Below are 144,179 nucleotides of genomic sequence, written 5' to 3'. Positions count from 1 at the left end.
TGCTTTAGCACTTCTGCATGATGAAAGAGCTCAGGTTTGTGCAGGATTGAGCTCAGGTTTGTGGAGGATTAACAGAATTTAAACCCATTCTAGCAGTCTCAGGTCTTCATGCAGTTCCACTGCTGCTTCTTGGTTTTAGTATCTTCATCACATATGAAAACCAGAGTCTGGAGCGTACACCACTAAATTTTCAACTTCCAACTAGGATGTAGAGGCAAAACTATCAAATATCAGCATTTAGAGCAATATACAATCCTATTATTGTATGCAGCAATTTCACAAAAGCCTATTTTTGGAAATATCCACCATGCAGCGCAAAAAAAAAAAAAAAAAAAAAAAAAGTGAAAAGATGTCCTTTATGACCAGCAGTTGTCTTGCCTCTGCTAACTTAAGCTAAAGTACAGAATGAGCCTATGAGAATCAGCCCTATCATCATCTTATGGAGCACTAATTAGATTAGCTCACTTGATTAAAAAAAAAAAAAAAAACAACTAGCAAAGTACAGTTGTTATGAAAACAGTAGAAAACTAACTCATTTTTAATGTGTGTCTTCAATGCAGTGTATAGTTTCAGGAATAAATTTTGCAGTAAGTTGCCATAATTTTTTATGGAAGCTAGAAGACCAAGCATCTCAGTTAAGGATTTTGAAGCATGGAGTAGCTACTATACCACTAATGAACATTTATATTCTCTGAATTATTCATTTTAATTCTTATGAATATTTACTTTTATCTATATAAAATTCTTGTAGGGTGTTTTTTCTGATTTCCCCATTTTGATTTGAATAATAGGGCTTTGAGCAACATGCTCTAGTGAAAGGTGTCCCTGGTCATTGGCAGTGAATTATCACTAGATGATCTTTGACATCCCTTCCAACCTAAGCCATTGCGTGATTCTGTGACTCTTGTAAAGACTTACTGGCTTAATAACTGCTTTTCAAAGGACTTAGCATTAGCTGTCTTCAAAATGTGAATTTATTTTTATGATTTATTTATTTTATTGTCCTCCAGAAGGGCAGAAACTGCAACAATGATTACTCGGGGTTTGAACACTGTGAGAGTGATTCTAAATATAAAATGTCATTCAGGGAAAACTATTGTCTAATACCAGGTCAGAAGTAAAACATACCCAGCGAAACATTCATTGCATCACTGCAGTCATGGCTTCACAATGAAATGGTTCTTGCCAAATGGTGACAGGGTATTGTCATGTACTCTTTGGCATGTGCCAAAACAAATGTAGGAGACAGAACACAGAATGGGTCACTGCAATCCTGCCCTCCTCGGGATCTACAGAAAGGTTTCCAGCACACACAGGGTGCTGCAGATGACCTGTAGAAATGTGAGGGCACTGGCAGCCAAGGTCACAATCTGTTTGTGCTGGCTCCCTGCTCCAGAGCAACGGAGTTTATCCACTTGTGCAGGCACAGGCACCCTCGCACATACCACTCATCTTCCCAGTAGGCAAAAGGGTGCAAGGGGCAGCGTGACTCGTTACCCTGGTGCCCTGGACACGTCACAACTCCACCTGTTCCAGCCTAGCTCCAAATACGTGCCTTCTGTCCCTGCTGGGGGAGCCCAAGGATCCCACATCTGTAAGGAGGTGCAGGATTTGACGGCCGAGCCCTCTCTGGCACTATGAGGCAGAAGGGAAAGACACGGACCTCTGGCATCCACTCTTTAATTCACACTGTATCACATGCTTGGAGTAGCCTGACACAGTCACATTTTGTCCTTAGCTTGAGGTCAGTAAAGAAGAATCAGCCAAGAAGAGCAGAACGTAATTGCCAACTTAACTCTGCTGAGATTAAAGACAAAAATCAAACTGAAACTAAAAAAACCTGAACCAAAAGCAAACAATTGGGTTTATGTGCTGTTGAAACTAGTTCTTTAGGAACTAAATTATGTTGGCTCTGAATAATGCACCGCAAATATTTATGTGCTTAATTAATGTCTTCCAATGTGTCCACTACCTTAAAAATATATTTAAAAAACAAGCAGTGGGGCTGTATTCAAAGATGGAAAAACCTTCAATTTGAGTACAGTTTACAGAACAAGAGGTCAAAAAGCTGCATGTGGAACAAGAGCAGCATTTACAGGAATCTGCATTGTGTGGGCAGTTGACAATAACCAGCAACTTTATAAATGTTACATTTTGAGGAACTGAATTCAACTTTCTTATAATTAAGTCCCCCAAAATCAATGAGATCTTCCATTATTTCAGGCTGGAAATTGTTATAGCAAGTCTATCTAAATTCCACAATCTCTTCTTCTGTCAAGAATAATATATACAAGGCTCTCAACTAGCACTTGAGCTTTATTTTGGTTTTTTTTTTTCGTTTTGCAAGTTCTTCAGCAGGAGAACAGAACAGCAAACAACTTGATCTGCACTGTGTAGACTTGCCTCAGTGAGATCTGAACCAGAAGCAGAAGAAATCAGTCCACACGGATATCCACACTCCCTCCTTTAAAGGAAGCTAATTCCTTCAGAAGTGTCTCAGCCGAGTGTGGCCTCACACCATCTTACTGTAAAGGTACAGCCAGAGCTCCACCCTTCCTTCCCCTGCAGGCTTCCCTGGGACAGCACCCTCTATCCCTACTCTGCAATCAGTATTGCATAATAAATACTACAAGAAAAAAATGTTCTATTGAAACAGTGAATAGGAATGTGAGAGCACACTGTTGAATGGGCTAGGAAGAATAAACTATTCTCCCTGAGTCAATATTTTCTAGTTTTGGACTAAATTATTTCCCCCTTCTGCCTGTCTTGCATGTCTGTTGAGGGTTAAGGAAATATCACAGGTTATTGCTGTCACCTCTCCTGTTCCTGGTCTGTAAACATTCACAGGCATTGCTAAAGAACACCTAAGGAAATGGCACCTTCTAGAGAATTTCTGTAACTCAGTAATCCTTAACAGTACAGTGGCATTTCATGTTTTGCATAAATGTCTGTCATGATATTGCTTCCTCCCTTTTGGATCTATAGAGACCTCAACCTTTGCTGAAAATTGTCACATCCTATCTTGAGCTAAAATACACTCAGAACACAATGCGGCAGCTTTTAAAAGAGAAAAGAGAAATAACACAAACCCCACACTTTTCCTAGGAATTATACTGATTAATTCAGATTTAACTAAGATCCCATGGGATTAATTCCTTGAATTCCTAATCTACATGGAGAAGATGTAGCCTTGGATAAGTTTTCCTGATGAACTGTAGTTCTTGGCTTTAGTGTAGAAGCTCACTGTGACAAGAGAGGAAGTAGAGGGGGGATCTCTGACAAAGCCAGGAGGGACTATTATGACCTAGGATAAACTTGGTGGATCTTTTTCTAAGGGTTGCAGCAAGCTCTTGAGCAAGATGATCGCTAAACTATAGCTAGGTTCCAAGAAAAAAAAGAAATACCAGTCTTGGTGATAAGATTTAAGAATAATAGAAAATCTTCGATAATATTTGGCAAGTGGTCCACATGCTACTTCACTGTCAGTCTTGAAAATGTGGATATGGATCTTACCACAAGACTGTATTTGTCTCATTTCAGCTGCTGTAGTTAAGGGCTGCAATGAAATCCCCTGCTATTACACATGAGCAGTAAGTGCTGTTCACACCCCATCCAAGGCTCCTCGATGCCAGCTGAAGCACTAACAAGCAAAAAAATGAAAGAGCTGGGTAAGGTATCTCGCAAAGCTTTCCCAAGTGGCAGCAATCAGATTTTGCTCATCACGGAGCAATTGCAGCAAAACACCCCAAGTTTGGACAACTACTAGTAACGTGAATCAATGGCAAAGGCAAATCTTTTTAATGGTGTCTGTGGGGGCTGGTTTACTGGCACCGTGTGTCACTAGTAACTTTTCAGGCCCTTCAGTCAGCATTGTTGGCTTTTGCAATTCCGGCCCGGCTCTTACAACACCAGTGGTTTTTCTGGAACCACAAGTTACCAACAACCAGTAAAGGAAGGAAGACCGAGATTCCATTTTTATAAAGCCAAGGAGTATCTCTGCATGACGCAGGGTAAATATTTAAAAGATAAAAGAAGCCGCTTTGGGGATGTATCATAAATACGTAGAACATATCTCGGTCACCCATGATCACAGCCTTGCACAGTTCCTCGGCAGCATTTGTTCTGAACAAAAAATTTCAAGGGACACCCAGGCTTAGCAATTCCCCAGCGGAGTCCCGCCTCAGAGAGCGGGGGGTTTCTTTCCCCTCTCCCCGATAACGAGCGGGACACGTTTCACTCCGTGGAACGCCGCCTCAAGGCACAAGTGACCCGAAAAAGGGACCTGAAAAGAGTTCCCGCTGCTCTCCCGCAGCGACCCGGGCTGACCTCAGAGCCAGCAGGGCTGCCCTCAGAGCCGCCGGCGCTGCCCTCAGAGCCAGCAGCGCTGCCCTCAGAGCCAGCAGCGCTGCCCTCAGAGCCGCCGGCGCTGCCCTCAGAGCCAGCAGCGCTGCCCTCAGAGCCAGCAGCGCTGCCCTCAGAGCCGCCGGCGCTGCCCTCAGAGCCAGCAGCGCTGCCCTCAGAGCCAGCAGCGCTGCCCTCAGAGCCAGCAGCGCTGCCCTCAGACCCGCCAGCGCTGCCCTCAGACCCGCCGGCGCTGCCCTCAGAGCGGCCGGCGATGCCCTCAGCACCCGCGGGGCTCTCCCGCCTCCCGAGCCGCCGCCCGCGCGCCGCCGCCTCAGGGGCTCCGGGGCGGGGCGAGGAAGGGGGCGCGCCGCGCGCCGCTCGTCACGTGACACGCCCCTCTCGCGCCCCTCCGCAAGCCGGGCCCCGCCTCCAGAGCTCCGCCCCCGCCGCGCCCCGGGCTCTGATTGGCTGCGGGCTGACAATGCGCGAGGCAGCGCCCCCCGCCCCGCCCCCCCCGCCGGCTTCACCCCGGCAGCCACGCGCCGCCGGCCGCGAGCTGCCCGCGCGGCGCCGGCGCGGCCGTTACGGGAGCGCAGCGGGCGCTGAGGGGGCCCCATGGCCGCGTCGCTGGGGCCGCTGGTGGGAGCCATCGATCAGGGCACCAGCTCCACCCGCTTCCTGGTGAGCACAGCGCGGCGATCGGGGCGGCACCGGGGGCGGGCGGCGCCCCCGCGGCCTGAGGGGAGCCGCGGCTTCCGCGCCTTCACTCCCTTCCATCCCGGCGGGGGTTGCTGCCGTGCCCTTGGGGAAGGGCAGGGGAACGGGCCCGCAGGGCTGCGCTGCGCTGTCCCGGCTGCAGCCTCCTGTCTCCCGGAGAAGCGGCGCCGCTCGGCCCGGAGGTGCCGGATCCGCCGCTGTCCCTCAGTCGCGTTCCCGCCGCGGCGCGGGGGCAGCGCCCGTCCCGAGGGGAGCGGTCCCGGGGCGAGCCCGACACCAGCGGCTCTGCTGCTGCTCCAGGGGACTGCGGGATCCCACTGCTCCGAGCAGGCTGCGCTTGCAATCTGTCAGGCTTTCAATCTGTCGGGTACCTTGCCCCGAATGGAATCAAATGGACGAGGTCCTGAGGCAGCGGGGAAATAGATCCGTGCGAGCTGATTGACTGTGATTAGCTGTGTTCAAACAATGCGATGACTCCGCTGTGTTCCCCGCTAAAACCTGCCCGGGGCCTGCTGGAGCGACTGCTGCAGCTCCAGCCCTCATGTCAGTGCATCTTGGGCACTGTCGGTATTCAGGTGGCTGAACCTGCACACCTTGTGAAACACTGATTTGTTTAAACACTAGGGAAAGATAAGTTTAAGGATAGGAGAATTAATATATTAATCATATATTTGACCCCTTAGTTGAAGGATCTAGTTATTTCTGTATTATGCAATAGGCTGTAACTAATGTTGTATATGAAACTTACTGTAGATACTTCTGGTTTGCAAATCTCTGCAAATGTACTGTCCCCTAGTCAGTTAAGTCATGGTAGTTTGACTTAATTAAAGGCCTATGACAATTTCCTCCATGGAATAGAGATATTTACTAGATATAAAGTGTTGTCAAATGTGCAAAGTATGAATTGGGAAGATGAATGTTTTGGTCTGCCCTTGCTGCTTTTTTTTTTTACTGCTTCCCCCGTGTGAAATGTTCCTTCATGAAGCAGGAGACTGGACTATCTTCTTGACCTATGTTACCATTATTACTCAATATCACGACCTTCATGCGATTGTCAAATGAGAAAACAGCTCTGGGGGCGGAGAGAAACTCCAGACTGACAAATGACACCAGTGAGCTGTCTTGGATGCCAGTCAGGAGTCATTTTTGGGAACAAACTTGAAGAAGGTCCCTGTAATGCATTAAGATACATTCTATCTGCTTTCATGTATATAAAAAGTTAACTTTTTTCTTATCCTCAAAGGATAACACTGGTAGAAGTAAAACTTGAACTCTTTTTACAAGTGTTTTTACAAGTTCCTCTTAGGAGGAATTTCTTACACTACACACATTCATCAATGGCTTTTATGCAGGTGGGGAGATTTTGCCTGCCTACAAGAGGATTCAATTGCTTCCTAGTTTTTTTCAAGGAGCATATTGTGTCTGCCACTTTTAAATTCTTTTATCCGTCTCAGTGTCTCTCAATTCATGTCAACAGACAGCATTGTCTTAAACTTGGCAGTGTGATCATGCCATTATGATAAAATTACATGGGCTTGAGCAAATAAGATGTATGATCACGGAGTTAAATCAGAACACAGGGGATAGGGAGAGAATTGGGCAAAATGTGCAGAGGTCTGTTACAACTCATCTCAGTCATTCAGATAACAACACCTGTAAATGGAGAATTTTGCTGGAAAAGGATTGCTGCAGTTGGAATAGAGATTTTGCCTTGAAATATTTTAAGCCAGAATATAATGTATTGTTGTCTGTACCTAAATTATTTCCTTGGCTCTGTTGATCTTTTGCTTTTAATTGTTTTTTGTTACATTTCTTAGTGATGTCTCTACATTTTTTTTATGTAGTGTTTCCAATAGTTTTTGTCTTCACCAAGTCACAAGTCAAAATCAACCTGCTGCTTGCTTTGCACTTGTGTATTCAGTAGTTCGGTGCAACTGTTATCTAACTTTTTAAGTGGAAAACATATGATTTTGAGTAGGTTAAAGAGTCCTCCTAGGTGAAAAGCTGTCTGGTCCAATGGGGCCAAAGAGCAGTGTCAGCAGTCCAGAGTGTAAATTTACAATTACAGGCGGCAGATTTACCAGTGGTGTCCATAACAGTCAGTAGTGAGGGCTGATACTCTGTGTTTTCCTGGACAGCCATGGGGATGGGTTGGGATGTTCTCTCTGATGGGGGTGGCCAGCTGACTGAAATTCCCGTTGGAGAAGGGGCCTGCCACAATATTCATACAGTTAAACAAAGTTTAGCACTTGAGACAGAAAGCTACGAAGCTGCTTCATGAAAAAAGACACACTACTGCTGGACATCAAGTTGGATATATGTGAGCAATGCATCCTTGTGGTGGTGCACATTGAGAAAAGTTCAGAAAGTAATTGTTGCCATCTGTGCAGCACTTAGGAAGCAGCATCTGGAACACTGGGTCTGATGTTGGACCCTGCAGAGGATGAGCGTTGGAAGAACTGGGTTTCATCCAGCCAGAGGAATCCCTGTGCTGCAGCACAAGGCCATGGAAGGAGGGTTGGGAGATCAGGGATTCTTTCTTCACAAGAGAGGCTTAAGGGGTGTCCTCATTCCACAGTTTGTGGAGAACACAGAACCAGCCTTTTCTCAGACATGCACAGGAAAAGACAGTGGGCAGTGAACGTGAGCTGCAGCAAGTGTGGGATCTCCAATAGATGTAAAGAAACAATGTTTCACTGGGAGGGCTCCAGATCCGGGGCCGAGAAGGTGTGTGGAATTTCCATCTTTGCAGACACTCAGTGCCTGATTAAAACAGGCCCTGAACAGCCTGGTTTTAAATTCAGGCTTACCTGAGCAGGGAGGACCTCCTGAGATTCAGAGTAAATTATCCTTTGTGCAGACACAAGTTTTGTCTCTCCTGCTTGTGAATGAGGGGGCTGTGTGAGCACAGAGGCTAAAGGAGCACCAGAACTCAGGTGCATTTCTGTCACTCCTTCTTTAGCCTTGCCTCTCACACAGCACACATGCAGTGGTAGTTTTATGCTGTAGCTTTATCCTCCACAAACCCTCTTTTGGATCTTTACCTTTATTAGCTAATTTTGAAAAATGAACTGCAATTATTTTTGAGATTGGATCTTTTCTGTTAAGCTGGGTTGAACATGGGTTGGGTTGAACAAGATTCAGAGTTACCAGGGGGAGCACAGTGCTCACAAGACAATTGCTTAAAGCTCATTTTCTTAAAAATATCAAGCAGGAACATAAATTGGATAAGCTAAATAAGTGTACCCAGATGACTGAATTCTAGCTAAGATGTTTCATTGAATATTTTCATCAAATACTTTCATCTCTTGTGTTCCATTTTGTATTATTCAAGAATCATAATAATGCACTATAACTTCTTTTGTGAAAAGTCTTAGGATCAGGAGCTAATGGCCAGCTGAACCATTGTTTGATCTCTTGAAAGGTATTTGCTGGACAGTGTTTCTGTCATTTTATCCAGGAACAGCAAGAATTGAAAGACACATTGAAGTACCTACACAGTACTTTAAGTTATAAGTTTGTCAGTCAGACACAGGACAGTTTTTTTTCTGCCTTTGCAAAATATTTATTTTTTCCTTTACTTTGTCTCCAGAAGAAACAATCAAATAAAGCTATATCACACTGTAAGCATTCTTTTCAATAAACAAAACCTGATTTTAGGTAAGGAAAACATTCATATCCATTGAGCTTTCTCTTCAGAGGGGAATTCATTTTACCCCTCTTCTGAAGTAACATGACCTTTTATGAAAAACTTGATTGTATAACTTGCAAGAAGGGTTAAAAATACTGTAAATACAGTTTTCCCCCTAGCTCTAATCACTTAAAATACAGTGTAGTTTTACTTTTAAATCCCATAATTGTAAGCACCTCCTAGATGGCGACAGAAATCTGTTCGTCACAAGCCTTCCAAGAAAGGTAATTTCTAGGAGGCTTTAAACTTGGACTTATTCATAAATTCTTACTGTGCTACTCCTAGTTAAATAATTGAGAGGGAAATTATTGTTTGTCTCTTATCCTTGCCACAGCTGGGTTGATTTCGATGCAATTTCAGAACTCCAGCTCTGAACTTGTTTGCCTGCAAAGCCATGACTGTTCTTGCTTGCTAGAAACTCATGAAGATACAGCACAGCATAACAGAAATAGCTTTTCTGCAGGCAGAGTTACATGACAAAGATTGAGAGATAGGAAAAGTCACTTGTAAAATCTGTTTTCATTATTGTCTTTTCAGCTGTGCAGCTTCTTTCATCACTTCCATGAGCCTCATATTTCTGTTCATTCCTTGAAAATTGTTACAACTCATTGATATTAATTCTTTTCCACTAAGACAACAAGACATAAATGCAATACACAATAATATGTAATAATATGTAACTGTACCCCTTTATGTGATGTGATGTATTATGTTAAAGACCCTATAAAAAGCTTCAATTAAGTGATCAGCCCCTGTGCCTCTCTGCTTGTTCACATGCAGGGCATCTATGTAGGCCTTTCCTCTCTGCAGTCCTGAGACTCAAGGATCAAGCTCTGATTCTCTGTTGGGAGTAGAGGGAGGATGTTATTTATTCCTTTTCTTTAATCTCTCCCTAGAGAATTCGGTACACATCTGGTGGCTTTCACTTTCATCTCTGTTCAAAACAGCTGTACAAGTCCAAATAGCCTAGACAATTCTTCATTACTACTGCTGATAAAATTAGGGCAAAGCTGACTTTGGCTTTCCCCACGCACAACTGAGAGGTCAGTAGCATAAACTTGAATCAGTTCTTAATGAATATGAAAGGATTGAAAACCTCTAGTCCCAACAAATTACAGAAATACACTTCAAACCTGTTTCAGCAGGGATGTATTGACCTTATCTGATTTATTTGTACTTATTCTCACTTATTTTTCTGTCTCTCCACTGTCAAACTGGGACGACATAGGGAATTTTTTTGACAACAGTAGTGGGTTTTTTGGAGGGAGTGGGAAAGAAAGGCTTTGAGGTCCCATATGTTCTATTTATTCCCTATGTTATATATAATTTTGTATGTTTAAATTTAGTGACTCATTCATCTTTCCACATATCAGAATTCTGTCTATCAGTGTAGAAGTCAATCATAGAATGATTCTTTAAGGTCAGAAGGGACCTTAAATATTACCTGGTTCCACCCCCCACCATGGGCAGGAACAGCTTCCATTAGACCAGGGTGCACAGGGAGGGCCTCAAACAGGGATTGCTCCCAGTGAAACTTTTTAATCCCTTGCCCTGAATAATAGGGAGTGTCTGTTGCTTTTGTTGAGAATGTCAGAAGCTTGCAGGTTTGTTTGTGATTAGCATTGTTTGCCTAGTTCTTCTCTATGGATATGAAAAAATCTGTGCATTTGTAGAGTTATTGCTTCCATTGAAAATGTATTCCTGTCACAGCTTATTGCTGTGTCTGCAAGCCACACACTCCACATTCATTTGATGACTTTGTCTCATTGAATATGTGCTTCCTGCTACCAGTAGGAATCCTTTGCATTACCTTCTGATTCAAGAAATACTGAATGATTAGTGGTGAATGATTACCACATGATATTTAACATTGCTAGTATGTCAGATACATAACATATTAACATACAGGTTAAATAAAAAGTCTTCTATCTCTCTGTCTTTATTCTAAAAACCTAGTAAATTTGAATATGCTTTTGGCAGGAAGGCAATTTCTAGTAAAGCAATCTTACTGCCTACATGCAAAACAACCTCTCCATTAAGTATGTTGTGTAGCATTTTGAGATCCATATCCCATTATGCAGGTTGCTTCCAAATGTGTAGTACTGACAGAGCTTTTTCTTTAATAGGATAGATTCCTGTAAAGCCTGAGCTGGTAGATGAAACACAGATAAGTAAATAAAGTACTAATGATTCAGTGGTGCTCTTTCTATGTCATCTTTTGAGCTGATCATAGAAAATAATGATCATGTACCTTTTAAAGACTTCTTTTCTGGACAATGGAGCTTTCAATGCTTTCCAGAGTTTGTGCTGTTTTCATCCTTGGAGGTTTTAAAGACTTGCTTAGAAAAGTTCTTGAGCAACCTGATCTAATCTCATTGCTGATCCTGCTTTGAGCAGGAGGTTGTACTAGAGATCTCTCAAGGTCCGTTTCAGCCTGAATTATTCTGCAGTTCTAATATATAAGTCAAATGTTTCTAAACTTCAAAGTTTCACTCTAAAAATGCTCTAGAGAATCAGAACTTCATCTCCTTTTTGTCAGAGTTGTTCTAATAGTTTCTGAGTAAAGTGTACTGTGTAGATGATACCAAGAGTTTATGGATTAAAAACTTTAAGAGAAACCCCTAAAATGTGTGGTATGAAAAGAGAGCATTAACAAGTATAGAATAGGTTCAGTTGTATCCTAGAGGGTGGACGGATATAACTGAATTTTGTTTCTTTAGCATGCGAGTGGTTTCTAAATCTGGCTCAGCTCTGCTTGCCATGAAAAGGTAGGATGGTGTCCTACTGATATGTTCTGCAGTTCACCTGAACCTGCTGCTAGATTTTACTTTCTAGGCCCCAGAAGGTTCTTGACTGAAAAGATTCTGCGTGGTGCTGTGGAGAAAGAGCCCTTCCCCCAGGACTGCCACCACTGGCCAGCCAGGCTCTCTGGCTCACACACTGTTCACTTCAGCTGAATCTTTCACTGGGTGTCCCTAGCTTGGCCTCGCAGAGATTCCTTTTGGGAACAGGCCACTGCTGGTTAATGAGGCTTGTTGTGCATTCTCCATGAGCTTCCACTGCACCTCTAACTTGGGATTCCTTGAGAACACCCATTGATAGAGTACTCGTGATTCTCTACTCTGCTGGTTTTTATTGTAGAGTGTCCAAATTTAAGTTACTTTTCTGCATGTTCTCTTTTTGATGGGTTGTGTTGCTGCAGTGGCATTCTTTTCTTGTCAGATTGTTCATGAGCTCTGTACTTTTAGTTTATTTTGAAAAAAAATGGGTTTTGCCTAGGTACTTTCTTGTTCTTTAGTTTGATAGATTTTGTCATAGATTTTCCCATAGATTCACATAGATCTATTCACACAGATGTCCCATAGATTTTGTCATAGATTTTCACTCTTCCTAAAATGTGCTAACCCAAGAAAACACACAGATAACTCTGGCAGTAGAGTGGCACAGCAAGAGCTTAAGAAATGCTATTATCAACAACAGTGGGTATTTTACTGAGTAATATTCTAATATGCATCAGGAGTCTAACTTCTATAACCACCACAGGAAAAAAATCTGGTTCTTTTCCGATCCATTAAGGAAAAAAAAAGCAATTAAAATTGACATAGTGACAGCAAAGTTTGCCAAAATAATCTTTGCCTACCTTAATTTTAAAAATGTATATATCTGAATTCTTGTTATATAGGTGTTGGGGTTGACGATAGAAAATTACTATCTGTTGTCACAGCACTGCATTTGTTCAAAATAATAAATGTTAATTATTGTTGTATAAACTTCTGTGCTCATAGAAAATTCAATTGTGTCATTAATTTGCAGGTTTTTAATGCAGCAACAGCAGAGCTCTTGAGTCACCATCAAGTGGAACTAAAGCAAGAATTCCCTAAAGAAGGGTATGATTTTTTTTATTTTTTATTTTTTCATTTGTGTAGAGTTTGGTAGTGTGTGTGAATTTTTATCTATGAGTCATCAAAACTGAAGCTGATTAATAATTCTTAGAAGCACAGCAACTGCTATAAAAGACTGGGCAGAAAAAATGGCATGAAATAGCTCCCACTGGGTGTCCGTCCGGAACGTGCCTGAGTTACGGAACTAAAAGTACTTGGTGTTTGGCTCTGGTCACTCATTTACATATTTAACATCTAAACTTTAACGTCTAAACGTTGAAGTTTAAAACTAAAGTTTAAATGAGACTTAACATCTCATTTAAGGTAATAAAACTGGTAATTTTTACATTTGAATCACAGTCTTCAGCTTGGTCATAGAAATATCTTCCTTTGTTTTCTGAGTTTTTCTTTGTTTGTTTGTTCGTTCCTAAATGACCTACCATTTGCTGCCAATGCCCTCTGTATAGAACAAAACAAAACTCTTTGTAGATTTGTAAAACATGTTTTGTAGCTATATTTGTATTAAAATGCTCAGCTTGTTTTTCAGACTAGTATTATTTTTTCTTTTTATGTACGTTTTTATTAACTGGTGTTTACTGTTTGTTAAAGATGGGTGGAACAAGATCCAAAGGAAATATTAAACTCTGTCTATGAATGTGTGGAAAGGACCTGTGAGAAAATGAGAGAACTGAACATAGACATCGCTAACATAAGAGGTACTTATGGGTAGAGGGCTTTAGCATGCTATGGTTGAGCAATTCAGATACCATAGTTTTTAAGTGAATAAATAGAAAGGTGGCAGCATATGCCAGCTTCAAACAAAATGTTAAATTGTATTTGAAAATAGTTTTTTGGGGAGGAATAATGATAAAATAAGTGTGTGTATTAGCAATGCAGAATCTACAAAGTAGACTTAACCTGATCTTGTAAAATCACAGAGACAAGTGATGAAGAAATTCTGAAATTAAGTTTAGAACTTTAATTTAGGAAAGCTGTTTTCCCCTGTCAGTGTTGTTGCTGTCTCAGTTTGTGGCTGAAAAAGAGAGAAGTTTAGAGCATATAGGTTAATCAGCAAAGATGAGTTCTTAGAAGTAATATTTCTAGATTATACCTTGAAAAAATTGGAAACTTTATTTCCCATTTACTTTCCTCTTCTGCTTACCTGTTCCTCCCTCCTCTCCACCTCTCCATTCCCTCCCTCACCCCCCCAAAAGGGGAAAACAAACCTTCTGAAAAGGATACTTTCTGTTTTGTCCTGAAGCCATTGGAGTCACCAATCAGAGAGAAACAACAGTGGTTTGGGACAAGACAACTGGAGAACCTCTTTATAATGCTATTGGTAACTATGCTTTCTGAATATGTAATATCATAATATGATCATGTTGTGGAAAAAATGCTTTTGTAGTTTCCTGTGCAAATCTGGCTGTGGCCTAGCCTACTAATTTGTTGGATTTTTTTGATATCTGTGTTGTAAAATGTGTGTTTGCATACACACCAGTGCAGTTTAAAAAAGCCTATTCCATAAAAATTGTTACTTAAATCACTTTATTGGTTTTAAAAAAACCCCACTATGTTCCTGAGGAGTTCCGGGCACAAAATGCTCTGACTTGCATCCAATCACTGTCTTTGAAATTTTCAGGGTGCTGGTGATTTAACTTTAAAGGAAAATAATGTTAAGTAGGTTTAATTAGTGATGACTTAATGAATACTTATTAATACTCAGAGTTTCATTTTCAACTTAGCTTTTCAGATATTGTCAGCTGAAAAATGGTAATTGTCTAGACTTGGTTTTTTAGGTCAAGAGCCAGATATAGTTTGATTTAGTATGACCGTAAAACCAGGACTCTTCTATATCAAATAAATGTAGTTAACAGCTTTATCTTAAACCCAGCTATACCTTGATAACTACAACACAGTCTTTTAGTAGAAAGTTTACATAGAAATAGTAAATAATCAGCCTGCTATTTGTTTTAACCTCTTAGTTTAATCACAGTCGTCTGCTGTGAAGTGGCATTACTCACTTGCTTGTATTCTGATAAAGTAAATACCCTACTTGTGGAAAATCCTGCTTCTTTCTCAAATCATTTGTTCTTTTAAATCAAATTAATTTATCTAACCATTTTAATTTTTACAACAGTGCCTTTAAAATACAATGGCAATACAATATTCTTTCAACTACATGAAAAGATAAAAATAGACAGGAATTCATTGGCAAGAGCTGTGGTTTCATGGAAGCAGGCTGAACATGTCACTTTTTGTGTATTAAATCACATGATCAATTAATTTTATTCATGGTTTTAGTGTGGCTTGACCTGAGAACCCAGTCAACAGTTGAACATCTTCTTAAAAGAATTCCTGGAAAAAACAAAACTTTTTCAAAGGTAGGAGACATTCCAAACATTTAAATTGTACCTGCTGCAATGTATAATGTTTTGGATATATGTGTTTAAAATTCTCCTAAACAAAGTCACTTGTAGTTTCTAGTCCCTTCTTAGCTTGTCAAATAATAAAAACTAAGCGCAAGACACCAGTCTGAGACTAGAAAATTTTTAATTTCCTTAAAATAAATGTTTAACACTTATTTAATATCTCACTACGGAAGTGAGACCTCATCCTGTGCTATCTAGCCAATATAAAATAAACATTACACACAAAAATTAAGATCAAGTAGAAAAAAAGAAAGGGAAATAATTTACTGGTATGAAATGTATTATCCATTCTCGTGCCTTAATATTGAAATTAATTGCATCCAATCTGAGAACAAGGAAGATCATTCATAAAGAGCAAGTTTTCTTTTTTTGTGAACATATATATAACAAATTGAAAACTAAATGCTTTTAAAAAAGTGTCACAATTGTTTGATTCATGTTGTCCTTTACTAATACAGTAAATATTATGTATTTTTTATATTATATGTTTTCCTACAGGCAGGAAATGGATGTCAAAAAGTGTATAAACTTACTTATTTTCAAGTTCTAGTAGAGTGCAATTTTCATCTTTCCTGTGTTGTCCTGCCCATTTTTGTTGTTGTTACTTATTGTCTAGTCATATGGAGATATCCTAGATAAGACAGGCCTTCTGCAAACAACTTTTTCCACGTAGATGATCTTTGAACTGCATTTAGATCAGCTTTGATCTTTATCTATTATTGCACTGGTCATTTGATTTTGATGTTTGTGTGCAACTTGTGTGTTGTATGCTTAGTACTTATTTAAATAATTACAGAAGTTTATGGAATTTTTCTGAGTTTTGTGTATTTTCTTTTTCCCTTACTATCACAATTTTTTCATATAACTACAGTATTTATGGAAAAGATACTTGCATGATGTTTATTTTTTTTTTTTTTAATTTTACAGTTTAAGACCGGTCTTCCACTTAGCACTTACTTTAGTGCAGTGAAACTTCGGTGGCTTTTGGATAATGTGGAAGAGATTAAGAAAGCAGTTGAGGATGGAAGAGCTATGTTTGGGACTATTGATTCATGGCTTATATGGGTATGTATTTGTATTTCTTACAATAAATTCCCATATCATGTAAATCTCCATGCATGTGATACTTGATGCCCAATGATGACACGGTGATGTCAATAAAAGCTACTAAAGAAATTCCAATGAGGTTCCTTGCAAAATGAAATTTTACTGTCCCTATACCATTCTATTTTTTTTCTTGATTCTTATGTGTAGTTTACCATTATAGTTTGCTGTAAAACTTTGCCTACACTTTCAGAAAAATCTTGGACTTTAGAAAGGTGTATTAGGTCTGCCTGTTTAGTTGTTGCAGAAATACCAGAGTTCGTAATCCCAAGGTGAAAACTTTTTGATCTTGAAATTTTTTTGTAATTTGTTGGAGTAAGCCTATATTTCTCCTTGACAAATGCTGTGACTTTTTTGTTCAGAGTTTGACAGGTGGAACAAATGGAGGCATTCACTGTACAGATGTCACCAATGCCAGTAGAACAATGTTGTTCAACATTCATTCCTTGGAATGGGATCCTGACCTCTGCAAGTAAGCTCAGTTTTTCAGTAATGCTATTATTTAAATAGTTTCTAACTTGTTTAAAGGTAAGAATCTTTTATCTAAACTAAGATCAGCAGGTACTGTTCTATTTGCTGTTGACATTAATAACTAAGATTCATTATTCTCCAGATGTGCAGTTTATGGTCTGGATTAAATAAAAGTAGCAGAATCTTTCTGTAGGTGGAGGCCTGGTTCCTGGAAACAATTTAGCTTTGTTGATTAAAGCATGATGCTAATAATGCCCAGGTTGTGGGTTCAGTCCCTGTAGGGGCCAATCACTTCAGATCCTTGTGGGTCCCTTCCAACTCAGAATATTGTGATTTAATAGTGTCTTTATTACTTAAGCAAATTTGTACAGCAGCTGGAATGATAGTGTCTCTATTGGAGATTCGAGTTTACTAACAAGTGTATTATTAAGATATTGTTGGAAGAGACATGAATTTCTATGTAAAAGAGTTGGATAGGTCCTCAAAGATTTAAATATATGCTGTTTTCCTCCAAAATTCGGTGTCCACTGTAACAAGTGGAAAAACATATAGATTAAAACCTAGAAATAAAAGTCCCTTTTATAGTTTTTTTCATTATGCTTAAACTTATTTAAGAAAATAAATGCAAAATGCTTTCTGATTTAGCACTGACTATATAATATACATTATTTTTTGTTGTATTCAGGTTCTTTGAAATTCCTATGGAAATACTTCCAAATGTACGAAGCTCCTCTGAGATTTATGGTGTGATGGTATGTTTTCCAATATTTGTGTGAAATTCATGATGTAAAAATAGAACTGTATCCATTTGGATTTGACAGATTCCATAGATTAGGATTAATGGCTTTTTCTTGACCAGTATTGTTTGGTTTATGATTAGTAAGCTGTTATCTACTGTTATATAATGTTATAGGAAGTTGAGTATTTGATTATTTTAATGCAGCACCAATTCTTCTGATACAGTGGCATCTAATTAATGAACTTCAAGATTGGATAAACTGGATGTTGGGATTTTGCATTCTTTTTTTCTGGTAATTTTAGTTATTGTTAATAAGAATACATGTATTTTGTAGTGAAGACAAGTTACAAGATGGATTTTTTTTTTAATAGAACTCTAACTTCCCTGAAATATTTTTGCTAATGTGTTAATGGAAATGCCACTAGAAGTCATTGCTGACATTTATTTATGTGAAGGTTGGATAAGAGTGAGTTGTATTAAGATGAATGAGCAAGGTAAATGGAAAAAGATACTGCCTGACCACCAGAACAGAATTGCTCTTCACTTTAAATGTGAACTTCTGTTTCTCTTCCCCTTTCCATTTTTTTTTCTTTTTCTTCCTTTTGCTGGCTGTAGAAAATCTGTCCTAGCCGGGTGAGTAGAGGCTTCCATTAGGCTGACCACCTTACTCATTCTGCTCAGATGCTGTGCATTTTCATTGGTTTAAGGATTAGAAAAAGTGCACTCCTAGGCCAATAAATTTGCTGTGTGTTTCCAAATCTGAGATAAAAAAATTATAGAGTTCATGCCAAAATTATTTCTAAAACGTGATCTCAATGTATGTGTTTGTCCTAATTTCCACACTGTTGAATATTTATTTTATAGTGAGCTAAAAAATACAGCTACTGGCTAATAAATGTTAGCTATAGCATTTTATAAATGAGAAAAACTGTCCATTTTCTCTAAAAATATTAATTCCATGGTAGCTAAACATCAGATTCATGTAGAGCTTTTTAGTGCGTTTATAAACACAGTTACCTTAAATACAGTTAATTAAAATGTGATTAATTCAGATTGGAAATACACTTGCATGGCTTTACTGAAAATTCATTTTCACGACTGCACAAAAAAAAACAATTTAAGGAAACAAGTAGAAATTGTCAGAAAATAGTTAAATAATTAAATAAATTTTTCAGGTTACCCTCACTAAGTTTGCACATGACACTGAGTTGGGCAGAAATGTTGATCTGCTGGGAGGGCAGGAAGGGTCTGCTGAGGGATCTAGACAGGCTGGAGCAATGGGCTGAGACCAATTCTGTGAGGCTCAACAAGTGCCAGGCCCTGCCCTTGAGTCACAACAACCCCAGGCAGAGCTACAGGCTGGGGGAAGAGTGGCTGGAAAGGTGCCTGGAGGAGAAGGAGCTGGGGGTGCTGGTCAGCAGCAGCTGGGCATGATCCAGGTGTGCCCAGGGGCCCAGGAAGGCCAAAGGCACCTGGCCTGGATCAGCAATAGTGTGGCAGCAGGACCAGGGCAGGGATTGTCCCCCTGTGCTTGGCACTGGTGAGGCCACACCTCAAATCCTGTGTCCAGTTTTGGGCCCTCTCTACAGGAAAGGCATTGAGGGGCTGGAGTGAGTGCAGAGCAGGGCAGCAGAGCTGGGGAAGGGTCTGGAGCACAGCTCTGATGAGGAGCAGCTGAGGGAGCTGGGGGTGTTTGGTCTGGAGAAAAGGAGGCTCAGAAGGGGACCTTACCACTCTATAACTGCCTGACAGGATCTTGTAGCTGGGTGGGGGTCAGTCTCTTCTCCTAGGTAACAAGTGATAAAACAGGAGCCTTCACAGCTTGTCAAATACTGGAACAGGCTGCCAAGAGAAGTGGTGGAGTCACCATCCCTGGAGGTACTTCAAAGATGTATAGATGTGGCACTTACAGACATGGATTAGTGATGGACTTGGCAGTGCTGGGTTAACAGTTAGACATGATAATCTAAGAGGTCTTTTCCAATTTAAATGATTTTATGATTCTGTAACAGGAATGTAAATGAAAACTCTGGTAGTGTTTAGACGAAAGCCTTCTTGAGACTTAATATGCTGTATCTTAACATCAGGCATCTCCCTTTACTTAGGATGTCACCACAGCCATGTTTTTTTCCTGATCACTTTACCATTTTGCACTTTTGCATTTTACACTTGGCATTTACTGCACAGATTACACTGAACTGGATTTTCTGTATAGTGTTATTTCAAGAAAATTTATACTAGGAACTTTTGAGGTCACATAAACTATATTTGTAAAACTTCCTGCTCTTTATTTCTTAGTGGTTTAGACATGAGCTGCATTAAGCTGAAACAAAGTGTACGCCTGAACTAAGCCGTGTTGCTTTCATGACCCTTCTTTGTTTTCCTTTGAGCATTAGAAGTTTAGCTTATTTTTCATTGCCTTCAACTCTAGTCATGGAAAACTAACTCTGAGTTTTTCTTTCTCTTTTTGCAATACAGGAATCTGGAGCTTTGACAGGTGTACCAATTTCTGGGGTAGGTCCTACTTCAGCGTAGATTCTGGCATGACAACCTGGAACTCTATGAACATAACTTCACAGGAAAAAGCTTTAAGGATGAGTGAATCCTGCTGTGAATTAAGTTTTTAGTTTTTTTCTTCAGGTTAAACAGGAAGTAAACTTCTGTAGATGAATCACTATTTGGCTTGATCCATTATTATTAAGGTCTGCCTGTGGAAATACAAATGAGAGCTTTAGTTGGAAACTTGGTATCTCTGAGTAAATGACTAACATTACAAAATGGAATCAAGCTCTGCTTCATATATATAAAAAAAGTATATACATAATCCAGAAATGCTGGGCAAATTTTCAGTTTTTTCCAATAACGTGTAAAGATAGTAAATTTTAGTTTCTATTTATATAAATTACTCACCATAAGTAGCACAACACATTTCATTTGCAGTTCTTACAGAGGGAAGAGTAATAAAAAGCATAGCTTTTCTCTGTAGGTTTTTCCTTGCTTTTAACTATCCATGTGCTACTAATAGATTAGAGTTATAGACAAATATGAAATTCATGTGAGGACATTTGCTAAAGGAAAAAAATCTCTCACTTTCAGTGCTTGGGTGACCAGCATGCTGCTCTTGTTGGGCAAATGTGCTTTCAAGATGGACAAGCAAAAAACACGTAAGTTATTAGGAAAGTAATAAGATAAACACCCTGCTCTGTTTTGAATTTAGTATTATGTTCTCTTTCAAGCAACTGCCAAACTCTTTTGTAATTAATGTGTAATTACAGATCTACCTTTTGAGTGTGTTGACCCACAAAGTAAACCATGTCTTGACTCTTATATAAAGATATTAAAGTTACATGGCTTGTGAGGTATATTTTGGAATACAGTCACTGTGAGGAAAATCTCTATGTGACAGTGGGGTTTTCATTTTAACATTCTTCAAAACAGATTAAAACAGTTGCAGTGTCATTTAAATGGTGACCTAAGGTTAAGCAAATACAGTACAGTTAGATTGCATTGACTGGAGTGACACAGCTTTGCTAGATGGGAAAGGTCCATTTCGATTGCAGTGCTTAGTTTTGCTTTTATGTCTAGCTCAGAGTGGAGAATTTTATGTTTGCTTTTTCCTGATTCTCAGCCTCTTAGTGTCCTTTGTTTAAAATAGCAGATCAGTTAAATCAGGCAACTGGTATAATCAAAAAATCATTGGAGGAGAAGCTGTCTGCTGAAATGACTTACTGTTCCATGTACAACCAGGTGCTTAACTAAGCATGTAGGGACATACACACTCAAGTATGGGAGTTTCACAGGTATGGTTACATATTAGTCTATCTTGTTTTAATTCATTTCTGTTATTGCTTTACTATTTCTGTTTCCAAATATAACTGAAGGACTGGTTTAAGGTATTAGTTTTGAGGGGTTTTAAAAGGTAAGGAATATTTTTCTCAAGAATAACTTCTTGAGAGTAAGTTGGAGTGGTTTGTAGTATTTTGTACTCCTTATATTAAACTGTGTTCTTGTATAAGTGTGTGTGCATGCACATACATGATTTGGTCTTCAAATGAGAAACATGCCATTTTTAGAAATTTTTGAATGGGATATGTCTAAAGAAAACCCTCTTTGTGACAGGAACAAAGTTTCTTAAAACTTCCCATTTAATATTGTGAAATATTTATTTTATAAAGTTGATCTCATAATCAGCTTAAATTGAAGTAGGTAAACACTGCCACCAAAGAGGAATTTACACTTAGTTTTCAGCCATATCTCTCCTTGATCAAGTGTTAGACAAAAGAGAGAGAGAGAAAGACATGTGACTGGATTTTTCAGCTTCAGGCTGCATTCTGGTCAACTTTTTGAGGATAGTTGTATCATCAGTTAATGTTAGCAAAACCTTCAAGGGTCAAAAAGTGGTGTCCTGACTCTTCACAGGGGACTCATGGATTGCAGTAACAGGTTATTCTTTAAACATTCTGGTTTTAACTTTGCTTTGTTTTCATGCTAGGTACGGAACAGGTTGTTTCTTGCTGTGCAACACAGGTCAGAAGGTCAGTTGCATTTTTGAGTTGTTTGCTTTTTTGTTTTTCACAATCTATTTAAGTTCTGAAACACAACTCTATGTTAGCCATTCTTAGACTTACTAACAACAATTATATTGCCAGACAAAGGGAAAAGCACATACTGAAATCTGAAAGAATGAAAGTAGTAATTTTTTTCATGGTGTTTCTTTAAGACTCCATTTCGTACCTCCTTAAGTTTCCAAACAGAACTTTTCTTAACAAGTTTCTTGCTCTTCCCTTGTATATGTTTTTTGTTGTCACCCAGACAGGATTAAGTGTTATGTTATTTAACCTTGTGCCTTCTTCCTTGTCTTGGCTCTTTTATTTCTTGTCTTCATTTTCTGTCATCATTTCTTTGTAGTTGGAGTTGAATAAATAGTACAAAACTGTGGCTTCCTTCTCATTTACATCTCCCCCTAAAGACCCCCAATTCTTTTCTATAAGAAAGATGGAAAGATCTGCAGCAGCTTGTGGAAACAAGAATTAGCACCAGCAATCTGAGTGTTCTATCTTAGGGGTTTATTTAGAGTTACTGATAATTTACTTTGTTTAAACTTTACATATTTCATTTGAAGGTTTGGTCCCTTGTTTATTAGTATTTGAATGTTTTTATTTAAGTATTTTCTGCCTCTGTTCATGCTTTACCTTTTCTTTCCCCTTTCCCCATTTAGTCTGTGTTTTCTGAGCATGGTCTTATAACCACAATAGCTTACAAAATGGGCAAAGACAAACCTGCTTTTTATGCACTAGAGGTAAGTTCAGTACTTTCTTCCTTTTTGTAATGATATATGTCCTTATTTACTTCTGTTATCTGGTATTTTTATGGTGTCCTCAGCTGTGCAGAAATGAAACTAGCTCTGTGTTATGCTTGTGTGCCTGAAGGCTTCCGTGTGGTTTTGGCTATTCCTGTCTCAAATCTATGTCATGAAATCTAATAAAAAATATTTCTTCATTGCCTCATTTATACTTTCAGAGCTAGATGGCTACAACATTTTTTCTGTTACTCAGTCTCTCAAATCTTTAATAAGTACTATAAATAAAAAACCATACATTTTGTAATACTAAAAAAGGTTTAAAAAAAGAAGGAGAAAGTACTAATGTTTCAGTTATTACCTCATAATAAAGTCATAGCTAATTTTTTTATTTTGTTCTAATGGATTTTACTTCTAACTTCTAAAAATGTGACTCAAATTTCTGGGAAAAAAATCCTCTAATAATTTAGGTTTTTTACCTCTTTCATTTAGGTGCTTACTTACAGAATTTAGTTTCTCAGTTCTCCAAACAAGCCTAAGGGCATCCAAATTATATAGAAAATTGTATTTATGCTTTAACTTTGGAGTTCATTGTTCTAAAGCTCTGCTTCTGAAGCACAGATCAACTTAGCACCTATTTGGTGCCAAAGCTTTGTTTAGAACAACAAAATTATTATTCTTCCATCTGTGTTGCTTAATGTGCTAAGTATTGTAATATAATAATTCTCAAATCACATGCACTGAATGCTGATATTGAGCTTTTGTAGACAGACTGTGTTTTCCATGTGAAAGACAACACAGGATTTTCTTCACTGTGAGAATATTTTGTGGCTTATGGTACTTTTATTAGGATGTGGGAGGCTGCATTTATTTCCTTTTCCTTCCCTGAGGAAAGTGAATCTTGCATTTGCCATGACCTGGCAAACTCTGGGATTTTTATTTTGTGTGGGTGTGTGAGAGGTTTGTTTTATTTTCAACTCTTGTTCTTAAAGCAAGAACTGAAACTGTCTTGAGAGTAATTTGAATTCCTGCATGCTGAAACGCCTGCACTTTGCTTCTTCTTCATCTCCAAGTCTTTAATAATATTGTCTGAAAACATGGCTTCAACAGAAGCTGTTAAGTGTGCTTTGTCCATTCTAGAATCACCTACAGTCTGCTGGTTGAGACACTGCAGAGAGACAGAAAATGTGGATTCAGCCTTTTCCTTTAATCAAACTGGTATCTTATAATAGCCAGCTGCTTCGAAAACACCCCTGCCCCTTCTAGCAGTGGCTTGGAATGAAAATATAAAGCTGCTACTCTTTTACTTGAAACTTGGTCTACTGGACTTGGCTTTGGGGTTAGATGGGAGCCATGCCATCCATCTGTGATGTGATGAAGCCATTCAGGGCTATTTGCTGAGGCAACAGAACAATTTTGCTGGCAAATGCACAAGTGCCTAAATTTTCTGTCTTTCTGGATGTTTGTATTTAGACTAGACGTAATTAGTCTTGTTTTTTAAAATCAAAACATAAAAATATTAATGTGTCAGGAAAGGAAGTCTGAGGCTACTGAACCTCATAACTATATATTTAGAAGACATAAATTAGAAAGACAAGAAGACTACTTAGGAAATGTCACTGTAACTTCCCCTTATGGAAAAAAGCATACAATATGCACCTTTTCTAGGTGGGTCACTGTAACAGGCTGCCCTTTTTACATGGTAAAATGCCAAGAAACTCTGTGGTTTGGTTGTGAGCTGTGACTGTGAGTCTGCAGGGGGAGGCCACAGCGACCTCTCCTCCCCAGGCTTTTTAAAAGCAGCACAGAGCTACCAGTTGCTGTCTCCTAAAGAAGTGATTTTGTTTCCTTCAGGGATCTGTTGCAATAGCTGGGGCTGTTGTTCGCTGGCTGAGGGACAATCTGGGTATTGCTAAGTCTTCACTGGAAGTTGGTGAGTATGGAGCTGGACAGTTTTTTTAAGTTTTCCAATGTCATTATTTCTCTATGGGTGAATGAAAGCTCAAAATATTTAAGTAAAAAGCTGGAAGGTGCATATATTTTGCCGTGTTTAAACACAACAAAAATTTACTTTGCATCCATGAGCTGACTGTTGTTGATACATGTATTTCATAGAGCCTACCAACACAGTCTTGGAAAGGCTTTGTCAGCTTTGTTCTGTTGCAATCTGTACTTATTAGTAGCTTCCCTGGTAAGCAGATATTCAGGAAGATACTATAGTTGCAGAGCATCTCCTGGTTTTATGCAGTGTTGAAGTTTCCAGAGCCAAGAGTATTTAAGTCTGTATTACAGAAACCAGCATATATTTGATCCTAAACTTATATATTCTAGTCATAAACATGAAAACTTGAGGCCCTGCAAGTGTATGTAATATTTATGTTGTAGGTTTCATATCCATTGAGTTAGGGATCTCAGTTTGCAAAGTTGCCTCTTTAAGAGATGCAGAGGAAGGTAATCTGTTTTGGCTGAGAATGCAGTAATCCTTTAGCATTTGTGTAGCTGATGTTTTCTAATTCAGATGAACTGAAACAAACTGAATTGTAACATAAAAACTAGGAACATATCAAAATTTGGAAAATAAAAAATGTCAGAGACATGCAAAGGCAAAAATTTGAAAGTGACTGATTTAATGAGATTTAGGATTGAAAATAAATTAACTACATATTTTTAATAAATTGATATCTTATTTAAAGGTAGGAAAATTTAGAATTAAAATTTAATGTAAAATTTCAAAGAGTCAGCAAAAACTTAGAGCATCAGTCTGTTTTTCTGAAAGAAAGCTGTGAAGATCATACAGAAGAATATAAAGTAAATTAGCCATAAACTAAATCACATAAATTAGCCATTTGTTGAGACTACAGTACCTCTTCACAAGTTTGTCAAGACCTTTGGGAGGTTTAAGTTTCAGGACCTTTAACTTTGTCAGTGTTATTAAAGTCATGTAGGAATTCCATCATCTCTTCCTGTTTCACTGAACTTGTCTTTCCTTCTGCATTCACTCCTTTTTTTAAGTGGAGTCTGTATGAAAGAATCAATTTAGAAGGACTTCTTGAAGATGTTTTACTACTTCTTTCCTATACTGCTATGCTTCTCTGATCAATGCAAATAAAAGAAATTTGCAAAAGCAGAAGGAAAATGCTCCTTTATTGTTATAGGAAAGAGCTGTTCATTAGCAATATCTCTTTTGTCATTATAAATGTCTTAATTTTTTTTTTTAAATTACAAATATTTTGGTATTGAGGAGTTCATATATCCACAGTTATTATTCTCATATCAAGAAACTTCAGATTTCCTTCTAGCTGGCTTTGTGATTAAATACATAAGCTGACAATTTGGAGCTCTAAATCCATTTGAAATTAATGGGAATTTAGTTCTTAACTCCCTTTGGTCTTGGTCCAGTTTCACTTGCTTGCCTTGACTTAAATGCAAGTGTGACCTTTTCAATTGCTTTGAAGGTTGCATTCTTTATCCACATGATAGATAACATTTGAAAACCTCACAAAATCCAGGTCAGAATATTGAGTGCACAGTTTTGGGTTTCAGTTTTGATTTTTCATTTTGCATTTCCCACAACTCCTTATGGTCCATCTTCTGTTTATATTGTTGCAAAAGAAAAACTGGTTAGCAAGGCACAGAGTGCCAGCATTAGTTGTATTTTCTAGTTGTATACCTGGCTGGATTAAATTTGTAGCTACCCAAGATATCCTGAATATTTTTCTTGATTAAATAATAACACTTTTAGTGATGTATTTAAATGTTGGTATAGTTGTGAAAAGCTAAGTAAGTGTTTTGTGTGTGTATTAGAAAAACTGGCTGCAGAGGTGGGAACTTCCTATGGCTGCTACTTTGTGCCAGCATTTTCAGGACTGTATGCACCATACTGGGAACCCAGTGCAAGGGGGTAAGGATCTGACTGAACACTGCACTTGCAGGGGGATTTAATAATTTTACAAATTTTCCTTCCAGGTATGTGAAATTTTCCTTTTTGTTGCCTTGATGTGTCCAGATACATTATTCTCTGTGGTATTTTCATGAGCTGTGTTTCTGTTCTATATTTAACCTGATCAAAACAGCAACTGCTACTGGGAGCAAAGGAAGGATTAGCTAGCCCAGCTATTGATCCTCCTCTCCTCTCCTTGTCCCCCTCCTCAAAAAAAAAAAAAACAAACAAAAAAAACCCCAAAAAACCAAAACCAGTATGGGGCAGGGAAAAAAATTTCTGGTTTTGAAAGGGTTTTTATCTCACTACAGTAAAAGAAGTGGTCTGCATTCCTGTGAACTGTCAGGCAACAAAAGTAGTAAAGGAAGAATTTTGTGCTGATTAGTGTTTTTGAGTTCAGTTTCAGGCCATGTAATTCCTTCCCACTTGGCCTCCTTCCCCTTGTACAGAGCTTTCTTTCCAGTCTATTGAAAAGTCCTTTCTACTCCTTTTTTTACAGCCCCTTTCCAGGTAGCTCAGCCTCAACCACCTGGTAATAGTTCAAGCAATAGATTTTGTCTTTTTTGCTGTTGTGAGCTTGCCTACTGTTGTTGGAATCACAACATGCCATAGCAGTCATGGAAGCATAACAAATATAATTAAAAAACAACTTTCCTAGAGTGGGAAAAGAAGTCTTAAAGGCTAGCTTGTTCCCAAGGTTTCAGGTAGTTGCATTTTTAGAATTCAGATGCTTCTTGTATGTATCTTTTTCTTTAAGGAAAAAGAAAAATCTCTGAATTAGATGTTTTTACAGTTTTTCATATCAGAATACTTTACTTTTAATGGTTAAAAGCTGATCTTTGGAATGCTAACAATAAAAAATGTCCTTTAATATCTTTGAACTTGCATGTATCCAGCAGTATTTCTGTGTAGTACTGTGCTGTTCCTCAGCTGTTGAAATAGAATAAAAGATGGTTATTTGCTCTGCTTTTCAGAGTATATTGGCAGAATTCAGATTACTCATAGTTAGATGTAGCATAATTCCCATACCCAAAAATCTCTTTGAAGGTTCAGAAGCAACTAATTATCAGACTAGATCTGAAAACAATTTCAACCATTTAGAGAACAGCAATGACCCATAACAGCTTTTCCTTAAGAACTGAAAATATTATAGAATTCATTAAGATTTTTGTGATCATTTTTATTGTTTTAAAAAGAAATCAACCTCAATCAAGCCTTTTTTTTTTCTCTTAAGCCTTTTTTTTTCTTTCCTGTGCTAGTGTTTGTGTGTGTGTACAGATGATTTATGGCAACTGTATTGATTGGACCCTTGAAAGCACCTTGTCAGAAAAATGAGAGAGTTTAGATTTTAAAAAACCAAGCTTTTTAATATTAAAAAAGTAGTCTTCATACAACAGAACTGAGTGGGATTTGAAGAGGACCTAGGTGTGAAGTGTGGGTTTATGTCTGATAAAGAAGAGTGTCCTAATTGGGTTTTTTCTCTCTTCAACAGCATCATCTGTGGCCTTACTCAGTTTACAAATAAAAACCACATTGCCTTCGCTGCACTAGAAGCAGTCTGCTTTCAAACACGAGAGGTAAAGGCAAATGGAGTCCTAAATTCATTGTAAATTAATGTGATAACAGGAACTGTAGCTCTTCAGGAAAAGAGGAGATTTAAATGATTTAATGAAGATTAGTTATATGCTTTATTTTTTACTTGGATGCTATTGTTGTCTTTACTTGTTGCTAATGTTGAAAAATTGCTCCTGTGGACTTAGCTAAAATTGTGTGGTACATTTTTTTGAAGTGGTAATGCTGCTTTTTACCAGCATGTAAAATAAGGTGAACATATTTTGTGAATATTTTGAGGGGCAGAACACAGAATGTTTAGAATGGCAGGGCCACTGACATAACTACAAAGTTTCATTGGTGTAGGAAACTACACTTTATGGTCTGCTGTGGCAGAGATGGCTTATGTCACTTTTGGTACACAAGAACAAAAAGGAGTTAAGGCAAGACAGCAGCAAACATAGCAAGGGAAAGCTGGCTTCACTTCCTGCCTGTTCCATCCTTCACTGCCTCAGCTGGCATTCAGTAACAGCCAACCAAACTTCTCACAGAGGAAATTAATCCCCCAGCCAAATTAAAGAGGTTGATATCAGTATGAGCGTTGAATCCTTATATCACCTGTGTTTGCAGTCCCTGGGTTCTGTGCAAATACAGGAAGAAATGAAATCCCTAGACCTTGCAGGATAACAGTCAAGCCTTAATTTGATTACCTGAATTAAACTGGTGATATTTAAACATACTGATTTTTAAAATAGCATCCTGCTCAAAACATGTAAGATGAGGGAAGAAGTGTGCTGTTTCTGTAGTTATATGGAATAAAGTACTCATTGAAAAAGACTGACAGAGATTTCACCCAGGCTTCTGCTTTTGAAGCTGTGCTGACAGCCTCTGAGTCCTCAGAAGGTTGTGAAGGAAATTGGAAGTAGCATTCTAATTTTCTAATTCTTGTACTAGAAGTCAGGGTAAAGTTACAGGCAACTGAACTGATTTGTTGTCTGCTTCTCTTTCCTTGTCCATCCTCCCATCCATTCCCTCTCATGTGACAGCTCAGTGAACTTTCCAGCAGAAAATTATCCCTTTTTTTGCTGGGCTATTTTTCTGCTGGATTAATGACCTCAGCTGCCTCATAGAGGCATTCAGCAAATGTCAGAATGCAAGGCAGGGCATGTGGCTGGAAGTAGGAGAGAGGGGAATAAAGCTGTCAGACTGAGTGAGGGTGAAGTTCACTCTTTGAACAGACCTAACACTTCCCCCTACTTCAGTCACTCTTGATTTTATCACAATGACAAGAGTGCCTAATCAGGCACTGGACACTCTCAAATGAGCAGATTAAATCCTAGCGACACAGGTAAAATATATTTATGTTTTTCTAGAGATACATCATTAGTTCTGCCTTGTCAAAAACAAAGTTCTTTCAATTCCAGTGAGAAAGGAAGTCTTCAGGAAAACCCTAAAACCCTTCATTGGAAGTCACCTTCATTGGAGTTCTTGCCTGTTTGTGACATTCACTCCTTCTGAGTACCTTGTTATCCAAAAAGCTTCTTCTTTATGCAGATAGATGATACTTGTTACATTTTTTTCTTCCAGAAGGAATTTTGGAAAAATAAGCAAATTTTCAGTTCTAAGAGCTATACAATACTGTCATGAGGCAAAATCTGCATACTTGGGTCCTTGCTCTTCATCCCATCTCTGTACAATAGAGAGCAGCAGCATGACCATAATGTGTTTTGTTCCTTCATCCCTTCCTGGCTTCTAGCATTCTTTTTATTATTTTCATCTCTGCTGAGTGCATCTGATCCAATATGCTCTTACACAGTTGTAAACAAACCCAGAGCCTCCAATGGTGCTGAAGTTCTGAATGGTAAAAAAGGCAGATAGTACCACCTTAGACAAATGTGAAGTGATGCATTTGAAGGAAATAAGTACTAGTATAGTACTGGCAGCAAACTTTCTGCAAGAATCCTGTTTTTCAGTTTATTTCTAGTGTATTGAATAGTGTGGGACCATAGGCAAATACTGTTACCATGAAAACTGTCCTTACTCTTCTTACCTTGTAATTTTTAACCTTTATTTATCTTGGGCAGTTCCTTTGGTTCCTTTAAAGATTTTTCTGGTAAGGGACCTTGCTGGCTTACTTTCTGGAAACTAGGAGAATCTCCTGGATAGTTCATCTCCATGTAGTTTTCACTGTCTTGCAAGCCTACAATTTTTTTGTTCTTTTTTAAGTAGCATGTTATTTGTTCCTGGTAAATATTGTATTACTGGGTACTTTGTGAGCTACAGAACAGGGCAGAATGCACTGTAGTTTTAGTCTTTTTTTGTGGTCTGTGTTACTTTGTCATTTAAAGCTGAGAAAAGCATGCCTCTTTTTTATTTAAATACACTGAAAAATTACAGAGAGGAAATCCTACTGTACTTGTTAATGCCTAACTTGTGCACTAGCAGTATAAAATGTAAATGAGTCATTTAAATGACTGCTTTTACAAAACCCTACAAAAACCACTATTCTGTATTTATTGGTGATTATGGGGCAATGCCATGGTGTTACCAGTAACTAAGGTTTGAGGCAAGTCTTAGGTTTTAGGAAAGCCTCTAAAAAGCATATTGAGAGGTATCAGTGAATTAAATACTCTGTCTTAGGTAATTATCCCTTGCAAACACTTCAACATTTTTCAGCTAGAGACTGTGCCCAAATGAAGGAAACATAATTTTATTAAAAATGGCACTAACAGTTTATTTTTGCTCTCTGTCTTGTTTGAAATAAAATTCTCCGTTTTCAACAACTAACTGAAAATATTTGAAGAGGCTACTCTTTCAAAACATTTCAACATTCCTCAGTTCTTATTGAAGAGTCTTCCAGATTGCCAGTTCAAATGTTTTAATTCTTTAATTCTTTAATCCATCAAATTGGAGAAACTATCTAGACAAAGGATGATCAACTGAAGGACTCCATTTATTATTGCTGCTTCCTTTGTTAGCTTCGATAAATGTTCTCATCAACTTTTCTTGAAATTCCTCTGAAGTCACACAAGCAGCACATAGGATACATCCAGAGCACCTGGGGAGAAAGGTGTCCTACACTAGGAATTCTGTAAGGAAGAGAATGCACATGCTGTGTGTTAAACAAAACTGTGTTGTCATTATGTCTGTTTTGCCTTTTAATATATAGGAGAGAGGATTGATCTACTTAACCCTCTTCAGCAAATGCTGTAGTATCAGTGTTTAACCCTCAGAGGGTATCAGAACATTTCTGTGCAATTAAATTGTAACATGTATTACTCTTATTTAAGATTCTAGATGCTATGAACAAGGACTGTGGGATTCCACTAAGTCAGTTACAAGTAGATGGAGGAATGACCAATAACAAAATCCTCATGCAACTCCAATCAGACATTCTCTGTATTCCAGTAGGTAAGGTGAATTTACAGGTCCTGCTTTCTTTTTAAGGCTGAAAACAGTTTGTAATGGCTGTTGAGAGCAAATTGGGTAGATTGCTTTGCTGTTGTATCTTGATAGATATGTCAGTCTTTAGTTCTGATGTCATCAAGGGGATTTCATTAAAAATCATTATGGTCTTCTCTGTGTTTTGCTTCAGTAAAGCCTTCAATGGCTGAAACAACAGCTTTAGGAGCTGCTATGGCAGCAGGAGCTGCAGAAGGTGTTGAAGTTTGGAGTCTGAATCCTGGAGATTTGACAGCAGTGACATGTGAACGATTTGAACCACAGATAAACCCAGAGGGTAAAACCTTTTTGCGTTATCTGAGTTGCAAACTTATTTTTTTTACAGATGTTGACAGGACTTGTTTTGGGCACTCTTCTTTTGGCTTTAAAAAGTCTATATTAATTATTGCTTTTTAGCTAGCTATCTTTCTCATCAGTTCTTAAGCGCTTGTAGAAATGGAAAGTGTGCACTTGACATAATTAATCCCTGTGCAAGATAAATGCTTTTTTGTCTTTTCAATTATTTCTTTATTTTTGGTACATAATTTTGTCTTACCATTTTGATTACAATTACTTCTAAAATCCCTACTTCAAGACAGTATTTGAAGTGTTTCTACATAAATATCAATTGTTTAATTTTGTCCTGCTTGTAAATCTTCTTATTGGTGTACATGAAGAAAATTTCTTTTATTTCTTCTTAGTATGCATAACGGTGGGGTTTGGGGTGGAGTTTTTTTGTATTCAGAAAAGGATTTTATATTACTTTCTCTGTTCAAACAAATGATACTGTGCAAAAGAGTGAAAAACTCATATTGCCATAACTGGTTCTTAAATATTTGTGGTTGCATTCCTATGCATTGAGAGGCTTTTCTGTTTTCTGATTTCTTAATTTCAGAAAGTGAATATCGCTATGCCAGGTGGAAGAAAGCTGTGATGAAGTCTATGGGATGGGAGGCATCTGCCAGTTCAAATGGTAAACCAAAAATTAATGCAGCTCAAGTGTTATTAATTAGCCAGTTAACCTAGGCAGCTCATCTTGCTTTTGTTGACCTTTTCTGTTCATGCCATCTCTGGACTATTATAGTGATTTAAAGGTCATTACTTAAACCCACTGTGGAAACAAAGCAGGAAAGTCTGGGTCTTCCTCCTGAATAGCTGCAGGTTTTGCAGGATAGCACTGGTTTGCAAAAGAAAAAATCTCACCTGCAAGACAAGATACAGCACAATGCTTAGAGCACAGGGACTTTGTAAACCTTCTTATACCATAACCTCATGCTGCAAAGGAGAAAAGTTCCATCCTGTGGTTTTGCTTGCTGTATCTGCCTTCATTATTTGCTGTGTAGGAAGGAGAGATTCATATCCCTATTAAAATCTATTTGACCCATAGGGGGTAAGAGCAAGGAGTTATCATAAAGTAAAGAATTACACAGACCTATTGTTTACATACAGAAAATATGAAAACACTTTTGAGGGACTGAACAAGAATTTTCTTCAGTAGTAGAGGGCTTTCTCATCTGTCACGTTTGAATTAATTAAACCTGCAGTCTTCCTGTGATCTATAATTTGAATGTTTATTTTAGTACTATTTTGGGATAAGTTTTTAGTCCTGAATAATAATATAATGCATCATTTATGGGCTTTACCAATTATATTTAATTCCCCTTTTATTGGAAAACCTATTAAAATTAAAAGTATTAAGTAAAGAATCCTCAGAATTTAAACTCCCCCCACAATCCAAAATGCACAGTTGGAGCTGTCAAGCTGCATGTGGCCACTTTCTTCTTGAAAGCTAAAATTTTCCTTTTGCCATCCTATATGTTGGTTTAAAAATTTTATTTAACACTATGGTTTACAAAGAATTCTGCCAAGGCTATTGGGAAGGGAAACAGGTGAATTAACATGAGCAATATGATTCCCTTCAGTATTGATCTTTATGATTTAGTACCCTTACATCTAACTTGATGCTTATCTTACTAGGATAAAGAATTGTGCCTCACAGTAAATAAATCTAGATGTTTTTTCTTCAGTTTATGTGAAGAGATATGTTTATCAAAACTTAATTTAGTGATTTTTCTGGTCTAACACCTGGGGGGCAAATGTTATTTTCCTTAGTTCTTTGATACTTTAGGGGTAGGTTGGGATTGAAGAAAACTAGAAATGGGCTCAACCTATATTGTGCTGATAGTGGAATTTGGACTTGAACTCTTACAGAGAAAACCTTTTCAATTATTATGGGGTTTATGCATAATATTTTTTTAGTTCTTCTGCAAATGTCACTACATTTGTTACTTTTTGCTTTTCATATATATTTAACACATATACTGCAATTTATATATATATTTCTCTTTTGATTTGCTTGACTGGAAACACCATTCCCTGGATGCCATCAGGTGACAGTAGTATCTTCTCTAGTCTGCCTTTCAGTGTTTTTATTATGAGTAGCATGCTAATGTTAATCGGAGCAAAGTACCTCTCAGGTTAGTTATTATTTGAATTAGATCACTTTAAAAACTATCTGCATTATTTTAAGTTTTGGGTTTTTTTGTATTCCATCTGTTTGTTTCTAGCAAAAATGACTGATGCTTTTTGTTGTTCATGCACACAAACGTTTGAGGGTGTGAATCAGGCATAATATGCCTAAGGGAACCAAGGGAATGCCATGTCAAATCCATCCTCATGTGCCATTTAATTTGTAGTTGTTGGATGCACATGAAACCTTGGACTCTCCTTTGTCTGTCTGTGCAGATTGCACAGTTTATAAAAGGGATACAGGTTGGAGCAGCCTAGCAGAGTTATGCATGGCCTGCTTTACAGTGTGCATGGCAGATAGGATAAGGTTCCATCCTTTATCCTGTATTTCTTCTTGCACTGTTTTTAATTATTTTGAGGACCTTGTTTAAATTAAGTGAAAATTATTTCTTCTGTCTCTGAAAGACTTCATGCACCCATGATTTTTCTGGACCCCTTGAAACTATTGTATTGTTAGAAATCTTCATCTACTAAATCTATAAAACATTCTTCTTGTATTTTGCTCTTGATGGATAAGTGAATTAATTTAGTCTAAAAAGAAGAGACCCTAAAAGGCCTAACTGCAAAACTGGGAAGGGACTGTGTGCATATGCAATGAAGATGCATCTTCAACCTGTTAATGTACAAGTTATTTTAAAAGAAATCTCTTAATGTAGATGACAGTTACTTATGCCAGAAGTAAGACATTTCATTAAGATATTCTTACAGTAAGAAAAGGAAGTTTGTTTGATGATGTCATTTATTCCTTATCTCAGAATTTCATTGCAGAGATACTATTTTTTCTATTTTACAGTAGAGGCATTGTTGCTGCTTAGTAAACTTGGGGGTTGTTTAGTTTTCTTTTTTTGTTTTGGTTTTGGAGGGATAAGCAAGGAGGTGTTAATTAAACAGACAACTGAGGACTCTAGCATGCTCCTGTGGTGATGTGTTTGTATTTTGTTTCTACTCATTCAGCCTGAATTAACTATTCAATTTTCCTTGCATGGAAGAGATGGTTGCAGCTTGTAGGAGAACTAAAATCAAGCTAAACAAGTGCTAGGCAAAAATCAAAAGGAACAAATGGATTTTCAGTTATTTACTAACTCTGGAATGTATCTGTGAGTGAGAAATATCTATATTATGAAGAATAAAATAAAGCCAGCTGTGAATAAGTGGGTAAATTTTTAGCAAGCTGAACAAAGTAATATGAATATAAATGAATATAAATTCCAGGTCAGGTGCTTCACCACATGGAGGGTACTTAAAATAAGATGGAAAATCAATGATAAATGAACAAATAAGCAACTTGAATGTTGGAATTGCTTTTTAAAATCAACTAATCAGTAACCTGTATATTAAATTTGCACTGCTGGAACTCATAGGAAAAGATTTCTTTTTCTCCCTTTTTTAATCTTGTCAGTGCCTTTCTGACCCACAACTGGGAAACATTCATCTCAGCTCACTGTGACCTTTAGAACTTGTTTTTGACCTTGTTTTGAGATAACAGTAACTATCAATATGGTTACTGTAACTAGTTATATATAGTTGTTATACATACCAGTATGATTACTTTACATATGAATATATTGCTTCACTATTTACAAGCTTGGGAAGATGAGAAGTTTCCTGTTCTTTGTTTTAAAAATGGTGAGGTCTCAAAAGGAACAGCAACAATGATGTCATGTACAGGTTGTAGTTTTGCCCAGCTGTCATTAGTGTAGAACATGAGATACAGAATTTGCATTGTCCATTGGAGCACGGCTGCTTCCCCCTCAGACACTGGCTCTGGTAAATATCCTTTTGCTTTTAAAAGGCTTTTTGACCAGGCTTTCCTTCCAATTCTGGGCAGAAACTCCATTTAATTAATTTGTTACATTTTATATTTTAGTGAAAAACTGTAACTCCAATGCAGTCATTGGAGTAGTAGGTTTGAGGGTTGAATTTAGGGAGGATTGAATTCATCCTTCATGTGCTGAAACAGCAGTAAGTCTCACATGGCAACAGTGCTGATGTTGAACATGTCTCTCTAGGGCTGGGCCATGATTTTACAGCTACTGAAATGTGAAGGGAAAATCTGCTGTGCCAGAATAGAGAACACTAGCATAGCAAAACCCCATTTACAGAATTGCTAAGCTGCCTTTTTATGTGGCACCTGATGACTGAACAATAATCTATTAATTATATAACTTCGTAATTTCATCAAAATCATAATCTTGTACCTTATTTTATGATCTTCATTCTTTTCTCCTGGAGAGAAATGGATGGTATTTTTCACTATTGAAGCAAAGTGTATAAAACAATTGAAGTCCTTATGCTAAGATTTTTTTAAGTTTTTCACACTCATTTTGGAAGTTGACATCAGAGAGATTTCAATGTATTCCATAGCTGCAGTTTTTTTTGTTTTGTTTTTTTTTGGTTTTGTTTTTGCACAGGGTGGGTAGGAGTTAACTGAAAATTATCCTATATTTTATTAGACTCAAATTTAAATAAGTGCCTTTGTGGGCTTAAATTGGCATCTCTCAAGTCAGGTATAGTTGGGATTGGCTATATATGGGGTCTTATGTATCATCTGGGGTATAAAGTTATTTGACTTCATTCTCACAGAATGAGGCATCAGTGCTTATCAGCAAAACTATATTGTCCCTGCTTAAATACCCTGTGGTTTTTTTTTTTGTAAGATTCTGGTTTTCCTTTTTAGTTTCTTTTGTTGTGATTTTTACTGCCAAATTGCATACTAATTTATATATAGGGATCACTGTGCAGTTCTGCAAGATACTTGCAATAATATTTTCCAAATTTCTGAAAGTTGAACTCAAATTTAGAAGAAAATAAGCTTAAATTACCTTCTTTCATTCCTTCTGCTTGTTAAAAATTTACCCATCTTAGCAGTGTGGTCTCTGCTCCCCCTAATGTGCACATCCCACACACTTAAGAGCTGGCTTATCTGGTGTCACAAGACATATGTAATTTATAATTGCAGTAGTTGAAAACAAAAGTTGGTTTTACTGAATTCCTCTTATAGCTCAGTTGTGTTATAAAGTGTTGCTAATGTTTTAAAATAAGTTCTGTAATCCTAATGCACACATTTTTTTATTTAAGGTAAATGAGGCTACTTAGTGGACTCACTGGATGCAGCTGATTTTTTTGTTTTGGTTTGTTTTGTTGTCTGAAGAGATTCCACCACCAACATGATTATGCTACTTTTGTGGTTCAATATATTCACAAATCCATCTGTCACCAGTCCCTGCATAACTTCCCAGTGGTGCACTGAAAATTCAGTCTTCAGCCCTTCATTACTCTGTTCCCTTGCCCAAATCAGCTCCAACTATACTGGAAGCCTTTGTGTGGACAATCTCACATCATCCTCCAAAATCTCACAAGCCCTAGCTTTGTCTGAGAAAGTGGTATGAAAAAACCTGCAGTCTCTGAGGTAATGATGGCAGATGTTTAGCTGTCCTTTTCAGGAGTTTGGTACTTCATACAACATACTTCAGAAAGTTAATGATGCACTATGGAACTTTATAAACATCTTACAATTCTTCCAGCTGCTGTGAATTACTTTTCATATGCCAATGGTTGCCAAAGATGTTTTCTTGTAGTTGCCACTGGTGTGAAACACCTTCCATGGTACAAACCTTTTAAACACTAGCCCAAGATGGATGACCATAGCACACATTGCCTCTGGTTTGGCAATGAGGAGTTTGCTGCTATGGTCCAGAGTATTGCTGAAACATTCAGTTGCAAGGTTAAGAAGTTGGGTTTGCTTCTGGTACATGCAGTCACTTGGCCCATCATAAGTATTTATGACACTAAATCCTCTAGTTGTACCTTTAAAGAGATGAGAGAAAATAGTGTTTTGGTTAAGGCCATGTTTCATCCTGTGGTTTTTGCTAGCTTGGAAAGACAAGTTTGGTGCAGCATGCTATTGACAGGACAGCTGCTTGATAACTCAGCAACTGATAAGTTTTCAAACTACTCTGTACAGTGCACTTTCCTTGACCAATACTGCATATATCCTGTCATCCTGCTTAAGTGACTATTTGTTAAACTTTAGAAAGTTGAAGCTAACTTAGTTTTCATTAAAGAGGGTCCACTCCAAGCTAAGTATCAGTGCTTTAGTTCTTGATTTCATTTAGTATATCTCAGGGACCAAAATCTCCCTTTCAGTTTTTTTGTCCATAGTTTTAACTGCAAGTTGTTGCAAAATATGCTGGGACAATCCAAAACCCTGGCTCAGTAGAGTAAGTACTGGCACCTGAAATGGGCCACTGGAATTTACAGACAATGGTGACAGCTGAATCCCATCCACTTTGAAATCCTTTGTTTTCCACATGAAAGGAGTGAGGTAATAATCTTATCTTCAGCTTTCCTGTTTGTACCAACAGCATCCTCAATGCCAGCCTTATTGGTTAAGTCAAGGAGAAGGTGTTCTTGTGTAGTGATGTTAGACCAGTATGGAATGGCAGCAAGGTTAAATGTGGGAACAACACAGAGAATTTCAAAGATGTGTTTAAATGCACTAGGAGTTAAAGGGAGAGGTTTTTTGTGTGCATTTGTTCTTAAAGATTTTTGTCTTTAACAAAGTTTTTCTTTGATTAGAGGCTTAGTTTTTAAAAGGATGTTATATGTCTGAAGCAATGAATTGCACAGAAATTCAGGTCTGTACAATATATTTAATATCAAATGCATATTAATTGCCTTTTTATTGTCAAGTGCAATGACTTTTGAAAATGTGACTTTTAACTTAGAAGATAGAGAAGGAACATTTTTTTGTCCTGTGGTTGCATGTATAACTTCAGCAGAGAGAAGGGATTTTGTATACAAGTGAAAATATAACAGCATCATTCAAATCTAGTCTCTCCTGTAAATACTCACATGTGAAGCGTGACAGCCAAAATTTCTGGTGTTTCCAGTTTGTATTGGAGAGGTGAAGAGTGAAAAAAAGAATGTGATCCCATAGAAAAAAATCTCATACTCCTTACCTTTACTCTGAGCTGTTTCTGATCCCACTGTACCCCAAGGAAGAGGAATGGAGCAGCTGTGGAGCACAGGGAGCAGGGGCAGCACACACCTCAAACTCTGGACTTTGGAATATGACCTCTGAGTCTTGCCAAAACCACTGAAGTGCTGGACCTGGGAACGAATAATGCTGAAGTGTGGCCTTTGCCCATGATAAATGTGGCAGGGGGAAAGCTTGTACCTAACAAGTAGGAGAGGGAATTTTTGCTGCTTTTCTGACTTATCTTTTACTGGGAAACACAATCCCTATTAATTTTTCACTGAGTAAAAATCATTATTTTATTTTCAATTGCTGTTGCAAATGTTTTTTAAGAGTTTCACATCACTGTTAACTTTCTACCAACATAGTTGAAATATATTGTAAACTGCTTGTTGGCGGGGAGGGGACAAACTGTTAAAGTTAGCTTTTTCTGAAGCTGTGATTTATTTTTTTTTTTTATGAATTACCAGTTTATAAATTCTTAATTGAGAAATGCATTAACTTGGTATTAAAGTACCATAAATGAATTGATGGAAGGTGTCAATTTATTCTTGCACATCATCTTTCAGACACATTGTCACTAACATTTTTACATGAGGCAAGAGTATACACTGATGTATATAAAGCAGTAAAGCTCTGAGCCATGCTTTAAGTTGCTCAGATGTACGGGTGAAATACATGCAGTTCTGCATTCTGCTTCAGTGATGCAAGGACTCAAGGACTGGATTAGAAGTTGCATTTCCTCAAGTCCCTCCATGTTCAGGAAAAAGCAGAAAAACACAAGTAAAACAACAGGAAGGAACATGGTCGTAGTACAGGTTTGATGCAGAGGTGGGGTGGGGCCAATACACCAAACAGATTTTGTTCTTATGCCATAGTCTGGCAATTGCTACAGATTCAAAAGCCTTTGTGAGCTGTGGGGAGAAATGTTCATGAAATTGCAAACATTGCTGGGGGCGGTAGCTGGGAGCAGAAGGTGCCTCTGTTATTTTACAAAAGGAGCATGAGTTCTATCTGATGGGTTTTTAAAGTGTTTTTTAAGTGCATTTAAGGAGTGCACCAGCTGGATTATTACTCTGTCTCTTTGTGGCTTCCAGCTGCCTTCTACACATCCAGTCTCCATGACTATCCAAGGATATGGCCTTCATCCATAGCCTTTACAAATCCTTAGCCTTTACAAATCCTTAGTCTCCTCTATGGAAATCAGTTGTGCGTGTCAGAAACAAAACACACACACTGACACACACACACCCTGGAAACAAAAACACATTTAAGCTTCACATCAGCACACAAACACTTATCACTCAATATCAGGCTTCTCCCTCTGCCCATGAGACTCCAGTGTCTTCCTTTCACACAGCAGAATTGCAGCCTTGCCCTTAGCTGCCCTGCACAGGAGTGTACTCATATTTCATGACTCATCAAGCTGGAATACTATGAGATTGCAATTTTATTAATTTAATTAGTTTCAGAAGTTTATAAATACTTTTTTTTCAACAGAAGCTAATACAATGTCTGTTACGGGGACTCGGTGCAGTATAAGCAATCTTCTTAATATCCACGTCAGCATCCAAGCTCTAATCTTTCCATCTAAAGAGCCCTAGATCTGTATCAGCTATTGGAATGTTGTGCCATTATCAGCTGTAGCTGGGCCCACTATGATTGCTACATGTACATGTATGGTTTTTTTTAATTGCTATATATATTTTTTTATATAAATTACTGGAATTTATGGAAGCAATATTCATCAGTCATGGGGCAAATGAGTGGCAGCCCTTTAAAGCTGGGAAGTGGCACAGGAGCATTGCTGGAATGATTTGTCCTGAGGGATCTCTACAGGCTGGAAAAGTGGGCTGGCAGGGACCTGAGGGAGCTCTGCAAGGGGAAGTGCCAGGTCCCAGCCCAGGAGGGACAAACCCTGCTCTGGGACAGGCCAAGGACCAACCTGCTGGGAAGCAGCTCTGCAGGACAGGTCCAGGGGGCTCCTGGTGGACACCAAGCTGAACCCTTGTTTCCAGCAACCGGCCAAAGAAGGCAAAGAGCACCTCGGGCTGGGTCAGGCAGAGCAGCAGCAGCAGGCAGGGGAGAGGATCCTGCACTCAGCCCTGCTCAGACACAGCTGCTGCCCACAGAAGCCGTGGATGCCCCAACCCCAGAAATGTTCATTGCCAGGTTGGATGGGGCTCTGAGCAGCCTGCTCTAGTGGAAAATGTCCCTGGCCATGACAGAGTAGCTGGAACTACATCATCTTTAGGATCCCTTCCAGCCCAAAGCATTCCATGATTCTGTGGTACCAGGAGTGCTGCATCCTGCTCTGGGACTGCCAGGATGAGAAACACAGACATAGCAGAGGGAGACCTGTGCCAGGCCACAGAGATGGATGAGGTGTTAGAGCATTTGTCATGGAGAAGTTGAGATGCCTGGGCATATTCAACTTGGAGAGAGCTCACATATAAATTCCTGGCACAAGGACTGAAAGCCAGACCCTTCTCAGTGCTGCCCAGTGACAGAACAAGAGACAAATGACACAAGTGAGCACAGGAAATTTCATTTCCTTCTTCAAACAAAAGAAAACAATGTTTTACACTGAGAGTGGTCACACAGGGGAGCAGGTGGGATCTCATCCAAGACAGGCAAAACCTGATGGACACAGCCCTGATCTCTCTGACCCTGCTCTGAGCAGAGTGTTGGCCCAGACAGAGGTGCCCTCCCTGGTCCGTCTGTGGGGCTGGTTAGATCAGCCACAGCTGAACCCCAGCACAGGCTGCAGCCTTGAGCCAGCTCAGAACAAAGGCTAGGGGAAAGTCCATGCTGGTTTATTTGGACAAATCCAGTTCAGTTTGTATGAACCAGCTGTCACCCACTGTTGTATTTCAACATTCTTCAGCTGGCAGTCTCACTGTGTTACCCTGTGTATGTATTTGCTTTGGAAGAGTCAGCCCGACTGTGGGCTGCTTATCTTGCTTGGTTTACTCCTGAGAGACATTCTCTTCAGCAGTTGCAGTGGGAGTTTAAGTAAAATTATTCTTTTTCAGATTTCTGATTGCTTTAATCTAACACCCTATTATTCATAGGGAATTACACCACCAGGTGGTTCAAAGGAGCCTAGAAGGCAAGCATGGGATAATGTGTTTCCAAAGACATCACAGTTAAATTGCAGTTAGCAAAACCTAAAAGTATGTGTTCCTTAAGTTTTTGTAATAGGAAGACATCAGTATGGGAGTAATTAATTTTTTTTCTGTAGTGTTTTTTTTCCTTCATATCTGTGGGCTGCTGGTCTAGGAGTTCCTTCTCTGATTATCCTTCAAAGTACATCCACTTGAGCTGGAGGGATCACCCACACTGTTCCTTCTCAGTTCTTCAGGAGCATACTGGGAACTGAGGCTCCAGCAGCTCTAGCTCCCTGATCTCCTGACACACTCCCTGGGTCTTGTGCAACTAGAAACAGACAGGATGGCACTGGCCATCAGTTGTCACTATCTAGAACAAGCATTTTCCCTCCCACCACTACAGCCAGTTGCAGTTGTTTTCCGTTTGTTTTGTCAAGAGGATGAGTTAGCGTGCTCAACAGCCTGCACAGTTCCTTTGATACTCATAAACACCTTCAGCAGTGGGAGCTATGTCACTTCAGCTGCTTATTTTTGCTAAGCTTTCAGTCTTATCCCTTCTTCTGGCATAGGTTGTCTTGCAGGTGGAGCCACTGCTAAAAAAATTGCCACAGAGCTTATTGTTTGATACAGATTCATGAACTCATTAGTTTTTATGAGCACAGAAATCCCTTTGTTATTACTTCTCACTCTGGAATGCCAGGAGTCAGTTGAGAGGATACATAACACAAATATTAATATCCTTCCCTACATGATGTTTCAGTATTAAAATCTCTTTCTTCTACAAACACTGAAGTCGGGTGCTGCTTCAATATGAAGGAAGGTTACTTGAAAAACTGTGTAAAGTTTTTCAAACTCTATCAGCTCATAACTAGACTCTAACCTCAAGTCTTCTGTGGACAGCATTTTTGGGAAATGAATGTACCATTGCAGCTTGTCAACCTTCATTTCTCAAGGGCAATTGATTCTTCTGTTGTACAATTCTGAAGAACTGACTCTTCAGCAGAAGAAAGTGCTTTAACAAAATAAAATGCTTTTAGAGATATCACAGTAGAAATACTGGAGACATCAGATATTTTCCATTTTTGGGGGTTTTCTAAGGAAAAAGAAGAAAAGGGGGCAATCTGGAACATGCAAGAATCATGTCACTGTGAAGCAAAATACAAGATGGTAACATAATATTGTTCTCAGCTAAACTTCAAGATGTGTATTTTTAAGTCTCTCCACCAGGAAATAGGTATGTATCACCAACACAAGCTATTTTTATGTGGACTCTAGTCCTCTAAGAGGTGCAGACCACTTCAAGTGCAGCATGGTGCCTCTATCTTGTGACTCTAATGCATAAACCTTAAAGAAAACAAATTGCGCCTTGTCTTGCTTTGGATTTCAGCTCACTGATGGAATTCCAGCTCAAGTCAGGGGCTGCCATACCCAGTGACACATTTTGGACCATGCCATCATTACTTTGACTCTTACCAGACTTTTTTGTTTGACTTCTGATATCACATCAACAAAGGACTGCACACAAGGCAGGGTTTGTCAAACTTGGAAATGTTAAGCAATGTTCAGCAATGCTAAGCACAACTCATGTTAATATAATTAATGATTAAATTAAATGAAACATAATTGTGCTGAAAGATTTTATTTGCTAATCTTGAAATAGGTTATTTGCTTATTCATGAGGATGTGAAATACTGAGTCAGCTGATGTGCAGATGAGCTACTCTGTATATTGGAATATGCAGGTAGGGTTTTATTATTCAGTGTGTGAGTAAGAACTTGGTAAAGGTAGAAAAAAACACCTGAATTTTAGCAGTTCAGAACACAGTGTAACACAATAGTAGATCAATATAATAAGCAACAGGATGGTTAAAGGTCATTACAGTAGGATGACACTGGTTTACAGAATATCCTTGATATATCTGAAATTGTTGGGAGAGTTCATTATAGCTTCATTAAAGAAAGCCAATCAGTTATTCCCACTTGCTTTTCAAAATCTGTTGAAATTATCCCAGCAGCATTTGGCACATTATTGTCAAAATGAAAATGTTGAAATCAGGATTTAAATATTTATGCAGAAACATGAGTCACAGCTGCACTACCTTACAATAGAAACAAAGATAACATCAGCATGCAGGCAGCTCACTTACACACTGTAGATCAGCACTGCCAAACAAGTTTGCACTAAACATGTGGTACTAAACACTTATGAGGAAAGACAGGGAGGTCTTTCATAATAAAATTTAAAAAAAATAAGTGGTGTGGTAATTCTTGTTTACAGATATTCCCTTAAGGTTGTTCATATTATGAATTTCCACCTAAAGGTCAGGAAGTTCCAGCACCAAGGTTACACACAGACCTAGTAGCCCATATCCATTGAAGTATAATTAGTAATTTCTTTCTCTCAATGTGTATTTCATTTTGGACACTGCCTAGACTTTGAAATGACTGGTGTTCCATAATGAAGAAAATGGATGTAAGTGAGATCCATGGATCTCTTGCTTCTCTTTTATTTTGAACTTAGAGGTTTTGTAGAGCATAAGACATGGGACTGAAATGGCACTGAGCCACAACCTTTGCAGACACAGCTCCAAGGTAGCTCTCCCTCTGTTCTGGCACTGTAAGCAACACAGACATGTTCAGAAGGCTGCTGGCAGTTGTTGGTTTGTTATTTTGGGTTTGCTTATCTACTCCATCTCTCTGTCTGGACTTGGTGTCAGTAAAAGCATTTCTGTTTCAGAGCAGGAACAAGGAGCTGGGGTTTCTCCATCTGTCCCCTCACCCTGCTGCTGTACTGATATAATGTGTGGCAGTCTTAGGGCACATGGAATCACACACAGATGCCAGGTAACATCCTACTTTCCAAGCACATTTTCAGACCATGTACTCCTTTTTCCACCTTTATCATGTATCCCTTCTCTTGCTGGACATCCCTGTAGCTCCAGCCCAATAGAAAGAGGGATGAGCTAAACAAGAGTTCTGCCAAAGTCCACACATTGAGTGTTTGCTGGGGTTCAGGGTGGTATCTTAAGGATTTTTTGACAGGTCTGGCTTACATCAGTCAAGAACAGAGTACTGCTTCTGGAAAACAGCACTGGGGAGTGAAAAAATAAGTGTTTGCTGCAGTGCATTTGTATAAATTCAAACACTCCCTCTCTTTGCCAGGCTCAGTGCTGAAGCCAGGCCCACACAGTGGCCCCTGGCCAGCAGAGCTGTGCTGCCCATGGCCAGAAGGATGCTCTGCTGGGTTGCTGTCCTGGTGCCTGCACACCCCACACAGGATGGCCCTGCTGTGCTCTCCCTGGCTTTGGGGGCTTTGGGCTGGGCACTGATCTAAAACCTCTGTAGCAGCACCACAAAATTGCTCTACTGCTGTTTCTCTGCACTTAGAAAGGCTTTTGCAGAGCTGCCCTTGGCATCTTGGGCCTGAACTAAACCAGGCTGTTATCAGAGCAATTTCAACAGCTGATTTTTCAGGGCAAGTCACATAATGCTTCTAATTTAAACAAGTAAGAACAAATGGAGTCTATTCAAAACTAATCTTTCTTCAGTGAATAAAAACTTACAAATCATGCAAGAAAATAATTAACAGTAAGAGTTTACAAAAGCCCCCAGTGACAGAATCCCTTTATTTTGGGTGTGTGCACAGGTAAGACCAATCCATTCCTCAGTCCCCTTTGTCCTTACATTCAGCTTGAGTAGCATCCCACATGGTGGAAATTTTCCAAACAAAAAATAGATTTGTCACCACTGCCATTTTCTTACCAGAGCAGATGTTAAGGAAATGTAGTCCTGACTTAAATATGAAAATACTGTTTGATCACTCAGATAACTACATTCCTGGCCCCATGTGTGGGGCTTATCATTTAGCAACGCATATTTCTTACACAGAAGTCATTAGCATAGATATTTATTATGTTATTATGTTCATTTCCAACTAGCCTATATTCATGTTGCTTCTTTGACATTTTCATCATTTGCTAGTGCCACCTGGGTTAACATTCAGTTAATGACACAAGTGACTTGAAACAGTAAATAGTTGTGCAATTTATAAACTGCAATATAAACTAAACAAAACAAAACATGGTTATGGTAAGTTCTGCTTTGAATCTGAAGCTTTTGATTGATTAAAAGTTTAAAGCACAAATTGTATTTTCTGAACAGAGAAGCTTTCTTAATCACATTTTGCCTTTGCTGAAAAGTACCATCTGTTTATAATTTCAGAAAAGACACTTGTTGATTGTGTTAATTTCTCAAGAAAGCTCCATTCACTTATAATTAAGGGTGCTCACTTGGCAGTTTGGTGAACAGCAGTCCTTTGTTTATTCACAAAGCCAGCCATGTGCAGGCAGCACACTAAGTCTTGCTCTCTTACCCTCGTGCATCACATACCCAAGCAGATTCTTGCTGCCAATTAAATCTGGGCCATCTTTTTGGGCAGAGGATGTGTGGTGAGATTACAGTTTGTCTTTGTGTAAAATCTTTTGGATGAATATGGAGGAGTGTTTAACACCATCATCAGGGGGTGGGCAAACACCTCTGGCTTTGTGTCAGTACCCTGTGGCTGGATCTGTCAGGCAGCAGCCTGGCATCATCCTGGATCCCATCCACTCACCTTCATTTATTTCTCTTCTCTTCTCTTCTCTTCTCTTCTCTTCTCTTCTCTTCTCTTCTCTTCTCTTCTCTTCTCTTCTCTTCTCTTCTCTTCTCTTCTCTTCTCTTCTCTTCTCTCTTCTCTTCTCTTCTCTCCTCTCCTCTCCTCTCCTCTCCTCTCCTCTCCTCTCCTCTCCTCTCCTCTCCTCTCCTCTCCTCTTCCTCTCCATTCACTGACTGTTCTGGTATGGGCACACCCTGTTTGAATGCCTCAAAATGAGACTGACAGCAGTGACCAGCAGCTGGTCTAAACTCGTGCCCAATGTGCTCCACAAGCTGGTACTTTGGGAAGACTTCAGGATCTTTGAGGAATGATTTTGGACCTTCAAAGGCAGCAAGGCTCCAGGCTTGCAATAGGACTGAAAAATGCACCTGGGGTCACACCAGGATTCTTTTGCTCAGGGCTGTCACTCTCAAAGAGAAGGACCTAAGCAGATGGGTGTAGCCTGATCAAAGACCAAGTCCTCAGCCAGCCAGGATGGCAGCCACAGGCAGCTTCCACTCAGCCATTCACATCATGTCAGCTTTGCCCAGGTGACATGTAGAAACCTGCCAGGGTCTTTGACAAAAATGAAACCCATTTAAAAATCCAGAGTACTGCAATTGCTCAGGTTTATCAAATTTATCAAATAAATTGTGTGAAGGAAGTGGACTGAAAGCACTACAAAAGTTTTATTTAAAATTTATTTCAGCGCATAAAAGGAAACAACCAACTTTTATAATTAAATCTTGGCAAAAGGATTTTAATGAAATGCCAGTGCACAAATTGCATTAATTGTGAAAAGCTACTCAATATGGCTTTCTCTGCTGCTTTGCTGATAGAGTAGGAAGAAGGATGAAAACACCATGCCAAAACCTCTCTGCACAGGAGTGGATATTAGTCACTTCAAATTCTTTCCTGTTTAATAGAAGGCATTAGCTTAACTTTCAGAGGGAGGAAAGTAATGTTCTCAGTGGTGACAAACAGCTGGGTATCATTAATGGCTTGAAAGTGGAGGTGGTGCTTTCAGCACTTCCATTTCACTTCCTCCTCCCTTCTGCCTCGTTTTCAGAGCCATAGCTTTATTTTCCCTGCTCTCACTTAACTGACTCCCAATTACAGCTTTCTGGCAAAATGAAGCTGGATTTTTGGAGGTTTCCTTCTATATCTTGTCAAGCAAGGCACCAGTGGCATAATGTTCAACAGATTTGCTTTTCCTCTGGGTTATGTTTCGTTTGTTGTCTGAACCACTTCACAAAAAATGTGAGAGAAGCTCTTCTACATCACCTGTGCTCAAACCCCCTCACTCCTGACCCCTCCACAAGTGGAGCTGTAACTTTGATATCAAAAGGAAGGACTTTTATTATGTTCCCTCTTTCTCCATCAATGGCTCTTGCCCCCACGGTGGTGGCTGCAGCCCCTGTGCATTCTGCTCTGCAGAGCCCTTGCTCTCCCCTTGCCCTGCCCCAAAGCCACAGCTGGAGCTGGGTGCTGCACATCCAAGGGGACATTTTCCTCCTCTTGTCCCAAATCTCTTCATCGTCCTTTCTGCGATCCACTGGCAAGAGGAAAGGCAAAGAGAAACACTTTTTTATGTGGCCTAGTCTTTCTCTCTACTAATTTTTTGTGCTTGTCTTTGCAGATTAAGAAATTTTGATGGTTTCTGAGAAATAAGAAAGGGAAAGGCTTGGCCTTTTGCAGCAGGAGTTGTTGTCAAGCAAAGATGAATTTCATTGGGGCAGTGCAATAGCTGAAGCCCAGATTTTGCAGGGTTAGTTCCAGTCAGAGACAAAATGCCATCATTAAGGATATGTCTGGAAAAGGTCATAAAACAGAATAATTGTCAGCCTGTGTCTATTTGTTCCCTCCCATGGCCAGGATCCAGTGTTATCTGGATATTACTGTTCAGTCTTATATTAAAGATGAACTTTCCTGTTCCCTTCCATACTCCTCCACCTGATATGTGCTTTTCTCCTGATTACTGCTCATTCCTTTGGCAATAGCAGACCCTGCTGCCCTTTGTTTTATGCATTGGGAAAAGCCCTGGGGGCACTCCTGGGAGATCAATAAACGAGTCACAGCCCGTGGCACTTAATTATTTACAGCTGTGCCCCAACCAGGTTTCAGTGATGCAGCTGTGGTTGAAGGTAAAGCTCTCAATTAATAAATGGCTCATCCCAGAGGGATGGGGGTGGATTTCTTCACTGCCACCAGCTCCTCTGTTACTGCCAGCCTTTAACTGGTGAGGAAAGCCAGGAGGTCTCACCACTGCCCCAGGGATGGAGCATTTACCAAATGAGGCAGGTGCACATCCCAAGGAACACAGGCAGGATAAAGGGTTTATTCCCTTCCTCCAGGGACTACAACTGGTTTGTCAGCCACTGAGGTTTTGCTGTTCTACTTTCTCCTTCCCTAGGGATCACTTTTCCACTTAAGGGGATTACCCTTGTTAACTTTAATTATTTTAATACTAGTTTCTCAGTGCTTAGAGTTCTGGATTAAAGGTATCAGTTGCAGGTAGAGTTATGTGTATATTGTAGTATATGGTAGAGATAATTCATGCTATTTATGTATAAAATATTGTAAAATCCAAGCTATGTCTTTGACAACCCTGGCTTGGGAGCAGAGTCTAATTTTTATTCAATTAGTTCCTGGACAATGTTAAGATAATATCAAGTCTGTTAACATATGAATGGAACCTTCCCAGGCCATGATTGCCGACTTCCCTGGCATGTCAGGGCCACTCACAGGGACCTGCACCTGGGAGATTGCACCCACCACACTCAAGCACCGGTGCCACTCTGCTGCATGTGAATGCAGGCTCTGCCAAAGGGTTCAGACAGCCATCCAGACACCTGGACTCACTTTTGTCTGTTCCTGCACATGCATGGCCCCAGTCCAAATGTGAAGGGACACAAAGGAACATTTGGTCACCCCTGCCTCAGGCAGAATAAACTGTATATAAGCTGGCTGCATGGAGCACTCAGGATGGCCCACCGGGGAGACGCTGGCACTTTGTGGGTCTGATCCAGGTTCACCCAGCGCCGCCGCCCGGGGCTGACGCTGCCTTGGCTGTGGTGGTTTTTTTATTGAAATTCTATTTTGTTAACGATCTAATAAAGCATTGCTAAATTTTCTTATAAATTTGGTTTCCGATTTGATCATTTATAACATATATGTATGAATTTTATAGTGTGTATGTATGTATTTTATAGTTTCTCCTTTTCACCTCTTTTCAAGCTTCAAGGAGAAGATAAATATAGTTTTCAAATCATGTAGTGTTTGTGTTGTTGGACTTGGCAGCATGTTTATGTCCTCAAATTGGACTTTGGAAGACAACTCTCAGATAGAAGGTCTGTTGGGTATCAAGGGATTATCCTCTCTTTACATAACTTTCCTTTTTATCTGTGATGTAGTGTGAGTGTGTCAGGATTATTCTACTTTGTTATAAATGATCAAATCGGAAACCAAATTTATACGAAAATTTAGCAATGCTTTATTAGATCGTTAACAAAATAGAATTTGGAGAAAAAAACCACCACAGCCAAGGCAGCGTCAGCCCCGGGCGGCGGCGCTGGGCGAACCTGGATCAGACCCACAAAGTGCCAGCGTCTCCCCGGTGGGTCACCCCGAGTGCTCCATGCAGCCAGCTTATATACAGTTTATTCTGCCTGAGGCAGGGATGACCAAATGTTCCTTTGTGTCCCTTCACATTTGGACTGGGGCCATGCATGTGCAGGAACAGACAAAAGTGAGTCCAGGTGTCTGGATGGCTGTCTGGACCCTTTGGCAGAGCCTGCATTCACATGCAGCAGAGTGGCACCGGTGCTTGAGTGTGGTGGGTGCAATCTCCCAGGTGCAGGTCCCTGTGAGTGGCCCTGACATGCCAGGGAAGGCAGCAATCATGGCCTGGGAAGGTTCCATTCATACGTTAACAGACTTGATATTAACATTGTCCAGGAAATTATTGAATAAAAATTAGACTCTGCTCCCAGCCAGGGTGGTCAAAGACATAGCTTGGATTTTACAATATTTTATATATAAATAGCATGAATTATCTCTATCATATACTACATACTTGAAGTTTATTATTTTTCCATTCCCTCCCTTTATGAAGTGTTGAAAGAAAATCTTACAGTTATAGTGCTTCATACAGTTTTAATACATCAAACAGGTGACTTTTATTTTTGACTCCCTTTTAAAATTAAATGGTATTTTCTGCTTTTTAGGATTTGATCAGTAACATGATGAGTCATTGGAAAATTGTAGTTTGATGTTTTTATTCTGGTGGGGGCACAGGAAAGTGAATACAGCAGTTCCTTGTTAGAATGCAAGAAGTTCGCAAATTATTCTAAAATCAAAATGTGAGTAGGTGGATGAATACACAAACTCCTGGCAATTATTGTGCTTTCCAGACTGCATGGTGGGACTTGTATTATTTATATTCTGTCACAGATCTATTACCTACTAACTGTGATGAGCCATCAGCTCCAGATTAACTTTTGAGCCAGTGTGCTTTTCCTTGCATGATCATTTTTGTTTCAAAACCCTCATTCTCTTCCTGCTGCTCCTGATGGGGCTAATGAGCAAAGCTTGTCTAAAATACCCCAAATGCAGTTAAAACCCCAGAATTTAATTGCTGGTTAGAAAAAAACTTCTGCTGAGAACATTTCTATTCCAAGCCCTGAATTTAAAATCATTTAAAATCACCCAAGTGATGTTTGTGTAACTCCTTTGGGATAAATATTTTATAGGGGGCCATTTATTTGGTCCCTAAATGTCTTTGGGGTTTGCTCAGGTCTTCTTTGTCATGAATAACCCAATTTACACCTGAATAACTTCTTTGCTCATTTTTCAAATACTGAAGCTTCATTAGAGAAATTGGGGATAAATGGGAATGAGGGGTAAGTGGGAATAGGTTTTGGGGGAATGAAGGATAAGTGGGAGTAAGTTTTGGGGATGTGGGCCCATGCCTGGGTTTTGACTGGGCCCTGAGTAGCTCTAATGAAATGTTTGCCCCAGCAGTTATCAACTCTATGAATTGGGATCAAGACAGGATGTTTTCCCCTTATTTTCCTCACTAGTAAGAGCAGTTTGGCAGTGCCCAAGAACATCTTTATTCTCCTTCCCATAACTAAATACGCTGGTTTGAAAGTAAACCAGTGGGAGAAATGGACCCCACACAAACACCTTGTCAAAAACAGTGGTGCTCTTGTGGAAGGTCTGGTCCTCCTCTGGATCTGCCCAGTGGTGGCTGTTCCAAGTCCCCAAAGTGCCCAGATTACACATGGCCAAATTCAGGCAGGAAGGTTCAGTATCTCCCCCAGGACAGGGAATTTCACAGTGGAATGATGTAATCCTATGACTCACAGGATATTTTGGGGGCTCCCTGATGGCCTCCGTGCTTACAGCTGCCCACTGGGGCCATTGGCAGAGACAAACCCCTCAGGCTGGGGGGAGCTGTCACAGCTGGAGAAATTTGTGCAGACAAAGAAACTGCCCTGCCACAGGGTCTGCCCCTTTCCCTTATCTGACACCTGCTTGCAGCCCTGGGCAGCTCCTGGGAATGCCATTGGGAGCCATCAGGGATAATGCAGTGGGAGTAGGAGCCATGGTCTGGTTACACCCCAGTTGTAACCCAGCACATGAAACAATAGATGAAGTGCAGAGAGGGGAAGCAGAGGTGATGAAAGTAATCCACTGGAGGTTTCAGTAGCTCTGTTCCCAGAAAATCCTGTGCAGTCACCACGGGCACAAGAATTGCTTTGTGGCTTTTTTTTTCTGTCACTCCTGGCTGGTGGGACTGGGGATCTGCTGGGCAGGGCTGACCCTGGTGGCACTTCCCACTTCCCTGGCATCACCAGTCCTCCTGCAGGCTTCAGCAGGCTGGAGTGTCCCTGGTGAGGCTGTGTGTGCACCCCCTTGCCCCTTTGCTTCAGGTGAGGCTGCTGGTGGGAGGATGATGATGGACTGAAGTGAAGAAGAAGCTGCCAGTCCCTCACCCCAGTCACCCTTTCTGCCTGACATGGACCTCCCACAGCAGTGGTGCCACAGGATTCACCCTGCTCCTGCCCAAGCACGAGCCTCTAACAATGCTACAAATTCTGCATTTACTGGACAATCGTTCTGTTCTTGTATTACCTTGCTAAGGGAAAACCTTTTCTTGTTTTGTTCTTAGTAAATGCAACTCAGGAAAAGTTTTACTTCGATTTTAAGAGGAAGAAAGTTATTATCTTTTCAGCCTGGGGAAGAAACGGATCAGGGAGATTTCAGTGGTATTCTAGTATCTTAAGTAGGCTTATCAAAAAGAGGGGGAGGAACTTTTTATATGGGGACAGGACAAATGGTTTTAAAGTGAAAAAAGGCAGGTTTAGAGCAGATGTTAGGAAGAAATTGTTCCCTGTGAGGGTGGTGAGGCACTGGCACAGCTGCCCAGAGAGGCTGTGGGTGCCCCATCCCTGGCAGTGCCCCAGGCCAGGCTGGATGGGGCCCTGAGCAAACTGGGATGTGAGTGGCATCTCTGCCAGGGCAGGGCAGCTGGAAATGGATGCCCTTTAAGGCCCCTTCCAACCTAAACAACTCTATGATTCCATGACTTTAAATTCTACAAGGTACATCAATGATTTCCTGGCAATTTATAAACTCCTTTCCTCCAGCACAGAAACATTGGTGCATCTTTTCTATGGAATGAAGCTGGAGTTTAAATCAAAGGGATCTGTTTGTTGCTATCTGCTACTGCATCTCTATCTGAAATTTGATTTTGCAACTAAACAAAATTATTGATGCCATTTGATATCTTAAGAATCTCATAAAAAACCTATAAAGGAATAGTTCATTTTATTTATAATTTAATCATTATTTAAGATAAATATCTGTAAGATATTTATCAAAAGATGTCTAGTCATTACTTTTGTTGTATTTCATCTTGTGCTTTCCCCATCTTTTAGCTGAAGGACACTAAAGGATTTCAGTTTTCCCTGACAGTGCATTTTTTTCTTTAAGGACAGGCAAATGAAAAAAAAAAATAATACCCAGGACAAAGTGCTGGATGTAATAGCTCTGATCCAGGGAAATGTCCTCATTCAGAAAAGGATTTTAACTGTGTTTTAACATTATCATCTGCTTCGGTGAGAAAGAAGAAGGTGTGTGTTTCCAGAATGAAAAATCAGCTTTGAACAATTTGCATGCTTAGTCCTTCTCCCCAGGAGGGACAGGAGAGTTCCTTGATGAATGAGAACAATGAATATGCAGATCAGTGCAGCACCTCTCCAGTCCTTCCAGGAGACCTGGTAAAAATAGACAGATCAAATAGAGGTAGGGAAATCTCAGGGTGCATCTCACGTCATCACTGGCTCTTTGAAAAACAGAGGGGCCTGAAGCAAAGGGAAACCAGTAAATGCAAGGGCAGGATGGCAAAACTGGAGTAAGAATTTCTCAGGGAATAAAAACAAAAAGCTTGAAAAAGTAATAAATGTTTCATTCCCTTAAATTCTGAAAAGAGTTTAATCAATAGTGGGAAGGGTACCAAAAACTTCTGTATCTCAGTATTGATTTTTATGCTATGTTTATCCTTTGAAAGGCACAAGCAGGTCATTACTGAATCAAAGAGAAGAGCCCTGAAAAGCTGAGGACTTTTATCACCCTCAAAAGCTGCATATTTGTCACTCAAGATCACAGTGAACATTTATTTTTGGAAAACCATTAGTTCCTTGTAGCATGCAAGGGAGAGCAGTCCTGGCTGTCAGACAACAAGCCTGATGTTTCTGTTGCTGTGTGTGAGGGTTCATACATCATCCTTTCTGTTCCAAAAGAAGATTATTTCTCAGGCCTAACAAATAATTTATTAATTTACTTTGGCTTTTCATTGGTTAATGATTACCCAGCATTGCACCACAGCAGGTTTGTGACCCTCTTTAATACAACTTTATGTACAACCCATGGCATTTACATGTTGGACTTTGTATAAATAAACTCTGGACTAACCAGGGGCTCTGTAAAAGAAAACAAATACTGTCCCCATGGTTAAAAATGTCCCCCTCCCCTGAGGAAACTTGCAAAGCTCTGCATTTGTGTGAGGTTTTCAGGGCTTGGACTGCTCACTGCTGGGTTTCCCACATGGATCCTCCTGCCAAAGGACAATGTGCAGCCCTGTTGTAGCAGCAGTAGCCAAAATGCCCGTTGTGCAATGTTTATTTTACAACTTCTCTTTATTAGCTTGCCAGCCAGCCTTCTGTTTAATTACAGTTTAAACTTAAGTGCTTGGAAAAAAACAAACAACTCTCTCCCTTTTTCAGTATCTAATTTCTGTGCCCTCTCTGCTTTATGAGTACTTTTTCTTAGCCCTTTCTTTTTCTTCTATTGCTTCATGAGGAAGACATTTTCTTTGAATATTAAACATACAGTAATCTCCAAATTAAGCCTTCTATCTCGTTATGCTTTGCAATTTCATTTCAGTTTTTCCTCTAATAGCCTACCAAGAGCATGACAAACTGCTCCAGATAAACCTTTTCTCTCAACAGAGATCAAGTGATTGTGTTGGGGTAAAAACCAGGAGTTGTTTAGGGAGTGATGAATTAACACCATGACAGTTGATAATAAATGTCCTGGAAAAGCTGACTCTGTGCATGAGATTAAGGGGAATGTGCTGTGAGGGGCTGAGCAGCACCAGAGTGGGCAGAGCCCCAGCTCTGCTTGGCTGCACCTGGATCCTCTGAGTAAAGCAGGGCTAAACTGGTTAAATTCATTCTGTGTCATTCTGGGGACTTGTGAAGATTAGAAAAAAGAAAAGAAATAAAACTCCAATTCCCCAACACCCTTGCCAATTTGGTTCTTCTTTTTTGCAGGTAAAAGATGATGGGGATGTTAAAAATAGCATGGTGTCTATAATTTATTCAGTTGTTTTTATTTCAGGTTTTGATGCCCCAGTTAATAGAGTTGGTATTCAGGTTTTCTTTGAAAAAAATAATTTCAAACTTTCCCTGCAGAGAGGGATTATTTGACAAGGGCTTTTTGATGAGAGTCTGCTTTAATAATTCTGTGAGCTGCAGTAAAAGAGAGTTACAGTGAACCTGAAACTCAACCCCAGCATCTTTTATATTCTTCCAGTGTCTAATGTCTGTAATTTACATAGAATATGCTCTGATGATTTTTTCTCTTTGTGAAAAAAAATGCTTCTTTTGCTCTTTTAATCAGACAACTGCTTCCTCTTGTATTATTGACAGGTTTTGCCAGACAAAGTGGGGAAAATTTAGGTTGTACAGTTTCATTTCTTCTCCATTTTGAAAGATGTGATTATTTCTGTTGATTTTTTTTTCTAAAGATTATAGGTCTTCAGGTAGAGAGCTTTAAACAGTAATTATTCCTTTCAGGATGAAAGGGGGAATAAATGGACTTGTAGGTATTTGCTATTTACATTGATGACATTCAGCCTTGCTCTAAATGTCTTGTCATTGTGGTTACAAGATAAAGTAACCTCTGTGTTTTGGCACCAAATTTTGCTGCCTTTCTTAATGCACACAGTGCAAGCTGTCAAAACAAGTAACAAATAGAATGAAAAGGAAGCACTGAAATGTGTAGAAGGCATAGACAAAAACTCTTTTTCTTATTGAAAAGAGAACTGAGCACAGGAACCAAAGAGATTTTTTCCATTAATACTCTTCCCTGAATTTCCATTATTGAAAAGGTGCTTTAGTGCTGAAAATCAGAACTTGCATTAATATTAGAGCTGATTTATTCCATATTTTCCTGCTAAATAAAATTGGCTTCTATAAATAAATAGACCTGTGTGTTCCAGGCTAATACCCTTTTACTCTGTGTTGTAATCTCTCTAAGTGCTGCAGTTCAGATATTCCAGGAATGCACATGGAACCCTGACTGCTGGCCACTCTGCTCCTTGCATTCTCATAAATATTCCTGTAAAGCATCTTAGGAGTTGTCACACATCCAAATCAGCACTAGGCAGCTCTCAGTAAATGTTTTGCTTGTGTTCTACATTGTGTCAGGCAGAATTACATGAGTACCCTAAATTCAGATAGCTTCAGATAACATGAGACAAAAAAAGAATTTTTTTTCTATTTTTTCTAATTTCTATTTTTAATAGAATACGATTAAAACCTGTGAGATTGTTGTTTTATTTACCCCAAGGCTCTAATTTGGGGCAGTAATACAGAGGGCATACCTGTGGCAAACTGGATTCTTGCAGAAGTTTTGGAGGGAGGCAGATTTTTTATTTTCCTTTGTAAGCTTGGTTTTGAAACCTTCTCCTTGTACCTTACCCGAAGAATTTTAATGAAATCAATTTTGTGCCAGAGGCTCTGTTTCAGTGTGAAAAATGCCATTGCAAGCTTGACACTGAAGACATGATTTCTTGTGAGCATAAACTCATGCACTAATAAAGTAATATTCAATTGGAGCTGCTCCACACAGGCTCAGTCCCAGCAATTTCACAGCTGGTTTTGGCTGAGCTGGTGCATATCCATTGTGGGGGATAATTCCATTTGAATGGACTGAAGGCAAACATCTTTTACCTTGCTCTTCTGGATTTATTAAGACTTTCCATTTACCTATTTTAATTTCATGAAAAATGGTAATGACAAGCTAGGCATATTTTATCTGTCCACAGAGGGGGCCATGGTTTCTTCTTCCTCAGTACATTAATAATGGTAATTTGTTTGTTTCTAGTTTTGATGTAGGAAAGGCTGATTTCCTATATTTTCAAGGCTTGTATTATGTATCCTGAACCTTTTCTTTAACCAATTAACATATGTAAATCATAAGGAACTGGACTTGGATGACCCTTGTAGGTCCCTTCCAACTCAGGATATTTTATGATTGTGTAATTCTATAAAGTAGTTAATTCACACTATATTGGCATTTGTTAAAGCAGATTTTTCTAACAGCACCTAGAAGTTGATGCAGGTGTTTTTAACCATGAACCATGACTTGTTCCCAATGATTCCCTCCAGCAGCTGCCCAGTGGCTGGCACTGAGATGAAGACTGTGCAGTATTAATGCTGGTGCCTAGGAGTGACCAGCAAAGCAGTGCTGGTGTTTGCTGGCAGGGTGGCCAATGCCATGGCTGGGGTCACACACACCAGGGTGTGACAGGTTTGGGCTCAGCTCCTGGGGGGTGACACTGGGCCAGGGCAGTGTTTGTTCCTGTGGTTCACCCCTTCAGGGGGGCAGCAGCAATGCTCTGCTGCTGGCAGAGGATATTGTGGGAATGTGCTGGCTCCAGTGCTGTCCTCTTGAAGGTCAGCTGCTGAACTGCTCAAAAATAGCTTCCCTTCCCCTGTTTTGTCAGGAAAGTACTTCATTATCCCAGCTCAGGATTAATGGAACTGTTTGATGAGTCTGCTTGGGAGAGAGGGAAAGAAAAGCTTTCCAGGCATCCCTCTGGCTTATGGCTTATCTCAGCTTTAACAAGTGACACAGCAGCAGGGCTGACCTCCAGAGCAGGGTGCTCAGCAGGTTTGTACTTGGTAATTTCACTGCCTCTAGCAAAGGACTGATGATATCAGCAGGTTTGCTCTGCACAGGGCTGTGCATGTGGATCTTCATGAAACTCAGTAAAACTGACCACTGAGACCCTAGAAAGACAAGACATCACCCTGGGAGCCCCATAGCTACAGATACAATGCCTGTCTCTGAATATAAATTTATTCCATGACATGATCAAGGTGCACTTTGTCATATTTCAGAAATTTACCCTTGTAGTGTGTGGTTTTGCCAGGATTTGGAAGGGAAAGCTTTGGCTGAGTGGCAGCCTTGGTGTTACAAGCAAAAATTGGTGACTGCCTTAGCTGTGGCCTGGCATGGCTCACAGATCAATGCCCACTGCAGTCTCAGATGCTGAGAACACAAACAATCTACACATTGTAAGCACCAGAAGTCAATTAATTCCCAGGAGGCAAAAAGTTGGTTTCTCTGCAGTTAGAACTGAACAAGAAGTTAAGGAGTGCAGTTGCTCTATCCTCCTTTCCCTGGCTTTCAGGCTGTTACACAAACATTGCAAAGATCAGGTTTCTCTAGGCACTCACACCACCCTTTACCATTTTTTCCAGGCCATTCTGGTTTATTTGGATGTAGGATTAAGTGTTTGGGCACAAGCAGAAATGCTGATTGGTTTTAGACACCTTCAGGAACCAGGGGATGCTGCAGAGCAGATTGTATGAGTTCATCTCTAGGGCTTCAATTCCTTTAAATTTGTCCAGGTAAATATCTGGACTCTTGCAATTCAAGAAATCTTTTACTGACAGTTTTTAGGTCCTGTAGCTCACTGTGGACACTGACATGTCAGTGGAAATGGTTCCAAACTGCACTAGAGGAGATTTAGAGGAGATTTAGATGGGTGTTAGCAGGCATTTCTTTACTGAAAGGGTGGCCAAGCCTGGACCAGGCTTCCCGGAGAGGTGATGGATGCCCCAGGGCTGTCAGTGTTTCACAGGCTTTGGACAATGCCCAGAACGATTTGCTTTAACCTGCTCAGCTCTGAGGTGATCAATTCAGTGTATGCAAGGGATCAGCCCCTCTGGGAGCAGCTCCAAGCAACCAGCAAACTGAATTATTTTATATTTTTGTACACACACATCTACCCTCCCAAACATCCTGCTAGCAGGGCAGGTAAAGATCAGGTAAAACTATCAATATCTTTTTATCAGATGTAAAGAAAACCAAAACAGATATGAGTATCCATCTTGTGGTTCATGTCATGGATACTCCCTTTGTGAGGAACTTTTTCCTTTGTTAAGTTCAGTAATTCAACAGCAGTGGAACAATGCAAAACTCCAGATATTGGAAAGAGAGAAACAAAAGAACAAATTACCTTGGAGAGGCCCATGCATGGAACCAATGTAAATTGAGACTAATTCATATTGGTTTTGCTTTCAAAATCTGTCAGGGATGATAAAACTGATGGATGCAGAGCAGGTTTTAACTGCTCCCATGGCCACAGAGCTGGAGATTCTGCCTCCTACTCCTCCCATTTCTCCTCCTGGGAGGAACAGGGCACTGTTTCAGTGCTCAAGTAATACTGTTGTTCTCTGTAGGGAATGGCTGAAATCTTAGAAAAGGACTTTGGGATTAACCTGTCAGAAATCCTGAACTACTGCAGTGTGGGAATAAATGTGACCTGAAGACTAAGTTTGTCTTGAAGGAGTTTTAGATTTTACCAGCATCTTCTCCTGTCAAAGATGATGAGCAAAACCAAATCATATAGATTTAATGTACTAGTGCACCTTTCAGAATTAGTGCAGCACATCTGGCAGCCTTACCTTATTAAAAAAAAATTAAAAAATAAGAAAAAAGAAAAAATCACTAGGGTTTTCAGTGAAGGTGCAACATTAGGGCCTTAATCTAGATTATATCTCTCCATACAGCACATGAAGGGGCTTTATCTGCTGCAGACTTCTCATTCTTGATATTTGAAATGGTGGCAAACTGAATATGCTACCTGGTAGAATGTTTATGTTGGTGCATTCCTGAGAATCATCCCTGAGCTAATGAGCTGCACTGTGCTGTGCACCCCCTTGAGTAGGAAAGAGGAAATCAGAGAGATAATTAGGCTGTTTAATGTCTATTTATTTATTACAAAATAATATTGAAAGTATGATTTATATTTTATCTGACCCTTTTTCATGGCTTTTGAGAAGAGGGCAACAAGGGCACAGTGACAATAATGGCAAACTTGGTGATCAAGTGCCCTCCCCAGCATGCTTGCAGATGACACCAAGCTGAGTAATGCAGGTGACAAACCCGAAGGACAGGAGAGCATCCAGAGGGACCTGGACAAGCTTGAGAAGTGGCACCATGGGAATCTCATGCAGTTTAACAGCACCAAGGGCTGGTGCTGCACCTGGCCTGGGCATCCCAGGCAGCAGCTCAGGCTGGGGGAAGAGCTGCAGGAAAGGGCTTGGGAGAGCTGCTGGAGCAGAGGCTGGCCTTGGGCCAGCCATGGGCCCTTGTAACCCAGAAAACAAATGGTGTCCTGGGCTGCATCACAGAGGGGGGCCAGCAGCTCCAGGGAACTGATTGTCTCCCACCTGGAAAGATAACCACTACCAGCAGAAGTTCATCCCAATGTCCTGAACACAGTATTTAATGTAAATAACTACACCAAGGCACCAACACATCTTTCTCTTGATGTTCCTCAATATCACCTTACTTTTCTCACACCTGAATACTGAATATTATCAATAAAAATAGCAACTGGTTGTAGTTCTTCACAAATTCTGTCACTAAACTCTTAAATCTGCACAGTTTCAAAAGGAGTAGCTCAGATTGGCTGCCCCAAGATCAGAGGCAGAGAAGCAAACGCTCTGAGAAGTGACCAGGACCATGAGAGGAGCTCATGCTTGAGGGTGCTGGGATTTCTGAATCCTAATGGCACAGCACAAGTGTTGACCTCTTCCCATAAGAAAGTGGCATAACAGGTGTATCACACACATCTAGGTCACACGTGTGTGTGTGTGTGTGTGTGTGTGTGTGTCTGTCTGTCCCAGGGTAGTGACCCACAGGAGCCTGGAGAGGCCTTTGCCTGCAACTGGCAAAGGTGGGTGGAAAAATGTGATAGCTGGAAAAGAACATGAGCTTACAACGATCTGAACCTCTGCAGAAGCTAGAAAAACCCAGACAAGACAACATTAGTATCTGGGAGACTGTAAGTTATTCCTCTGGATATGGAAGACGTCCTTCATTTATCAGGGCAGAGAATTTCTTTCAAAACAGTTTCCTTTTTAGAACAAATGTGATGCCAGTAGAATTTGTGAGCTGGCAAAAGAGCAAAGTGGTTATCTTTCAATTCCAGTTTTAAGGAACAGCTTTGAAAACTACTGGGAAACATTTACACACTCTGCATTCATTGCTGCAATAAACTCGCTTTCATTTTTAAAGCCAAGCACCAGCACGTGGGAATTCCACACACTTGGTGGTTTTTATAGCTCATGAAAACATCTGCATTTCCCTCCTTGGTGCACAGATGATTTGAGTCTCACCCAGAATACTGAAATAGTGTAGCCATATTGTGGCATTCATATTTTCTGGAAAAATCCCTTCGTTAAGGATTTTTCTCCTGGGAAGCTGATAAGCCTCAGAGAAAAAGGAAAACAATAATCTGATTTGCTTCTCCTGTGTTTTTCTCCTTTGGAATGTGTTTGGAGATTGTTTATCAACAGGTGGTTGTTTCATTGGATTCTGGTGTGAGTTGTTTTGACTCATTGGCCAATCAGGGTCAGGCTGTGTCGAGACTCTGGACAGAGTCACGAGTTTTCATTATTATCTTTTTAGGCTTCTGTAAGTATCCTTTCTGTAGTCTTTAGCATAGTTTATCATAGCATTCTTAAATATAATATAGCATCATAAAATAATAAATTAACCTTCTGAGAACATGGAGTCAGATGCATCATTCCTTCCTGCCATGGGGCACCCTGCAAATACAACACCATATTTTAGTGTAACTCCCTGCTATTGCTGTGCTGCCATGGATGATCCTCACAGTGGATCCTGCCCAGGTGGGAGCACACAAACACACCCAGCGAGGATGTCCTGGCATCAAAAAAGATAAAAGGATGTCTGTTTGGGTTATGAACAATCAGTTTTGAGACAAAGGGAGGTTAGGGGGAAATGTAAAATCAGTTACCTGGAACAGCAACCAAGCCAGGAGGCTTCAGAATCTGTGGTGATGAAAGTCACCCAAGACTCTCCACCACCAAAGATCTCACCATGAAGCAAAGCAAGGCACAAACAGAAACTTATTAAGAGAGAAGGATTCACCAGCTCTCATAAAGCACAAGTTCTTCTCTACAAAGTTTTCTCAGACCCTGCTTACTCCCATCACTCACCTGCAAAGTGTGTTTGTGTCACTCTCCCCATCCCTGGGGCTCAGGGGCTCCTCCACGTGGATCTGACTGTGGGCAGTCACCAGGCACTCCCCAGCACACAGGTATTGCCAAAAGCAACTTCTGTCTTGTAAAAACATTGGATCTAACTCAATGGCTCAAAAGTAGAGAGTAATAATTTCAGGTGAAATAAAACATAATCCCCCAAGCCTGAAATGTGCAAGATTGGTTTGGGTTACTTTAGAACAATCCAGCAGAGAGCCACTGAGAATTTGGGATGTTTGAGCTGTGACTATTCCATCACTGCAACCAACACCAGAACTTGGCACCAATTGCAGAACACACTGTTGGGCTGTACCAGTCTGGAATCAAAATATCACATTCAAAACCATGAAAACTTTCCCCACCTAGCAGCTTTTTTCCTGAAGTAGTCCATATTTTCCCTAAACTTCTTTTCCTAAAACTCTTCCAAAAAAATAAGAACCCTTTAGTCAAAAGCAAAGCAGCACCTACATTGCACATCTTTAATTCCCAGGCTTTGTGGCTTAGTTTCTAAAACAGTAATGGAACCATATTGACTTTATTTTTAAGTAAACCGGGCAAGAGAGATTTTGCTAACTTCAAGAAGGAAGAAGGAACAATGAATCTGTATTTTCAAAATGAAGCTTGCAAAAGCAGCAAATAGGTTGTAAGTCTTGCCTACCTAGAAAATTACCTGCAGAGTTTTGTTGTTGCTGTTGTTTCGTTTTTGTTTAACTCAATACATTACTGTTTTCTAGAGAAACAGAGTATTTTCTGAAGCAGAGTGGCACCCCTGAAAAAGGCTTTTACAGGTCTGGCCTGGCTTTACTGTCAAACTAGAACACGTGACAATCACAGACCCTCCAGCTAAAAATTAACAAAGCCCCTTCTTTACCAACTTCACAAGGTTTCCATAAAAATTCAGGCAGCCCACTGAGTACGTAACACTTTGAGTCCAACCATTCAGACAAAACCAGGTATCAACCACCTCCTTCAAAAAATGCATTTACAAGCAGAGATGGTGCAATAGAGAACACACAGCACCTGCCCATCACAGCATGGACTGTCCTCAGTAGAAGCAGCAGCACTGCATTCCAGGAATATTTACCAGACCACAGGACAAACTATCTCTCAAAGAACCACAGGTTTGAGACACTGTTCACAGCTGCCAAAACCAAGTTATCCTGAGGAATTAATCAACCAGTTTTATGCAATTCAGGCAGATCTGCCTCCTCATGACTTCAGGGAAACAAACAAAAAAAAAATGGTGACTTTATTAGACTGGTGTCTTTTGGCTCTGTGTGGTCTCTGTTAGCACAATATACTTTACAGGTATCTCAACTTTTGTATGTTCTTTTTTCTTTTAATCTGTTTCAACTGCAATGATTTCTAAAGTGAAAAAAATCAAATGCTAATTAAAATACAAATGTCTCCTGTCACTGTGATAAAGTCAACTTAGCAAAAGGAATGCAGAATGAAGTTCTTACCTGTGTTTCCTGAGTGAAGAGCAGCAGGTTTGCGAGCGGGAAGGCACTGAAGGACCTTCAGTGCATGCGACCAGAACCCAGCAGGGGCAGAGCTCCGGAGCTCCTGAGCTGTGGGGAGCTGATGCCATGGAGAACACGGCCCTACAAAGTGCCTGCACCCACATTTGTGCACTTCCACCTCTCCCCCCTCTGCCAGAGCAGTGCCTTTCCTGTGGTTAAGGCAGCAGAGGCACTGGGTACTGCAGGCACCACCCAGCCCCAGCCCCGAGGGGCTGCAGCAGCAAAGCTGCTCTGGGAACAACCTTCTGTCCAAGGCAAGGGAGAGGTGCTGAGGCCCAGCTCACACCCTGAACATGCTGTGTCCTGCTTCCACACCAGAAGCTGCACACAGTATCCATCATCTAAATGGGATTCCTGCTCATTCACATGCATGGGAACAGGATTTGGACCCCAGTTCAATATTCAGCAAATGCCTTATTGTACCTTATGATCACCAAAACAAAAACCCCAAAAGCCCTGAAACAAACTTGCTACAGCTACAGGTCCAAGTGGGAGACCAGAAACAATCAGGCTATGAAGGCCAAAAAAGGCTGTACTTTAAAAATGTTTCCTACTACATACAAGAACAAATGCAGGATGTGATGTTTGCTTAGTTTTATTAATTTATTTTTGCAGGAATCTGCAACTTGGAGTATGCACTTTCTGGAGGTACCATGCATGCATAGCCTCTGAATGCTTTTATACAATTTCATCTCTTAGTAATAAGTTCATTCACAGCATACACAAATCTAGAATGTAGACACCATATATACAGGATTAAACAAGATCGTGTCTTCTTTTTTTTAATGAAAAAATTTAACAGGGTTTCACACAGCAGGAAGTATGGATTAGATACACTGGTGCCACCATAAATAAATAAGTTTCAAGAACACATTTTTTTAAAATTGGTTTCAAAGATACTGGAAATCCAGGATTATAATATTGCATTAACTCCATTGATTTCTGATTATTCCAAGAAAAATATTTGCATTTATGGACATATACAGCAATGAAAGCCCCAACTGAAGAAATGTGGCAAAACTCAGTCAAGTCTGGGTTCATGTAAGATTGACTTTTTGAAACAAAAACAAATGCAGCTGCACACAGAGACAGTACTGACTGTGAGATGTGATATCTGTGCATGTCTTCCTTCCTCGTGGGATTTGGAGTCACTGCAGTACAGAGCACATCAATTCTGTGGTACCAAATTGGCTGTTGAATTCTTTATGTCCAACCATCCACTTCTCATCAGGATAGTCATGTTCACATTCTAGGGTACACCACTGGGTTTTAAAAGAACTATCATCCTGATGACAAGCTTGTTTTTAACATATTTAATGTTCTCACATTCTTTTTTAAAACATTCTTTATTGTTTTTATTTTGTCCCCATTTCAACTCAAGTATTTCTAATTCAGTTTCAAGGGATTTTACAATCAATATTAAATGTAGAAGTATTTAGAAATTGAAAAAGTATTTAGAAATTGAAGTGAGAGATGTATAGCTGGGAGAGATAAAAGTAATTGAGAGAAAAGCTGGGTTTAAAAATAAAAACAAACATGATTCAGTAGTATATCATAATCAGAAAGTACTGAGACCAGCTCTTTTAAGAATTATTACACCTTTTCACCACACCTCCCATTTTTCAAGGGAAACACACACATACAACAGACACACAGATACACAATTCAATCTGATCTAAGACTACATTTTACAAAGTACTTCCTTTCCTTTTCCTTTCCCACCCCCTTCCTCTTCACCCAAACAAGACTAATAATTACACCAAATTAAAAGTAGATCCAAAGTTCAGGATTTCTTTTGGTTTACTATGTTCTGAATAATTTTCCACAAGCCCCACTCTAAATAAACTTTTAAAGAACTACAGTAGTATCCTATAATTAAAGGGAATTCATCTTAATAGCACAGTAAATATAAAATAAGCTTTATAAAATTTCAATGAACAATGAGATCATTTTGAATAACTGAATGTCCAAGTCAGTTACAAACTCTACCAATCTAGTAGCATGGTTGAGGGAAAGCTCAGTCATTAAGGAAAAAAGAAAATACAAGTAGTGCATTAAATCAACAGCATCAGCATCCCAACATTCTCTCTCTCACTCACAAACACACAAGTTTTATACAATACAGTGCATTTTGTTGCCAGCTGACATTAGGGTTTTATGTGCATTCAATAAATATTCCATAAACCAATCTTTTTGGTATAATCTACAATTCAGTTGGGGTTTGAATGGCATCACCTGCTTTCAGAAGGAAAATGGATCTTCCAATATTCAAAATACAATTACATTCTAACAAACTAGAAATATTCAAGCACCATGTCAAGTCTTTACTATTAATGTTTGAGTATGGGCATTTACAAGTAAAAGAATACAACAGAAGGGTGTGGTGGTTTTCCTTCTTTGTTTGTACAAGCAACAAATGAGAGTAATTGAAAAAACTGAGTAAAGTCATTGGTACAAAGGATTCATTTTTCAATTTAATGGCGCTCACTCACTCTTCCAATGAGTATCTTGCTGTGGTGGCAGCCCTCCTTCTCTTCCTCTGGTGAAGCTGGGACTAAGATTTGCAAGTCTCCATGTAAGGTTATTGCAGTTCAGGGCATTTTTGGACTGAATGCATTATTTGCACCTCCTCCTTTGAAAGTAGCATCTATTCTGTCTGAAAATGGCACAACTGTGTTTTTGCATGACACCCCTACTCTCATTTGCTGACTGTCACTTCAGTTGCTATCTTTTTTGTAATTCCAGCAAAAACAAATGCTTCTAGAACCTCACCAGAAGTACAAAGGAACAGAAAATTGAAATAATACAATGGCAAAGGCATCAGGATAGAAAAGCCATGAAGTTACTGGTATTGTTTGGAGTCATTAGTTATACAGCTGATAACAGCAATGCTTCTGCTCATCTGTTTCCTGGTTCTCAGTTTTGACAAACTGTCCACTGACATGCACAAAATTAATACCTGGCTTTTAATTTCAGCTGACAGTAACTGGCAGTAACTTTCTTACCCCCTTCCACATGTGATGAGCTCCCCTCACAGCAGTGTAAATCACTGGGAAGGAAGGAAGGAAAACTATCTCTGATGCCTTTGACTTAGTTTTGCTCTTTAGTGGTGCACACTGATTGTTGGAGATCTCTTAGCTTATTTTAATTTATCCTGAAGATTTAGTGCAAGAACATATTGAAAAATGCCAGATAAAATATTGGTTCCTCATCTAAGATCAACAGTTTGGTTCTTACTGTTGTCTTTATAAACTGTGGGGAAAGAAGACACCAGATTGAGCAATGCAGTCAAGATGAGTTTTTCTCCACCCACCCCTTGCAAATGCTGCTTTATTTTAAATAAGGATTCAGACATATGATTGTTCTACCACAGCTTAGCATGTTATCACACATCAAGTGAACTGTGGTAATTGACAATATGGATGTGGCTGCCATGAGCTAAGAACAGCTTAAAATGAAGTAGTTTCAAACCTTCATGGTAAAGTTAATAGCAAATTTTGCTTTACCAAGTCAATTACCATAATTCAGCTGAAGTGCTTGGCTGCATCTCTGAATTGTGATGAAGTTATACCATAAAAACTCAAATGCACTGTACCAGCCTCTGACCAGTACACAGAACACCCTACTCAGGCACACAGTTGTGTCACAGAGTCATTCAGCTGCCCAAACCCAAGGTCGATCTCAAAGTATCGAGTGCTTTATTCCAGCAGCCTGAAGCATCCAGACAGACTGAACATCACCTTTAGAATACAGTGTATCATAGGCAGGTAAGTACCAGTAGGATTTTCAATTGCAAGTCTTGTGTTCTTTAACCTATGACAAATATTTCCTGACCAAAATAGAAAGAATGCAGTGTGTAATTCTTCAGGATCTGGCATCTGCTATTTTGTACAGGCTGGTTTATTAATAATGTGCAAATAAACCTTTACTGAAGAGCTGATTAATCATTTTTCAGCTAACTTTGATCTGGGGCACATAGTACCTTCTGTGCTGTAAACACCATGAATTCTTCACAAATTGGAAGCTGAAAAGGCCTAAGGAACTGGGTATAAACTCTTCTCAAACACAACCACGGCTGAGCCCAAGTCTTCCAAATGGAATTTGGAGTAGCCTGTGTTTGGCATATCTCACTGTGCTGCTGCACAGCACAGGCTCAGAAGGTTGTGTAGAAAAGCATCCTTTGAGCTTGGAAACACGACGGCCCAATGAAAGCATGCAGCAGGATTTTCATCTGCAACGTGGTAGAATTCATTCTCGGTTTATTACCAGTGTTGACACAGCCAGGTGGGCACTGTACAAGCAAACGGGATTGTAAAAAATTACCTCTGATTACACTCTCTGAAACACTCACACCGTCCCTCGCTTAGTCACCTCAGGTCACTATTTCAAACAGCAATTTTTTGTAGACATAAGTTACCCTGAAAAAAAGCAGCAATTGCAAATACCCTTCTCCTTGTTTTTTTATACATCGCAAAATTTATCATTGCATTTACCTGTCTTCTTTTTCAGTAGCTTACAATCTAGAAGCACAGGGAGCCTTTGTTTTCCAGCTAGCTGTGGCCAGGTTAAGTCAGCTCTGGCTCTTCAGTTTTTCTGGTTAAGTGTAACACTTCACACCATTACTAAGAGTCCTATAATTTTCTTTAAAAAACCAGTAGTTTTGGGTTGGTTGTTTTTAGAGCCACTAAGCAGTAACTATAACCACAGGAATAAACACCAGTAGTTATTTGCTTTCCTGCATACATTCTTCTCAAAATTAATCCTTTTACATTTTCAGGTTTCTTTTTCTGCTTTGCTCACTACAATGGGAAGGAATTTAACCCTTAATTTATTTATTTTCTAGTGCAGCAGAAGCAGAAACATCCTAGCACATTACCCCCACCCCTTGCAGTATGAAGATTGTTGACTGGCAAAGGCCGGGCAGGTGGACTGAAAGGTTCCCCATGTTTCCTTCTCTTACAGCTGTTGGCTTGAGAGCCTGTGTTCAACCCAGTGCAGCCCTCTCCTGAATTTCAGGTGTATCGTGGCATTTCACACTGTTCACAGCGATTTAGTGCTGGGTGATTTAGAAAGGTGCAGCTACCACAATTCCATGGGGCCCCTTCAAAGTCTTCATCTCTTGGCTGAGTCCGTGGAGTCTGTTTGGAGCTGTTTTGATGATCTAGAGAAAAGCCAAAAGAAAACATTTTATTCCAGAAAAGAAAGATCAATAGTCAAGATCACTCTACTGAAAGGTCACCTAATTAAACAGTCTATCTTAAAATGCACATGGAAACCTCTTCCTAAAGCACTTCTAATTCAGTTTGTGAAATCTGAATATTTGAAGTATTTCACTTCTGTAAAGAGCCACTTAACTGTAACACCTTAAAACCAAGAACAGAAGTCATCCCTGGTAGGTCACTGATACTGCTAAAGGTTTAATAGCTTAAAGCATACAAGTTTGTTACTGGCACTGCAGCACCATCCTGTTAAGGTTTACACACAGCAGTCTATTTCCAAATATTTAACTACAATAACCCTGCTTCACCTGAAGGGGAAAACTACTTCTAACTCAGTTGTTTCAAGCAATCTGAAAAAACATATATTATTTCTAGCATTAATTCAGGCTGAAAAAGAATACAATCTAAAAATAAAATGACAGGCCTATTTCAAAACAAGACAATTCCTCCTCATGCCTTTGAAGCAGGGATATATGTACATGAATCAGCATTTAAGTCTGTGTTCACTCATAAAATCCGTACATACATAAAATCACACAATAGGCCTTAACCCACAGAAACACTCAGTTTTCCATGTCTCCTGACACCACCTCAACGCCTCAGGTTATCTACTATAACTAAGGAATACTCCCAGGATGTGGAAACACGTTAGAAAATGTTAATATTTATTAACACATACCTAGAATGTATGGCTAGGATACCCAGCTGCTAAACATCAGTGAACTCATGTCTAACAAAGGCTTGCAATTTGTAAGTGCACACAAAGTAATTTGCAGTTGCTGCCTCACCTGCTAAGAAATGCAGCAGACCCTGATGACCACCTTAGTGCAGACAGTACTGAAGTCTTAGAGACAAACAAAGGAAATAAAAGTAATCTCTTTGCTTAGATGCAGTCTCCTGGCCAGAAGCTGCACAGTCACATCAGCAGTGCTTGACCTCAACAAATTCCTGGTAAGGCAGGCACAGTGTGGGCACTCACTGCGTTCCACTGACTGGCCAGATGGCAGCACAGAGCACACCCTTGTCTGCCCACACCCGTCTGGCTGCCCACGCCTTCCACAGCTCAATATTAAACAATATTTATTATTTAACAACAACAACAAAAAAAAATGATGCCTCCATGTAACAATCCAAGCTCTGAATACAGTACAGCAGCCCTACAACTGATCTCTAATAAACTGGCAGACAAAACCTGGAAGCTCGCTGTACAAATCCTTACAAGGCACTATCCTCCTAACTGCCAAATTAAATAACTCATTTCATGTGAGTTTTGCACATTGTTTTGCTTTGAAATAATACATTAAATATGGTAGTGTAATTAAGAGAATGTCTTCAAGCACCACAAAGTTAACAACTCCTGAATCAACAGCATGATCACTGCAATTTAAGGTGACTCCAGCCAGGCACCCCAAGGCTCACCTGGGGCTACCACTTTCCTGGACACAACCACCTAATGCAGGGAACTCCTCCCAGTATTATCTTTTCTTTGAGCCACAAGCAGCAGTTCTAGGCCTCCTCTTTCTTCTACATTTCCACACAGTAATAATTTTATTACATTGAGGGGTAAAACACTTGCTTCAAAAAAGGGGGAAAATTTCCTAATATGAATTCAAAATTCACCTACAGAAACCTTTGTGGGGTGTTATCAGCAACCAGAACTCATTTACAAACTTTGGAGTGTCAGGGAGACTGCAGGATTACCGATTCAGAAGAGCTGCTTCCTTTCCACTAACAAGTGCAGTGCATGCTAGTTACAGCAAGAGCAGACACAATGTTACAAATCCTATCACACATAACATTTTCAGGGAAAAGGTTGCCACTTTTTCTGTATCAGAGCATAGGATCCCACACTGGCTATTTCAGCTCTTTTTTCTAGTAGGGAATAACTATTTATAATCAAGGTGGTATTAACAGAACATCCATTCACAACAATCTGCCTGAGGAAAACAAGTTCTAACCAGGATTACTGCACTTACAGAAAAATGTTCTGGTTTGAATTATAGACAGAAAAGTTAAATAACTAGAGCTGCTTCCTGTCACCACAGGGATTGTTTAAAAAGAAAAAAAAAACTCACTCAATGCAAATTTGTTTGTTGACCTACCTTTTTTATATGGCTTTGGTGGCACAACAGGACCAGGCTCTATGTTATCATAGAAGTTACATGTGGCTTTCGGATCAAAGTTTCCTGTCAGAAAAGAAAAAGAAAGTGTAAGGTGAAGGTTATTTAAATGCCTATGCCAGTGACATGAACATCCAAAGGCTTCTTATTTTATACATCATCCTATTATGACATTGTATCTTACATTTTTTACAAGTTCTGTCCCATATTTTTAGTTTTCTGTCAATCATAGTAATTTTTAGCAGGGCAATCCCATATTGAAAAATCAACTCCAGCTCAACATTTTGCATTGCTGTGAAAATATGTGAAATGTACTTCTTCCTACAGGATACTTCCTTAATAAAAAAGGACTGCATATCCTAATCTTTTTGATTCTATTTAAGACAAGTTTCTGTAAAAAAAGACTTTTAAAAACCCTAGTAAATTTCTGTTTGTCAGCCTCTTGGTTGCAACACATTGTTAAGTTCCGTATTACTTGGCCACAGCCTTTGTCAGCAAGAAGTTAAAATTTTAAGTGAAGGATCTTCACAAAGGAGTAATTTTTTTAATGGGCTCTTGGCAAAGTCATTTTATGTCACTACTTTGTCACTAATGGAATTTAACTTGGCCAACAGAAGTATTAGCAAGCCGAGTTTATTACCTTGCAATTGAAAAAACACCCACCTTTTAGAGGTAAGTTGTCACTGCTAATACAAATTGAATTCTAAGAACTCCAAATATTCACATTTAAGCACATGCCATATTAGAACCATAGGATCATTTAGGTTGGAGAAGACCTCAAAGATCACTGAGTCCAACTGCTACCCCAGCACTGCCAAGTCCATCACTAACCCATGTCCCCAGGAGCTGCATCTATAGGTTTTTTAAATACCTCCAGGGACAGCAACTCCACCACTTCCTTAGGCAGCCTGTTCCAATGCTTGGCTACTCTTGCCCTGGAGACATTTTCCCTAATATCCAATCTAAACCTGCTCTGGTGCAACTTGAGGTGATTTCCTCTCATCTGTCACTCGTTACCTGGAAGAAGAGACTCCACCTCACCACAGCCTCCTTTCACATTATTGTAAAGAGCAAGGAGGTCTCCTTTTCTCCAGGCTAAGCACTCACAGCTGCCTCAGCCATTCCTCCTATGGCTGACTCTCCAGACCCTTGCCCAGCTCTGCTGCCCTGCTCTGCACTCACTCCAGCCCCTCAATGCCTTTCCTGTAGAGAGGGCCCAAAACTGGACACAGGATTTGAGGTGTGGCCTCACCAGTGCTGAGCACAGGGGGACAATCCCTGCCCTGGTCCTGCTGCCACACTATTGCTGATCCAGGCCAGGTGCCTTTGGCCTCCCTGGGCCCCTGGGCACACCTGGATCATGTCCAGCTGCTGCTGACCAGCACCCCCAGCTCCTTCTCCTCCAGGCACCTTTCCAGCCACTCTTCCCCCAGCCTGTAGCTCTGCCTGGGGTTGTTATGACACTTTTTGAACCTCATAAAATTGGTCTCAGCCCATTGGTCCAACCTGTCCAGAGCCCCTGCAGAGTTTCCCTAACCTCCAGCAGACTCACATTTGTGACCACATCCAAATGATGTTTCTTTAAAAGTATCAATTCAATACCTCTAGATTGAAGGAGATCAACTTCTTTCAGTGTACAGTCAACATTTATTTGGAGTTGTCTGTTGAGGCTTCTCAATCTGGTCATTTCCTCAGGCTAGAAAGAAACATCCCAAAATAGTAATTGTGGGAAAGTCAACATCTTATTTGAAATAGAAATAACATTGCTATATCTTTGTTAACAGCTTTACTAAAAACTGAGTATAGATAAGGCACTGAAAGAAGTCCAAGTGTCTGGCCTACTATTCCTAACTCACTTGCCCTCAAAAAACATTGTTCTATTGGTATGTGAGGAGGAAAACAGACAAGTTACTTAATATTAAAATTCATTAGTAAGATGACATAGCTGAGCTCAAGTTTATAAAACTACACACATTACTTAACTCTGTATAAATGGATGACTTGCTACTCGAGTCTGCATCAAGATAATCAAAAACAGAATACAAACTGCAGCCCACATTAACTATTACTTGCTTATAACTGAATGAGGTCAAAAGTTTATTCATTTGCATCAACCCAAGGAGCTCCAAGAAGCCAAACCTTTTAGCTCAGTATATTTAAATCATTCAATGATGAAGGACTGCAATTATTTTTAACAGCATAATCAGTTATTTAAGTGCATATATTTGCATATCATTAAGAAACCCTAAGTTACTGGAATGGAAAGCTTTCTTAATACTAGCAGCATCAATCACTAACACATTTTATCCTAGAATACATTCCAGCATCACAGTCACAAAATCACAGAATATTCAAGGTTGCAAGGAATCTCTGGAGATCATCTAGGGCTTTGCATCCTAGAAGTTTACCAGACTGGCCAAGCTTGGCTCCCCCTGGGTGAATCTATGTAACTGCTGCTGACCACTTTCTTGTCCTTCATGTGCCTGGAAATGGTCAGTAGCATTAGCTGCTCAGTCACCTTCCCAAGGATCAAAGTGAGGCTGAACAACCTGCAGTTCCCTGGGTCCTCCCCTTCTTGCAGACATCAGTGATATTTGCCCTCCTCTAGCCTTTGGGAACTTTCCCAAACACCATTAATGAACCAAAGAGTACCTGGAGTGGCCTTGCAATGACACCTGCCAGCTCCCTCAGCACCCACAGGTATCTCATCCAGGATTATGACCTCGTGTATGACTGCTTTGCCTAAGCATTCCCTGACCTGATTCTCTTCCATTAAGGGTGTACCTTCTTTGCTTCACACTTTTCCCAGGGTCTCTGGGACCCGGGATTCCTGATGGACTGTGAAGACTGAACCAAGAAGTTCATTCAGTATCTCAAGCCTCTTCCAAGTCCTACATAACCATGCCCCATAACTTGCTGAGCCCACATTTTCACTGGTCTTCCTGCTGTCACCTAGGCAGTAACAGAAACCTTTCTTTTGGTCTTTGAAATCCTGTGCCAGATTCACCTCCAGTTGGTCTCTGGCTTTCCTAACCTCATCCTGGCACACTCAGTGCCTCTGAACTTCTCCCAGGTTCATCTGTGCCAAATGCTGCCCTGAAATAGGTGAGACATAGAACAGCCACAGCAAAGCAGCCAACAGCCCTTCTGTGCCTTCCAGCCTACACCTGTGTGCATTGTTTGTGTCAATATAGCCAGTAAGTCTGAGCTGATCTGCTTAACAACTACACACAGTGGAAGCTATTTTTCAGCCAGATGAATTCCCTTATCAGAGCCACACACATGTTTGGGCTAGAGTCACTTGCAGGTGGAAGTCACAGAGATAAGAAGAATCAACAATGAAAAAAGGAGAGTTTCAACTATTTCAGGCAACACTGCCACTGAGAAGTTATTTGGCACATCCTGCACATACCAAAAGAGAAATACTGTCTATGAGAAGCAACTACTCAAACAATAAAATAGCTTTTTAAAAACAAAAGGTAAACCTTCCAGCATGAACACCAAGCTCTACATGGCCAAGGCTTATTGAACAGACTTGGACATACTTTTATTGGTTGTTAAGGAACCAAGTATATGCAGTTCTGTGGTCCACAAAAGTGCATACATACAACCTTCTGAAGTTTTGTTGGGAACACCAAGAAAACTGCACACATATCCATTTCATCAACTACAAGAATTAGCTCATGACAAGTCAAGTACTTAAAGTGTCCCCAAAGACTGAAGATTTTATACTCAGAGAGTATTTTTGAACAGTACCTGGGTTTAATCAAAACACAAAAAATAAATGTGTATGTTGAATTAAAATACTAACAACTTGCTTACTGTGGGAATTGCAGTTGTACAGCTGACTCTCCGAAGCCGCCTCTGCATCAGATCGTGCTCCATGCCATTGACTTCAGTCTTCAGACGTTCAAGCTCTTCCTTCTCAAGCTTCAGCTCCTTTGCTAATCTCTCCATCCTTGCTCGTTGATGTAACAGCAAGGCTAATGTTTTACACAGAAGAAATAGTTACTAGCACATAAAAACCTGAACACTGAATTCTTAACGTATGCATAAGATTCATGAGTGACCCTTCTGGAAAAAAAAAGGTGATTGTAGACATGCAGCCAAATATCAGTGTGAAGATGCTTTCATGCCAAATGAACTACAATTTAGAACAAAGTTCTTCCAGAATAAAAACACATTTTATACAGTAACTTGAAGTTGTTATTACCATTTTGGTCAAAGCTTCTTTTTTTGCATTTGGTCTTTCTTGTCTCAAAAATACAAAGGCACCTGTACAAGGAGACAGCTTCTCAGGATGAAACAGCAACCTAGTTATACTAATACTCTACTGACAAAAAAATATATACCAGAGGTAAGATCAGGAGGTAACACACACTTCATACCTGCAGCTCAACAGCAGCTGACACACCAGCCCTTAGACATTAGCCAAATGTCAGTCCCAAATTTGTTTTTTTCATTACTATTATAAACTGTGGTATAACTTCTAAGTCGTTTTAGCTTTTCAGGAAATATTGTAATCCTCAATACTGTAAGTTCCTAAGGGTTCAGAGGCAAAACTATGGATCTTCAACAAAATAAACTACAGAATCCAGAAAATAAATAGTTGAGTCAGCTCAGGTGCTTCAGATCTTAATTTTATAACAGATCGATATCTCCAACCTCTCTCTGCTGTTGAGTCACTCCCTCATTTTCATCATGGTACTGAAATTTATGACTCTCAGTCACAAACTGCTGTTGGGCTCCCAGAGATTCAAAGAAAAGAATTTTGACTAGCTAGAAGATAATATTCAGCTTCATAAAGAAGAGTATTTCTCAGTATTTCATCATGGTGCAAAGCTGGCCAAGTCAGTGTGATGCTTAATCCTTTCTGATCAGGCTGGTTTTACCTGATTGAAGTCTGCTAGGACAGAGAAAAAAAGACATTTGATATGTGTATATTCAGACAAACATGTTGCTCATATAACAATGCTCAAAGGAAGGAAGCTGTAGAACCTGCAAAATGATACTTCATGAAAAGTCACAGCCAGAACTTGCCCTTTTCTTCATCCCATCCAACAAAGGCAAAGGAAAAGCACATACTATTCAAGAGTATTAGCATATGAGCTAAAAAGAATTAGAAAAATAAGTAACAACATGGCAACTTACTGCAAAAGAAGAACACCCCAACCTGTTAGAAGCAGGTATCAGCATTCCACACAAAAATGTAGCACTCTAATTTGGATTTTGTATGGATTCACCAATTCATGGCCAATGAATAAACACCAAAGAGCCTAGCCAAGAATAACACCAGGTGTTTTTACACTACAGGCACCAAAATTATTGAATAGAACTGTTCTCTACTTTTTCAAGTAGCATAAGTCATGCAAGCAGAATTAAGAAAAAAAGTACAGATATCAGACTGAATGATTTTCCACTATTGTTACCATACCCTGTCTCTGTGTGATCCCTTCAACTAAAGATGGTGTGACTACATTTCAGAGCTTCACATTGTACACTAGTACAACTCATCAAATATGACTCATATTATAAAGAAGCAAAGTACAGAAAGTAGAATGAATTTCTGGTTACACTTTTTACAATGGCTCACATTCCAGCAAAAATTAAAGAAAATTGTTCCCTAAATTAAGCTGTTAAATATACTCTTTTCTAGGACTCCTTTGTGGTAGTAAAGAATAAAATGTTTATTCTTCTACAATTTATTTCTATCAAGTCTTCAGAGTGCAGCAATTAAAAAAAACTCTGGTAGGTATTGCCACAAATGCAAACACCCCCAAAAGCATATGCTAGTTAGTTTTATTTGGTTTGCTTTTCAGAGACACAAATCTAGTGGAAGGCACAAAGGCAAAACCAGGTCTTACATTTCAGAACATGTTTTTCACAGCTAGATGAAGCTACTTGCATTTTTCTCACATAAATGACAACCTCTACTGAAGCTGTAATAGCAACACTACCAAACAAAGCACAAGGCCTCAGTTACAGACCTACTGACATTCATTTTTACTGAAGAATTGGGTCTACAGAATTTCTAATTGGGTCTACGAGGTACAAAACAGCTTTGTTGATGAGTTAGAAGAGCTCAAAAGGCAGTAGGTGAAATAAGAAATCAAGAACTACAGAGCAGCACTATAAGCTCTCACTTCAGCTCTCTGAAGTAAAACAAAGTCTAGAAGGAACAACAGAGGAATAGACTCTTCTTTCCAAATACAAATCCAGAAAATACCTGTTGCAGGTTATCATTCTGTCATTATCCAAATCACTGGTTTGAATGCTTGCAGATTGATTCACTTGCTCAATTTTAAATGTTTCAAATCTACACAGCAGATTACTCCAAGAAAAGTAGTTTTCAGCTCAGGGTTAACTTTACATTTTTTTTTCTTTACTGACTTACCAAATTCTTCATTTATATATTAAAACTATGTTTTATCCCTGTGCAACAGAACACACATCCTAAAATTTGTCTCCCAATCTCCTCTTCCTCTTTGAAAACTCTAAGTGGAAGAAGTGAACTTTTGATTTAAGTTCTACAAAATAATTATTTTATTACCTTTAAAAAAATACTTGTATTAACAAAGGTTTTTTAGCTGCATTCTTATCTCTCTCTCTTCTCTTTAACTTAATATTCTTCAAACTAAACCAAATGCAGAAGCCAGGTGTTCTAAAATACTTGAATATGGAACAAATACAAAACAATATAAAAATCCATATGTAAATTTATGACCCAGTTCTTCAATGCAGAATTGACAAAACTGATACACAGTACATGAACAAACTACTTATCATTGTTAACTGCAGTGTTTTAAGAAAGTCCCCTAACATGAGAAGAACAGCAACGTTAGGACCCTTAGAAATTGTTTCTGTATTAGAGTGAAATTTGGCAGTACTTAAAAAGAAATCAGAAAAAACTGTATGATTTTTGACACAGTTTCTATTTTTTCTGTACAGGTTCAAAAATTTTCACTAAGCAGCAAAATTAAACTGAAAATGGATTTTACAACAACCACAATTTGCAGGGTGAAATATTTACCTTGAGTGTAAGCATAGTCGTCTGACCCAGAACTAGAACTTCTCTGATACTTATGGCTTCCTTTTTCTCCTCCACATCCTGGGATTACAGAAATAGGCTGAATAGGTTCTGGTGCTGCAGAACGCTCTTCTTGGTCCACTAAATTTAAAAGATTCTCAGTCGGTGCTCGACCTACTGTGATTTTAAAAATGGTTGGGTTTGGCTGAGATACCATTACCCGAGGAGACTGTGTTGGTGCACCTGCAGGTCCAGCTGGTTGAGTGTAGGTAATATATACTGGATTAACACTAAATGGAGGTTTGGGTTGTCCTGACATACCTCTGGATGGAGAGCTTGAAGGAGGAGTAGTGGCTGCATACAGCGGGTGCTGGTTTCGTTGAGATGGTTGATTACTTATAGGTGAAGGGCTTCTGTTCATTGCAGTCCCGGGTCTTTGCGGTGGCTCAACTGTAATTTCTATTTTATTCATGGAACCTTTGGATAAACTAGGTCCAGCAAAAGGAGGAAGGTACGATACAGAGTGACCACCTTGCTTTTGAAAAGTCTGGGATGCTTGCTGATATGGATGGGGTGGGACAGTGGAAGGACTAGGAGGCATGAAAACATGTGAGCTCTGGTGACTCAACTGAGGAGGCTGAACTTGGTGTTGAGGAGAGCCGAAGGGAGAGGGACACTGGGATGCGGGTGGAGATCGAAAAGCCGACTGAGGGATCTGGGGTTGTTTTGGAGAATACTGAGAAGGTTGGTAGTTCTGTTGATGTGGATATACAGGTAGAGGACGAGGAGTATAATGTGGAACTGGGCCCTGTGGCGATGAATGCCACTGTGTATTCTGAGGAGTCTGTCGTCCTGAAGAACTTTGAGATGTTTGTCTAATATAAATAGAGCCAGGAGTCCCATAAAGATTGCTTGGAATCTGTGGAAGAATTTGTAGAGCTCTGGGTACGCTCTGTCCAGAGGGGAGGTTTTGTGATACTGTAACAGTAATGGGATTTGTACTGTACCGAGGTATGTGCATATACGTGGGAGGGCCTTGCATAGCAGACGTGTTCATTCCTGGTTGTATGGAAGATGGCTGTGGAGGTGGCTGTGGAGGAGGAGTAGCTGCATTTCTATTCTGGTCATTCACAAAAAATGGATTGTAACTAGGAGAAGCTGCCACGACGGCGGGAGCAGAATGTGGTTCCTGGACTAAGCAAATGAGCTGTTTACCTGCCGTGCGCTGCGGGTCAATGTGTCCATCGCTTGAGCTGTGTACCAGTGTACGACCACCATTAAGTTGAGCTCCATCCCCCGCGTGATAGCTGGTATGAGGATGAATACCCAGATTAATGTGCAAAAGGCTATTTCTATTCATTCTGGTGTCATCAGGGCTGTGGTACTCCATATACAAATACTTGCTGCTCTCCTGTGCGAGGGCTCGACAACAGGCATCGAGGTTATTGTTATTCTAGGAGCAAGAACAGACACCTATTACTGTCACAGACACCTATTACTGTCACAGAGCACAGAAAGAGCCAGCACTCCGTGTTCAGCATTCAGCTGAGGCCACAACCAGGCCCAGCCTGGACACAGCTAGGGGTAACGTTTCATACACAGGTATTGTGAAATAAAGATGATACTTACTACATGGTATGAGATTAAAACATAGCTCACATTGCATCTGGCAAAATGCTCTGGTAACACTAGTTACACTATGACATATCAAAAAAACCACAAGTCCAGTTTTAGGAAAGCAATGGTTACAACTCTCTGCATGTTCTTCAAGGAACAAGTCTGTACAATTAACTACTTGTTAACTACAAGTAACAACACAAATCAAAATAAACTAGATCAAAATTGCAAACTCAGAAAATACAAAACAAAAATGCAGATAACATTTCAATGTTTATCTGAGTGTTTACTGCTTTCACTTTCAGTTTACTGTTTACCTGACTATTTCTCTTCACCCAGAAGCTTAAAACCCCAACATTTTAAACCTGCTTTTATTGGTAGAACAGTATTTAATACCTTAACAACGAAGTCAAAGTATTGCTTGAAGAAGTCTTGGGGATTCCATAAAGAACATTACAATTCCAACCAAATTTAAACTGCCTTCAAGAACTTCAAGCTTAACGCTAAAAAAGGTTTATTCATACATCAGTGAGAAACCAAATAACCCTTTAAAATGTTTGATTTTTTCTGTGGTGCTGGCAGTTGAAACTATACAGACAATAAATTATGAATCAAATGAGAAATATATGGGGAATTCCGTTTCCCGTCTTGCCCTCTCCACTAATTTTAGCTTAATGTAGTCTGTAAAAAGAACAACATAAATGATAGCTTTTCCAAATGAGTAAAATCACTAGAAAGTGTTCCAGATGGTGGATTTATTTTTCTCCCCACTTTATCATGTAACAGCCTTCATCAGCTGTGGTTCAGATTTTAATTTCAATAGTAGCTAAAGAAAAGAAATTTCACTTTAAGTTCAAATAAATTTGGCCCTTAGCACCCTAACTTTGTAAAACATGACCCAAGACTGGTACCTTTTGTGACAGAGAGCACCTCCTTCCACAGCAAGTGTGTACATATTTATACGTGCACATACACCCCTGCCTTCCTAAGTGGGCTAAAATTACCATTCTAAGGAATGGACATTAATAATGACTGCACTTCTATTTTAATCACTATCACTATATAAATTTGTATGCATATATTACATATATACACATATTGCCTTGCAATACAATTTTCAATAGCCACTGGCTGAGAAGTCATATTACATTTCTTTTCTCATGGACTGTACCTAGTCAGTCTTAATACCAGAGTGAAGATGATTTTCCCAAAATTTTATATGATTTCACTATCAGATGAGCTTGCATATTCTGTATCTTCTCATATGAAGAGTTACTACTAAACATGACAGAAGAGTGCAGCACTTAAATAGGAACAGCTCTCACTCTACAGACACTTCTCTCTGACAACCTCCCTTCATGCTGAGCTCTTCTTCTGGACATCATTGATCACTGGGAATGTCCAGACATAGCACTAAAAATTTAAGACCAGAATATGAGGAAACAAGACCTTGTAGTAACAATCAGCACCACAATGCCAAGGCAGCAGTCTCAAAAAAGTGAACCACTACCATCAGCCACCTGCCATCTAAACAGAACTTCATGAACAGAGCTTTCAGTTTCCGTAGGTCACTTGGTCAGGGTGCAGGTAAAGAGAACACACACAGGACAGGCTCTGATCTGATTTTATCAGGGTATGGAATGTATTTCTCATTTCAAAGGACCCTCAATTTTTGACAGGTCTAAAACTCCAAACTGATTTAAATCTAGAGCATTTATTGCAAATGGCTATTAGAAATCAGCTACACATCTTTAAAATAGAAAGTGGGTTTGGAAGCAAAATCTATACTTTAAAACATAACAAGTATTTGCTGTGCAAAGTTAACTAGCTATCCAGAATGCCATATAATAGACAGAACACCATATGCTTCTGCAGTGTTATGGATTCTTTAATTTGATCAGTTTAAAAATGTCTATGACAAACACAGTTTATCAAAAGGCTTGTGTACTTAACAGTACAGAAGATATGACTGCCATGATAAGTAAAGCTTTAAACTGAAGGACTTCCCCTGCTTTACATTTGTCTGAAAGCAATTAATTTTTATTTGTATGGTTTAGAAGACAAAATGCAAAAAATACAATCCCTATTCTAAGTAAACCTATTCATCTGCCAGGGACAGGCAGGAGGCAAGTACAGCCTTCCAACCTCAGCCACGGCCACACAAGGCCAAACCAGATCTTGCATGTTTCTATTCCATTCCTGATTCCTCCCATTAACTGAAGGTATTCCCAGATGACCACTACTTATTACATGTGGTGACTTCTTATCACTTCCAATTTCTGATTTGAGATGAGGGTGGAAGGATGAAATGGAAAGGAAAAGGAGTGCAGAGAGGTGAACCACCACCTGACCTAGAAAGATAGAAGTACAACTAAACCTCTGGAGAGCCATGAGAAAAAGATACCATGAAGGGGGAAAACAGTCAGATTGCTAAGTCCAGCTCCTTATCTTGGAAGGATGAGTGTTTACTAAAACTTATTCCAGTATATGTATATTATTTATGTAGCCATCATCAATTAACATCCTATTAGCCTCTTTCTTTATTATCCATATGCATACAGTCACAGGTCATACAGACAAGGAAAAAACATCAGTGCAAAATAACCTCCATAAACCTAAGTGAAGAATGACAGAATTTTTGTACCTAAAAGACAAGACAGAAACGCAAGTAGTGGAGTCTTCCAACCTTTCAAAATAAAACCAGGAGAATGAAAATCTATGCTCCACATGTACTACTAAAAAGGGTTTTCATACTGAACTCATAGTTTGTGCCCAAATAAACCACACAGAGTGCTCACCATACCTGGAGCATGCACTGAGACACCACGCCCTCAGGTATCTCAGGGAAGCGCTGCCGGAGGTCGTGGAGTACCTGCACGTCGAGCTGCTGGCTGCCCTGCGCCATGCCAGATGGATGATGTTCCAGATCACCAGAGAACGGAAGTCAACAGGCCTTCCAGTGATTGTGGTCTTCTGAGGCTTCTGGCATTTTCTGTAAGAAAGAAAACACCATCTTTTAAGCCATCACAACTCTTTGTCCTTCCCAAACTGCTTGTGTAGAAAAACTACGGTAATGCTTTTGAACTACCAAGAGAGATAACGGCTTAAACACAAGGGGGTGGGAATAATCATAAATAATAAATGAATAATCTCAAATAGTAATAGTAAAACACTTAACATGCCACAGGTATGTCTATATGGCATTGCACTGGAATGTGCTAGTTCAGGTCTTTACTCAGTCCCACTGTAGCACCATGTGTGACTTTAATTACTGTGACCTGCATAAAATAGAACTGTTATATATTTACTCCCAATTAAATTCTGAACAGTCTGCAAAAAAGAATGAAGTTATTACCAATTACAGATATCTTATTTACAATATAGAAATAAAACAAAGTAGCTACTCTATTAACAGGGCTCAAACTCTTTTGTCTTTACATCACTACAAATCCAAGAAGTTGGAAGCAATTTTTGGGAAACTGAATAAGAATTACACAGAATTTAAAGAGCCCTTTGCAGGTTTAGAGAAGCATCTACGTAAGATTTTTGTGAAGTACCTGTTACATTCATACTAACCAAAATTCTTGTATTCAATAACAAAAATATTCTACCTGAACTTCAATACCCAAGGACTACTGGAAGGCAAACACAGTCCGAGTCAACAAATGCTTTTTGCGCTTGTGACTCATGATCACAGCAGTAACCAAAAGGCAGATGATGTCTAAGGAAAGATTCACAAAAACTTTGCATGAGGTGCTGCTTGACACAGCCCCTGTTACACATCTATCACTGCTAAGCTTCAAAAACCTTTCCAACACTCCTGCTCAGTGGAATTCCTAACTGTAGAGAATGCACTGCTGTGTTCAAAAAGAAAATGAAAATCAGATATCAGCAGAGCTGGTGTTTAATAATACCTTATCTACCCAAAGTCCCAAGTTTAAATCATGCTTATCTTGACCTCAGTGCAGCTGGGGGTGGCACATGGCACAGGTACTCAGTCAGCTTTTCATTTGTTATTTCAACTTCCAGCAGCCTCCAGCAGCACAACAGACCAGCAAATGCACACACACCTCTAGGCATTAAAATTCCAACAGTTTCCTCTGAAAGTTTCTTTATTTTCATAGGCAAGAAAACAGAGTATGTATCTTCAAAGAAAAGTAGTGTCAGGTTTAGGGTAAAAAACATCTTTGGTTAAAGTTTTAGAGGTAAAAAAAGCAGGAGTCAAGTCCAGTCCATGATGCGTGGCTCTGCATGTGAACAGCTCTCAGCTGCCATCAGCATTCACTGAACACCACCTGTGCTCACAGAAAGGGTCCCTCTCTGTCCCATCTCATTATTCCAGCACCCACTATCACATCTGCCATGTCATACACTTTTTCAAGATAAATGAGACAAGTCTAAAGAACAGTGAGATATGTGAATTATCTTCCAGTGACTTAGGAAAATATCCCAATAAACTTGCACGTACATCACAACTCATTTCTGTTCACTGCAGGAATGCTTTTTTTAAAAGGAAATGCAGTTTCCAGCAGAAAATTCCTATCTACACTCACAATAGGGGATATTTTATAAACCTAATTTTTTTTGTAAATGACGAACAAACATTATACTCTGAAAGGCAGAACATCACAAGAATACTCAAAGAAAACTTGACAGCAATCAAGCTCTATGTGTTTCTAGACAACTCTCCTTATCCCAGGAGGCAAAAGCTGAAATGCAGTAATGAAGGAGTACCCTAACAGAATAAATTGCAGTTAAAACCTCTGTGGAATAATAAATGATGGCATCTGAAACAGAAGTTAATAATTTAAAAAAATTCATTTGCATAGGCAAGAGCCTTTGCATAATTTCTCTCTTAAAATAAAAGTTTAAACGTAACATGGGTGACTGTAAATGTAACGTGAACTGAAGACCCACCATCAACAAATTCAATGTTTTTCTACTACAGTTTTAAAATAACAGAAGTTAACTTTTTGTTTTCTAACATTTCCCAAATATGTGTGGTGAGTAGAGGTAGAACACAAAGTAACTGGCAGTTACTGGCCAACTACGCATTTTATCAAACTTCTAAACACAATGGGTAACAAAGTTCCAATTTTATTTTGAGGAGTTGAAGCTTCCAGCCTTTACACTTTACACAGATAGCCTTAAAAAGCCTACAAGAGACTCAAAATAACTATTGGGGAGCATGAACAAACACACAGTAATTCTGAAGTCCTTGGATTACATTGCTAAGCTACTGTGAAGACTTGTTGGTTTTTCTTTTCCCTAGCCAATACCACAAAATTTACAATTGTCATTATGTATAAACCCAGCCTTTTGTCCTACTTATTGTCCAGCATTTTGTTCAGCTTATTCTACTTGACCTGACTACAACTGGCTGCACATTTTCCACTCTAAGCAGGCACGAACTGGCTGGAATACAATACCCACTTCCCATGTTGCTCCACAGCACACGGCAGGCAGAGAACCAAGTTATTCAGAGAGCCAAGGGCTTACAGCAAAGGCTACACAGCTGAGATGCTTAGACAAGAACTCCTGCTGAGCCACAACACGCTAGGAAAGCAATCCTTCAAAGACTTTCTTCCACAGCATTCACAGGCTAAGGGACACACTGAGGTGCCTTACATGACCAGCCTTGTAGTTACTGAAAGTTCAATGCATCAAAAACTAACATAAAGTCAAAATGAAAACAAGATGTTTCATCTGCAGCTTTCAGGAAAGAGGTGAGAGTACGCAAACTCTAGATGGAAAGTATCTCGTGAAGATGGAATAAATTAACAGTGCTAAATACACGGCAGTTCTAATGGCAAAACCACAGCATATTGTCACAGAATTGGTCCTGCTGTGTTAACAAGCAGAGCTGACCTCAGGAGCCACTGAATGAATCTCAGGGATTAAGCAAACCATGACTCAAGTCCTAAAGAAATAGAATAATTTGCCTTTTCACACCTTTTACATGCCCATATGATATATACATTTAATATTTTCCTTAAGCCATTTGTGTATATGATGAGTTAAGAAAACAACCAACAGTTCCATCAGTCAACTGATGCCTCTTTTCTGAAAGAAAAAATAAAAAAGCAATACTACTATAGTCTTGATCCTCCCCAAGATCTGTTCAAATATGTAGAGAAGGAAATCTATTCTGCTACTGTCATTCTGAAGCACTAAATCAATTAAAATAAAGACACCTAAATCACCAGGAATGAGATCCAATTGAAACTAAATTATGTCAATAAATACTAATTATGTCAATCAATACTATCTGAAAATGTATAACTTACATACTGATGTGCACTTATACAATTACTATGTATGGAACAATCAAGTAATTCCTGAGTGAACTTCCAGAAAACAGGCTACCTGGAAGACAGTTTCTTAGGCCTTAATAATTTACATTTAATTGTTAAGTGTTTTATAACAATAGTTGGGCATTGAAATGTAAGAAGAAAAAAAATCAAGAGGCAGAACACAACAATAAAAAATCAGCTTACAGAATCATAAATATACTGGGGTCAGAAGCTACCCACAAAGAATATCAAAGTCCAGCTCCTTGCCCTGCACAGGACAGCCCCAAGAATCATACTGTGCCTGAGAGCCCTGTCCAGACACTTCTTGAACTCTGCCAGGCTTGGTGCTGTGACCACTTCCCTGTCCCAGTGCCCAGCCACCCTCTGGGTGAGGAACCTTTTCCTGATACCCAACCTAAACCTCCCTGAGTCAACTTCAGGCCACTCCCTCGGGTCCTGTCACTGTCACACAGAGCAGAGATCAGTGCCTGCCCCTCCTGCTCCTCTCACAAGGAAGCTGGAACTGCAGCGAGGTCTCCCCTCAGTCTCCTCCAGGCTAAGCAAGCCCAGAGCCCTCAGCTGCTCCTCCAGACCCTTCCTTCACCACCTTCACAGCCTCCCTGATAGTTACAACTCACATAAAACTGAACAGCTTTCTCCACCTTTCTTCTCACCCTCAGTCAACTCAACTGTACTAATCTGACCTGTTAAAGCAGTTTAAAAACCAAACCAAACACTTTTTACTAGTTTAACAAGGTTTCTCTGCACAATGCATAGCCACTGAACACCACACCACTGTGTAAATGAAAATGAAAAGGTAAAAAGGGGAAGAGGACACAGGACCAAGAACACCACACCACCTCCCTCCTTTCAGCACATGTCACCCATCTGATCTGTTGAAGCCGTGGACAAGAGGACACCTTCACCTGAAGCAGATTTGTAACAAAAGCAAAAGCTGTTCTTTATGTATAAACAGCAGTAAATCAGAATGGGGATTTTACCAAGTGCTGTCAATACTGGGTTAGCACAGACCATGCTGTGGCACTGCAAGAAAGCTGCCTGTCAGCTGAGCCCCAGTGCTACCACCAGATACCAGGTCAGAACTGAAACCACACTTCAAACTCCCCATCACTTGCTCACCATCCAAGCAATACTAACACTATGCTCTACAAAAACTCTTTGTGAGCACTGTGTCAGACCAACTGATTACAGGCAGCAGCTCTTTATCACTAGTGAGTGATATGATTCCAGCCCCTACATCTCTGCTGACACACTGGTTAAATGTTTCCAAAGGCCAGGATACTGTCCATGCACTGCTTGCCAACAGTAACACATGAGAAGACGAGGCTAATTAGCTCAGACAACATATTTAGAAAGCACTTTATTTGAGTATTAGTATCTCTGGGGCTTTAGCTACTACTGTTGTTTTAACAAATAAGTATGATTTCAGCCATTACTGCATCATCACATTCCAATTCCACTTCTGTATTTCTGTACTCAAGCAGATGTTAAGGTGTATAATTATTGTGGTGCTTCCTACAGTGACTGCAAGCAGAAAAGCTGTTAAAGAGCAACATTTTTGTAAATCAGCTTCTATAGAACCATGTCACTTAAGGTTAAAGTTAAAAATTCAAACTGAGTTGCCTCACACAAAGGATTAACTATGTAAAAACGTGATTTTTAACATCCCATCCCACACATAGCTATTATTTAATAGGCATCAATTATAGCCTTGTAAACATGCTCAGCATCTGACCTGGCTGCGGATGCAATCATGTAATCCCACCTCTAATCCCTGAGCAGCCTCTAGAACCATTGTTACCTTAAATTCAAAGGTGCCTGCCTGCAGTAGAAAATTACATTAGCTGCAATTGTTAAAAATCATCACAACCTATTAATTCCAATACTGAAAAATAAGACAACAGATTTGTACACTAAGTTTGCATTTATTTAACCATTCAAATAAGCAAAAACAATTAACTCATCCCACAAATATCACAACACTTACATCAATCCAGCTAAAACGCTGGATTGCTCTTGCAGCAAAGGCAGGCAAATGACTTTATGGTAATGTGACACCGTCACAAAAACGTGCTAGCTAGAAGACCTTAAAATCTCAGAAATACAAGAAACTAAAGTGTTTTAACAGTGCCAAGAGCAATTTTTCCTCACAACCATCTTCATTCACACACTCACTGTATAAACATGATATAAGAGAAACCCTAAAGATTATTTTTCCCTGCAACTGTCCAGCTAAAATAATTTTTAGGATTATATATAGCTAGGCACAACTTTTCCACCTCAGAAATTAGAATGCCTATTTGTTAAGAGAAGTTTTCTTTATTTACAAGGTTATACATCCCACATCTTTGGGACTGTATTGCTTCACACAGTAGGAAGGACACAACAGAACTTAAAGACATTTTGTCAGTTCACACAGACTTATAAAGTTCAACAAAGCAAAATACAAGCAGTCAACGTTTAAAGCTGAGCTCAGCATGCTGCTGACACTGTTCTGAATGACTGGCTGTGTCAGTAAAACCACAGCTTCATGGTTTGGCAAGCTGTCTTCTGATGAACAGTCATTCACTTGTGGAAAAGACCATAAAACCCCTGGATGGTAGGAAGGCAATGTGAAGCACAAAAAAGAGGTATACAGCAGAATGAAACTAAAAATAAAGGGGACAAGCTATCACTGTTGACCAATTGATCTCTTTTGGTAAAGTTATACAAGCTCTCCTGACAATTCCATATCCCTGCCCATTTATCCATACAACAGTTACCCAGATGTGTCATGTGATGGCCTAGAACAGCTGAGTACTGAAATGGAAGTCAGCATGATTAGAATATTATCATCTCAGACAAAAAAGGAGTGTAGAGCAACAGAATCATTCCTTCACTTGTTAGGAGTTTTTTTTTCTCAGTAGTTTAAACTTAAATGTTCAGTTTCATCCATGTTTGAAACTCTTTCCACAGACTCTATAAATGAGTAATATTGTGATACACTGTTGTGTGTCTGTATCACACAAAAACAATCTATACCTCTGAGGTAACAGAAACCTGGACAGAAACCCATTTCTGGATGAACAGTGACACTGCCTAGAAACATGACTGAAGCGTAAAAAGGTTTAATCTGTAACCTGTGCACAAGCATGTTAATTACACAGGCTGACACAAAAATTCAAAAAATCATTATCAATCACTGCTCCCTCTTAAGTATGTGCTTTGTGTTGTTTTGTGTGCCTTGGCATTTGCTTTGCTTTCCCTTCTTTAATTACACTCTGCCATCCTTATGGGCCATCAACATTGAAATGAACTAGTGTTCAGTACATGGGCAGTATCCTGGCCTTTGGAAACATTTAACCAGTGCATCAGCAGAGATGTAGGGGGTGGAAACAGAAAACAGTTACTGTTTTCCCCCTTCCAGCTACATCACAGAGTCATTAAGGTTGGAAAAGATTTTCAAGATCACCAAGTGTAACCTCTGACTGAATACCACCATGCCCACTAAACCATATCACTGAATGCCATGTCTACCCATTTTCTGAACACTTCCAGGGATGGTGACTCCACCCTTCCCTGGGCAGCCTGTTCCCATGTTTAACCACTCTTTCAGAGAAGAAATTTTTCTTGATATCCAACCTGAACCTCCCCTGGCACAACTTGAGGCCAGTTTCCTTTGTTCTACCTCTACTTATCTGGGAGAAGAGACAGACCCCCACCTGGTTACAACCTCCTTACAACAGGCAGTTGAAACAAGCAATAAGGTCACCCCTGAGGCCTCCATCTCTCTTTGGCCAGGCTAAACCTGGCTCCCACAGCTGCTCCTGAGGAGAATTGCGTTCCAGACCCTTCATCATCTCCATTGCCCTTCTCTGGACATGCTCCAGCACCTCAAAGTCCTTGCAATGAGGGATCCAAAGCTTGAATTTTCCAACTAAACATTTATACAGAGACATAATTTATTTAATTGCATTGGAAGCAAAAGGGGTGAAACTCATCCCAATCCCATATACAAGTCAAACCTCCACAAAGTAGAGTTTACTTTTAATAACTACATTACACTGGGAAATAGTAAAAACTGAATTATAACGAGAAGACTACTTAACTGGAACAATTATACTCCTTTTGGCAAGTAGCTAAGAGGTTCTTGGCCAGTAATTCCTCTGCTAAGTAAGTCACAGCACAGTCTGGTTGTGATGAGACCCTGAAAGGTCATCCCAGTTCCAAAGCCCAGCTGAGGGGGCACTGGATCAGGCTGCTCAAACCCCTGTCCAGCATGACCCAGAACACTGCTAACAACAGAGCATCACCTGCTTGGGCAGACTGTTCCAGGGTCTCATCACCCTCATCAGAAATGTCTTCCTTATGTCCAATCTCAACCTACTGTATTCCCATTTAAAACCATTGCCCCTCATCCTGTCATGAAGACCTTGGCAAAAACTCTCCCCTAATCTTTCCTCTAAGCCTCTCATACACTGAGAAGCTGCATCACAGTAGTGAATTCTTTGAAGGAACTGATGGTTCTCTCACTCCAGTGAGCAAGTAGAAGCAGCTCTCACTACAGAGCAAAGTTACAGAAGAGAAAGTTTCCAAGGCAGGGGGACAGCTCAGGAATGATGCTCCCATGCTACAAACACCAGCTTCCAGAAGGGCTCTGCAGAACATGAGGCACAACTACAAGTTGCAAATGCAAGTGAGTCTGTACAGCTCAGAGATAACCCTGAAGTAGCACAAGTATCACAACTTAGTACCCAAAGCTGTGAGAACCATGAACTGCCTTTCTTACAAGGACATATGCCCTATGATTTCTGACTGAACACCTGTGAAATGAGGCTGTGGCAGGGAAAAATCCTGCAGGGAAGAGTACACTGTCAGATTTCCTAATTCATCAACTTCTGTGTTGGCCCTGATAAAAGCAGTTTTATGATGATGCAAAAAGTTTTTGGTAGTGATATCCTGTTCTGGGAATCAAAACAAGCCAGAAAGGATACATGAAAATGTGAAACTATTGATTGTATACTATAAAGCATTAGAGAAAATCTACTGTAAATCCATGGATCACAAACTTCAGCCTTTTCTTCATTTTTAAGTACAGTCTGCTATTCATATTTCCAAGTTTAGCAACTACTAGAAGCTGAGGTTTATACAGGAGAGAACCAAGCTAACAAAGTGCAAAAGTACTGGAATATCGTTTCATACACAATCTCTTTGAGAAAGTGAGCCTCCTTCTCAGAAGTTTGAGATTAATACTTCTCAAAGAAGCAATGTCTCCAACTATTGTTATGGACACTGAGTTATCTGCAGAACACCAGTCTGAATCTTGACAAGCACAACAGGAATTCAATATTGTTCCAGGCTGAGATGCTTACTAGCTCCTACACAAGGTGATTCTCAGCATTAACTCCTACTCCTGCATGACAAATTCATAGCTAAGTACTGAATTCACCTGTAAAACATTCGGAACAGGCTTTGTTCCTAAGGTATATTTACAAGTCAAAATACAAGTCTCTCCACAAGACACTTCTACAAAATTAATCACTGCAAGTACTTTTGCAGGACTTCAGATCAGTAAGAATTCACTAAAGCCAGAAACTGCAAAAAGTCTCAAGAGAGAAATCATTTTAAGAAAACCCAAACAACAAACCCACCAAATCTGGATTACTCACACTGAGCTTGTAAAATTTTGGTGTTACCTACACACATAAATCAGCTGTTACACGTTTCAATGGCTAGTCACAAAGTCAGCCTAAATGTGCCCCTCACTTTTCTTTACTTTTTCACTTTGACTTGGGCTTCTCCCTATTAAAAATAACTGCTCTAAATAAACCAATTGTTATCAATAAATCTGAAAGAGGCTTCATTTGCAGAGTAAAAGCAACACAATGATTGTCTAAGCCTGCAGATACTTCTATAAAAGGCACACCAATGCACTTCACACATTCTGGGCTAAACTATTTGAATTTTTAACCAGTTTTTTTTACTTGGGTGGCTCAGAAAACAATTTTATGAAAAAAGCTTGGCCATCCTCTCAGGGTGAGCTGAAGCTGTGCAATAACTACAAAATCTGAATTCACTTAGTCAATCATGCTGCGATCCAGTAATAGGACGAGTTATAATAACATAAAATTTGAAAAATAAAACCTAATTGCTTATGCTACCACAGAAAATTTCATCTATTTTAATTAAAACTTGAAGTATTAGAATTAAGCAACTACCAAGGCAGAAAGAAGAGGCCATAAGTTCTAAATCAACTGTTTGAATATCAGGTTTCCTGCTTCTGAAATACCCATAAGACTTTTGTGATGGTTTGCCATAGTAGTGTTGCAAACAACAGTTTAAAATAAACAGAGCAGTCAAGTTTCTCTGTTAAGTCTCTGATTAATTCTTCTATGACAAATCTTGAAAATACTCTAAATTCAATACACTGAATCAAAGCTTTCTACAACACACCTTGTCTTAAACATTTACATTTTTCTGCATCATTGAGAAAATGATCACAAAGTATATTTACACCATAAAGTAGAAGTATTCCTTTTCCTGCAGAAACAGGAGAGACTGTAACTACCACTAATTTCAAGTCAAGTGACCTGGGTAAGTTTATTAAGAGCCCATATAAGTGACAACTCTGCAAAAAGCAACATCAATTGCAGACTGCCTGCACACTTTATTCCCTACATTTCTACACCCAGCATGGCCAGTTCAGAAAGGAGAAAATGGTACTGGGAAGCAAAACACTCAGCACTGTCTGGCCTGATGACCACCAGCCTCTCCTCACCTTCGCCATTGAAACTAGAAGAAAACCCCTAGATTGGAAAGAAGCAGAATGAGGGGATGACAGAACCACCTGCCAGGATCCCCAGCAAACACAAACTGATGGAGGACATGAAACTGAGGAGGGAAGCAGACATGCACATATAAACAGGAACAAAAAGGGAGAAAGCTGACAGAGAAAAAAAGCAATGGACAGGAGTCAATACAGAACAGCAGGACAGAAAAACCATACTCACTACAGCAGAGAACATCAACTTCCATTTCTAAAGTTTAGAATTAAAGTTTGGTGGCCTGACTGTGTAAATTTCTTTGACATGAATAATTGCTATAAAATACAATGAACAAGTTACACAGCATGCCTGTCTTTTCTATCATTCCAGAACTTGTTAACATAAGGAAATCTAACATGGACCTTGCTGATTCTGTGGTATCTTCTGACAAGTCTTTGCATGAACACCTGCTCATGGGAGTGTTGCAAGACAGTCACATAATAAAGAGGTTACACACCACGTTCTATTAATGTTACTTATGTTTACTGCAATATAACACATTGACACATTGAGGTTATCCATGATCACACCTGTACATGTAGAGGTGCTCGACCATGTGCCACAGTCAGAAACTGCTGTGCCCAATATCCTTGGGCTGTAAAATAAAAAATAATCAGCCAACAACATAATTACGTACAGACATGTACGTGAATGAGCTCTGTATTTATATACAGAGATGTCATTTACACCCTAGATTATGCTTTTTACGTATCTCTTTTTCTTCTTCTTTTTTTTCTTTCTTTTGCTTTTGGGGCAGAGAGGGAAGAATACCTTAAAATTACATTGCTGCTTCTACAACAGACAGCTTCTGCAACATCAGACCACAATCATCTTCTATTAACATTATTTTATCTCATCTTAGCCCCAGATGGACTTTCTGGGGGGATGTGCCTTAGATACTACACAATGCAGACATTTTGAAATGCTTTCTTTCTACACTAACTTCAGCATTACCTATTAAAAAATACTAATGGGATACAAAAAATGAAAAAAGAGAACTCTGGTGAAAGGAAAGCTGTTTCCCCTCTTTCCATAAGCTTTCCATATGTTACATCTGTTGCAACAGGAAGCATTGGTATGTAAGGTAGTGTTTAATCAACACTCAGATAAAGCTGTAGCTGTCCTGTCTATGGAATTGCTTGAACAGCAAATCTCTATAAGGAAGCCCTGATATTTCAGATTCACTTGTTTTATCAGCTTGGCCAGAAATGGAATAAGCCAAAAGAGATAATGGAAAGACTATAATATGAATACAGTTGTTCATCCTAAAATGCAGTCCTGCCAAAATTCTTGTACAGCTTCAGACCTTGAAGTGTATCCAGTATCTTTACTTAATGAAAGCTTTAGAGTATCCTCTTCCTACAGAGAGTTCCAAACCAGGTGGGTGTAACACCTGAGAAACTACAGATAACAGCTGAAAAATTGCAGCCACCTACATTAAACCTTTTCATGACCAAAATTAATTTCTGGTAGAGTCACAGAATGGGTTGGGTCAGAAGAGATTTTAAAGATTACCTAGATCCAAACCCAGTGCCATGGGCAGTGACACCTTTTCACTATATGTATACATGTGTGTGTACGTTTGTATATATGTTTGTTAATATATTTTTATTATTTATTTTTCTTGTATTCATTGCTTCTGCCAAATTAAAAATCTAATAGCTACTTGGTAAATTCTTCTGTTCCCAACTCAGTATCCAAAGACTGTACATTTGAAAAAACAATCAATACTTATGGCTAGAATATTCTATTCTAATAATGCAGCAGTCTTCATACTGTCAAATAACTTTCATGCTCTTCTGTGCACTCTGGGTACAATATTGAACAGACTTTTTTTTCCAACATTTATTCTAATTTCCTTTATTTTTCTAAAATTAAATTGGAAGATGAATGAATTATAATCACTCATAGGTCAGCTATAGTTACACAGAAGCACAAACTCCTCCTAAAACCCACACATTAGCTCTCTCTCAAAGGCTTTAACTCATGACCTTGGTAGGTTAACCAAAGCTGTGTTTGCAGTCTGGACCTTAGTTACTCAACTCAATGACACTGCCTGCAAAGGCAGGTTGGCAGTATTCAGGTCATCTGTCATAACATTTGTTTATTTTTCTTGGTCTACACCAGGCCAGAAAATTTCAAATCCAAGTGATGAGATTGACACAATTCCTGGCTGGAGCACGTGTAACTTTTTACATACAGCTGAGCATTTTGTGATGATGGAGGTGGATGCTCTTTCACACAGCCTGTGACTGCAACCTACATCAAGAACATGTTGAACAATCCTTTGGCTTTATAGAATCAGCCTTGTAGGATACAAAGTAGAGGCAAAGAGGTCTTTTTGACTACTAGGCAGTCTTTCCACAGCTGACACTGCACAGCTGGCTGATGGTGAAGTTACAAATAAATGTCACAGATAGAGATACTGAAAAAAAAGGTATAAATCTGAATATGAGACAAAATGAATGAGGCCCATGTTCTGGAACCTTCAGGAATAAGTAGTACTTGACTCTTCAAAGCATTTCACCCAAAAGTCCCTATTCACCATTTCAAGGGTATCATTTCAAGGTATTTTTACAATACCTTATTTTTATTCTACATGACAAATATCCTTCCTAATATAAGTTACACATGCAAGTTAAACACTTTAAGCAATCAGCATCTCTCTAAAGCCAAATCATTTCCACTCTGATCTGCCTTACTGTACTCCATTAAGGTTGGTAGGATAAACTGCAGTGATTTCATTTCCCTTTTAGGAAGCTATCCTCATAATCCTGCTTTAGAAGAAGAAGAAAAAACCACTAGGGCTCAAAGGCAGCTTCAACCTAAAATAGTTACTAACTCATTCTTTTGAAGAGGTTTGGATTATTTCACTCAAAACCAAAAAGATGCTGTCCAGCAGCTCAGGGTAGGTGCAGCCTCCAAAATCCATGCCATTCTTTGTTTTAATAGACCTTGCTCTTCTCTCAGGACTTATGGAGTTTTGAGGGTACCTCAGTAAAGCAATAGCTAAAGAAGTGTTGAAACATTCTCTACACTACCCTGAGCTTGCTCTGGTATTTGTGCTGTGCTCAGGGCTCTTCACCTCCATCAGAACAGAATATTGGAACTGACACCCACTCAACAACTTGAGCAGATGCACTACAAGAACACAAAAACCTTTCTTTCACCTGATATGTCACAGTCGTCTCCTTTGCTTGGATACTGCAGCAAAGGAAGAGATGTGGCATTAACCAATCTCCCAGCTTCTTTACTGGAAAGAAGTGGGAGTGTCCATATGGTTTGTAGAAAGCAACAATGTGGAACACGCCCAGCTCTTCAATTACTAACTAAGAATTTCAACCTTTTCAAACCAGTTTTTTTGTTTTTAACTCCAGGGGAATCATGTACAGAAAACACAGAGGGGAAAATAAGAAAAAACTCAAGGTCATATCTTCCCACAAATACAATGCAGTCTTACATCCAACAGGAGGTTAGACAGTAGAAAAACCTAAAGTTTAAAATAACTTGCTGTCCCCCCTGGCCAGCCAAGCACAACTGCCACCAGAGCATTCCCCTGAGGCAGTAAGTGACACGAAATGCCAGCCCTGGACAAAGGAGCACAAAGTGAGAAATTTGTACATTTCTGAATAAAAAACCCCCTAACCAGCTTATATTAAAATAACATTGTAATCTGATGCCTTGATTCCAAAATCCCAGCACAAGTCACACCCTCTGCTTCACCAAACAGCCCAATGACTCCTTCAGAATTCTCACAACATTACTGCAAACAAACTCAGCTCTAAGCATTTACACAGCCCAGACTCAAGTGTAAGCTTTGGGTTCTCTCTGCTTTGAGAGGAGACAGAAGAAGTAAGGAGATGAAAACCTTTGACATTTTTAGTGCTGTTTAAGCACAAGCCTTATTTGATTTTGTTCTGAGTCATTCCTCCCCCACAGGATGGAAAGCAAAGCTACATGTTCAGTATGTGAATGGCCAGATGAGCTGAGCAATACCACAACAGACCTGTTAAGTCTCTCTATAAATCATATGCAGATTTTCTGTTCCTTCTAACTGCTGGAGAAATATGCAAATTAAGTAATTAGGTACCTCAGAGAAGCATGTTCTTTGATTCAGCATCAGCTTTAAAAAAGCAAAGGTAATTCATGCTTTAAAAAATCCCAGACAATACAATAATAATTGGTGCTTACTTTCACAACTATTGCATACCACCAGTTTTCCATTATAGTGAACCAAACTCAGTACTATTTAAAGTCCGGGGGCTTTATTGGCTGAAAAATGATGAAATCTTTTTTTAAAAAACAATATTTACCTGAGAACCACAATCAAAAGAACCTCCAGTTACCAGATTTACATTATAATACTATCTCATCCAACCTTACAGATTCCCTGTTTTAGCCACCTTCCAAGAAAGGCTCCAGACAGGGAATACACAAGACTTTGGATACTCAACACCCACTAATTCTCCATTACTGTCTGCACCGTTTAGCCTATGGAGTTACTCTTAATTCAAGTATCTTATTATTTTGTCTAATTTTCAAATGGATTAAAAGTAAATTTCACAGAAATTTAAACATTTGCAGAAGACAATGCACATTCAGCTCTGTACATACTTCCTCAGATACACAATAATCTCTATTACTTGGATTATTTGTCAGATTTCCACACCCAACCATTCAGTTTGATAAGAGCAACTTTCTATGTATTTGAGACATTCATGAACTGCACACAGTCCACAGACAAAACAGCACATGAGAAAATGCCTTTATAATAACACATTTCCGAGTACCTGTAAGAGTAAAGACATTCCTTCTGTAGTTATACATCTTCAATTCAACTGAATCCAGTCCAGAATAAATACAAACACATAAAAAACCCCAAAGAGGTGCATGATTAACCACTACAGGTTCAAACACAGTAGTACTGACTTTCTACTCACTATTCATTTTTTAGAAATTTTCAGTGACATCATGAAAACATCATATTAGAATGATAAAATTCTATTTAAAATTCTCAATCTGCATTATTTATTACAAAAAAGAACTTCTAAAATTCAAATTATTATTTTCAAATAAGAACCAAATATTTGAAGGAAATCTCATTACTAGAAATCAAAAGTACGTGTTCCTAATTTACAAAATTTTTCATACAACTGCTTTTACCTAAATAAAACAGAACTGCCAAATGTATTTTACATTTTAAAAGCAGTTTTTAAATTAACAGCATAAGACAAATGTATCTCTAATGAAAACTATGTAACAAACATATCCTAGACTGGCCTGGAAGTCAATACAGAGATAACTTAGCAGAGAATTTTGTAATATTAGAACTACTAAGATGCTATTGAATGTTACTTCCAGGAAAAAAAAAGAGAGAGAGAAAAAACATCAAAAGTGCAAAATAATTAACAGAAGGAAAAAAACCACACCAAACATAACAAACATACCATCCTCAAATACCAAGCTTCTTACAAACTTTAACTGGGAATATGGGGGCTGCAATCTCATTCCCTTCTATGCAGAGACACAGAAATATGCAGTTACAAGGGAAAAGCAATACTGAACATCCAAATTCATAATTTTTAGATTTTTTTTGTCCAGCATACAGAGTCACAACTCAGAACACCAAGGAAACAGCAACCCGAGCAAAAGAGAGGAGGTTTTGATACTGCTGTTGAACTCTGAAAAAACATTAAAAAGTTTAAACAGGTGAGTATTAGGCACAGAAAGCCTTTAACTTCAGGAAATAAGCTGGGGTGGTGGTGGGGGGAGGAATCTTTGTCTAGGCAAGTATTTATCACAATAAAATGCACTCCAATAGCACACACTGGGTGCTTCCTCAAGAGGAATTGTCACAAAGGAAGTCTCATCTGGCTGTTTCATAATAATTTTAAACCAGTAAAAACACAATAAATCTGAAGAAAGAATTTGCTTCTCCTTTCCTTTCAATGCTTGCTCCTCCCAACACACCACCACAAATTTAGAGACCAAATGGTGACATGGACATCACTACAGCTAAACTCTGATTTACAAACACTAAATACTCACCCAAACTGACTCCCCCCAAAACCTCCCAATATCTTGTGTCATAGACAGACACAGAACTCTGAGACAGAAGCAGCAGCCAGGGTCAGAAGTGTTAGACCAAAGTGTCAGGATGAGATCTGACCACAAAGACCTCAGAGCAGACTCTTCCTCTGGGCAAGGCACAAAAACTTATTGGAAATTAGACTTTCTCATTAAGAGAGCAGCCCAAGTCACAGTCTGAGGCTGAACTCTTTGATTCCATTTAGCAGTTTTCCTGTTACAGGAACCTCATAGGTGCAAGGAACTATGCAACCAACAGTTCTGGTTGGTCACACTTTACGCAGTGATTTAGACACTGAAAACATGTAAGATTTGTAAAAGTCTTATCTTCCATGTTAAATGAAAGAAAAAACAGCATCTCCTTGAAATCCAGATGATCTATATTCAAGCAAGCCAGAAACCTAACCTAAGTAGCTTGGAGTACTGTTGATTGTTCTCAGCTTCCTGAAAACCTGCCTTCCTGAATCTTCATTTTCTTTTTTATTTGGAAGAACTGGGAAAAGTTCTTAGCCTTGACCACAGGAAAAACAAAGCCATCAAACCAGATTAGTTATGAATGTCAGGGATTAGCAAATACGAAGCACAGAACAGAGAAAATAATCCAAAAACCAGAGCAAACTATACAAAATACAAATATTGTGATTGAAAAATGTTAGAACTTTGAGATACATAGAACTGATATGAGTTTGATCCAGTATCATATAAAAATTAAAGCACACATCTAAAGACAAGTTTGCAATCCTCACAGATCCCTCCTGAAAAGTTATTCTGCAGAAAGACTTACAATCACAGTAATATATTCAGAAGTTACTCATCTTTGAGTATTTAATAAAATTAACACAAATTTGATGTACTTGAATATATGTGCAATAAAAACCTATTACAATTCAACCTTGAGGTTTGCACCTTAGCAAACTCATTTCATCTTTAAGCAGTCTTTTTTCATAGCTAGTAACATTAACCATTAAAGGAACCCAAATTAAATACTGCTTACTACAAATGCAATACAGCTATTAAAACTGCTTTTTAAGAAAGCATTATTCAAATAATCACCAAAATACTTTCTGAATATAAAAAAAAAGTCCATTTTTTTGGTAGAGTATTTGTCTACTGGATAGTCTTCTAGTGGCATTCTGCCACACTGTACAGGCTATCAGGAAACCAAACAACTAAGATGCTTATAGTACAGAATACAGGATCATTAGTAGAACTGAACAAATAACCCCAAGCATTAAGTTTTTTTCCTTGCTTGACTTTTCTTATAGTTTAATGAAAATTAAGATTATTTATGATTATGTAACATGCTTACATAATTCACAAATTCTACTATAAACAGAAATAACTGGCCCTACAAGTCTAAGTACACCATACACTTGCTGGGAAAACAAAACAAACACCACCCTCAACCCCCATAAAAGCAACTACAGTGAAAAAAAACCAAAACAAAACCAAACTCAGAAAGGAGACAAAAGAAAGCCCTAAGCAAGTCTAAATGCATTCCCCTTAAGTATGTAGAGTGTTCATCTTCTGAACAGACTAAAAAGCTCGTGCCAGAAATAGTTAAACTTAAAAAATGAGTGCAGCTTACATAAGCCTGTGGCACTCAACCATTTTTACTGATGGCACTACAACCAACAGTTGCAAAAAAGTTCAGAAAGTAAAACTTAGGAACTAATTCAAAATACCCATAATCCTTACTCCAAGGCTGACTAAGTAAGGCTACTGGCAAAGCTGAAACTCAAATATTTCATGAATCGTCAAGTGGATAGAGTAATCCAAGGATTATGCTCAAGAGAAGTTATTCAGAGTAACCCCAAAGCAGAAATTTGCTACTGTCACAAGGACACAACTCCTCACATAAGACACATCTGTTCTTTCTGGAATCTGTGTTCTAGCACATAATCAAAACATAATAAGAAGCATATAAAAATGTCAGTGTCATAACTACTTTCCTCTCACCTGAACCATAGGAATTCTAACACTTAAACCTATTTCTTTCTTTTCCTCTTCTTCTGGAGCCCACAAAAACCTTACCTTTCAAAACTTTCAAAAAATGAGGCATTTAGAGACTTTAGAATCTCATTCTTTAAACTCTTTTACGGGCAGCAGGACAAAACAATGATCTATGGTATAGATTTTAACAGGATTCAGTGGTAGGGGAGAAAGCACATAAGGACTGTTTGGTTTTGGGGGATCTTTCTAAAACTCAATTCACAGAAGGGAGTCAGACTTCTTTTGATCCTTTCCTGTCAGCTCCCCATGACCAATCCCCCTTCAGCAAGTTCTCTGAGCCATCAAGTCCATGAACTGACACCCACAGGGACCATGGCTTCACTGAGCCCAGGAATGACAACAAGAAGTTTTCTCCACCTCATCCAACTACCAGGAGAGTGAGCAGAATCCCTCTTTCAGAAGATATGGATTTCTTTAAAGGTTAGAGAAGGAGCTCTTCTTCCATCTCCCGTGTTTCCAGGACAGGAATCCTCCATCAGACTGGAGACACCAGACCACCACTGCTGTGTTTCAACCTCTCCATAACAGACATGAGAACAAACTGCAGTGGGATTTGTGAAACCAAAACCCAAGAACTGAACGGTACAGATAAGAACCAAGCAGCACAAGCCTCCATGCCTTGATCACATCTTGGGTAACATATGCTCTTAGGAGAAGTGTCATAAATTTTTGCTACAATTTTACAGAAAAAATGTCTCAGTTAAGGCAAAGCAGCTTTTAAGTGACTGAGTGTTCCTACAGAAATAGAAGTACTGTTTATCACAGTACCAGAAACGTCTGTGTTGTTGGTTCTAGTGCCTCCATGAGTAACAACAACAGAGATCACTGAAGATGCCTCAGTGTCCACACTGCTACAGAAAGGTCTCACTCACCTGATGGAACTAAGACCATTAAGACCTGCTGCACAGTGCTCCTGAGAGGATTCTTTCTTCTCTTTGGAAAACTTCAAGTTGTCCTCTACAGAAGCCACTTCCCTCTTACAGACCTCTTACTCCTAGATCAAGGAACTTTATTTCAACACTTAAGTCATTTTTGACTCTCTCTCTCTCTCTCCTTTTTTTTTTTTTCTAATACAGTAGATCATGATTTCTAAACACAGACCAAAATAGCTGATCTTACTCAGGTCTCTCTTAGGCCTAAGGCTACCTTCAGCCTCATTTACCTCAACTCCCAAATCTTGAAAGGGATTGGCAGGTAGAACATTTACTTGACTTGGAACTTTCTTTAAAGCAAAAGAAGCATTTACAGCATCTAAGGCTGGGCTTCAAAAGCCAAGAGGCATATTTCATTTAAGAGAACCTACATTCTGCCATTTATGAACTTAATTCAGCTGCAATAGATGTGGTACAAACGCTCTCTTCCCTGTCTGACCTCTCTTCCTTTAAACTGGATATTCCAAGAAAACAATAATTAAAAAATGTTTGTTCCAGAAAGTGCCAATGAACTCAAACCAACACAGAAGGAAGCTGGATGTAAACAGGGATAATGCTCAGTCACTACTTGCTACTGAAACCAGTACACATTGAAGAGCAACAGCTTCAGTGTAAGAGCAGGACAAAGTACAAAACTGCAAACATATTCCTGAGCAATTATTCAGAAAGTTCTTACTCACAATGCATGAAGCATTCAGCCCAACAATGAGATTTGTTGTGAAACACATGCATTGAACATTGATGCTCATGAACTTAGAACAGCATGCAAATTTCTATAACACTTTCATGATGCTGCCCAAACAGCAGGAAACAAAGCATAGACAAAGGACTAAAATACCTGTTCCCCTGTGCTGTCCATTTGAAACTGACTAATGAGTTGAAAAAAATCCATGGTAATGTACAAAAGCACCGACAAAAGTTTAAAATATAATTTCGTGTAAGTGTTCTGAATTCAGCTACAACACTTACTCAGCAATTACTGAAGTCCCATTTGCAAATGTCCAGATCGCCCAGCAGCTAAAACTTGATTTTTATCAGGAAAGAACATAAAGTGACTTTTCAGCAGGATATCCAGCAAATAACTTAAAAGTTTTTAACACATTCAAATCAGCAGTGAGAAGATGATATTTGATGTAATGCTTGCTAGTAGAAATTTAACCTATTTGTATTTTGAGCAAATATGAAGCAACAGAGAAATTGTACCAAATTAACACTTGGTCTTATCTAAACATGTAATTTCTGATCCAGCATTAGCAGGATTACAGTAAGAATTACTTTCAAGATTAACATAAGAATTCCAAGAAAAAAAAGCAGGTACACTTTAGCAATGCTCTGCAACAGCCTAGTACCTGGCTTACTATTTCTGCCAGCTGATCTTAAGAACATCCACAAGAAAGCCAAGTCCTATATTTCTTTCATAACTTGCACAACATCTAGGTAAAAAAAAAAAAGCAACAAAACCCAACCATCTCCTATTCATCAACTATCATTGATCCAATGCCCAACAAGAAGAACAAAACAAATCTGTAACCCTTTCAAGTGCTAAGAAAAAATGCCCACATCTTGAGTCAAGCCAAAGTATACAAACTCCTCACTGAAGACACAGAATTACACCTGAGGATTTATACCAACGTGACAAATAACATACCTAGCACAAGCAAAGCCTTTTGCCAGCCAATTGCTAATGCAGCTGTGGCATTGTAAACCAGGAAGAGTTCAAACAGATGAGACTTGGGGGCAAATCACCTCAGAATATAACCAAGGAACAGAAAAATGCTTAAGTGTAAAGCTGCAAGATTAAAATACCAGCACTGCTGTGGTTCTTTTTACCAAATCTGGTAAGAAACAGTCAATACTGAATGCAGTTTATTAAATTGCTCAAGTTTTTTTCCTGCCACAACATCCAAAACAAATACTGATAATAAAGGTTTTCTTTTTCTAAAAACTCTCCATTTGCCCCAAGATCAACCATGATTTCACATAAATTGATCCACTTTTCAAACTAACATACACTTTAGCAGACATGCAATTTCATTTGAAAGTAAGTATTTCATTTTGAGTGTGGAACAAGACTGACCAAACGGAATCTGCTGAAGGGTGTTTTCCAGAAAACACTCTTAATGATCCACCAGCAAGCCCACATGCAGGTAGGAAAACATCTGTACTTGAGCTGTGACAGCGAGGCTGCTCAGCACCACCACAGCAGAATGACCTCCCTCCTTTCTCTCCCTTTGCTATTTGCTTACAAAGCCCCCTGCTTTAAACAACTCTCTGAAAAGAGCCGTAATTTTCCTTACAGAAGAGCCAGATTAGGACAAAACCTGATAATTCAATGCTTTTAAAATACCACTGCTTTGAATTCAGACCCTTAATAAAATAAAGCCCACCAGAAACTGAAGAACAAATGTTTCTTAAAAACACAAAACTGTATATAACTTTAACAGATATGGCATTTTTCATCTTTAATCTCTAGTGCTATGCTGGCTATTTTAAAACAATACCTGAAAAGGGAGAAACATTCAACATAGTAATCAATGGGGTGTAAGAATATTGAAATGTTATTTCCACAGTGACATTAAGCTGAGACAGACATTGTGATCTATCTGGTATAAATAATCTTCAAAAAGAAAAGAACAAGAAAAATGCCAAACAACAAGAACTCAGTGCACAACTTGAACTATATCAGCAATACTGTGGCATTGTCTCACCATATTACATACTGAATTTTGTGACATCTATTTCAGCTTCTCAACTCAATGAAAACACCCCAATGGTGTTTCTTCTGGAAGTTGTGCACGTGAGTCTCCTGGATTCCAATACCACAGTGCCACTTCTTAAACACTGACAGATACAGCACAGAAGTTGCTGACCAACCACTCTCCTCACACAGAACAGGAGACACCCAGCATGGGCATTCAGTACCACAGAACCACCTACACTAGCACCACTTGCCTGGAGCTGGAGAGAGCATTTTGTTTAAGTATTATGAGCACATGGCCAGTTTGAAAGCCTTTCAAAGGACAGCTTTGGCACTTGAAGGTTTGGCAGACTACAAGAACCTACTCTAGCAGTGCTTTCAACCAACACCTTCAACATTTGCACGAGTCTAAACAAGTATTTCAAAACTCATCTTTCCATTTGCAGAGAGAGTTTCACACGTGAGAACTGGCACCATGACATCACCACACATGCAACTTCTGCAAAGCAGTTCTCAATCTCTCACAAAAACAAGACAGTCAATGTTGACTTTTGGACAGTATTTTAGTCTACTATGACCATATGGAAATAAGCCTAGAGAAAATTTGTACTCTAGAGAGAAGCAAGAGCTCCAACCTGGAAAAAAAAAAAGTGACAATAAGAGAAAACTTTGCCAGAGATTTGAAAGTAAATCCCTAATATCAGTTTACTGCACTAGGTAGCACCAACATTTTTCAGTTCAGCTTTATTTTTCTGTTAGAGTAAAGACAGGGACAGGAAAAGATACTGCAAGAACCACAAGTCACAGATATTTCTACCAATTTCTACCACATATCTTGCAGAGTAGCCCAAAAGGTGCTCATGGTAATGTTTCAGGCTCTGTATGAAATCTCTCAGTTTCACACTGTTTTTCACCTGCCTTTTAACCATACCACATAACAAAAATAACTTCCACTGCAAACACCTTCAGTTACACTTTCCTTGTGTTTATGTGTGAGCACACAGGCACTGCACCTACAGCAGAGGAACAGCAGCATCATAGATGCTCCCAGAGCAGAATGTGTCATAGCACAGTTGAGTTGGATGACTAAGCACATACTCAGACTTGATGTTACCCAAAATTTACTAGATTTGATCATTTACTCAATGGCTCGATCATCACTAAAATACCTTTGGTGTCAAAAAAGTAAATCAAAGGCTTTTGCTTGTGTTGGTGATTTTATTGAAACACTGAAGCTGTGAAAGTAGGGATTTGAAAATCATCCCAGTTGAAGGCAAAGTGCTTTGAAAAAGAATTCAAAAAAATACTTTAGGTTTCCTATTTATTATGAACTGCAGTACATACCCATGTAACTCTTGCCCTAACCAAGAATACTTCTGCAGATCATGCTTTAAGGATTCTTATGCTGTTTACAAATACAAACAAAATGAATCACCACAGGTTTGAAATCAGGAGAAAGCCTCTAGACCAGCACAACCAAAACCTTCATTTAAGCCCTACGTAATTCTCGAGAGGGGACAGAGGAGAGTTTGCCAGATGACCCAAAGAATCACATCAATGTACTCTCCTGGATGACTACAAAGGAGTATTTTCCCATCAGTATTTCCTGTTACTCTGCAACTCAACAGAGACACCAGCACAGACATCTCCAAAGCTGGCTGAATGTCAGATGTGTTTTCACAATACCTATTCAACTTGTCTAGTCTTCCTCAAGATGAAAAGTCATGGAAAGGAAGAGGAGCCTCAATGAGATTCAAGAAACAAGAATGGACACAGATCTCACAACTCCCTCATTACATTTACCTGACATCATTATATGTAAAGGTTATGACACAAGATGAAAAAAAATACATAATAAAAGTATAATTTCATAATAAGAATACATCATACTCATCTGACTACCTGTGTTTAAACCAAAAGATTCAAGATTAAAGGCAGGCTTAAATGCTGATTTTATTATTCTTTACTAATGTGCACAAAATTTGGTAGCTGGTAATTTTATGGACAAACAGACTTCTATATATACATTAATACAGGTTGTTAAGGCACTCTTCAGATTGCTTCTGTCAATAGACACCATTCATAAGGCAGGACAAAGTGCAAGCTTTAACAAATGTTGTGAAATACTTTATTTTTAAGAATCCTGTTCCTCTCTCTCTACAAAGAGGAAATGAATTTAACATTTCTTTTTACATGAAATATGTTAACTGCAAGTATACTTAAGGAGGGGCAGAAGAAAGTATTGCTTTTTTCACAGAGCTAGAAAACAAAATTAAAGTTACCAGAACAGTGACTGGCCTTTAACCATGCAAGCTTTACCTGTAAATTTCTGTTCTACTAAGTCCTCTGGAAATATTAGTGATCAGGTGGACCTGCTAGAGAACATAAGCCCATAAAGAAATACTACTCAATTTTGTCACAGTAAACACCAGCACTAAAAATAACAAACACATATTGACACATCAGCTGGATAGGTTGACCTGACCACTCTCAAGATTTATTTAGAATTGAAGAATAGTGTCTTCAAACCTGTTAGCACTGAGACCTTCCATAACAGTTTCATGCATGTTTACCTGAACACAGTGTCTTACTTTTAATTTTTTCCATTACTTTCCAAGTATGGCAAATCTAAGCCATTCCATTTTTTTTGGACACAGGGAACCTCTACCAAAACCTGAAGTATAGATACTCCCAAACCACCTAAGCAATTGTCTTTCCTATCCTTGTTTTCTCCTTGCCAAAGCCAGGGAAACAAGGGCCAATATCATGTTACAAGTTATGTTTGAACAAGGGGAAAAGCACAGCGACTGCACAGTCCTACACTAACACTGAACGGTATAAATAAGAGCTGCATCCATCCTCCATATCCACTTACATTTAAAAAAACACCGAAAACGAAACTCGAGTTAATTTTCCTCACAGCCAATACAAGCAGCCGATAAGATCTCAAACCCGACCTGAAGCCAAGACTCTGGACAGAGCACAGCCAAGGAAGGCCTTGCTACCTTTGGGGGCCTTCTATTTCTAGAGCCAAGGCACAGCAGCAGCAGCAGCATCGCGCTGCAGTCACGTCCAAGGGGCAGCGTTTACCTGTGAATCCATTTGCTTTTCATTAATTAATTTATTTTTACGCAGCAAGAGCAGCATCAGTGGCCCAGCAGGCAGCACAGCCCCTGCTCAGGGGACACCCGCACGGGATCCCCGGGCACTCCGCCCGCCTCGCTCCGCAAAGGGCTCCAAAAACAAAGACCAAAGTTTTCCCTGTTCGGTGCGTGGGAGTGCAGCAGCAAAACAGGAGCCAGGATCAACACGAGCCGCCTCCCGTCACCACACCCGGGCCCACGCAGGGCAGGAGAGCCCCTGCTCCCCGGGGCAGCCCGTCTGTTCCCCCGGCACGGCTGCAGCCCGCTCCCGCACGGGGAGGGGGGACACCCACAGCCGGCGGGATGGGGAAGTGAACGGGGGTGTCACCCGAGCCTCCCTCCCTCACCCCCGGCAGCAGGGAGGCCCTGCCCGCCCCCCGATTCACCCCCACAGCCCTCCCTCACCACCGCCCCCCCTCACCGTGCTGCGCTGGGGGCTCGGCTCCGGCTGCGGCTGCGGCTCCGGCGGCTGCATTCCCGCCCCCCGGCTCTGCCCCGGGCCGCGCTGCGGGGGCCCCCCCGCTCCTCCTGAGGAAGGGGAGAGGCAGAGGCGCGTGGCCCGGCGGGCGGGCGGGCGCGGGGAGAGGCGGCTGGAGCAGGGAGCGGGTCCCGGGGCAGAGCGCGGCCGGGAAGCGCTTCCGGGCTCAGTGCGGGGCGCTGGGGCCGCCGGGCGGGGCGGGGCCCCGGCTGCGCCCAACGGCGTCCGACATGGCGCGGCCCGCGCGCGCCGGACCGCACGGCTCTCGCGAGACTTGGCGGAGTCCGCGGCGGCGGGGAGGGGGGAGCGGGGGCGCGAAGGCGCGCGGCAACGAGCGGGGGAGGCGGGAAAGGGGCGGGGCCGGGGGCGGGGCCGGGACCGAGGGGCGGGGCCAGGGCGGCGTGAGGGGGCTCCGCGCTGGGGCTGCCTCCTGTCCCTTCCCCAGCCCGGCCCACGGGCGCTTCTCAGCGCCTTTAAACGAAACTTCCCCCTAGCCGGGGCAGGACACAGCGCTGTGTGCTAGAGCTGATTGGGGACCCTCGCTCCCGGCTCCCCCCCTCGAGAAGCCTGAGCGTGGTTGGGCAGGAGCTGAGGTGTTATTTTCTGAGTGTTGGGAGCAGCGATGAGGTGCGTGCCCACAGTGGTTACACAGTTCACAGAATGGGTCCGGTTGATCACGGTGGGTCATCCGGCCCAGCCTCTCGGCTCAGGCAGGGCCTCACAGAGCACAGGCTCGGGGTTGTGTCCAGACGGTGCTGGAATGGCTCCAGTGAGGGAGACTCCATGCTCTCCATGGACGATCTGTTCCAGTGCGTGTTCTTACATGGCACAGGATAGCTGTGAGCAGAAAAACGCTGCTGTGCTGTGCTCCTACCCAAATGTCTCATGATCCCATGCCAGCCCAAGTAACATTTTTGGTCCTTCTGCTTGCAGGATGGACTCGAGGCTATTATGATTAATATGGATTGATCCAGTGTGAACTTTTAATTGACATCTCCGGAGGCTGAAATCTTCCTGTTAAGGCAGAGCCTTGCAGATGGTTTAGTGGGTGTACACTGATTTTTCATCCACACACTGGGCCTTGAGATTGCACTCGGTTTGTACTCCAGTATAAACTGGTTTAAAGCGTCTTTTCACAAATCATAAAGACTATTATTTGTGTTCTTCAGGGTTTGTGTGTGTGTGTGTGTTTAGGTATTTTCTTTGTTTAAACAGCATCTGTCTTGTGTAGATTTTTTTTGTCTTTTTTACTTTTTTTGTCTTTTTTACAGTTTCAGAGCCACAGAAACACCATTGCACTGATAGCAATGAGAGCAGATGCAGAGCCCTGTAACCACCTCCTGTCTCTCTCTGGCACAGGATTGGAAATGCAGGGGGGGATGTGTGTCTTGTATTGCCATTACTGACTCTCCACGTCATCTTCCGTGTGCAGAGGCCTCAGCTCCTGTGTCAGAGGTTGTGTGAAGTCAATTAAGGAATTCCTGTATTCTGATCCCCACATCGGAAACACGCCAAGCCTGACTAACACTTCTGGAGAAGCAAAACTGGAAGTAAACAGGATCTTGATGCAACAATACTTTTATCTAAAAGAGCTTGATTCTTATCCTCTGACTGGAACTATTATCAAGATGCTGAAGTGCATATTCCTCAGCAAAAATACATAATTTCCAAATATAAGTGTGTGCTGTTAATGCCAATATGTAGTCTCACTTAAAATGTAAGAAACAGCCCTTGCTGCAGCTGTTGATGGTGGGCACATGACAGTCTCTGTGGCCTGACTTACACGTGCTGGCCCTGGCATCAGCATTTTTTGTGTTTTCCAGCTACAGTCTTAATTCATCCTGTCATTGTTGGTTCCAGATTTTTCAAATCAACATCTGAGTCACTTTGTCACTGCCCCTCTGTAAAGTCCTTGCACTACAGCTCCAGTGAGTCCTGGCAAACCAGTGTAGCTTCATACAAGTGGGCTCCATGGCTCCTTTTCACTTCAGAAGCAACCAGTGCTTTGTTTTGTTTGGAAATGATGCTTTTCCTCTGCAATTCTCTGTAGTGGACTGACAGACGACTGTAATCCAGCAATTGCCTGACTTTTATCCCACTTTCAAAGCAGAAATTGCAGACACTCAGAATTTTTCATCTACCCTTTGCTAGTTGTATGCTTGAGAGCAGGATTGTGAGACTGGGAAATTAATCGCTCCTGAAACTTCACAATTAATCATAGCACAGCCAGGGCTGTGCTCAAGAATTTAAGAAAAAAATCCTTATGGGTATTAGGTGCCTGATTACCCCAGAAATCAAAGGTTGTGTATGTTCTAACTTTCCTGAACACATCTCTGAAAGCAGTTAATTTTATTGCTGATCCAGCTTTTGTGTCTCTTAGCCATATGACAACTACAAAAATTGATTATACGGAAAAGGAATGTTAGGAAAGCGCTTAATGCATTTTTAGCTGCTTCTAATGGGATTTAGCAGCTGGAAACAAGGAGAGCTGGCACTGAGTAATCAGGGCTGTTCTTAGACAGCTGTGTGGGAACCAGAGTATCAGGACTCTGAAATAAATCACCATTTTTTTCCCTGTATTTTAAAATATGCAATATATGCAAGGAAGAATTTGAAAGCTAGCTCTCAATACTTGCAGCTCAGACAGTTAACTCAAAGTCAGATGGAATTCATTGTTAAATCCAGTTCTGTAATAACTTCTAGATGAAAATGCCCCTGGGTTCTGTGTGATTTTTTTTTTTTGTATTTAATGCTTGTGGCAGTTACTACTGCCCATTTTTGAAAGGCCTCAGGTTTGGATTTAAATTCCATGCTACATTAATTTTTAAGCAGAACAAAAATGTAGTTATTTCTGCTCCCCTTTTCTCTTTATTAGCATCAATCCAAGAGACCCATTTTCCTATTTTGGAAGAAAGCAATTTTATGCATGTTTGTGCCTAGGCATTGCAGTCAGAAAAACGTCTTGGTAAAGTGGCCCTTCCATAGGTTTTCTGTCTGAATAGTTCCTATACTCACTTAGCTCCATTTACAAATCAAAAGCATAATTTTCAACATAAGCACTGTAAACTGAGTCTTGAAAATCCCCCTGTTACACCATGGTTGGTGTTTTGTCACTGAAATGCACTGAATAAGTTTATTTGGTGATGCCTAAAGGGGAATATGGTTCCACTGTGTGGGGATGGAGTGCATCTATTTGTCATATTTGTCAGAGTTTTAGTAAAAAAAATAAAATATATTTTTTGGTCCTAAAGTATTTATGTATTTATAAGTATTTATGAAAATAAAAAAAAGAGGAATGTGTGCCTAGAGTAAGAAGGTACCATTGTTTTCATACTATTTTCCTTATGGAAGGAAATTACCTTGGGATAAAATCTAAGCAGTCATATATAGGTGTGTGGTGGTACTTTGGGTCAGTGTCAGGTCCTGCTGACCCCTGTGGTAGTTTGTATTCAAGAAATTGCAGAATTCAGGGTCTAAGCAGGATTATTTAGGTGGAAGCCTATGGAACTGGAGCTCACAGTGAAGGATATCCTTTCTATGATAATTTTAATTCTGCCTGCGTATTCTTTAAAAAGTCCTGTGCCATTGGTTTGTAAGTGTGCCTCACTTCTCTGTGTTTCATTACATTTAAACAATGTATCCTTGGCCTTTCCTCAATTTAAGGTGAATTCTATGCCCTAAAAACAATTTCTAGAGCACAACTCATGTACTTGACTCCAAATTTAATCAAAACTTTTTGGAATTACACATAATCCTTTGTACTTTTCTTTCTGCTAAAGCTGTTTGCAAAGCTGTTGTAAAGCTGTTTTGACTCTGCTAGATACCCAGGTTATTTTTTCATTTCAAATTGGTGTCAGCCATGTCACTGAGGTAGCAGTGGAAAATGTTTGTTTTAACAGGGTTCATGGATCAAGAAGTTGAGCTCAAAGAAGATATCTTGGAACTTAGTAGTAAACACTGCAATAGTGAAACTGAGTAGTAAAAATAAACCTCTGAGAAAATGGAAAATATTCCCAAGGGCAGTCAAAAATGTTATTGCTTTATCTTTAGGTGGAATCTTTTGCTGCCTTATGAAGTGGAGATCTAAATAACTGCATATTGTTGGACCCTAAAAAAGGTCACCTGACAGTTTGAGGAACCTGTTGGTGTATGTTCGTGTGCCTGTGTGTCCAGGAAAGGATAAGGCATTATCCCCCACTATTCCCTTTTCCCCTTATTCTCTGCTTAGACATAAAACACTGTGTGTCACATTTCTTTTTGTACCAGAACATTTTCAAGGGATGCCTTTTTACTCTGAAGTTCTGTGAGTGACTCCAGCAGGCAGGGACAGAACTCTGCTGCTCTTTGGGAATGGTCTTCTGACCTGGAGAGCCAGGCAGACACTGGGAAGAGCCAGAGCTGCTCCCCCAGGGACCCCCCACCTCTTAGTTGGCTTGCAGTTATCACTTTTATTTTGCAATTTCTGTAATTTAGTTTGCTGCTTTACCGATTAGTCTGTGACTTAGAAGAACTAGACTTTTTGAACAACAGATTCTTCAAAAGCATGTTTAAAAACTTTTGAAAATTTCAGGTGTTCCTTTGCAGAATCTCCTTAACAACTGCAGTCCTGGCATAGTTGCTGTCTCTATAGCTGTAAAGTTGGTGCTGGAAGACTGATGAATTAAATCAGTCACATAAGGGATTGGGGCATAAGTGGTTTTCAGTGTTTGAATGGGATATGTAGTGTGAGGAAAGTGAAAAGACATCCTTGTATGCATGCCTTGCATGAACGCACATTTTTTCCATGAAGTGACATGAAGACTGTGTTTCTCTTTTGGATTATATATATATAAATATAATTGATTCCCTTGGGGGTGTTTTTCATTGCTGTTGTAAAAAAACGCCAAAAACTTGTTTTTAAAATTTTAAAAGTTTAATAGTAATAAAATGGCTATAAAAATAGTAATATAATTAGAGTAATAAAAATTTGGACAATTTGGATTAGGACAATACAAGTCCTAATAAAAACAAAGAGTTATGGACAGTCCAGGTACCTCTTTCTGGGCAAAATAAGCCCAAAAAAGGACCCACGTTAACAGAGGATTAACCCTTAAAAACAATAACCTGTTGCATATTCATACATCTCATGCATGATGCATAAATTCCATTCAAACACAGGATTCTGTCTGGTCAGCGTCAGCTTCTTCCTCTGAATCCTAACGGCACCTCAGGTCTGAGTGAGGCAGGAAGAAGTTCATTTCTCCTGATAATGGAGCATTAATTCCCCCTCTCTGAAAGATTTAGGTGTCCTGTGGCTGCTATCTCACTGTGAGTCCTTTCTTTAAAAAAATGATCTTACATAGCATAGTTTCTATTTTAACATTATGTTATAACCTATAACTATATTTAACACACCACTTAAGAAAATTAATACAACATAACTTTCTAACATAGCACATATAACATTCATGTTAATATTTGTGAAAAGCCAATCATAAAATACACATTTTTCACAGCTGTTAATTTGGTGCTCTGGTCAGATGTAGTTTCTGAATACCTAGAGTTTCCCTGTGGTAGCAGAAATTTAAATAAATGACATCATTTACTCCTTCTGTGCCAGTGCTATTGTGTGGGACTACTGTATTCTCTAAAATGAGCTTCCGGTTTTATCTTAGGTGTGGCTGTCCTTCCGCAGTGCACACAATGCCCCTGCTCTGAGTCCATTGTGCCATTTATGTCTTACATAGATGCACCTAGACTGGGGAGTCTGATTTGTAAAATTGCTTTTAAGGATTTTTAAATTTTTGAGAATAAAAGAAACACATTTGCAAATTGCCCTAATAGAAGACTCTGTGTGCGTTCCTTAACTTTGGATGATTTGGTGGTTTGCAGTTCCCTCAGGATGAGTAACATTTTTCCCTCAGTTCTTGTAATCAGATCTAATAGTATCAGGGTGTTTTCTCCAGTTCCCAGATTTTTCACTGAAGTGTGACATTTGAAAAGGAGATAATGCTTTTGAGTTGTACTGACTGCTTGTCCAAACTCATCATCACATCCTGTCAGTGGCCCAGCCATTGCTCAGTGCTGGCTGATCCTGTGAACAGGAACAGGGGCAGATAGCAGATCACCACATCACATCAGATATAGTCGCTGGTGAAAGCAGTCAGAATGACTGGGACAGAAAAACCCAGTCTGTAGAAACAAAATACTCATCCTTATGGGAGTGCAAGAGAATTCTGATAGAAAGCATTACTGCCTAAGGATCAAGTGCTCTTTACACTCTTTCTTGCTTTCCTACTCATTTATTGGGTGAGAGAAATACAAGGGGTGTTACACCCCTGTGAGCTGTCCCAGAGGGAAGGAATGATGTGTTTTGACTGTGAAGTGAATACTTCCTTTTATTCTCTGTTGTTTTCTCCTATTCCTGGAAAGATGCACAAGTGTAAGAAAAAATTATTTCCAAACCATGCTCTGTAATACCACTCAAAGGTGCAACCCTGCTGCGGGATATGAGTGAAAACCAGCTACTTACATGAGGTTTGGGCAAAGGTTCCTATTTATTATATAAAATACAACAGATTTCATTCTGTGATTGTTTTGATTGTATTTTATAGCCTGCTATGGAAAGTTCATTTCAGCCATGCTGAAATATTTTGGGCCAGCAGTAAGAGCATAAGTTGTGTGGGAAACATTTTCAGCATCAGTCTATTGAGTCAGCACCTGCAGTATCTTTACTCAGTAAATGATGGGGCATAACCACACCTGGTTTAATCTAGCTAGCATGCAGTTTGACAATCATACAAACATAGCACTGTAGGTTCTAGCAAGGGCTCACAAACTTCATATATATTATATATAAATATATGTAGGGTTTTCTGCACATTTGTAGAGTCAGTGATGAAGTGTGTGTTGCTGAGTCTGTATTACTCCTGTTTCCAGATGAAAGTTAATGTGAGTGTGGCCACTACACCAGAACCAGCTCTTGTGTCAGGGTCATCTGCAGAGAGGCTGCAGTGGTGTCATAGCACAGACTGGGTTAGTAGCCAGAGATTAATGTAATTTATGACCTACATGTGTTCCTCAATAGTAATGGAGAATTTTGTCTCAAATCACTGGGCAAAGCATGTAATTTCTTGGAAAGGAAACTTTAAGGTAGAGCCCTATAACTAAATATTTAAAAGTGTCTTGCTGTTGATTGCAGTTTATGACATCTTGCAGTAGTGCAGAACAGCCTACAACAGTTCTATAACTCAGCAGCACCACTTTTGGAGGAAGACTGGGATGGTTGAAGAACACTGGTACCTCAGGGAGAGTTGAGGCCAAGAAGTTTTTTAAAACACAGCTCATGCTGCAACACTTTATTGAAACAGTTCCCCTCAATTCTTGAGAAACTAAAACTTAATTCTGAAGGCATCTGAGACTCCTGTTCCAAACTCTCATCTCAAGACAATAATCCAGTAAAGTGCTGGACTCCCAGCAGCCTGGGCCATATGTGAGTATTTTACAGGTATAAGGGTAATGTAAGGCGAGGGCAGAGCACAAAACTGTTGCTGATGGTGCACAAGGACTGTGCACAACATGACCTCAGTGATTTTGCAGCTGGGACACCATGGGCTGGTGTGTGCAGCAAGGAGAGTTTGCAGAGTCACTCGCAGCCATTTCTCACCAAGCGCTGGGGACAAACAGCTTCTATTCCCAAAGTGACACCAGCTCATATGTGGGGTTTTTTGTTAGTTAGTTAACTTGCTTGCTGGGGGCACTAGTTTATGAGCAAGAGACTTCTCCTGTCTCCAGCCAGCTGAAAAGCACTGGCCCTTCTTTCTGTGAGGTGCTGGGGTCAATGGTAGCAGGTGCTTCCAACACTTCTGGTGTGGTGAGCCATAATTGAAGTGGGAAGTCAACTGATAAAAAAAAAATCTTCTTACATCTGTCTTTTTGCTGAAGTCCTTCTGCTAGCTGCCATGGATTCCTTGGTAGTAACTTGAAATCCATTAAATATTAAGCCACACAGTATTAATACTATGATTGTCTTTTGATCCGCAGACCATTGGCTTTTTCCAGTTACGGGACCTAATATAAAGCATATGAAAACAGAAAACAAATCCTGCTGTCATCAGGTGAAATTAGATTAATGTTTCCTTTTTAGGAAATTCCAGATGGTCTGCAGAAAGGTTTTCCCTGAGACACTAATAATAAAGATTCACCACCTTCTGCTCTCTTTGAAAATACACACTCCTGAAATTCATTCCACCATTTTTCTCCTTAATGAATAGAAGTAAATTTTCTGAAGACTAGGAAGAACTTCTTGCTGCTGGTTTTGTATGGAATACTTAAATTTTATAAAATTGGGCAACTATTCTAACGTGCATAGTTAAGGTACATTTGTTCTCTACTAATCAAGGCTTTCATAGTCCAGCCTTCTGTATTTTTTTTCTACAGAGGTTATCAGAGCATGAAAAGGAGTTCTGATTAACCTTCTGTCAGGTACTGCAAGAATAAGAACAAGCAAAAAAATGACAGAAAATTCCAGCAATTCTCCTGGGTTATATGACCAGACAAAATCTGGATAGGTGGGTTTTCTTCAAGCCAGTAGTTTGAAAAGACAGGCAAAGTTCACAGGCGGCAGAGGAAATAAATCAACCAGAAAAAAAAAAAAAAAGAAAAAAAAAAAGAAAACAATATGAATGCTGACTTTCAGAGAGAAATACCTCAGGGAATTAACACCTTTTAAATAAGCCTTTAACTGGACATGCAGCTTTCCACCACAGAAACTGAACATCATTTCCAAGCAATGTATTTTCCTTTGTGTCAAATCTGTGCCAACACAATAGTAAACACAGTGAATGCAATTAAAAAAGGATGAAAGTCTTCATTATTACAATGAAATAAATGGAGAAGAGAAAGTAAATACTTAATATTTCAATATTAGGGAACAAAGTGAAGCAGTAAATGAATCAGGCTAAGTATTTCACTTTTCACTAATAAAAAAAATAATATTTTTCAACATCTGTGAGAATTGTTTTCTTAACAAACACTTCCAATTATATGTGAAACAAGGCAGCTGCTCATTTCCAAAGACAGATAACTAAGTATTTTTAATTTATGTTGTCACACAATCCTTTATTGCAGTAAAATACAAAGGATGTTCTTGAATTTTTTCACATCAGACAGCAGCTGACAGCCACTACTATTGTAGCTTTAAAGACTTACTTTTTTGTCTGTCTTGTCCCCAAGGAAATGTTTTGTTTCAGAGTCCACATATGCCTTTCAAAACGTACCTTCAGCAATATAAGAGCTGGAATGGTGTTATTCATCCTTGAATTCAAGGATTCCACTCCAGAACTCTTACCCAAAGTTACCAGGCTGCATTGCCTGGTTTCAAGTGAAAGCCATTCAGTTTTCCACGAATTGGAAGGTACGGTGAAGTTTAAAGAAACAGCTGCTTTTAAAGATGACTTTCCAAACCTCGCTCACACAGGGTCTGCTGCTTGTTAGCATTCAAGTCAAGGCGAAATTATCTGTGCTTCCTTTGGCACAGAAGCTAATCCTGGTGCATGGTTTGCATGGGAAGGCAGCCAGGCCCCGGCGCAGACAAAACTCCGCGCGTATCCCCGGAGCGAGCGCTCGCAGGACGCCTGGCCCCGCGCCTTTCTCAGCAAGGCCATAAATCTTCTGGAAGCCAGCAGCATAGGGGAGGCTGAGGCTGGGCTTTGCTGCTTCGATTTCCTATCTCATTTCAGTCTTTCAGCCAGAAGATGTGTCTGCCAAGGTGTACATAGAGGGAGCTGGTGTAGTTCCAGGAGTGAGCTTATGCTATTGAATTCTGTCAGCAGTGCAGCTTCACTCAGATAAAAATGTTACCAAAGACAATGAGCTTGCAAGGGCTTGCAAAAGCTGTGTGATTTGCTGTTTTGTCAGGACCCAGGACATCCCTCTGGCTGTCCTGAGCAGCCAAGACCCCTGCCAGGGGGCTCAGAGACCCTGGCACAGAGCCCAAAATGCCTGTGGTTTTGATTATGACCCCTGGAGCAAGTTACCAACCTTAGGTGAAGATCTGCAAGCCATGAAAAATTAAGTAGAATGATAGTGAATTTATCCCAAGGTGAAAAAGTAGATTTTAGAGTTTTTAGAATGGGGATTCAGGGGGGCAAGATGGAGGGATCTGGGCATGTCCTGCCTTTCTCCTTCTTCTTCTTGGCCTCCATCTTCTGCTGTGATGTTGGCACTTTTAGATTGGTTTAGAGTAGAAGCTCACTGTCTAACATAGGTGATAGGTATTGGAAAGTAATTGTAAACATTGTATAGGTAGTTTTCAGTATAAAGACATAACACTGCCCCGGGGGCAGGCAGAGTGCCTGGACTGTCCTGCTGGATGGACCTGGGCAGGACAGGATAAGATACAGGATAACAACCTTGATAAGATAAGATACAAGAAACAACCTTGAGACCGAGAAATGAAGAGCCCTGACTCCTTCTTCAAGCGCCAGGCTGGGAAAAGAGACTTTGGAACTCTTCTCGGGGTCACTCTGAGCAGCAGAGACCCCGACACTGTTTGGTTTGGTTTTGTGTAAGGATGAGGCAAGTTTTAGGACAATATTCAAATGGGACCAGCATTACTTATTTTTCAAGTAACTGTACAAAAATTACATTGTGTACAGAAATTAACTCTTAAACCCATCACAGCTGGTTTTATTTTTAGATTTTTTTAAGGAGCACATTTAAACCTAACACAGCGAGAAGATTTTCCAATGATTTGATGTGCACAGACTCAGACCCTTAATATCTGAGAAGAGAATCAAGAGAAAGATATACTCATGTGAAAGAGAATTAAGCATGCAAAATCTTTCTTCCTAAAGGTAATTTTTTTTCTGGGCTTTCTTCTGTTTGAGTTATGAACATGTGCAGCTTTTTCTTGCTGTGTGAATTTTGGTTGTTAATGACAGGAGCCACATGCATGAGAGAAACTTGTATTATCAATTTGTATTTCCATTTCAGCCCTCTCAGTTGTCTAAGCTAAGAGTCTTATCTAGATTTTACTATGGCAGGCTAATACCCCTGAAACCAAGTGAAGAGGGAAGAGCAGGGTCAAATTGTGTATGGGGCTGGAACAGAAAAATTCCATAGCCATTTAACGCTGGCAAAAAAGAATACAAGAATGGTTTTTCCTTAAGTAGTGTGAAAAGTACCTGCATCAGTTCCACTATAGCATTTGTAATACATATCACCAAATCCTGAAATTGGCTTAGAAATTGTGAGGAAGTTTCATTTTTTTTCTTGCTTGTGATTTTGCCTCTACAGTTAAATAGTTTTATTGAGACATTTCCAAAATACAAAATATTGAGACAGCTTTCCAAAATACAAAACACCTTTTTTTTTTTACAGTTTAGCTTATATACAACGATTGCTTCCTAAACAATAAACAGCAGAAATGTACTTCCTAACAGATCTCCTATTGATCCTTCCCAAAGTATTTTAAGTAGATAATTAACACAGGGTAATTAAAAGTATCTTCAGTCTCTGTAATTGTACAGCCTATAATTTTTCATAGTAATGTGATTCATTTTATCTGAAGTTGTTCAACACATATCTTTGGAACAATTTAATTTGCATGCCTGGTTGGTACCGCCTTCCCTCGGTTTCCTTCATTTTGTGAGATGCTCAATTAGTCACAAGTCTGAGCAGACAGATTCAGGCAGACTCATGGTTTGGAGTCTCCCTTGCTCACTGGAATTCTTTATAGGACTTAGAAAGCACAGTATCCTTAGGGCTAAACCTCCAGGGCAGCAACACAGCCCTCAATTTATAGATAGCACACCAAAAGGGAGCAATTCCATGGTCATTACTTTCCAGCAAAAGAAGGCAAGCATCCATGAAGATGGAGGGATCTGTTAGCCATGTGTATCTTTTTCCACAGCCCTACAGAAGGCTCAGGATACTGACATCCCTGCTCTCCCCATCATGGGCTTCTGTGTGTTCTCTTCTGTGTGTTCTCTTCTGTGTGTTCTCAAAAAGCCCAGCCTCTCACTATGCCTGGTAAGCCATGGTAATTTTATGGCCATGGTGCTGCAGGAATTTGAAACTGCAGGTTTGGCTCAGCAGAATTGACTTCTGAGTAACAGCTGTATTCTAATGTGTTACATGAAAAGATGCAGTTTGATAATTTTCACTTAATAAAATGTTCTATGAATAAGCTGTTGAGAGATTAGCACCCTTTTTCTGATAAAATTGCTAGGTGAATGCAGATGAGAAGTATTTCATTTGCTAACCTATCCATATTGTTGCTGTCTAAATGTTTTAACAGAAATACTCTTAATAAGAACATATTTCCTAAGTGACTGTCAGTTTGGTAACAATTCTAATTCAAATCATATAGAACAATGGTCCATGGTCTTTATTTAGCCTGGCACAAGGCTCCAGCAGAGAATAAGGTGGACAGAAGTATTTTCATGTTGTCACTGTGCTGTCTGAATTCTGGGCTAGATTGGGTCTCCTTGCTCTAGGCCAAAAGCTCAAGGGTCTAAAGTTATAACTGTATCACATTCAGAATTCATGTAAGAAAAATAAAACTTAGCAGAGCTTGGCACTAACATACAATGCTTTTGTCATGGGGTCAAAAGTCACTTTTGATTATATTTTTGATGAACTGTGTTGCTCAAAGAGAAGAAAAGTCTGTTTGTGCATGGGAAAACAAATTGTTCCAGCCATGACTCTTCAGAAACATCTTATATTCTGTGCCAGCTCCTGCATTCCCCAGGCCTTTGATACTCATGAATCATTTCAGTAAACCTTATTCCTTCTGGCTTTATTTGATTTTTCTGTGTTGGGATGTATCATAGTAGATAAATATTGTGCCATTTCTTTGTCCAGTGGTCATTTTCTCTCTGCTTTAAAAAAATCAGTGAATTGGTTTTCCTCTTCCATTAGATCATGTAGTGAAGCTTTTGGATCTTTCTTAAGCATCATAATTACATTTTTTTAAAGTTCCTTTGTCACATTAGTTGCTACACACATGTTTCTTTCCATGTTATTTCTAATCCACCCTATCAGAATGACCAAAGGTCGAAGTGTCAGTGAAGGAGATGCTGAGGAGGATTGAGAGCAACAGTAGCCAGGAAACTAGCCAGGCTTCCAGTGAAGAGACTGAAATACCAGCCTTCAGTACAGAGAGACACTTCTCTTGGACAGTTTTAATATTTGCAGGGTGCAAAGATTGGGGTATTTCATTTGTCATCTCCAAAAGTCTCTTGTCAACTAGATTCCCTTCTTTTAATTTATATCAGTTCATGACTATTCTGACAAAGACTGAAGACATAATAAAGAAAAAAATATAAGGTTCTTTTTTATAGTGTCTTTTGTTCGCAAGAAAGGGTGCCACTGATTGTACACCCTAGGGTCCCCTATAACAAGTTGTATAAGAAATCTGTGGCATGGACAAGAAGCAAATTGAATACATTGTTTCTGTGGCTTTTCCTTTTGGCAAGGGATGTGTGAAATTCTCACCTGGTAGAGATCCAAAAGGTGAGCATCGTTAGCAAAAAGGTAAATGTAAATAGCTGAAGCCTTCATTTCCCAACCCAGGTTGTGCAACTTTGCTAAGTCAGAGGACTGAGTTTGTGTGAGGTCTATGATGTAGAGAAAATTATTGGAAAGTTTTTACTTTCAAGTGCTGATAATACTTCTGATAGAGTCCAAGACCAAATTCAGAACATGTTCTGATACAACATCACCACCACCAAAATAACCCAAACTTCCAAGAGGATGCACCTGAGTGGCACTGTGACTTGCACATGAATGGCTGTCAGCAGATTTGAGTCAAATTTCATTCTCAGTTACCTAGCTGAACTTAGATATCCATCACCACTTGGACACACACCCTTCTGGCTGGTTCCTGCTGGCAGTCCCTCCTAGTTCCAGAGGTACACATTGGGATTGCCTCTTGCCCTAGGGAGACTCAGGCTGTGGGTGTGGGGTGGTTTTCAGGGACTGAGTCTGTAGTGATCAGCTGACTCCTTTCTGATCCTTTCATTGATACTGCAATCCACTGCACATGGCATCACATCCACATGACAAATCTGGAACAGAGCTGGCTTCCCTGCTATCATTAACCTCTGCTCATCACGATGCTTCAGCGGCCTGCCAAGCTCTCCAGTAGTAATGGGATAAATATATCCTGCTGAAGCAACAACACGAGGGTAAGCAGCAACTTTATCTTGCCATTTCAACTTTACACTTTGGAAAAGGAATGACTGTTCTGAGCAACTATCACAGCAGTTGCTGATATTAGCCTGAGCTGTTGATGGTGACAGGGTTTTCAAAGGAGACTTACGGCATCCCAGTGGATTCACATTTTATATATGTCAGCTTGTAAATGGTTGGAACTTCCTTTTGGCATTACAAGGGATCAGCAGTAGAGAAGCTACATAAGCCAATTTCTCTCTTGTAGTTGATGCAATTGACTTTTCAGACAACCAGGCCCAAAGTACACATTTAATGCTTTCAGTGCTAGGTTTTTAAATTCATTTTAGTGGAACAGCTTCCTTGGGTTTGCCCAGGATTTATATTGATAGAAATAAAGGATACCAAATCAGGTTCCTAAAAGTGATCATCAAAGAACTCAATGCTGTGGAAGAAGGGCGAAATACTTATCTCCACTTATCTCCCAAACTCATACCAACAAGTCAAAATAATTTAGTTTGACAGGAAACTATGATACGTAACAGAATATATGTAGCCTCCAGCACCCACTGTGGGAAATCTCTACTAACTACATTTGTGGCACTGAGAGCAAAATGTGTCCCCTGTATCTTTAAGAGACCAGCAGTCTTGGAACAACAAATTAGCCTCAGTCTGCAGTCTGTACACTAAATGAATGAAATTTTATCATGCTTCCTCCAAGAGTACAGAGAGCATGGGTAGATGTAGGGTGAACCTGTGCTACTCGTTAGTCGCTCAGGGATGACACCTTCCATGTTATGCTTGCTGCCATTGTACATTAATCCACTTTACAGTTTTATGTCAAATACTTTTTTGAAATCCAAGTAGATTATATCCATTGATCACTTTGCCCAGTCTGTGTTCCTTGTGATGTCATCTCTTATTAATATCTTTAGGATCTTGCCTACCACCAAGGTCAAACTGGTCTATAATTTCCTTGCTCCACCCCAGGCCTTTTTAAAGAGGGTTGTGTTTGTGTTATGATGTCCTTGAGTAGCTGCTTCATTTTCAGAAGGCTACTCTGTTTTTTATGGTTTTGATTTCTAAAGTTTTCTAGAAGTACTGAAAATGTTGTTTTTAGTTGCCTTAGTTGGCCCTTTTGGTGTTAAACCTGGACTCTTCACCACTAGAATCTTTCCACATGTGGCACCATCTCATCTTCTTTCTAGACAGAAAGTAGCTCACTTCAGTTTTCATTTACCTCTTTGTAGTGTAAGGTTTCTAACTGCAAATCAAAAAGCCTTCATCCTTTTCTTATTTTTTTTCCACTTCTGTGAACATGGTGATTATGGTCAAGTCTGGGCAACATACAGGATTGCTTGGGCTATACAAATATCCTTGATTAGATTTTTCAGGGGTGGAAATAAAAAAAACCACAACAACCCAACTTGTATTAATAACTGTCTGGCTCTCATTTTATCCTGTCTTCTCTTTATATACCCATCAAGTTTGAAAGAAGTTCATTAGAGGCCAGACCATTTTACTTTGAAGCCTTCAACACATCCCAAGCATAGCAATGGAATTTAAAAAGCAAAAAGAAAGAAAAATTGCAGAACAGTAAACAGCTTTATACAGATTACAGGCTAAAGCTGATTGAGATGAGGAAAAGTTATCCGACAGAAATAATATTTTAGTACATTCTGTAGGTAAAGTCTTTGTCTAGATTGCAGTAATTACAGTTGCGTCGTTGAAAGTGGTGTTCAGAAAGTTAATTAAATAAATCCTTGCCAATGGCCTTAACAGAAATCCAAATGGGCTAAAAGAGTTATCAGCAGCAAGTGCTGTACCTGTCATAATTTGAACCAAGGCTTGGCTACTGTAATGAGTCAGAGAGAAGTCTTGACTTCATTTTGTCAAATGTCTGAGTAAACAGGAGATTTCACTGGAAATCCTTATTAGAAGTCCTTCAAGAGAACAAAAATACATCAAAAATAAACCACGGAAATTTGCTTTATTTATTTTGAAGGAAAACATCTTGCTGTTCTCAACTTTCTTACCCTGATAATTTCCATCAGTGACATGAGTATATATATATACATATATATGTTTGACTTGGTTTAGATTTGGATTCTCTCAGTTCTGAGCGAGATTGCGTGTTGATGTTGCATGCAGGGCGGTGCAGATGAGGGCACAGAACATGCCATGTACATGGTGTCAGCATTCTCAGCATGTAGCATAGCTTCAAAGGCATGTCACAAATTAAGATCATGTTTAACTTACTGTTGTCTTTGCTGATGCTTATGAAATTTGCCACTAGTCTTGCAGCTTTTTTTTTTCTGGTTTTGGCACCCAGTCTTTTAATGAAGGAGTTTATATACATGACTTGTTCAAGGATGGAGCATAATGTCTGTAGATTTTGAAAAAAAATGTGTGTTTTTACCAGCAGTAACTACCAATATGGTGCAGAAGGGGGCATGAGTGGAGTTCTCAGCCCTTTCAGGGAGAGGGAAATGTTTGGACAGGAGTGGGAGCCTTCAGTGGATCAACACTTGGTGCAAGGCTCGTGTTGCAGACAGGAGTTTGGCTCTTACCACACATGCAATTAGGAGGAGCAAGGACTTTAAAGCAGGAGCAAGATCCATTTGACAAGGCAAAAAGAGTGTCTTTGGGAGGCTTCAAACCTAATGAGGGCAGCTTGAAACTGCTAAATTACTTTATGATGGAGAGCAAGCATACAGTGTTTAATCTCATGATGCAGCATGTTTAGACTGATTTCAGAGAGGCCACACACTGAAGCTGAAGTATGAGTAAGAACCATGCCAAAACTGAAACCTAAAATCCTCTATTTTTTCTTTTTTTTCCTCTTAAAGAAATGAGCTGTTATATTTCGTTTTCCTTCCCTTTACACAAATACAAATGACCACCTGAGAAAGAGAGGGCATAAACAGCAACTCAAGTATTCCCTTGTATTTGCTTAGTATTCACTTGAGGAGCAGAAAAGAGGGCTTCAATCCCTCACATTGAACAAGCTCAACACAGTAAAATCAGTGAGTTCCCAAAGCTGCTCTATCACAGCACCCATCAGAGGGCAGCAGAAACTGCAGAACGGGCCACAGATGCTGCTTCATTGCTTTTAATTTCACACTCAGGAAGAACCAGAAGAGAAAAGAAACAATAAAAAAAAAAAAGAAAAAGAAAAAGAAAAAAAGAAAAAGAAAAAGAAAAAGAAAAAGAAACAGTTCAGAAGCACTTCTGGTAAAAGCCAGATTGATGCCTCATTTTACTAGCTTTGAAGTGGTCTAGTGCAATTCTGAGCACAACAATTTCCAACAAAGCAGTGTAAGTACCTGTTGGTGAGAGCAGCTATTCTGCATGTGGTAGTTGGAGCATTGGCAGTGAGGATATGAGGCCATGCTGGTATAATGGTAATTAGGGCAAGGATATGAATAGTCATTACAATGACTAAACAAAACATTGTGGTAGAAGAAAACCAGACTGGTTTTTTAACAAATTAATGCTTGGTAGCATGGGATTTTGGATAAATACCTTCAAATAGCAATGAGAAAAATATGTTGCAGTTTGCAACAGGGATATAGAGGTTTGTAGTGACATTCAAATGACACCTGTTGGAAAATAAAATGATTATTTCCTAATTTACAACAATCTAGGGATTTCCAACACTAATGCATTTTCAGAAGTTGCTTCCACAATAATAAATGAATGGCATTCAGAAACAATAAAAAGCTAGAATTAACATGGGATACAGAGACTGGCAGCCTAATGATCTCTCCAAATGTCTACTGTATCATGCAGAAGGTATGAAATTAGTGGCAGTTGTTTTTATCTGTAGATGACACCTTGAATTAAGTTGAGAGTAGCAAGTAAATATAAATTAATGATGCATTTTTCTTGTTACTTATCTGAGTTATTAACAGTATTTTGAAGTGCCTGATGTAATTGTCCAAAAGTGGGTAAATCCAGTAAAGTTACTCTGAAATAAACATTGAAAGTATTTCTGTGAGTAAAATTTTATTACTGTGCCAAAGAAGCACCCATGAGGAGAGGGCTTTAAAAGGATGGAGACAGGAGTAGAGCCAAATCCCTGAAAAATCTGTGGATTGCACACTAATCTGGACAGTTTGTTCATCTGCTTCAGGAACTTCATGCAAATTCTCACCCAAATCTGATCTGCTTTCCCATCTGAAGAATTTTTGGTGTATAGTATGTACAGGCAGAGTCCTGGAAGTGGCACAGAAGCCTGTTCTGGCAGCTCTAAAGGCATGGAAACCGTTCAGTTGAAAAGATTCAAGCAGCCTCTCTTCACTTCTTCCCTCGAGCGAAACCACAAATCAGAGCTCAAGGAGAAAAAAGCAAGAGATCCTTCCTTGGAGACATGAAAGGTCTGTTTTGCAGAGGATTTCCAATCCTTACTGCTTCAGGAGTGTACCACACACTTGTGGCTTAGCTGATCTTGTTTCTTTTAAAAATCACATCCATCATCACAGAGCTCTTTGTGCTGGATCAGGCAGGTGAATTCACCTCTCCAACCAAGGCAGCACCACAGTGATCTCCCAAACTAAGAAAAATGCACAATATTACTACAAGGGGCAAGGATTTGAGGAGAAAAACCACTAAGGCATGCCAACTGTAGGGTTTCTGAACTGTGCTTTTTCTTTGAATTTTTTAAAAATATATTGAGAATGTAATGTGTAGGGTTGAGGCAGAAGTGCATCTAAACCAAATTTAGCAGAAACTGTGTTTCCACAAGAAATGTTGTTCTTACAGAATCTGTCCAGATCCTGTGAATTTAGGAGGGACACTCCTCTGTGTGATTTTGCTTCTGGTGAAAGGCAGGAGCTGGCAGTTCACTCTTCCACCTGGTTGCTGACATCAGTGAGAACTAGGTGGCAAGTAACATTATTTCTCATAAAAGCCAGATGCAGTTCAAAGACTCTGCCAATAAAGAGTTAATTCAGTTTGCTGATGTGGTGTTTTCCTCACACAGTGCTACATCACACTGCTTTGAATATTCATTCCCTTCATTTTCAGCTCGGAGTAAATCAATACACCAGTTTTCACTGTCTCTAATTTATGTAATTACCTTTGTCATTTGGGTAAGATTTAAGGAGATGAAAGGATTGAAGACAGGATAAGGGTTTTTTTTTCTTAAAGTTTTAATAATAAAAGTAAATCTGTGATTTTAGTAAAGGAAAACAACAGACATTCTTTGTCATCACACTCAAGGGCAGCCCTTGGAGGCTGCAAGCAGAGCTAGCAAGGATGATGTTGTCAGTGCTATCATGAGTGGAAGAAGGAGAAGCATATAGAATTATTATATCCCCTGAAGACTCAGAACACAAGATAGTTTAAAGCTGATTATGCTTCAGTTTTTTTGTCAAAAAGATCTGAAAGACAAATAGAAAGCAGGCCTCGGGCAGCAGCATTTGCTCCATAAATGACACTCATAGATATTGGTAAAGTATCTTAAAAATGGCTTGTATTGGACCAGCACTGTGTGCATCCAGTGCTGATTTTGCATACTTCTAGGTCCATCTAAAATCAGGTTTGTGTCATTTTAGTTATTATTTTAATAAAAACTGAAATAGCCATGCTAGGTAGCCCCTGGTGTAAATACTGCTGTAAATGAATAACAGTGATTAGATTAGCAGAAACAATTCTCTCATGGAAGGATATTGTTAGCTCAGCACAGCTAAACTAATAGGAATTTTCTGTATTGGAAAAACCTTTGAAAAGTATGAGGAGGTCCTGGAGGCAAATGTATCTTCAATCCTTTTACAGTCCCTATCAGGGACTGTATTCTCACTCAGTGTTTTGTCAGCATTTCCTCATTACTGTTAAGCCTGTTGACTTCACTGACCCAGAAACTCTTGGCAAAGCATCCAGAAAGCAATTTGCTTCCTCCAGGTCTTAGTCTCAATGAAGCTGTTTGTGAAATGGTCATCATTTGTGCTGCCTCTCTCTTAGCATCTTTGATTAGACTCATCTGATCAGTCTCTAACTGGACATATGCACAAGGCTAAGCTTTGGATCATCGATGGGGCTGACACAGGCAACATAAGGCAAAGAAGAGTGGGGAAAGGGATGAAACAGAGAACTACAGGGAGGAACTGAAAATGAAGAAGAGGAACAATTGCAGTTTGTGAACTTGTAAACTTTCCTGCCTCAACCTTAAAACCTAAAATTGAATGTATTTTAAATCCAATACATAACAAATATGTTTCCATCACTGCCTCATCATGTTTCCTTAATTCCTAGTAGGTCACAAAGTTTTGTTCCTGAAGAAGCTTATCTCTCACTTTCAAATAAATTTGTACATCACTAAGTACTTCATAGATCAGAAGTCAGTAGGAGTTAGGAAAATGTATACCAGGGCCTTTAATTTCTTCATGGTTAAATGAACAGTAATGAATTCAGAGGCCAAAAAAGCAAAATAAAAGGAATTATCACTTGAGGTGGAAGAATTTTTAGCCATGCAATAGATACACAGGTACAAAAACTATGACAATCTTTTCTCTTAACCTCTCAGAAAAAGCATTTTAAAAGTGAATGTTATTTGTGACAGAAATATGGACAGACTAGTTCTTTTTCTTTCCATAATATCTATTATCTTCTTCCAACATGGGCAAATATTGCTGTTGATCCTGTAGTTCTGAGTTCACTAGGCAAGGTAATACCAGTGAATTAACCTGTGAGACCTACAGGCATGGATTTTCTGGCTTTTTAGTAATTTTCCAACTGAAAAGTTTTCTGGAGTTGTTCTATGAAATTGCACTGTCTCCCTCTAGTGACTGCTTGTGTCTGTCATGTCAGGTTTAACATGGTATTCTCAGAAACAAGGCATTTTTTACAGCTTGTCTTGCAGTCTTGTACCACCCCATCAATGCCCCAGCACTTGGTTGCTTTTATTGTGCCTGTAAAGTTTGCAGTGTTGGTACTGCAACTGTTAGTGGGGCCAAGTCAGGTTCAGGAATTCCATCTTGCACCACAACAAAATCCAGCACTGTGATACTCCAGCAGTCCTTGAACCAGGGAGTACAGGCACCCCATGGAGCAGGTGCAGCCTTTGGATTTTAGTGTCAGAGTTAACATCAAACTGAAGAAACACACAGTGCTGTCCAGCAGATGCCAGGTTCCATAGTTCAGAACATTGAAACCCAAAGTGTTTTCACTGTGATCTTGAATTGCAAAGTGGGTGGCAGACATCTGCTCTCACCCAGGAGCCCTAAGTTTGCAGTTCAGCAGGTAACACTTGCTCTATTTACTCCACTGATTTTAACTCTTTGCCATCTGGGTTATACACCCAACTTCTCAGCATCCTGCTGCATTAATATTGAGTGTTGTTCTCCTCTATGTGTTAGAAATTTTACTGTTGACAGGAAACAATTGGAATCTGAATGTATGGGCTGTTATTAATGTCTGCATTGATAGGATTCCATATACTGGATTTAAGTCCTGCCTGGCTTAGGGCTCCTGCAAATCAGCCACCTGAACTGGCTTGAATTGGGTAATTTTCTGGTGTCCCCATCCACCCCAAGGTTTTGTAGTGGATATGTCCTCATGCACGTGGCAGGGGGGATTTGAAAGAGATAAAGGATCATTTTCCCCTAGCTCCTTATCACAGGCATCACTCCCTGTTTTTCCATTTCCTTCAGAAGATGTAATTAGTTTTTTAATCCAGACAGTGCAGGGAGATTAGCTGTCTGCTTCAGCATCATCTCGACCTTTTTTTCCAATTTTTGTTTTTTTTCTCAATTTCTTCCTGTAACTGTTTCTGCACCTGCCTCAATAACAGTAATAATTCAGCTGCTTTCCTTCCTTTCATGGCCTCAGAGAAAAATGCTTCCCTGTCTCTTCACACTCCTCTTCTCCAGCCACATTTTGTTCTAATGTGTCCATTTGTTATTGGTTCTTGAGACTCAGCAGAGAATCTGTCCTTGTTGACCGAGAAGAAGTCAGACAAAGATTGCCTAACCTACCACCTTCTCAACTAGACCATGGCACGAAGTGCCACATCCAGTCTTGAACACCTCCAGGGATGGTGACTCCCCCACCTCCCTGGGCAGCCCACCCCAATGCCCAATGACTTTCTGTGGAGAGCTTTTTCCTAATCTGTTGTACTGTGTTTGTTAAAGTTGGACTGTTCTGTTCCCCCCTTGTTTTGTAATGGTTCTGCCCTGATCCTCCCTCCCCTCCCTGTTAGTGTCAGTCACCCTCACTCCACCCCAATTGTCATGATGATCATTGCATCTTTTTAAACTCCTCCCCGGTTTCCCTAGAGATCAAATGTATCCTTTCCTCAACCCCACCCCAGTGCCCTGCCAGTCACTCCCTGCCACCACCTTTTCCTCTAGAAACTTCTGTTTAGGGCTCAGGGTGATTGGTTTAGGGGCTGGAGCCCCTCCTTCCTGTTGTCATGATTGGTGTTTTCCTGTTGTCAATCCCCTGTACCCCACTCCCCTCTGGATTCCCATTCGCTCCTGAACTGGTTCCACCCCTACCTCCCTCACCCTTTATAAGCTTATGTACCCTCTTCCCTGCTCTCTTTGATTGCTGGTGTTCACTGGGTTTATAATAAAGCTGGGCTTCACCCCAGTCGGAGGGTGCCCTCTCATTCCTGTTGGCCGCAGCCCATAACCGGTCTCGTCCCGCACCAGGCAGTGCCTGCAGCTGTAGCGCTGGGCGTTTGCCTGAGGCGCTGGCCTGAGCCTGGCTCTCGGGACAAGTGCCCCCCGTGCTGCTAGCGGTGCTGGCCAGCTAGCCGGGATGATTTTCTCTGAGCTGGATCGCTGCACTAATCTCCAGCTTAAACCTCCCCGGTGCACCTTAGGAATATGTCCTTTTCTCCTGTTGTGAGTTGCCTGGGAGAAGAGACTGACCCCCACCTGGCTACACCCTCCTTTCAGGAAGTTGTAGAGTATGATCAGGTCTCCTTTGAGCCTTCTTTTCTCCAGGCTGAACAGCCCCAGCTCCCTCAGCTGCTCCTTATAGGGCTTGTGTTCTAGACCCTTCACTTGCCTTGTTCCCCTTCTCTGGATATGCTCTAGCATGTGCTGCTGAAATCAGCTCCAGCATGGGGATCCCCTGTTTCCCTTCAGGCTGCTCCTTTTAGAGGGGTGGTCCCATAAACTGGAACACCCAAAGGCCTGCAGAAGACATTGCATCACCTATTTCTGATCCTCAGATCTTGACCCAGAGCTGAAGCCTCAGCCACCTCTGGGCACAGTTTGATGGGTGCTGGGTGACAGCCCCGTGCACACAGACCTCTTGCTTTTTTCTCCCTGCACTTCCAAAGTGGGAGCACTGCCTGTGTTGATTTTGTGAGTCAGATTCATGAGAGTCTGACTATATGTTCTCAGACAGCTGATTTATTATTTTAAGATATTATGTTATATAAAAGAATACCATACTAAAACTATACTAAAAAAAAAAAAAAGATACAGACAGAAGGCTTAACAAGAATGATAATGAAAAACTCGTGACTGACTCCTCCGAGACTAGCACAGCTGATGGTGAATGGTCATTAGGTAAAAACAATTCACATGAAACCAATCAAACATGCACCTGTTGGGAAACAATCTCTAGCCACATTCCAAAGCAGCAAAACAGGGAGAAGCAAATGAGATAATCATTGTTTTTTTCTCTGAGGCTTCTTGTCTTTTCAGGAGAAGAAATCCTGGCAAAGGGATTTTTCAGAAAATATGACAGTGACATGCCTATGTCCCCCAGGCTGCTGAGAAGTCACTCTTGGCACAGACAGAGCTGTGTCTTTGGCCCAAGTGTCCAAGCCTGGCAGAGGTGGAGCTGCAGGGGAGGCCTGGGAGAAGAGGGAAAATGCTGCTAGGGGGAATGAGGAGGGAAGAAAGAAGTGAAAGGAACACCCCTGCCAACAGCAACCTGAGAGCAGGATGAGGAGGAGGAGCAGGAGGAGGAGGAAGATGAGGTGCTCCCAGCACCAGCGTTGGGATCTGTGCATCTGACAGAGCTCCCATGCTGGAGCACATGGACATTTCCTGAAGAAGGTGTGGCCCTTGCAGTGCTCCTGAGGCAACACATTTATCCTGAAGCACTACAGCCCTTGGAAGGGGCCTCATCCCAGAGCAGGGGACAAGTATGAGATGATGAGGATGGAGCAGCAGAGAGGAACAGGTGGAGTCTTCCCCTGCATCCTGGGTCCTAGGGAAAAGAGATCAGCACCTCCATCTCCACCTCCCCTCTTCAGCAAGATGTGAGATCACCCCTGAGCCTGTTCTTCTCCAGATTAACCCCTTCATACCCCCTCAGTCACTCCTCATAAAGCAGCCCCGAGGCTGAGCCCTGGTGTCTGTCCCCAGCTGGATGTGACTCCATTCCCCACCCTCTCTGGGCCCAGCCCCACAGCCAGTGCCCAAGCCTGCCGTTTTTACCCAGCAAAGAGCACACCATGAGCAGTCAGTTCCTCCAGGAGGTTGCTGTTAAAAACAGTGTTAGAGACTTGACTAAACTCCAGGGAATTGAGATTCTCAGCCTTTCTCTCATCTGCTGAGTGGGTCCTCTTTTCCTGGGAGGAGATCAGGGTACTGGAGCAGGCCTTACATTAAGTACCTCACTGCCTTCCTCCTCCTCCTCCTGTCACTGTCACTTTTCCCCCATCCAGTAAAGGTTGAAGGTTCTCCTGAGCCCTCCTTTTGTTGCTAGTAGTTATGGAAACAGTTTTCATTGTCTTTTTAGGGCACTGGCCAAACAAAATTCCAGTCAGACATTGGCCCTTCTGATTTCCTCTCTGCCCAGCACCACAAAGGCTGTGTAGTCTTCCCCAGTGGCTGTCCCTCCTTCCAAAGGTTATAAACTCTCTGGTTCCATGTGAGTTCCACCTGAGTTCCATCCAGAGCCCAAGCTGTCACTAAGGGGCTCTGGTGACATCGGAGGGGACAAGTGCCCAGCTGCCCCATGCAATGCAGTTCACATTTGCCCATTTTCACCCTGTGCTCAGCACCCCAAACCTGCCTAGCTCTGAAGAGCAGAAGGAGTGTGTGTGCAGTGGTCATGAGCTGACCTTTCTGAGTTCAGGTGTGTGCAAAAACAAATGAGAAAATGAAGAAGGCAGCAGGAAGTGCTGGGTTATCCAGTCGTGTATTGTTGTGATCTCCACTGAGAGATTACTGCAGTGTATTGGAAGAGGAGAAGAGTAAATGTCAGACCTTGAAAAAGAACATCCTCATCCTATCTTCAGAAAGTTCATTTTAGTGAAAGGAGTCATGAACTGAAAAGCATTAGAATCAATGGATGGTCCAGTAGTTGGTCTCATTAACCAAATCCCCCTCTCAGTGGCAGTGGCTGTAAGCCTGCAGTGACTTTCAGCACTAGCTGTGTGCTGCAGGCATGAAAATAGAGTTTGGATGACTGTTTTAGCTGCTTTTATAGATTTTATACTGTGTTTTAAGAAGCACATGGGTCTTAAATTACTAAATGAAAAGGCATTAGGTAAAAAAATAATTTTGCCAATTACCTGCCTTCACTTTACCTTTTTAATTTTTTTTTTCTATTTAGTTGTCTTATACATGGTCTCACCTGAAAACTGTATTAGAAGATAGTTTCAACATCCTTTGTCAAACTGATGTTTGTGCTATGTACTTTGCAGTCTGTGTCAGTACAGCACATAAATCATCCATCCTCTGCTACCTGGGTGCTTCTGACAGAAATGGTGGCATGCAATGACATTTTCAGACACTTTCAATAAGGGGCATAAAATCATTTGTATATCTGTTCTTTCAGTACAAGATTAAGGAAAAAGCCTAACATGGGAAAGCATTTTTAATTTGAGCTTTTGATTTGCCTGTGTTAGCAGTGGAAAGTAAACACAACTTGCATTTCTAGCATGCATCCAATTCTGAGCATTTGGAGACAGATTGGTACTCTTGGAGAAGTTCCACTCATTTATAGAAATCCAGTTCTGAAAAATGTCTCAATTATCAGGGAAGAAGGCTGAGGCCAGTTGCTACACAGACTCTTCTGAAACTGGATGAGTGTGTTTGGCCCCATCTCCCATGCCCCATATCAGGAGTGGAGGTCCAAACAGGCTGCAGTGTAGCTTTCTCCTTGGCCACATATCCATGGGTTCATTTCTCAGGTTCCCCAGTTTAGGTGTATCTACTCTGAGTAGCAATAAATAATAATCACTTGCTCTTTGGCAGCAGTTCCACATGGAAAGCACATTGCCAAAAGGCAGCATTGCCTCAGTTTCACAGGTGAGAAGCCACTGAGGGCAGAGAGCAGTCAGTCAGAACACAATCTGGATTTCCTGAGCCAGACAAGAGTATATTTCCCAGTCCTAATGTGCTTTCTGTGTTTTTCTGCAAAAAGTGCTGGCAATACTTTTTGTGCTGTGCACCTCTGAAGAGCTTCATGTGTGCTCACCCCTAATTTAAGCAGTCTCTTGACAGAAACCAGAGTGTCAAACTCTGGAAGGCTTTGTAAGCTGCCAGTGCTGTCTGGCTGCCTTGTCGTGCTGGACCACATCAGTATGCTGGATCAGCTTCTGGAGCAAGAATTCTTCTTTTTATGAGGCATCATACATGTAGTTGCAGAGTTTGTTCCCTTTTCCCTGACACCTTGAGGCTGTAGCACGGTTTCCTATGAAATGAAGTGGAATCCAAGGCAAGACATAAAGCATTTATGCAGTCTGTGTGTTCCCCAACTCTCTTCTCTGTTTTATTTCTCTTTCAGTTTTACTTGATGTTTCTGACTCCTTGCAAAAAATAGTTTCTCTTCAATAAAAGAAAATCTGATGGTAGACTGAGACTCAGGTGTTCTCAGCTGTATGGTGTCAAGTGAAATTGAGCATACTGGGTCATCATGGATGTGATACTTGGGAGAGACTGAAAACCTGAAAGAGTTAATGTAAACTTGAAGGAATTAATGTCTCAAACCCTTCATAGAAGAGAAAGGGAATGTTACCATACCAATGAGACAAAGTGGGGTTAGAAAAGAAGGTCTTGTGGAGGTAGGAGAGCATTTTTTGGGGACCAATTTCCTTGGTAACTATCTCTAAAAACAAATTTGAGACAGCATTGCATCTGCCTCTCTGACAGGGAGGAGGGGAATTTAAACCACAACAGCTCCCAAGCCCCTTCCAGGTTCAAGAATAACAAAATGTGCATATGCTACAAGTAGCAGAACTGAGGGGGCTGTGTGTGTATCCACCATCCAGAGGAACTGGACCAGAGACAGCACTGCAACCCTGCGTGACCCAGATCTTTCTTCTCTACCTCTGTTTTTCTATCTTTCCTTCTTCCCTTCTTCCACTTCTTAAAAGTTTAATTAGTTGCTGCCATGGACTGTTCAGAAATGTCTAAATCATGTTTGGAAAATGCACTGTTAACCCCCTAATGAGTCTTTATCAGCTATAAATAAACTCTGCTGTTTTAATGCTCACCACTTACAACACTTGAGTGGGTAGATTTTCCTGACAGTGATCAGGACACACTGCTGACACCAGCATGACCCTTTCTGTCATACTTCATTTTTTTTTTACAACAATCACTCTCCCTTAATTCCCTGAAACAGCTGGATCACAGTGACTTAAGCTTAAAATCAACAATAATGACAACTCAAAGCAAGCCTTGGGTCTTGAAATTTTTGGTGCAAATGCTAAAGCTTACTAAATGCATTTGGAAAAGACATTTAAGTCTGGCAACAATAGCTTGAGGAAGGACTTCTAGGCACAATGATGACCTTGAATTGGTTTCAGTGACCAATTCATACTTAAAAACAGCAGTTGCAAGGAACTTGTACTAAAATCAAAATCAATTGGCCTATTCATTGCACCACCGGGGAAAACAGCTGGGGGAGGATGAAATGGGAAAGACCAAAGGAGGATGTTAAGCCTGACAGCTCAGTAGTATTTGTTCTTGTTTTGGATGCCTGCTGGGTGATCTTTTCACAGAGACAAGTTTCCTTTGAAAAAAAGTGTATTAAAAATGGAGGAGAAATGGGGTTGGCCATTTTGTATCAGGGAGCGTATTCCTGGATAAGTTAAACCAAATGCAGATAACTGATTAGAAAGACCTCTGCCTGAAACTGTTGTTATTCTGTGAGCAAAAGGGGAATAAATTAAGCTTCCTTAGACAGCTACAGTAAATATGAAGTTATTGCATAGATTAATGTGCTAATGATTTATGCATCTGCCCTTTACCTGTGACTTTTTTCTCTGGAATTAACTCTAATTTTCAAGGACTCAGCACATTGAAACAGCCTCTTTTCATTACTGATTTTATATTTTTTTCTCTTTCTCTCATATCACTTTCTTCCCCCACATTTAAAAAAGCAATATTCAGTCTGCTGGCATTAAAAAAAGTTTAAAAATGCACAAGGTTTCAAGTATAACTACCAAAGATATTTTCAGTTTCTCTATGTAATATATAGCATTTATTTTGAATTCTAAAAATGTCTGTGTAGCTGTTAAAGTCAGTATGTTCTCATGCTCAAAAACTTCTGTTTCCATCCCTTTAAGGTAAAGGGTTGTTAGGATTATGTATGAATATTCAGTGTCAGAGGGACCTGCTGCCTGTGGCCTTCCCAGACTCCTTGCTCCTGGTCAGGCATCTCTGAGCAGCAGCAGGGCAGATCTGGTGCCATGGGTTTGCAGGTGGGCTGAGGTAAAGCTGCACCTCGATGTCAGCCTGTCCCAGTGCCACTCACAACAATGTAGTAAAGCACCACTGCATGTTTTGCAGTGGAAAATAGAGATTTATTTCCTTTCCACCACTGGAAAATAGAGATTTCCTTTATTAGAGACCCTCTTCGGCGTTTCGCATGATTGGGACAACGTGGCCTGGGACAAATAAAATATTTGTTTTTTAAGCAGAGAGATAAAAAAAATTGTTTCAATGATAACTTCAGAATGGTCATAGCTCCATGCATTTTGATTTGGTATGTCATTTTTGTGGTTTCCAGGGCAGTAGTACCCAAAACATCTGAAAGAGAGACAGAATCATGGCAGTGTGATGGAGGCTCTTGATGCTACATGGTTCTCCACTAGCACTGACTTGAGAGCATCATATAAGCCTCAGAGAAAATACATAAAAGTTTTATTGGCACTAATTTGAGATGGATGACATGAGTGCTGTATTTCCCTTGGCATGCCATACCATGTGAGCTCAAATCAAAACTTTATATCCTATTATCCCTTCCAGCCTCAAATGCATATTTGCAGTTAGAGGTGAGGAACCAAGTGTCAACAGAATAAACAGAGCAAGGGTCACATTGTCAGGTATTCCTCAGATGCTGATTTATTCTGTCTTTCTGTTCATATTCCATCTCTGGTTTTCACCCAGACAATGTTTACCCCACAGAGATTTTCTCCATAATAAGTATCAGTGAGACTGGGCTTCACATCTCTGACCTGCAATTCCTCTGCTGCACTAAGGGTTATATTATGTTTGTTCTTACTGTTTTGAGCATCAATAGTGCAGTAAAAAGTTGGTGTTTGAATAAGCATAGCTTTGCACAGGATGTGCCAAAAGGCAAGATCATAAAGTTTAGCTTCTGCAAGGAAATATTTTGAGGAATGCACGTTCAGGAGGGAGCACCATGACCCTTGCAAGATATTCCAGGGAATGAATGCTCATTGTGTAATGTGAATGGGGTTTGCATTATACTGAAAACACCTAAACGTTGCAGGGCACAGAGTATTTGCCAGTACTTCCTATACTGAAGCAAAGTATAACCAAGGCAGGTGTAATGTGGCTCAGAAAAAGAGGAGGTTGTGACACTGACATGGCAAGGGATGTGTTAGATGACACAGAAAACCCACAGGGGTGGGCAACTCCCCATGCAACAAAGAAAGAAAAAAGAAATCATCACATAAAAGCCTTTTCAGTTTTGTTGCTTTTGTTGTTCAATTGAAATCTCTCATGTTTTACCTACATCTAAACTGATCCATTTTCTGCATTTTGGGACATTTGATCTGATCTCTCAGGAGAGATTTGGCCATTTAGTGGCTGGTCCTGCTACTGTTACAACCACCAGGGGACAGCTCAGAGCCGGCATAAACCAGCAGGGCTGCACGGAGCAGCACTGCCTCCAGGCTTCCCTCATTGCAGCCAGCGTTTCAAGGTGCTTTTTATTTATGGTAACTTTGATAAATAGGGATTCAACAGGAATTGCTTCTAATGCCCTAAATTGATTAATATGAAGTTTATGCAATGCTTAGTGCAAAGTAATTATTTGGCTCATAATTAAATGTAAGGTTATGACAAAGAGTGATCAGGTCAGTCAGGAGGGGTTATAACACAACAGCTGTAAGGGAGTCAAGATTTCCCCTATGCTTTATTTACTTAGTCTTTGAGTCCAGTGCTCAAAGTTTCATTTTCATGCCTTCAGAATTGCCAAATATTGGGGAAACAAAGTAGGAAAATTTTCATTTTATCACTGTGTACACATGTGTAAAGAATTTGTGTACTGTCCTGAGCCAAGAATACAGTTGTTAGACTCATTTATCTGCAGAGAAAGTGATTTCAACAAACATTACTATATATAGTATAACTAACAAATCATCACAAGTTTTATTAAAGACTGGTCTTTTCCTATGGCTTTTTAGTGAAAGCAAAAAAAAAAAAAAGCAGAAACTAAAATAAAAGAACATAGGTTAATTCAAATTAGAAAGAGGACATGTTATAATTCACAACATGTCTGTCTTTCCTACATTAGAGTTTTGAACAAGAGTTTATCACAAACCAGTTAATCTCTCTAAGAGACTTTCAGTTCCTTCAAGCATGTGCAAGAAATGGGTACGACTGGACTTTGCTGTAGGAAAAATGGGGGGTTTTTCTTACATTAAGTGTATAAATAAACACCAGTATGGCCTCATGCCATCCTATTTCCAAAACACACATGGAGGTTTGTTGTTGGTTTGTTCCATTCCCCCTCTATGTTAAAATGGTTCTGCCCTGGCTCTCCCTCCCCTCCCCGTTACTGCCTGTCACCCCAGTTGCCATGTCAACCCTTGTATCTCTTTATGCTCCGCCCTGGTTTCCCTATTGGGTGTATCCTTTGCCCAGGTGCCCTGCCAGTCACTCCCTGCTACCACCTTTCTTTCCAGAAACTTCAGCTGAGGGCTTGGAGTGATTGGTTCAGGGACTGGGGCCCCTCCTTTAAGTTGTTTTCATTGGTGTTTGCTGTATGTCAGTCTTGTGTACCCCTCTCTCCTCTAGATTCCCGTTTGCTCCTGTACTGGTTCCAGCCCTACCGCCCACACTCTTTATAACCTCATGTAATCCCTCCCCTGCTCTTTTGGGTTGCTGGCCTCCCTAGGATTCTCAATAAACCTGGATTTTCCCCGACTGGAGAGCGCCCTCTTCTTTTCCAGTTGTCCGCAGCCATTCTTCGGCTTCGTCCTGAACCTGGCAACATCCCCTGCTATACCGCAGGATGGAACTCCTCAAAGAAATGGCCTTGACGAATGCCAACTCCGCCTGCAGGGATGCCATCCTTACCCTGCCCCTGGACCCTTCCCCTACCCTGCAACAAATGCTCAAGGTCTGTGTGTGCAGGGTCTCCTTAACATCAGGAGACCCTGACCACAGGACTCGACCACCACCTCGAAGAGTTGCTACTGTAGACACCATGGATGTCTCGTCGGCAGACTCTGCTGCTCCTCCAACCAACCATCCGCCACGGCCTGACACCCCTGGACCATCCCGGAGCACAACTTCCCCTTGTCATCTGTGTGGGAAGTTAGGGCACTGGATGCCCGATTGCCCCTTAAGGAGGCAATTCTATGAATTTAAGAAAGAGCGAGGGCTTTGGGGGAAACCCCCGCAAAAAAACTAAGGTGTGAGCGCAGTCCCCCCCCTGCGCAAACACATAAATAAGGCGGGTTTGTTACCATCTTGCGGGGAGGGGAAAGAGGGAGAGCCGCCTGCTGCCACAACTAGAGGGGACTTTTAAATACTGGACTTGTCTTGTTTACTTTGTCTCCAACCTGTGCCAGTTTTAACCACTCTTTCTAAAAATGAACCGTACAGGCTGCAGCTGACAGAGTCACTCCACCTCCAGGACTCTGATTTCCCCCTAGTAACCGTGTGCCCAGAGTGCCCAGGTAACTGGGGTCAGATCAGCTGTATGTATGTGGCTGTCAGAGACACAAAGTTTTACACCACTTGAGTTGAACATTGTCCAGGGTCTCTTGACTTCTGACCCGGGACAATTTTCAATGGGGCTGTACTGTGTCTGTCCTCCCCTCTTCCTGCCCAAAGGACAGGTCATTGCTCAGGCCATTCCTGTGCCTGAGCTGACCTGGGTCCCAGGACTGCCTGCTTCTTCACCACAAGACAGTCACCCAGGCTCAGGTCCTGGGGCAGGAGAAACCCCAGATAACATGTCAGCTTTTGAAGGGGAGAGATCACAAGCCTCTTAAAGGCCTTTTGGACACAGGGGCGGATGTGATGATCATTCCTTCCCGGGAATGGCTGTCACATTGGGAATTGCAAGACGTGGCTGGACGCATTCATGGTGTTGGGGGTTTACAATTGGCAAAACAGTCTAAGAGCACCATACAAATTAAGGGGCCAGATGGGCAATTGGCATCCATACGCCCATTCATTTTAGGTTACATGGAACCCCTGTGGGGGAGGGACCTCCTTGACCAATGGGGAGCCCAAATTGAGCTTCCAGTGGCTCCCCAGGTTTTTTGGGCAGCGGTCACTGAGGGATGCCCTACCTGGAAACTAAATTGGAAATCTGATGAACCAGTACAGGTAGTGCAGTGGCTGCTCAATAAAAAAAAAATTGAAGGTGCTCAATGAACTCGTCAAGGAGCAGTTACTTAAGGGCAACCTGGTGGAGACCATGTCTGAGTGGAACTCCCCAGTGCTTGTCATCAAAAAACCCAACAAAGATAAGTGGCGGCTCCTTCATGACCTCCGCAAAATTAATTACATTATTGAAGACATGGGTCCCCTCCAACCACGGATGCCGTCCCCTGGGATGCTCATCCAAAATTGGAATTTGGCTGTGATAGATATCAAAGATCATTTTTTTCCAAATTCCTCTTCACCTGGATGATGCCCCACGTTTCGCCTTCGTGGTTCCCACAGTGAAGCCCCAAGCAAGCGCTACCACTGGTGTGTTCTTCCACAGGGAATAAAGAACAGCCCTGGTATCTGTCAATGGTGTGTCACTTCCTTGCTGTCCCCAATACGTACAGCTGCCGAGGATGCCATCATTTACCACTACATGGATGACATCCTCGTTTGTGCTCCGACTGACGACATACTTGCCCATGCGCTTGACCTGACAATCAATGCATTGGTTGCTGCAGGGTTCGAGCTCCAGCAGGATAAGATTCAATGGATGCCACCCTGGAAGTACCTGGGTCTGGAAATAACAAGGCGGACCATTGTTCCACAAAAATTGGCTATCAAAACTAACATCAAGACCTTGGCAGATGCCCATCAGCTGTGTGGGTCTTTGAATTGGGTAAGGCCTTGGCTAGGAATTCCAACTGATGACCTAGACCCCTTTTCAATTTATTGAAAGGGGGAGAGGAGCTTAGTTCCCCTAGGTCACTTACCCCAGAGGCTCAGGCAGCACTGGAGAAAATCCAACAGTCCATTTTGGCCAGGCAGGCCCACAGATATCACCAGGGCCTGCCATTCAAATTCGTCATATTAGGAAAGTTGCCAGAGGTTTTAAATGAATTTATTATTCAGATGTATTCGACTGTTGAAAGCACCTAATTGACATGACATGTGTCTTGGGGATTTTTCTTAAGTCACAATGTGTTAAATGACAAAAGTAACAGCATTTGGCACGTTTTTTTCCAATCTGAAACTTGATTTAAGAACAAGTTGAATAAACAGGGCCTAAATTCACAAAATTCATCATTGTCTAGTATTTTTATTCACAGGTTCCTCCATCAATGTCAATAGTTCAGTGCTTGGACAGCTGTGTGTGTCACAGCAGAGTGACCTGTGAGTTCAGCCTGCACCTCCTTGCACTGCTGGGAGAGCTGCTGTCAGTCCTGCCCTGCCCCTGGGGGGCTGCCATTGGCTTCATCTGGTTTTGCAGCTGGTGAGACATTCACTTAGAGAAAAAAAAAATTCCAGCCTTTCAATTCACAGAGTCAAGTCAACTTCTTACCTCACAGTGAAGAACTGGCTGAATGAGAAAAAAATGTGAAACCAAGGCAATTTACCTAAATTTTAGAGAGAAAAAAAAGCACAAAGTCTATTATCTTAACATTCTAGTGTTGCATATCAAAAGTCAGATTAAATTTAGGTGACTGCAGTCCCCCTCAATTCTCCTTCCACTTCCAATAAAGTTCCTTCTTAATCTCAAAGCATTTGAGTAGCCCAAGTGCAGAGCCGCTGTGTGGAAAAGGATAGAAGTTCTGCCACACTCTTACCTCCTCCAACACTGCAGTGGTTCGGCACGACTTTGGTTTCTCTGCTTGAAAAGGAGGCCATTATTTTGGTGCTTCAAGCATCAAGATTTGAAGTGCAGCTCACATATTTTGATGTTATACCTCCCCCAGTTAGTGTGTCATCACATAAGTGCAGAAGGGGAGCCAGCAAAGTAATGCTCAGATGGGTGTGTGAGTGTCAGGTGGATGGCAACATTTAAATGCCTGGTGCTGAGCCATGTATTCTGTTCACAGTGCTCACATTCAGGACTCTTTTCACAATACCAGTGTTAATTGAAATGGTGCTGAACCTTATCAAAACTGCTATCCTTTTAAACCAGCAAGATCTTTGGCTGATTCCTGCTTCTGCCCTCTCATGAAGGGGATCACTTGTCTGGATGAAGAACAAATGTAATAGTACTAAAAATCCTTGAAAATTATAAATCTTGACAGAAGCACACTTACAGTCATTTGGAAGTGGGACTTATGTGCACAGTTCAGATTAAAATGGTTTCTTTCTAAAGGTTTTCTCCCTGTATTAAATTCATATAAGTGGATTGTGTTTGTACAAAGATGTATAATGAGTGGGTTTTTTCCTAGCAAACTGCTGCAATGGCTCCTGTTGTCAGTTTGATTAGCCTGCCTGCTTGTTTGAAGTAATGTCAAGGAGTTTTAGTCTTAAACATCACTATAAATAGCTTAAGAAATGTTGCCATTGATGTGGACATAAAAATGTGGACTCATATTTTCTCTATATCTTTTCCACATTCTTTGCCTGCTTTTTAATAAGATTTTTTTAAATTTAAATAAGTGCTGAGCATCCAATATTTCACTTCCACTCTTCTTTCATCATACATTATTCAGCACCCCATCCTCTATCCTTGTGTTGTTCAGCTGCTGGCTCCAGCTGAAAATGCTCTGTGCTTTCCTTGTGTTCAGA

At 40.1% G+C, this 144,179-nt stretch overlaps 2 protein-coding genes across 7 annotated transcripts; one reads left to right on the top strand and one right to left on the bottom strand.

The window, feature by feature from the left end:
- Nucleotides 1-4,842: 4,842 nt before the first annotated feature.
- GK (glycerol kinase) lies at nt 4,843-39,641 on the top strand. Of its 3 annotated transcripts, XM_071430360.1 has the most exons (21): nt 4,843-5,025; nt 12,566-12,639; nt 13,243-13,349; nt 13,895-13,972; nt 14,935-15,014; nt 15,990-16,127; nt 16,529-16,638; nt 17,323-17,389; nt 17,992-18,009; nt 19,855-19,890; nt 20,473-20,540; nt 21,869-21,911; nt 22,595-22,675; nt 24,530-24,608; nt 26,480-26,576; nt 28,108-28,192; nt 31,457-31,577; nt 31,762-31,905; nt 32,503-32,580; nt 33,998-34,084; nt 37,215-39,641. In XM_071430360.1, exons 1-21 carry the CDS (start codon nt 4,960-4,962, stop codon nt 37,220-37,222), a joined length of 1,665 nt encoding a protein of 554 aa, XP_071286461.1. In that variant the 5' UTR covers nt 4,843-4,959; the 3' UTR covers nt 37,223-39,641. The 3 variants fall into 3 exon arrangements, with proteins under 3 accessions (XP_071286461.1, XP_071286462.1, XP_071286464.1); XM_071430361.1 differs by lacking the exon at nt 17,992-18,009; XM_071430363.1 differs by lacking the exon at nt 33,998-34,084.
- Nucleotides 39,642-64,833: 25,192 nt separating this feature from the next.
- On the bottom strand, nt 64,834-108,969 carry TAB3 (TGF-beta activated kinase 1 (MAP3K7) binding protein 3). Of its 4 annotated transcripts, XM_071430358.1 has the most exons (8): nt 108,649-108,965; nt 83,041-83,229; nt 78,942-80,073; nt 78,624-78,797; nt 75,416-75,576; nt 73,196-73,289; nt 71,576-71,659; nt 64,834-69,415 (listed from the first exon to the last, which is right to left on the bottom strand). In XM_071430358.1, exons 2-8 carry the CDS (start codon nt 83,140-83,142, stop codon nt 69,267-69,269), a joined length of 1,896 nt encoding a protein of 631 aa, XP_071286459.1. In that variant the 5' UTR covers nt 83,143-83,229; nt 108,649-108,965; the 3' UTR covers nt 64,834-69,266. The 4 variants fall into 4 exon arrangements, 3 of the variants coding, with proteins under 3 accessions (XP_071286459.1, XP_071286458.1, XP_071286460.1); XM_071430357.1 differs by having other exon boundaries at nt 78,624-80,073; XM_071430359.1 differs by lacking the exon at nt 78,624-78,797.
- Nucleotides 108,970-144,179: the final 35,210 nt, after the last annotated feature.

This window comes from Agelaius tricolor, unplaced genomic scaffold (genome assembly GCF_023055355.1).
Source record: "Agelaius tricolor isolate 1412-34295 unplaced genomic scaffold, bAgeTri1.0.p SCAF_7, whole genome shotgun sequence".
In the NCBI taxonomy this organism is placed as follows: domain Eukaryota; kingdom Metazoa; phylum Chordata; class Aves; order Passeriformes; family Icteridae; genus Agelaius; species Agelaius tricolor.
Note: the sequence above shows the minus strand (reverse complement) of the source record. Positions and strands in the feature narration are given on the sequence as shown.

What these genes read in the sequence shown, in the direction of transcription:
- GK (XM_071430360.1), top strand. Translation starts at nt 4,960, where the DNA reads ATGGCCGCGTCGCTGGGGCCGCTGGTGGGAGCCATCGATCAGGGCACC. An exon ending in CCAGCTCCACCCGCTTCCTG is followed by an intron (nt 5,026 to 12,565) that starts GTGAGCACAGCG and finishes ATTAATTTGCAG; the next exon opens with GTTTTTAATGCAGCAACAGC. An exon ending in CATTCTCTGTATTCCAGTAG is followed by an intron (nt 31,578 to 31,761) that starts GTAAGGTGAATT and finishes GTTTTGCTTCAG; the next exon opens with TAAAGCCTTCAATGGCTGAA.
- TAB3 (XM_071430357.1), bottom strand. Translation starts at nt 83,142, where the DNA reads ATGGCGCAGGGCAGCCAGCAGCTCGACGTGCAGGTACTCCACGACCTC. An exon ending in TGTCTCAGTGCATGCTCCAG is followed by an intron (nt 80,074 to 83,040) that starts GTATGGTGAGCA and finishes TCTTGCTCCTAG; the next exon opens with AATAACAATAACCTCGATGC. An exon ending in ACCAAAGCCATATAAAAAAG is followed by an intron (nt 69,416 to 71,575) that starts GTAGGTCAACAA and finishes GCTTTTCTCTAG; the next exon opens with ATCATCAAAACAGCTCCAAA.